Source organism: Saccostrea cucullata, unplaced genomic scaffold (genome assembly GCF_032062105.1).
Source record: "Saccostrea cucullata isolate Sc308-1 unplaced genomic scaffold, CSIRO_AGI_Scuc_v1 ctg1726, whole genome shotgun sequence".
Lineage (NCBI taxonomy): Eukaryota > Metazoa > Mollusca > Bivalvia > Ostreida > Ostreidae > Saccostrea > Saccostrea cuccullata.
In genome coordinates, this window is record NW_026919262.1 from 1 (window position 1) to 144,179 (window position 144,179).

General features: G+C 32.9%; 7 protein-coding genes and 2 long non-coding RNA genes across 12 annotated transcripts; 4 read left to right on the top strand and 5 right to left on the bottom strand.

Moving 5' to 3' along the window:
* The first annotated feature begins 1,279 nt into the window (after positions 1-1,279).
* On the top strand, positions 1,280-11,930 carry LOC134283314 (uncharacterized). Its single transcript, XM_062765774.1, has 5 exons — positions 1,280-1,418; positions 6,399-6,453; positions 7,847-7,911; positions 11,509-11,575; positions 11,799-11,930. The coding sequence occupies exons 1-5, from the start codon at positions 1,318-1,320 to the stop codon at positions 11,928-11,930; spliced, it is 420 nt and encodes a 139-aa protein (XP_062621758.1). The 5' UTR covers positions 1,280-1,317.
* Positions 11,931-15,709: 3,779 nt separating this feature from the next.
* LOC134283324 (uncharacterized) lies at positions 15,710-20,063 on the bottom strand. 2 transcript variants are annotated; one of them, XR_009995457.1, is made up of 3 exons: positions 19,710-20,063; positions 16,000-16,191; positions 15,710-15,865 (listed from the first exon to the last, which is right to left on the bottom strand). It is a non-coding gene; the product is annotated as an uncharacterized LOC134283324 (long non-coding RNA). The 2 variants fall into 2 exon arrangements; XR_009995458.1 differs by lacking the exon at positions 19,710-20,063 and adding an exon at positions 19,377-19,459.
* Positions 20,064-22,130: 2,067 nt separating this feature from the next.
* On the top strand, positions 22,131-64,006 carry LOC134283397 (uncharacterized). The gene is made up of 13 exons (XM_062765850.1): positions 22,131-22,263; positions 22,448-22,535; positions 22,989-23,075; positions 24,966-25,127; positions 25,910-26,002; positions 26,675-26,761; positions 47,458-47,531; positions 48,116-48,275; positions 52,740-52,862; positions 53,419-53,494; positions 56,580-56,694; positions 60,170-62,890; positions 63,100-64,006. The coding sequence occupies exons 1-12, from the start codon at positions 22,240-22,242 to the stop codon at positions 60,257-60,259; spliced, it is 1,179 nt and encodes a 392-aa protein (XP_062621834.1). The 5' UTR covers positions 22,131-22,239; the 3' UTR covers positions 60,260-62,890; positions 63,100-64,006.
* Positions 64,007-72,185: 8,179 nt separating this feature from the next.
* LOC134283335 (uncharacterized) lies at positions 72,186-79,850 on the bottom strand. The gene is made up of 4 exons (XM_062765792.1): positions 79,678-79,850; positions 79,145-79,212; positions 74,599-74,739; positions 72,186-74,354 (listed from the first exon to the last, which is right to left on the bottom strand). The coding sequence occupies exons 1-4, from the start codon at positions 79,767-79,769 to the stop codon at positions 73,837-73,839; spliced, it is 819 nt and encodes a 272-aa protein (XP_062621776.1). The 5' UTR covers positions 79,770-79,850; the 3' UTR covers positions 72,186-73,836.
* A 13,472-nt stretch (positions 79,851-93,322) lies between these two features.
* Positions 93,323-119,785, top strand: LOC134283407 (uncharacterized). Its single transcript, XM_062765859.1, has 12 exons — positions 93,323-93,409; positions 93,545-93,635; positions 94,381-94,538; positions 94,890-95,036; positions 95,611-95,724; positions 96,415-96,503; positions 98,857-99,079; positions 102,958-103,065; positions 103,306-103,441; positions 104,424-104,524; positions 104,959-105,018; positions 119,127-119,785. Exons 3-12 carry the CDS (start codon positions 94,385-94,387, stop codon positions 119,204-119,206), a joined length of 1,212 nt encoding a protein of 403 aa, XP_062621843.1. The 5' UTR covers positions 93,323-93,409; positions 93,545-93,635; positions 94,381-94,384; the 3' UTR covers positions 119,207-119,785.
* A 6,904-nt stretch (positions 119,786-126,689) lies between these two features.
* On the bottom strand, positions 126,690-127,463 carry LOC134283341 (uncharacterized). Its single transcript, XR_009995459.1, has 3 exons — positions 127,327-127,463; positions 127,084-127,145; positions 126,690-126,839 (listed from the first exon to the last, which is right to left on the bottom strand). It is a non-coding gene; the product is annotated as an uncharacterized LOC134283341 (long non-coding RNA).
* A 501-nt stretch (positions 127,464-127,964) lies between these two features.
* Positions 127,965-130,713, top strand: LOC134283386 (potassium voltage-gated channel subfamily B member 1-like). Its single transcript, XM_062765842.1, has 3 exons — positions 127,965-128,414; positions 129,655-129,708; positions 130,435-130,713. The coding sequence occupies exons 1-3, from the start codon at positions 127,965-127,967 to the stop codon at positions 130,711-130,713; spliced, it is 783 nt and encodes a 260-aa protein (XP_062621826.1).
* Positions 130,714-131,993: 1,280 nt separating this feature from the next.
* Positions 131,994-138,387, bottom strand: LOC134283419 (uncharacterized). The gene is made up of 4 exons (XM_062765868.1): positions 138,251-138,387; positions 135,021-135,076; positions 134,735-134,878; positions 131,994-134,466 (listed from the first exon to the last, which is right to left on the bottom strand). Exons 1-4 carry the CDS (start codon positions 138,325-138,327, stop codon positions 133,943-133,945), a joined length of 801 nt encoding a protein of 266 aa, XP_062621852.1. The 5' UTR covers positions 138,328-138,387; the 3' UTR covers positions 131,994-133,942.
* A 496-nt stretch (positions 138,388-138,883) lies between these two features.
* LOC134283348 (uncharacterized) lies at positions 138,884-141,970 on the bottom strand. 3 transcript variants are annotated; one of them, XM_062765812.1, is made up of 4 exons: positions 141,744-141,970; positions 140,946-141,028; positions 140,257-140,442; positions 138,884-139,687 (listed from the first exon to the last, which is right to left on the bottom strand). In XM_062765812.1, exons 1-4 carry the CDS (start codon positions 141,818-141,820, stop codon positions 139,164-139,166), a joined length of 870 nt encoding a protein of 289 aa, XP_062621796.1. In that variant the 5' UTR covers positions 141,821-141,970; the 3' UTR covers positions 138,884-139,163. The 3 variants fall into 3 exon arrangements, with proteins under 3 accessions (XP_062621796.1, XP_062621801.1, XP_062621805.1); XM_062765817.1 differs by having other exon boundaries at positions 140,946-141,010; positions 141,744-141,968; XM_062765821.1 differs by having other exon boundaries at positions 140,305-140,442; positions 141,744-141,963.
* Positions 141,971-144,179: the final 2,209 nt, after the last annotated feature.

Consider the following 144,179-nt stretch of genomic DNA (forward strand, 5'->3'; position numbering starts at 1 on the left):
AGTCTTCCCGAGTTTGAATAGTTTCTGTGCACACTGAAAAGAGAAATCGCGAAAATATCAAAATCCGGGACCGTCGGGAGTCGGGCGTCGGGAGTCGGGAAGACTAGATATACCGCTTGCCGAACTAACATGTAACTCGAGTCTTTGTTTTAAAGCCCATGCCACCCGCACCCCACCCCGAGGAGGTTTTTCAAATTCTAAAAGAAAATTCTTTATAATCTTCGGAAGTGATACTAATCCATTCAATTTTAAGGCTTCCGTAATTTTTTTATTTTTTGTTTGTTTGTTTTTGTTTTGTTTTTTGTTTTTTGTTTTGTTCGGAATGGGGGTACGCTTTTTTTTAAAGGACATAAAACAAAGATAGTATTTACCACAACCTTAGATCTTTCCATGCACGTCTGTGAATCTTTGCTTGAGAATATGTATTGGGGGTGGGGGGGGGGGGGGGTAGAGGAAGGGCATAACCCTGGAACCCCCCCTTTCAAAAATTGCTTGATCCGCCCCTGTTACATGTATATAAAAAAAAAACTTTTCCACCTATTTTTAATTGAGAAACGTTTATAGAATTCCATAGATATAAATGTTAACAATTTTTCCTTGTATTATTACTTTAAAATATAATAATTCTTAATTTGTATAATTTTTTTCACTCAAATAATACGATGCTGATTGATGTTCATACTTACTGATGTCCAAAATCATCATTAATTATATATTTTTTTTCTTTTAGGACGATATATAATGTATCATTTGAATTTTAGATAAGATGGGACAAAATAACCCATACATGTACACTGTACGTTAAATGAGAGAAAGAGACATAAAAACACGGCGGATTACGAAATTACAATCGGGCGTGGTATACGCTATACAGAGATTAATAATATAAAATGGTTTTTTTGTAGGTATTAGTATCCGTATCAATTAATTGATACACAGTAATTGCAGTATTTCATTAGTCATTTCGGCACATTCTACTTAATTTTCGGGGTTAAAAAACTCAATCTTTTCGACCTTTCATGTCACCTTTCAATCCTGTGTAAACTCCGAAGGCAAAGCGAAAGTAGAATAATTGACTTGTTTAAAAAACCCACATTCATATACAATAAGTTCAAATCTTAGTGTATATACAATATATTATATATTTAATACGTTTAAAGCTTATTTATAATTAAATATTTTGACTTTGAACTGCAGGCGCACACTATAAACTAAGCCCATTTTCTTCAATTTCTGCATAGGCCTAGTTGTCGTTCTTGCTCTTCCTTTTCGCTGACGCCATATTGCTGAGGATATTCGACCACACAACTTGACAAGATGTCGTTTATCAAGTATTTTTATGCCCAGACCGCGTTGAAAAGAAATATGCCTTTCAATTATAAACAAAGGAAACAACAAGGCGTAGCAAGTCAACGAAGGTGGGTACAGCAGTAAGGTTTATTTGTAGCTTTCAACAGTTCAATGGTTCCAAAAGGTCATTTGTGATTATTGACACCGAACATAGATATGGGGATCTTTTCACCTATGTTCCAAAACTTTAAACTTGAGGATGGTTTTGAACTGTTGAAAGGTTAATAAATTTTTATTTGATAATAGGAGTAAAGTATATTATGATTGATTATAAGATATACTGGGGGAGAAGTCATAGACTAGTTAGAATAATCTAACTGTGTCTCGGTACAGGCCCTCACCACAGTTAGAATACGTCCCATATACTTGCAACGTAGCAAATCGGAGCGGATCCGCTCCGAAACAAATTTGAATTATAAAATGATTTGCACTGGGAATAACTACCAAAATAATCAAAACAAACCTTCTTGAGATTGCTTATGCCTTTTATCCCAAAAAATAATCCATATAAATACGTAAATCCAATTAATTTTCTCAACGTTTTTCTCTCCATTCAAATGTTTACATTCGGAACTCTCTAGATTGTTCCTAGTAAATGCACTATCGCAAGTGTTTCTTTCTGCTACATTACGAATACACGGAACGAATTCTATCGTTAAACCGGGTCCGTAGGACAATATCATTTTAACGATAGAACATTCTATCTAGTCATAGACTACAAGATACATGGTCAAAACCTGAAGTGAGCGACAAAAAGCAGCAAGGAAAATACCAAATAGATGTTTTTCAATACACAGATCTGTAGCTCCCAGTCTGCTTTCTGCCTTTTCTGCATGTTCAATTTATTTTTCAACAGAGATCAGCGACATTATTGCAGGGAAAGGTACATGTACCCCAGATCATTGGGTGGTTTTCTTTCTACAAACATGCACTGCACTGCTGCAGTCTTAAACTTCATGACTATAGATCACCATACATAGACCCTATTATTTTGGCAAGTACAATGTGTGACTAAATACCATGGTTTTACTGAAGATGATGTTTCTCCAATGTTGATTTACAGTTAATCTAACTTCAATTTTGGAGGCACCTTGTAAGTCTCTTTTTTTTTTTGGTAATAACCGCTTTCATTTATCTACCACCACCATAAGTTTTTCTAACAACTCTCCTAATAAGTCTGATTTTTATGCAAAATCTACTGCACATTCCTATACTTATTTCATTTGAAGCATATACATGCATGTATATTCAAAATTGAATTTGGTTGTAACTTCTTTTATTTATATTTGATGCATTTCCTCTGCTCCATTTCACAAATCGTCAAAGACACCTGGCTTCTCCATAACAGAAAGGATGCTTTTTTCAGATGGCCAATTCCTTTAATGGCCTTTAACAAGCTACGCGGACCCCATTTCTAAAAATTTTTTTGATAAATGATCTGCATTTAAATTCTGGCAGTCCTAACATACTTGAAATCTAGTCTTTAATTGATTTCATAATTTTTATGCTACCTTCATAGAAGGGGGAAATATTTCTTTGCTGCTGTCTGTCTGTGGATCCAGCAAGTTTTCTTTCATTTTTCACAGTGATTGCACATACTGAAATGAAATTTGGCATACAGAATTATCATAGAATTATATAAGTCAAGTCAAGTTCTGTTTAAAGTATGATCAAACCATTTTTGACAGCGTTATGCACCTTGGACTTAGAAAAATTCCAATTATTTGGGGGAGGTAGCATAAGTATTTTACAAACATTTCTTGAATGTATAAAATTAATATTACATGTATCATGTGTATAATTGCCTCTAATTCCAGTGACAGTTCTTTAGACTTCAGATCCATCTTTGTTTACATTAAATTTACTTTCATCAGAAAATTCTTCCAGATTTCAGGGATCATCTCAAGATAAATTTTATGCAGTATTAAAGGGTCATGGACACAGTTTTAACTTAATTTATTAAACCAATCTTAACAACGTTTACATTTTCTAGCTAAGTAAAGCATCTAATGATCTTATGATCAACAAAAATTTGAACATCATTTGTTAATTAACAAATGAGACACCAAACTTAAAGTTCTTCATAATGTAAACAAGGCTTAATTGTGCCTTGTTTTTGTTTACATAATTATAAAAAATATAAAAATGAAATTCAGCAAATTACTAGAGACTGAATAATAGTAACATTTAATTTAAAATTAACTTCTTATTGAGATTATCTGCTTTGAGCGAACATACATTCATTTTACATATCAAAGGTTTGGAACTCTAAATCTTATATTTCAATTGTGTGTGGTTTAATGTGAAATTTTTTTCTGGGAGGATCACACCATAAGAATATCAAGAGGGTTTTCCCTCACTTTTTCAAAATTCACCTCCGTTCGTGATTTTTAGGGAAATTTGTATCATTTTGTTAAATGGCATTAAATATTTTGTTCAGCATTTTTGTCAAGAACAGCTAATTTAAAAGATATAAAAATGAAACTTTATGAAGTGATAGAATATGACATGGACATAAGAAGAAACTCAAGTGGAAGCATCCTCAGGTAGTGTAGATTCAAGTAGGGCTGGGCCACAATGAGGGATCAAAGTTTTAAAGAATTATGTAGGAAAAACCTATTAAAAATTTTCCTCCCCAGAACCATTGGGGCAGGAAAGAAGAAACTCGTGTTGAAGCATCTTTAGGTAGTGTACATTCAAGTTTGTACAAATCATGACCCCCTGGGTTAGGATGTGGCCACAATGAGGGTCACAGTTTTGCATAGAATAATTATATAAAAAAAAATTCTTCTCCAGAACATAATAGTTTTGTTTAGTCAGATTGACATTTAAGCATTTGCAAGTAATGAAGATTTAGATTTATTCAAATAATGTCCTGGGTAGAGGATGGGGGGTAAGCGAGGGGTCACAATGAGAGATCAAGTTATATGTTGAAAAAAAACTTCATTAATCTTCCTTTTACCTATGGCAAAATTAAACATGTTTGCTTTTTTGATAATTATAGTGAAATTCTCAAGTAATAGAAAATTCAAATCCCCTAATCCTCCAACAAGTAAAGTGAGCTGATTTGTGTTTTTTATCTAGCCCATGTTCTCTGGTGAGTGATATGGCCCACTGGCCTCTTGATTTTTTTCAATTTTTTTTTTCGTTAGGATTTGCAAGGTTTATAGAATGTCTTATAAGTATTCTAAATATACGAGGGTTGTCCGTAAAGTTCGTGGACAACATTTATAATTACGGACAAACATTGACAAAATATTTGAAACTATTATTTTCATTAAATTCGTGTTTCATTTTATAAATATGCAAGTTTTCAACAAAAACAAAGCACAAATAGTTATAATTTTATCAGATACAAAAAAGACACACACTCATACCCGGAGCACTAAAACGAAAATTCTTGACGTTATCGACGTCAAAAGCTAAATACGAGCACTAGTAACTTTCTCAACATAGTAAGCGTTTAACTCAATACAATTTCTTATGTCGTTTTGATCAGTCATAAAAATATGCACAAAATGTTCAGGTTTCGTTCTCAAAATAATATTTAACAATGCCTGTATCACATCCTGAAATCATCCAACCACTGCCCGTGTAAAGAAGATTTCCTTTACGGAAATACGGCATGATCACTTGACGAAATTCATATTTTACAGCACTGCAATCTCGGAATAATGGTTTTTCTTCACGCATGTCATCCTGTAAACTGTTCATTCCGTCCGAAAATATTATATGCCACTTAAATACTAGTGAATGGCTTATTTTCCTATGTTTTCCCGATTGTTTACAGAATGTATTGGTCTCTGTAGGTGTTTTTCCGGTGTCAACGCAGAATTTTATCACTTTTCACTGCTCCACCTATTCCGAAAACGTCTCCTTTTTGAACGATTCCGATCCTGTCTTAATAAGTTCTAACGCTGATTGCTCAGCCATTTTGAGACTTTGAACGTTCAAATTTTGCAGGTTTGACGTGGTAACTTCTGTCAACCCCATAATGTAAAATTCTTTTAGATTTCCCAAGAATATTTTAAAATACAAATGAAATTTAAAAAGTGATAAATATTTTTTTAATTAAAATTTTGCGATGCTCCGGGTTTCCATTCCAAGTCTAATTATGGAGCCATAATTGTAATTATACATTTGAAATTGAATTAATTTTTACATTATTCAATTCACATTAAGTAAAGTATTAGAAATATGCCAATAATAAATATCAATGACACAACTTTTATTAAATTTTTGGCTTGTCCACGAACTTTACGGACAACCCTCGTATGTTCAATACCTTGATGCCTGCATATTATATTGAAAAGATATGACTGAACCAAACTTTGTCCCACTGTCAGGGGTTTGAATCCAACTACGGGCATTTCCAATTTTTTTTCTTTTGTTTTGTCTTTTTTCAGTTGCAAATGACTCTTCTCTCTTTTATAACATGTATGGAAGATTTTGTCTATTTTTAAAAGCTGTCTTTGAGATATTTTGATTAATACCTTAGTCTTAGTATAATATCATTTTGTTGATTAAAATTAATGTAACTCATGTTCCCAGGGGGTAAGGTGTGACCACAAAAAGTGACCAAATTTTTACGTAGGAATGGAAAATTTTTTAGGATAAAAAAAACTTTTTGAGAAAAGCATTTGCATGATAAATAATATTGATATGGAATAAGGATGAAATTTACTTTCAATTGTAAAACTGCAAGGATGTGTCAATCAAATTTGTAGTAATTTTTCAATAATTTTGAGATAAAGAAGTACTTTAGATCACCTGAGCCAAAAGCTGAATTTAAAAGCATTCCTAGGAAGTGTAGATGTAAGTTTGTTCAAATACCCACCTCCCTGTAAATCTACTTTTATTTGCTTCTACCTAGCCAGTTTCTCAGGTGAGTGATGTGGCCCCTGGGCCTCTTGTTAAATTATATTTTTGTGTCAAATGCTATTGCAACACAAGATATAAGGAATGATATACCCAAAATTTAAGAAAATATAAATTTCAAATCTGTGTTAAGATCTGTTGAATGATAGATTTTTTTTCTTTATTGTCAGATTTAGACAAGTTAAAAGTGAGGAGAAGGACCAGTGCAAAGATAAACCATTCAAGGTAGAAGAAATTGATTAAATTTTAATGGGAATAGCAAGAAAATATAATTAAATAAAATTATAAACATACATGTATTAAGAGTAGTATTGTTAACTCACCAGCTAGGATCAAAAGTCTCAAGTTCATGCATGTACAGTGGACCCTCAGATATCCGGATGCTTCAGTATCCGGACGATTTTTCATCGGAACGAAATTTTGAAATGTTATTCTGTCTTGTAGAAATGTTGATTCAGATATCCGGAAGCTTCATATATCCGGACAAATTGACTGGGAACCAAAGCGTCCGGATGAATGAGGGTCCACTGTACATATTCTGATGATGTTGACAAGTAATTTTGTTGTGTTTCTGAATAAAATTATTCACAGGTACTGGATATTTTACCATTATTACAGTTTCATTTTCAGATGCAGTGAGCATAATTATCATGATTATGTTCCATGTGTGCATGTAATACTTAAATGAAGAGAATAGTGCAAATAATATGATTATTGTAATTGTAATTGTAATGTTTTCAGTATGTTACATTATCTATTTACATGATTCATTCAGAAATTTCCCTTAAAAAGAATCACACAGAACATTGCAATATATATATGTTATAATATTATGAAATCTCAAATAGCATGGATTGCATTTAATTATTTTACTTTGGGCAGTTTTCCAAAGAAGATTTATAAATTCCATTGTGGAGAAAATTTGATTCCTATCTTTAAAATGCAGCATATCCAGCTACATTTTTTTTGTAAAAAATGGCTCCTGTGGCCATACTTTTAAAGATATTTTCCCTATAATGTAAAAAATTGAAGTACATGACTGTACTATAAATAGAGAATATTACATACTAAAATCCATATCATATGTCTTATCAGCCCGAGTGGCCCCATATCAGCCCGAGGGCCATATATTTAAAACACTTAATATGCAAGTTCACATATGGTCATTGATGAATATTCCGTGCGTCTTTGTGACATTTCTCTCTAAAATCTAATAAAGTCTATTTTAGGTAACTGAAAAAAATTAAGACCATAAATGTCATTAAAGAAAGATTTATTATTATGAATATTAAAATAAAATCAAGTAAATTGACTTTTAAATGTTATACAAACGTTACTTCCGGTTTGATATGGATTTTCGGCCCGCCAGTCTGATACGTGATATGGATTTTCGGACCGGTCCGTGATATGGGGTATTGTGACGTCACCCGTAACACACCGTGCAGAATCGGTGTATTTATTACTAAGTATATGATAATTGCCCTTTCTGCAGGTTTGCACATACATTAATATTAGAAAAAAATCTTATGTATGTGCCCAATTCATTTGGTGATAAATTGTCATATGTGACAAGTTTTATATTCCATATAAATGTTAATATATAACATGATAATTGTAGGGAATAACTGATCACATGGAAGACTTGAAAGAACCATTGGAGCTGAACCACTTGGAGTTGAACTTGTAAGCTTATAGAATATATAGGTCTTGTTGGCAAATCACTCCAGATCTAATACTGTACCCACATGTACCTATACCTACCATATTTGGCTGAAATTGTTATGAAAAACAAGGAGGAAATCTTTTTTTTAGAAATTTATAAAGAAATAACAGTAGGACCATGGTGACTCAATAGGGTTACCGGTACATATCTCAAGTGTTTCTTGTTATTTTCTACTGCACACTTAAGCTAAAGACTAATTAAATGTTAAATTTTTCTATTGAAGTTTGTCAGATTGAATCTGTTTTTTGTCTGCTTATCTCTCTGTTCAACTATTGACTGGTAATTAGCTTTGCACAATTTGGACATCTCAAGAATATTGTAAATTCACATATAATTATTTAAGCAATAATCATATGTGGCAACTTGTGAAAGTTTTTTCCCACTTATTTAAATAAACGTTAAATTATTATGAAATCAATTACATGTACATATTATACATGTACTAAAAATAAAGGACTATATGCTGTAATGACCTATTACCTCTCCTCTCTAAAAGGACATGATATCAACAAACAGGAATCTTCACAAGCTGATGACTATACTTATTAGCTCACCTGAGCTGAAGGCTCAAATGAGCTTTTTCTATCTCATTTTTTCTGGCTTCTGTCTAGTGTCTGTCTGTCTGTAAACTTTTCACATTTTTGACTTCTTCTCAAGAACCACTGGGCCAATTTAAACCAAACTTGGCACAAAGTATCATTGGGTGAAGGGGGATTAAGTTTGTTCATATGAAGGGCCACACCCTTATCAAGGTGAGAAATAGTGAAAATTTGATGGTATGTTTTAAAAATCTTCTTCTCTAGAACCACTGTGCCTGAAAGATGAAACTTATAAGGAGCATCATCAGGTAGTGTAGATCATGACTCCGGGGGGGGGGGGGGGGGGGGGGGGGGGGGGCAATAGCCAATCAAAGTTTTACATAGAAATATATAGGAAAATTCTTTAAAAATCTTGTTCTCAAGAACTACTGTGCCAGGAAAATTGAAACTTATAGGGAAGCATCCTCAGGTAGTGTAGATTCAAGTTTGTTCAAATCATGACCCCTGGGGGTAGGGCGGGGCCACAATGGCCGATCAAAGTTTAACATTGAAATATATCAGAAAATTGTTTTAAAATCTTCTTAAGAACCAATGTGCCAGGAAAGATGAAACTTATTGGGAAGCATCATCTGAGGTAGCGTAGATTCAATTTTGTTCAAATCATGACTCAGGGGGTAGGGCAGGGCCACAATGGCCAATCAAAGTTTTACATAGAAATATTTAGGGAAATGCTTTAAAAATCTTCTTCTCAAGAATAGCTCAGTCGTAAATGATCATATTTATTTGGAAGCATCATCAGGTAGCGTAGATTCAATTTTGTTCAAATCATGACTCCGAGGGGTAGGGCGAGGCTTCAATGGCGGATTCAAGTTTTACATAGAAATATATATGGAAATTCTTTAAGAATCTTCTTCTCAAGAATAGCAAAGCCACGATAAGTCATATTTACATGGAAGTATCCTTAGGTAGTGTAGTTTCGAGTTTGATGAAATCATGACCATGGGGGTGAAGGGGGGGGGGGCACAACATGGAATCCAAGTTTTACGTAGGAATATGTAGAAAAATTCTTTGAAAATCTTCTTTTCAATAATGACAAAGCCATAATTGGTCATATTCATATGGAAACATTCTCAGATAGTGCAGATTCAAGTTTGTTCAAAAACTTGACCCCTGGGGATAGGGTGTGGCCACATTGTAAGTTCAAATGTAAGGGCAATAAAGCCACAGGTAGTCAAAGAAATATGCAAGCATCCTTAGTCAGTGTAAATTCAAGTTTGTTCAAATCATACCCTCTCCCCTTTAGGATTGGTTATGACCACTTTTGGGTTTTAACTTTCAATAATAAACTGATTTCTGCTTTTATCCAAGCTTGAGCGATGTGGCCAATGGGCCTCGTATATTTGAATGACTCATCCAAGATTTATCATAAATTCGTAAACAAGGAATATGACCACAAAACTAGAATCCCACAGACCCATTAGTTTTTTTGCCCCTTTAAGAAAAAAAAGAGGGCATAATTGCTTTGCTGCTTTGGTCAGTCGGCCTGTCTGGTCAGCCCACCATCAGTTTCCATTCATTTCCTTTGCAGAGATTGCACATATTGAAATGAAATTTGGTATACAGATTAATTATAAGTATATATAAGGCCAAGTTCTATTTGGGGTATGATCGAGTAATTTTTGACAGAGTTATGCTCCTTGGACTTTGAAAAATTCTAATTATTTGGGGTAGGGGGGCATAAATGTTTAACAAACATCTCTTGTTAAAGGAGTATATATGATAAGAGCCAATTTTGGCCCCCTAAAAATCAACAATTTAGAATGACATGTAGATACGTTTAATTGATATTTATTTTGTAGAAGAGATTATATTAGAAATATTTCCAATATATTTTTCATATTTATATGCACTCACTAGCTGTAAATGACATGAGAAATAATGCTATTTTTGCAATCTAACAATAAAGCCAAAAATATGCCTTTTTCTTGATGTTTTTTCTCATGGGAAACATAGAGCGCAGTGTAGAACATACGTATTTTTTCTGTCACTAATTAGTATTGGATAGATACATCTTTGGTAAAAATATTAATCATGTTCTAGGCTGCGCTCTATATTTTCTGGAAGAAAAACTGCTTGAAAATAAGCAGTTTTATACAAAATGTGCTAAAATGGCGGGAAAACGTTATTTTTATGATGTCTTATTTCTAAAATAACGGCATTTTGATCAAAATGAAAATTACCAATAAAGGTCACATAAATAGCTGTACAAATTAAAGCTATATATAAAGTACAATTATGATATTAATTTTAAGGGGCCAATTGAGACACTTACCATATATCACTCTTTGTTGTTTAATGTAGCTATGTCCCTCTTCAGAATTTTTCACTAAGAATATGGAAATGCAATTACTAGCCAGTGGAGTACTGCAGATTTATACCTACACAAGCCACTGATGGCCCTTGAGCTGTGAGGGATCTTTTTTGTGCCCTGCTAGCACCTACTGTGATATAGGAACTCTATTTATAGGGTCTGAAAGACCAGACACCTCTTTCCACAGTGCAGAAACCTGTGACGTTAAGATCAACTCCAGAGCAGATGTTTGTATGAGCTTTCAATTATTACTTTAATGACAAAATTAAACAGATTAGCTACAGATGATAAGGTAAAATAGGGTTCACTTTAAGCATGAGTGGAAGTGAATGCCTTGGATCACTCTAGCAGTCTAACTAAGAACTGACCCCACAATAAGATTTTAAAAAGAATTCGAGCAAAAACCAAGAGCCAATTAATGCAAAGAAAAACCTGGGGTTGCTTTATTCTATAAAATATATAATTATTCTAATTATATTGATCTTGTCATTGGAAGAATTGAAAACACGCCCAAATATGCCATGGAGACTTAAGGTGTGAAAAATCTGTTGCAGAAACTTGATCTGTTTATAGGTTGTGTCTGCTTCATATTCATATCCTAATAAAATGTTGAAGCATTTCATTTAGTTATAAACTTCATTTTGCAGTGAAACTGATTCAGGTGAAATTCTTCAGTGTAAACCAGAAATTGATATAGAGAGTGGAGAAGGAAAGGTACTATGATGTCATATTTCTAAATGTGTACAATGATACATGTACATGTGTATCTTCATTGAAATACAAGCAAAAGTAATTTACAGATTGAATGATGTGTGGAAAAAAAGATTAAAATAACATGTTTTTTTTTATATTTTGATGACTATCTAGTATCTAGTACAATTAACAAGGGTATTAAATCTTTTCCTTTTGAAATCTTTTTAAAAAAATTATGTTTTAGGAGAGGCACTATCTTCAATTCAACGTAAATTTCCTTTGGTCAGGGATAACAATCGAGAAACGAGAATCATACAAAGAAGAGAAACCTATTGCCCATCAAAAACAGGAGGATAGAGCAGAGATAGGCAAGTAATGATGTATTTTAAGGACAACCGAATTGTTCAACGGAAAACAAATAAGGATGAATTAACACACAGATTGCTGTTTTTCTTATTATTAACATAATTAACTAACAATCAGAGTATTGCAGACTGAAATATCAACATTCTTTGGGAAACTAACAAGAATCATATATTTAAAAAAAAACCATACAGTACATCAGCGAAAGCATAGAAATAACTTTATTTCTTTTGCCTGTTAGTTTGTCAGAGAAAAGGTAAAATTTGGGATGTTAAACTTTGTATTCACATTTATTGTGTTTTTTCTGTGACAAAATCTTTTTAAAATTAATTTGAACAGGGTTTTCCTTACAAAGAGGAAAAAATCTAGTAAAACTGGTGAAAATTTTATAATGGATAATTAGTGGGTGACTGCCACAATTGTACCCCAAATGTCCAGTTAACTCCAACCCTACAGTTTTCAAGATAGGAACTTTTTATACCCCCGCTCCGAAGGAGAGGGGGGTATACTGTTTTACCCTTGTGTGTGTGTCTGTCTGTCTAGCTATGCAGTTGAGAGGTACATTGTGCATTTTACGGAAGGTGCGGGGTTATAATTTTGCTTTGTGGGGTTATTAATAGTACAGTGGTGACTTGAGAGGTATCATTAGGAATTCAAACAAATGGTATATTGTGGGGTTAAAGGTCTATATTTGTGGGGTTAAAGATCTATATTTGTGGGGTTAAAAATAAATTATTTAATATCAAGTCAACTTTACGGGCAACTAATTATAAGTACTTAAAATTGTTACTGTTTATCTGAAGAACTTAGAACGGATATTGCAATAACTTTTTTTCAACTACTGCCTAGCAGTAACAATGCAAAAAAATGTTTTTATTTGAGGATAACTGTTGCATCAAAGTAAATTAACCCATCATGTTTTCACATAAAGATGATAGACAAGAATATTCCAGAGAGTGTTAAACAAACAACCCCACTATGCTATATAGAAATAACAGACAACACTAACCCCATAAATTATAAGACAAACAACCCCAGTGTGTACTCTTATAAAGATAATAGACAACACTAACCCCATTAAGTGTTTGGACAACAACCCCACTATGTATTCTTATAAAGATAATAGACAACACTAACCCCATAAAGTGTTTGGACAGCAACCCCACTATGTACTCTCATAAAGATAATAGACAACACTAACCCCATAAAGTGTTTGGACAGCAACCCCACTATGTACTATCATAAAGATAATAGACAACACTAACCCCATAAAGAGTTCGGACAACCACCCCACTATGTACTCGCATAAAGATAATAGACAACACTAACCCCATAAAGTGTTTGGACAGCAACCCCACTATGTTCTTATAAAGATAATAGACAACACTAACCCCATAAAGTGTTTGGACAGCAACCCCACTATGTACACTCATAAAGATAATAGACAACACTAACCCCATAAAGTGTTTGGACAACAACCCCACTATGTACTCTCATAAAGATAATTTAGACAACACTAACCCCATAAAGTGTTTGGACAGCAACCCCACTATGTACTCTCATAAAGATAATAGACAACACTAACCCCATAAAGTGTTTGGACAGCAACCCCACTATGTACTCTCATAAAGATAATAGACAACACTAACCCCATAAAGTGTTTGGACAGCAACCCCACTATGTACTCTCATAAAGATAATAGACAACACTAACCCCATAAAGTGTTAGGACAACAACCCCACTATGTACTCTCATAAAGATAATAGACAACACTAACCCCATAAAGTGTTAGGACAACAACCCCACTAAGTCTTCTTATAAAGATAATAGACAACACTAACCCCATAATGTGTAACAACCCCATTATGTTCTTATATAAATAAAAGATAACATTAACCCCACAAAGTGTTAGACAAGAACCACAATATGTTCTGATAGAAAATATTAGACATCTTAGTAACCTCAGAGTGTTAAACAAACAACCCCGCTGTATTCTCATGTAACAGATACCAGTAACCATATGAATTTAAGTGTTTGAAAACCCCAGTATGTTCTAATATCAAAAAACTCTACCAGGGACTGGTAATAAAAGAACAAGAACCCCCACTATGTTCAATCGCAACTTCTCGAGCCTTTCTGACTAGCTGACAAATGACCTCGAATGTATTAGTTAGACGCCATGGCAACAACCCCCCCTTTTCATGATTTTCGAAATAAATGCATGAAGACCTTTTATCTGTGGAATATGGAGTTTAATTTTATTCAATGCTATGATATTACATAAAACTTACTATAAAAGGGACTTCTCACTTCCTCTATCCTATATTTGAAAAAAAAACAAGAAAAGCATAACCTTTAACATCAGGTGATGTTAATACATTCGAGGTTGTTTTTCCGAACTCTGACGGAAAGACCCTGAGTGAGATGATGCAATTGCCAGTACGTCATATCCTCTTTTTTTTACTATTAAAAATACCAAACTATATTCATAATACTTTTTCCTATTTTGATAACATACTTGAAAATTTGTTTTAAATATTTTTCAAACTATTTTTAATTGGATAATCTCTTTATCTTAACTGCTTATTTCTAATGAGAATTTTTCCTTTGAATCTGCTGGTGCATGAATTTGAAGTGTACATTATGCATCAAAAGCATACATAATTTCATTGTAAATTAATAATAATAAATAAAAGAGATGATCCTGATTTTTTAAAAAAAATTTAATCAAACTTTTCATTTACTCGACAAGATGAACACAGATAAGAAACATGTCAATAAATGTAGAACACAGAAAAAAACCCTCAAAATTTGAGACAATCTTCATAAATGTAAAAAAAAAAACAAGTATATAGTGAGTTGTCAAATAACTCTAAAACTTGCATGGTGTTGCTACTTATTTTAAACAAAATATATTAATTTAAATGAAGTTTTAAGAAAAATGTGTAGTCTAATATCTCATCATTTTGCATTTTAAAATTGATATTTAAACAAAAATAACGATGTACATCCTTTTGGAAAATATACTCAAACTTACAGCTGCACCCCCACTCCTATCCCCTAAAATAAAATGAAAAAAAAAAAACAACAACATGCAATTGATTTACAATTTTCAAAAAAATAAAAATCAAACAACATAAATGTAAATTTCAGTTTAATAATTATTTCTCACATTTAAAATGAGATCGCTAATTAAAAAAGACGAAAACTATGACTGTTACTTAATGTATAGAAATTCACCATGACGAATGCAATGTTCATAAAAGATCCTTTTGTCTTAAAGCTGAACACTACTCATAAACATATTAAGTAATCAGAGATTACATAGCTCAATTCAAAAAATGATTACTTCAAGTAAGAAACGGTCTCACATTTAACTAATAATCAAGAAGTTAATTTAAGGTTTGCAGTAACTTGAGAATAGACATCCAAATACTTGAAACTAGTTGCCCATCAAGAAAATCACTCTCTACCATCGGCTCATACATTCACCTCTGTCGTTGGCTCGCGTATACACAGTTTTAAACACGAGAAATAGTGCGTTTGTTTTAATTCATTACAATTCAATTTCTATGTTTATGTCTGAATTTTTAGATAGATATTTAGTTTTACTAAATCAATCCAGAACTATTGATTTGAATTGAAACAATTCTTCAAATATCAAGTTTTATACGTTATGTCAAAAATCTTGACGTGAGCCCATTGCAGAGGTGTCTGAGAGAGGAACGAACGACAACGCTGCATGGGAGATTGCAAGAAAATGTCATTCAATCCACGACCCCTGATAATGTTATCTTTTTAAGATCAACTATCAAAAATCGATTCATCTTCTTTTTCTGAAAAGTAAGTCAGGTCCTAAATGTCACCGTCTGGAGAAGACAATGGCAAGAATGAATCGGGATTGTGCTTGTTCTTCTGAAAAGTCTTTCATTCATACTTCATGTATACCTGTCAAAAAAAAAATACAGTAAAATATATTTATAAATGATAATGTTCAATTTTTTTTTAACAGGTTATGTTTTAATTTATTGTAAAATAATATTGTTGTCTTGATTTTATGGGCACTTATAACATGTACTAACCATCAATCTGGATGTCTTTGATAGTTGCTTTCCTTAAATTTGTGAACTATATTCAGATCACAAATTGTGTGTTCAAGTCATAGGTTTGTTCTTTCAACTTTATGAATGTCCGACGCATGCTGGTGTTGCTGCAAAAATAGAGCGGCCTAGATCATCAAAGTTCCACTGATGTTCACTTTCAGTATCTGAACTCTACAAAGGAATACAGAAGCAAATGTTTATTCATATCACATACAAAACTTCCGAGTTACTAATTAAAATTCATCGAAATTTATTTAAAGCATAGTTGTCATGTACTGTGAACTACTTTCTTATATTGGTAAAAGGTGAAAAAGTACAGTCAAACTTGTTTTAAGCTTTGGGAAGTCCAGAAACTAGCCACTTAAGACAGGTGGCCTCTTATTCCAGTTTGCCCAAGAAGTAGCCAGTCAGTCAATAAATAAACAGCAATAACCACTACAGTTGATTTATTTAAACATGTCAATTTCACAAAACCTTTGTATGTGTGTATATATATATTAATCCATGCCTATTTAAAAAATATGAAATTAAAGAATTCCAAATTAAATTTTTAAGGTTTTGTTCATAAGTGTTCAGAGTTCCAGAAACGCACCGGTCCACCGGGGATCCCCGGTGAACTTTGAATGGGACCGGTAAAATCTTAATTTTATTGGTCAAAATGTCCGATGGTTTTGTTTTTTTTTTTACAGACTGTATAACCTTTACATATAATCTTAACAAAATCATTTAATTCAATTGTCCTGACAATAAACAAATGCAAAACTAAAGGAATGGAAAAAAAAAAAACGTCAGGGCATCCCCAGATCTTGTTTAAATAAAATGTAGACGTTGATTGTCTACTATAAAAAGCTACATATTAAAATAATAATTTCCATAAGTCTGGGAGGAAAAACAGTTTTAAAAACCCTGTCAACAAATATTTTCCATGATAAATATATGCACTCTGTAGTTCTGACAGTAAAAAAAATGTGACAATCTACTTTCGTTTTGAAGGACGAATTTGCAGGGTTGCAAGAGTGCCTGCTATTTCTGCTTGATTACAGACAATTTGTTACCATTTATTATTTTCTCTATAATTTAATCTATTAGCATGATAATATTATACCAACTTCTGGATTTTTTTAAATGTATTTGATAGCATTTAAAATACAAGCGCGTTTTTCCCCTTTTCTAAAAATAGCGGATTGACTTGAATGTAGTAAAACGACAACAAATTCACTTAAAATCATCATTTTCATGATAAATTTGCATATCTTTATATCATTAGTACATATTTTTAACTGTATGGAGGTTGTATAATAAATTTTAACTAGTCAGAAATATCGGACGTTTTACCAGGCTTTTTAAAACGAGTTTGATATTTTACGTAATATTTTTCCTGGCACATAAAATACAAAAATCCAAAAGAAAAAAGCCTGGAAAACAACATATTTTCCAAACAATCAACCAAGAGTTGTCATGTTGCTGATTTTATTTTTAAAAACATTTTAAAAATCTGTCAGAAAGGACATAATAAATTTATACATGAATTAAGCGTTGGTCATCACACGCCTTCGGCAACGTCAAATCCTGCATACAAAGGCCATATACAAAATATTTCAATAATTTTTTTTTTTAAATCTGCCATCTTTTTATTTACACATATCATTTATTATATCGTTACAATTTCCAATCCTATAATATGTTAAATTTACATACAAAAAATTAATGTCCGGTAAATTTTACAACTGTCCGGTGAATTTTGAATATTTACAAGACAATTGTCCGACATATTTCTGACTAGTTTCGGGAACTCTTAGTGTTCTTTTGTAACATTCAAATCATTCAAGAAGAAATACATGTGCCTTACTACTATCTATTTTTTTAATAAGAAAAAATATAAAAGCTTTAATTAAAAGACAGTTTAATGGTGAATTAAATAAAGTATAAAAATTTATTTCAGTAAGTGTCAATAAAATTCATTTAAAAACTTCACTATAATATGTTCAGGTAATGATCAGCAGTGTAACCCCCCCCCCCCCCCCTTTCAATTAATCCTCGATCAACTACTTTGCTGAAGTTTTTAAAGTCTGGTAAATTTTTAATATTATTTTTATAAAGCTGTCAGAATTTCTATCTAACATACAGACACACACAAAAAATTATTCAATTGACCAAAGATTTGTATTAACGCAGTTTAAAATCATTCTACTACAACACAGGTGTCAAGTGCACCAGAGCGTAACTAATCCCTATCGATCGTCTCCTGATGGTGAAATTCACGAGATAATCATGCTATACAAATCATTTGTTTTGACAAGAGTTGCAATTAGAGCTTCTACACGGAATCAAAATCTAACAGGTGTGAAAATACTGATAGACCTGTATTAGCTAAGTTACATACTCTCACTGTAAATATTCAAAGTAATGATGAATTAATATTGTAAATTACAAAATGAAGCTTTAAGCTTGAATTTCTTTAAGTTTAGCTATAGAAAAACTATTAATTGTGATTTAATTCTTTTAAATTTTCAATGGTCGATCTTGAAAAATAAGTACAAATTGATCTTACTGGACAATTATATTTTTTTCATTAACACAAAGAGAGTTATATATACGTATCTAAAGGTAATTTGTTTAATTTCTTTAATAGGTGAATTTTTTTATCCGGCACATAATTACACAAGCGACTGTGTAAGCAATGTGACATATTGGGTATTTTAACAACTGATTAAAATGTCCTACACTCATTTATAAACATTGATTGTCATTTATCAAATTGATATACCACTAAATTTTACAACCTAATTATACAACCTCATGTTGATTCCTACGATTCCTACTTGCTGCGAAAATTTATTGCAGTGACATTAATTCCATTTTTCCATTCTGATTTTTTCTCTATAGATTAAGGTACGATGACAAGTACATGTAAACAAATGTGTGAAGAGTAGATAAACAATTGGTACGTATCTAGAATGAATAGAGAGAGAGAGAGAGAGAGAGAGAGAGAGAGAGCAATTATACTACGAAACAGGATAAAATTAAAGCCAAAAATATTCAATTTGAAAAAAATTTAAACACGGATGATTTAAAAATTAATCGGAAGGGGCGGAAGAGGCGTGAAAAATCCAGAGATTTTGTCTCCCATCGGAAGAATCACATGTAATTATGTTTTGAGATATCTGCATGTAATTACCATAGATATAGAGAAAATTCGAATTAAGAAAAAAACACGATCGTTTTTTGAAGTAAATAAGCCAAGTAGTACTCCAACACGGATTAAATTATGGAGATTTATTGACAGTTGGAGCATGTTATATGGAAAATTTAAATGGTTTGGATTTTTGTTGCAAAAAACGAGTGAAAATACGTACCAGGTGTGCTTTGCATGTATTGCACGTGTATAAATAATATTATCTTTTTTTACTGGCCAACGGGGCGACCCTCTTGCAGAAAACAACTAGCTCGACCCCCTGGTATCGGTCGATTTTCATTGCAGACCTCTGATTAAAAAAAGAACTATCAGTGCATTCATTATAATTTTTTTCACAAAAGCCCGTTTTCAATCGGTATGTGTTTATGTGGACTACAAGTGTCCTTTCCTTGACTTTAAATAAATTCTACAACTGCATAATGTACGTATGAATCATATCAAACAACTTACAAAGCTTTTTTTCAATGTGGTGCAACAAAATAGTAAGACTTACTGCATTTGCTTTTTGTGTTTCCGAATTTCCTCACTGCTAATACAAAATGTCCAAACACAGCTACTTCCGTATTCTGCGCATGCGCAGTTAGTTTTAAATATATGCGCATGCTCAGGTATTCGGAACTCCTCGATTCAATTACCGAACTCCTCTAAACAGCAGATTTCTGAATGTCTGAGCGTTTTGGGCTAAGGACATGTCCAAAATTTGGACAAAGTCTTTGTGAGGTTAAATCTAATTTTAGGTTTTTCGACCTCATAGAGTAATTTTGAACGTAATTAGACCTCTTCATTATGGGGTTAACCCCACAGTACCCAAAAAACCCCACACTGCTGGAAAATACGTTAATTTTACCCCACAATATACCTCTCGTAAGAACAGCTAGCTGTCCGTCCGTCTGTCAGCAACTACTCATCGCAGAAGCTTGAAATTTTAACACAATCTTCTCTGAGGCATGCCCGATGGTGGGATACATTTTTGTACAAATCGGTTGTCAACTTCTTGTTTGTCTGTGCGTCTGTCTGTTTCATACATAACAATTTTTCCTCTCAGTTTTTTCAGCAACTACTCATCGCAGATGCTTGAAATTTTAGTACACTCTTTGTTGAGACATGTTATATAGTGGGATTCATTTTGATGTTAATCTGATGTCAACTTCATATTTTTCTGTGCATTTGCCTGTAATTGAGCTTGTATATATATATTAACATGGTAGTGTTTATTCACATCAGAGTGGGGGTATTACTAGTGAACATTGGCTCACAGATTTCTTGTTAGCTCAACTGAGCTGGTTAATCTTTAAATACTGGAAATTATGAACAATTAACCTCACAGTGTATCTCTGGTAAGACATGATGCCTGTCTACCTGTCTTTCCCTCTGAAAATTTTCTCATTTTCGACTTCTTCTTAAGAACCTTTGGGCCATTTTCAACTAATTTTACAAGAATGCAAAGTACCTTATATATCATGACCCTTGAGGCTAGGATAGGGCCACAATTGGGTATCAAAGTTATACGCAGGAATATATTCTTACTAGGAAAATTATTAAAGATCTTCTTCTCAAGTGCATCAAAGTTATTATTTGTAATAATAAAGTAAAAGTAATACATGTATCAGGTAATGTAGATATAAAGGACAAGGTATGTTAATAATGTAGATATAAAGGACAATTTAAGGTATGATAATCGTCGAATTTGGCCCCTTATTTGTTGTGAAATTTAAAACATATCTAAAATTGTTAAAGTTTGTAATTAAGAACTTAAAATAATACTTGTTTTAGAAATAAAACTAATTTTGATTTTAAATTTACACTGAGGCCACAATAGGGCAGTCGGAAGTGAGACATTGTCCCGAATTTCCTGAGATTTGAGCGTATTTGGGTCAGGTCCTATATTTATGAAATTTAGAATTATATTTAAGTTCTAACAATAAAACTAAATTCTACAATGCAAATTAAACCATATTCAATGAAAAAACTGTGATTAATTAAGAAATAAACAACGTTATTCAGTGAACATGGCGTTATGAATAGCAATTGCACTGCTGGCATATTCCATGATGCGCGTTTTTGACTCTTTTTAAGTAATATTTGAAAATGTATATCATATACACCCACTTTCAATGTTCTTTTCTAAATAATTAAGATAACTTTTACCTATTTGCTTAAAATCAGAAAAAATTTAGGACTTTAAAATAATTTTCTTGCTTATCAAATTTTCAAGGCCGGAAAAATAACATTTTATTAGTGCAGAAAAGTCAAATAATTGATAAAGGGGAGCAATTTGAAACTTTTTCTTAATTACAATCTATAAGTGTCTTTTTTTAAACAGACTTGGTGTTCATTTTGTTTCATGCTTTAATTGGATGAAAATATTGGTGGGAAAACATTGAAGATGTAATTTTTAATTAAGACACAAATTTTAGTGCAAAAAGGTAATATTAAATGTACTGTAGCGCCAAAAGAAGCATATTGACCCCCATTTTTTGATTTGAATTTTAATTAAGCTTATACATGTATATGTATGTAGAAACTAAAAATGTATTTGGCAGAAAAAAGTTTAAGACTTTTAATGTCAGGATCGAACGTCGTTAATAACAGCCAGGCCATGATTATATGTCATATTAATTCAAAAACATCCTTCAGAAGTGTAGATTCAAGTTTGTTCAAATCAAACCCCAACCACATTGTGTTTAGATTTTTCAAAATTGAACTGATCTCAGCTTTTTTCCAGCCAAAGTGCTCAGTTGAGTGACATAGCCCCTGAGCCTCTTGTTTTTTTTTAAATCTTGAAAAAATGTATGTAATTTATGTAGGACTCAAATCAAAAAGAATCACAGTGTGCATGTATTGTCTATATGGGATGTAGTATTGGAAAATTATGAATGTGTAACTTTAATGTTTTGCATCATTTTGAAGGTTACAAAGAAAGACAGAATGGTTTATCATTTGAACATGTGGAAGTTGTTAGCTCCTCTACCTACAATTTCACTTTCACTTTGTACTACTTGGATAACAATTCCACCAAGCGGATGAGGAATGAGACCACTGTCCAAGTAAAAGAAAGTTTCAGTTTATTTCTGTATCAATGAAAGAATATTTGTCAATTTTTAACAACATTTAGATAAACAGTTTTTTTTTTATTTTTTAAAGTTTCCATTAACAAAATAAAGTTTTTTCTTTCTTACAGATAATCACAAAATGAATTTGTTGTTGTTACAGAATTTTTTTTCTTTAAAGTCAATCAAGTTACCAGAAGTTTCTTCCTCCCATCCAATCCTTACTTTGGAGATTGATCAAGCACTTGAATTCCTTCCCTTCAAATATGGTACTTTATAAATGTGTTGATCAATTTACATAAGCCTTTAATCCTTACTGGTTAATATAAATTTAATTCTCTGGTTCTCAGGCTGATTTTCTCCATAACAGATGTGGGATGGAGGCTTTTAAAAAATATATATAAATTTTACTTGTGATAATTAAAAGTAGATAAAAGAGGAATTTTAATACGAAATTTTAATCATAAAATAAGATCAATAGGTTTGCATTATCCATTGCTTATCAAAGCATGAACATATTGTACTAATGAGGATGGAACTTTTTTTAAAATGATCTCTGCATATATTACATGTACTAAGTAACTTTTATTTTATTTAAATTATGCAGGTATCTCAAACAGATGCATGTGGGCCTGAGAACCATTGTATTAAATTCAATTTTAAATACATACAATGTAGCCTTAATCATGGTATTAATTTTTTTAATTCTTGCTATTACATAGATGTACTGCATAAAATATATCCTTTTGGACAACAATTTTGTGTTTGGTTAGAAGAAGGAAAATTTTCAAGGAAAGTACTTATGCCAGGTAAGTCGTTACAATGGAATTCTGCATAAAAATAAACATGGGTCATAGGAATATTACCAAATTATAGTTTTTTATGTTTATGGTGTTGATGTCCATCAATGTGACCCATGGGCCGCTTGTTAAAATTGATAAAATAGATTCTTCAAAGCTTTTCCTTCCACATATCATAATTATGCTTTATTATAATGATTGTTCATCACCATGACCAATTGAAATTCAGAAAGATATTGCCTCTCAGTGAAAATTTTATTTTGAATATGCCTGCTGGCAGTGAGTTTTACAAACAGGACCCACAAGTGCTAAGTTGTATATTTTTTTAGCTCACCTGAGCTGAAAGATCAAATGAGCTTTTCTGATCACCCATTGTCTGTTGTCTGTCCATGCTTCCCTTTGTCTAGCTGTTTGTCCAACCATCTGTTTAGCTTTCACATTTTCAACTTCAAGAACCACTAGGCCAATTTAAACCAAACTTTATATAACCCAGAATCTATGTGTGAATTTCCTGAGAAAGTTCAATTATTTAAATGAAAGACCAAGTCCCCTTGCAAGGGGAGATAATCAAGAAAAGAAAAACATAGGTTGGGGTCATTAAAATCTTCTTAAGAATCAATAGACCTCAAAAGCTGAGACTTGTGTGGGAGCAGCTGAGTAGTGTGGATTCAACATTGTTCAATTCATGACCCGTGGGGTACATGTAAGTCGGGTCCTAAAATTTTTTTACATTCAAATATATAGAAATTTTTTAAAATTTTCTTTTCATGAACAACTGTGCCAGGTAGGCTGAAAGTAATATGGAAGCAACTTAAGGTAGTGTAGATTCAAAATCGTTCAAATGATGACACTCCCAGGTATAGAGTGGGGCCAAAATATTGAAATTCCATATTTCATATTCAAATACAATGTAAATAAAAGGAAAAAATCTTCTTCTCAAGAACCACAATATGACCAGAAATACTGAAATGTATGTTGAAGCATCCAGGGGTTGTGTACATCCTCAATTGTTCAAATCCTGACCCCAGGGAGTAGAGTGGCACCACAATAGGGAATCCAATTTTTTCATTCAAGAACATGTATTTTCATTTGGGAAAAAATTCAAAAATTTTCTTCAAAGAAACCACTGTGCTAGTAGAGTTGAAACTTACATGGAAGCATCCTGGGGTAGTTTTAATTCTAATTTAAATCATGACCCCTTGGTGTAGGGCAGGGTCCCTAAAGGAATCAAAAGTTTTACATTCAAAAATATAGGAATAAAAATTTAAACGTTTTCTTCTTGAGAATAATTGTGCGACAATCCCAGAAACGTGTCTGGAAGCATCTTGGGGTAGTGTAGATTCGAAATTGCACATGTCCTAATCATGATCCCCAAGGGGTAGGGCGGGACCACAATAGAGAATGCACATTTTACATTGAAATATACATATATAGAGAAAATCTTTCAAAAATTCTCTTCTCAATGCAAGAACCGCTGGGCCAAACAAACTGAAACTTATGAAAGCATCCGGGGTAGTGTAGATTCTAAATTGTCCAAATGATGACCCATAGGGATAGGTGGGGTTACAGTAGGTATTACAATGGGGGGGAGGCATCTTAAAGAACAGCATGGCAATGATTAATCAGGTGATCTTTATTGCATATTGGCCTCATGTGTTTATACTATTCTGTAAAAATACACTGGTGTATTTATATTAAATCAGTGTAAAATGAAATGTGCAAAATGTCATGCATTACATGCCTACAGCGATGTACATGTAAATATATGTATTCCTCCGTATTCTGTAAAAACACAAACTTCGTTGATTTGTTATCTAAAACAGTTTAGTAGGCATTAAATTTTGTTGTTTCAAAAGTAACGAAATAACAAAATTGAAACAAAATTTTCTGCTTTTACAGTAGTTGATGGTACAAACACAGGTTCAAAGAGAGCAGTATTGGGTAGTGAATACTCTGCTTCAGCTTCTAGACATGAAAACTTTTCAAAGAAGGAAGAACCTCCAAAATGTGATGCAGTTAAAAATAAAAATGCCCAGAGGACAGATACTTGTACTGTGTTTGGTATTGATTCTTTTTATTTTAAACTGTACTTTTGTATATTATTGTATAAATCCTATTAACCGACCTGGGCACTAAGAAAATTGCAAAAAAGGGGGCGGTTATTTTGGTATTTTCTTTATGATATTTAATGTCATATTTAACTTTCAAAAATTTTTGAAAAAAAAAAAATAAATACAAGGAACCACTAAAATAAATAAATGTCCAACTTTACTTAAAGTGAAGATAATCCATCAGTTTCATTTTCACTTTCTTCAGTGATACCATTTTTTGATTTTTATCACTGTACAGGGGGGCTTATATCCTGACAATTAAATTAAAAAAAGACTTAAGGGGGCGCTTATAGGGACAGGGGCGATTAATAGGACTTATACAGTATTGTTATTAAGACATCTTGTAATGTCTGTTATAATACTTGTACAAGTGGTTTATTAGAACTCTGTTGATGATGTGATATCCCTTTTGATCATTTCTGGGCATTTTGAAAATTTTGGACTCTTTGTCTAACTCTCAGGGTATTGATTTCGTTTTGAAAAGATAGTATTTGTAAAAATTGGAGTATATAGTATTCGTAAAAATTGGAGTACATGTATATACACAAGAATGAAAATTGATATTTAATTAAAAGACTTACCATTTGAATTAAGGAACAGCTTATATAATTTAATTTAACAATAGAAGTCATACATGTAGTTCAACTAGATACTGTTACATTGTAATATGTGAATAAATTTTAAATAAATGCTTCATGTTGTGTAATAAGTTGTGAAATTTTCTTTGTGTAGCTGTTAATGGAAACACAGATGATTCAAGCACACCCTGTCCAAAAGAGATTCCTGGATGGAATATACCTAATGATGACATAGTCAAACAAGAAGGTACTGTAGACATATTTTGTCAAATAGGATTTATATACACTATGTAAGCTAGCTGGCACAAAGTTATGTAGGTCAAGTAGTTTTTGAGGAATAATGAAGTAATGGCATTAAATAAACTTTGTCAAAGCAACACTTAAGATACAAAAAAGACATACATGTATGTACAATGACATTAAAAAGAAATTAGGATTCCACAATTTATGACTCCTTCGAAAAATTAACTTTAAGTTGATTTGATACAGTATGATATATAAATGCATCTTAGTTGTCATCAGTACATGCAGTGTCACTTTGAAACCATAGCATGCTTTGGAACAGTTTGTGAAAAGTTTGATCAAATATCTTTTGCTTGACACTCAGTTTTATTCGATGATATTGATACTGAGTGACAGTATAGTGCTTTCAGTGAAATTGAATCATTTGTAAAATAATCAAAAATATATTTTCTTAAAGACATTTAAATGCAAAAATGTTAACTTTATTGATAACTAAACACCTAGCTAGTACAGGAAAGTTGCCAGTAACGTAAAAATTTGCTTCAGATGACTGTTGTGAAATGATTAAATGATTATAGCAATATTGCATTTTCTTAATTCAGGCAATATAGTAGAGACTGGCACAATTTTATCCATTAAAATTATCTATGGTTTACTTTTTATTCATCTTTTGCAGATCCACCAGATCCACCAGACAATTCTGAAAGTAAAGACTGGATTGGATATTTCTGGTATTTTGTGACAGCCTTGCATGCATGTATATGTAGGTACATTTGAATTTTTTAAAGCATTTGTTACACACGTCAGTCATATATGACTTAATATGACTTAATTAATTTGATGACCGTGAGATATGAGAGGACAGTATCGATGTGTTTTCTGCTGCTGCTTTATTATGAAAAAAGTGTAATTAAATTCAACAATAGGAGGGATCCAATTTGGCTTATTTTGGCTTTAAATCAATGCACAATTCTACTCCAAGTCTGCGTTTCATTGTCCTTGATAATCAAATATCCCTTACATTTTTTAATAGAATTATGGAAACATTTCTGAGTTTTAACATATTTTGTAAACTCAATTTCCCTAATTTATAGCACTACTGGTAAGAAACCAGAGGAGGTTATGCGATAGTACCTTGGTGTCCCTCATCCGTCTATCTGTCAATCCGTTTGTAAACATTTTTTTAAACAGCTACTCCTCCTACATTTTGCAGCACTGTTAAGGCTTCCTGCATGGAGCTAAAAATGTTATGATATCACATGACCTATTGAACAAGTGACGGTCATTTCTTCTTTTTTGGAATGTTTCACATAAATCGCTTCAGCGCAAGTTATTAACACAATTACTATTAACTTTTTGTAACAAAAATAAACTCGTTAGATCCTTATGAACCCGAAATTTGCTTGGAAAAAGTTATACTATTTCTTTGGTACAATTAATTTCACATTAACTTTAACTTACCGACAAATCTGAGGGTATTTTCCGCTGAATATCATCATCTGATTAATAACAAAGCCATCATACATTTTTCCCAAGCAGGATTCAGTTAGAGGAGAAACTCCTCTTATATATTTCCACAAATATATGAAATGAATCCTCATTAATCACCTGCACCAGGCTCTTTTATGCACATACAATCATGTATTATGAATTCTGTCTCTGTCCATGGGTTTAAAAAAGGATAAATTACAAACGTGTATTTTCGTACGTAGTTTGAACACGCTGACTCTTAAATTAGAGTAATAAAGCAAAGTTATCTAAATTATTTGGTTGTATTAAATTTTTGAAAAAATGATAAAACACGTTCATCTTAAACTAGCATTCTGCATCTTTATATGTCGATTGAAATAAGATGTAAAGTTTATGACACTCTCCCCATCTTTACAGCTTAAGTTTGCTGTGACTTGACTTCATTTTCATGTATGACATCATACATTTGTAGTTCAGAGAAGTGCATGCATGCACAGAGTACACTACAATATTCTCTGGGAAGCCTTATCATACCTGTGTTTTGGTCTAATTTCATGTAGGGTGACTTCGATTCGTACCAGAGTATTAACACCTGGTTGACATCACATGAACGGATTTTTACACCAACATGTGGTTTTTAAGCGAACTTTTATGAGTTTGAAGAGTAGTGAAAAGAATGGGGTTCATGTTTGTTCTGTATGATAATTCTATCAATAAAGTGACGATTTTGCACATATTTTGATTCTTAGAAATTCAGGGTCCAAGACCATAAACTGAAAATAAAATTAGATTTTGAATATTTTAATAATTATTGATTTTAAGTACAGTGTATTTGATTGCAAGCATAACTTAAAATATGTTTTAGTTTAAACATGTTAAAATTGATAAAATAAATTAATTTTTTTTTGTAAATATTTAATTAATATACTGCAAATAATGCAAACGCCATGTACCTAAAAATGGTATTTTGGAAAAAAAAAATGAGAAACAGTACGACATTTTACTTTGGACACGACATAGTCCAAACTTTTTACTACCATTTCTAATTATGATATCCAAAATATTTTTACCAACTATCCCACCATTCTCCCATGGGAGATAAAAATCAGAAGGGATATTTTCTCCTAGGGGATTTTTTCTCCCATATATTTGTTCAAATGGGATAAATTCCACAAATATTGACATGAAATTATTTTTCCTATGCATTGTTATATTTGGAATACTGAGCATATTCTATATATACTACTCAAAATTTGATAAGGATCACTAGGTTATATATGTGTAATTTACCACTAACATAACAACAGACAAAGATTTAACTCAAACATGTGTTTACTCAGGTTATGAATAGGTATCTATGAACAACATGAACTTTTACCGATAAGGAATGCTTGAAATCTTATAACAACACCAAAAGGCATTTCATTACAAGAAAGTAAACAGAAAACTAGAGAAAAAATTACAGTTTTTCGAGAAAGTCCATCATCACAAATAGTCGATGTAGTGTCAATACCGAGTATGGCCTCCCCTTGCATCAATGACGTCTTGACAACATCGAACCATGCTGTCAATAAGCACCCGGATGTTTCCAATGGGGAAGGTTGTTCCACTCTTCAATGAGGGCGTTTCCCAGCTCTGCCAAAGTCGTGGGTTGTGCTCTATGGCGTGAAAGGGCAACTTGCAGCATGTTCCATACATGCTCAATTGGATTCAAGTCCGGCGAGCGCGCTGGCCAGTCCATACGGACAATTGTCTCCTGTTGAAGGTACTGCTCCACCACCCTGGCGTGATGTGGACGGGCGTTATCATCTATCAGGATGAACTCAGGGCCAACAGCACCAGCGTAGGGTCTAACGTAAACATCCAGGATCTCATCCCGGTACCGCATCCCTGTCATTGTTCCTCTCTCCAGGACATGAAGATCTGTTCTTCCATCCCTGCTGATTCCACCCCAGACCATGATGGAACCACCACCATAACGGTCATGTTCACTGATGTGGGTATCATGAAAACGTTCACGTCGTCGTCGCCACACTCGTTGCCTCCTGTCTGTAAAGCCCAAACAATACCTGGACTCATCGGTGAACAGAACTGGAACCCAATCGTTCTGTGTCCAAGTGGCATGGTCTTCAGCGGCCAGTCCAATCGCTCCCGCCGGTGTCGCACAGTCAGAGGGATTTGAACACATGCCCTTCTCGAGTTGAGACCTGCATTGTGAAGCCGATTCTGTATCGTCTGAGTCGAGACATTTACCCCTGAGGCGTTCAGGAGGTCGTTATGCAGGCTGGTTTCTGTCCAGAAGGGGTGGCGTCATGCCTGTAGAGCCACAAAATGGTCTTGGCGTTGAGTTGTTGATCTCTGACGACCACCCCCATGTCGGTGAGCTGCTGTACCACGTTTGCTGTTGGTTCCAGGCTCTGTTTACAACGCTCTGGCTGATGTTTAGCGCATTTGCAACATCACGTTGTGAATAACCAGCGTCAAGCATTCCAATACATCTACCTAGTTGTTCTGTAGTCAGGCGACGCCTTACACGTTGAGGGGCCATTGTGTTGATAAACGTAGTGTAAACACTCAGGTGAGTTCTTTTAAATCTTAAAAAAGAATCACACCGCTGCCTGAGTGAAAATCGTGCAATTGTAACAAAAGTATAAACTGTGACGAGAAACCATTTCCATGACATGAAATGCACGTGCAAGTTTGTTGAAGACATTTTTTTTTGCATTTGGTTAAAATATTGCCAGTTATACAGTTATTGATTATCTAAATATATAGAAAATTTCAATGATCCTTATCAAATTTTGAGTAGTATATATAATGATGAGATATTGTCATTGTCATAATTTTTGGGACATATTCCATGTTTCACAATGTTTGGGAGAAATTGTCAATATTCATGGGATTTATCCCATTTTAGCAACTTTGTGGGAGAAAATATCCCATCTGACTTTTTCTCCCATGGAAGAATGGTGGGATACTTGGTGGAATTCTGAATTTTAGGACTTCATATTTTTAGAAGTGGAGGTGTTTGTGACTTCAACATGAGACCTTGGAATACTGCTAAGAAATCCCACCAAGTGATATAAAATATTTTGAATATCATAATTAGAAATGGTAGTAAAAAGTCTGGACTATGTCGTGTCCAGTGTTAAATGTCGTACTGTTGAGAATCTTAACCCTTTTTTTGCAGCTGAAGTGTTTATTATTAGGGCCCCGCAAGGATTTGCGGGTGCCCTATAGTAATCACTCTGTCTGTCCGTCTGTGTGTCTGTCTGTCTGTCCGTCTGTCACTCTTCCGTCCACAAATTTTCTGTTTTTTGCTAATAACTTTTTTTATGGTTGTCCAATCAAGTTCAAATTTGGTATGGTAGTTCAGTAGGCAGAAATACATATTTTGATGCTACGTTTGTCTCTCTACATCTTCAGGTTTGGAGCTGGGGTGGTGGGGTAGATTCCTTAACTTTGCATAATGAATGGGCAAAGAGAGATAACTGCTAAAGATGTTCCTATTGTAAAGTGAATGCTGCTATGAGTCCCTAGGGATTAATTAGCATTCCTCCTGAATAAAATCCAAAGCATTATCTTTATCTGTCACATTCAGATTAATTACTGTACCAGTAGCCTCTGTCTGCAAATGAACTTTGTTTTTAAGTTAAGGTCAATTTTGGATGATGTGCACAATCTCTGAAATATGAATTTAAAATAATATTCATACTTTATTTTGGTTAAATACTGTACACAATGAAATATGATAATTTTATTGAATTCTAAAATCAAGATATATGTTAAGATATTCTTTCTTATTATCACTATTTCATTTTTTTTTTATTTTTTTTTTTTTTTGCTGCCTTTATGCTCTTAATTTTAATAGGTAATCACATAGTAACCCTATTCTGTCAGAGCTGAAAAAAGTTCTTATTGTAAATTTAGAAGAAAAGGATGAGAGGGCAGTACAATTAATCCCCTGGGATTAATTATCGTGCTTGCTGCAGAAAATTTAGAGGCTTATCTTTATCTGTCACATGAAGATTAATGAACACCTTTGTCTGTAACTGATGTTTGTTTTGAAGTTAGGGTCAACCCTGGGTGATATTTGCATTCACTGAAAGCTTGCATTTTATAAAACACCTGCTTAAATCTTTTAAAATTCACATTTAATTTAGTTTTTTTAATGACATGAGGTTTTCCCTGTTTATGTAAATACAAGGTTACTATTTACAGGTTTTGGGACATTCAGGAATTATCTTGAAATTTTGAAAATATTGTAACAGTTGTAACTTATAATCTTCATATATTTTTAAAAAAAGTAATCAAGTAAAACTCTCATTCAGTGAGCTGCACCCTTATATTTCTACCCCTCAGCGGGGCCCTTGCTGACTGGTCAGTTTTCTAGTTTAACATTTCTTCATGAAAAAAAGCAAATCAAAAATCTGTTACTGTACATTATAAACAATGCATACTTTTTAGCTCACCTGAGCCGAAGGCTCAAGTGAGCTTTTCTGATCACATTTTGTCCGGCGTCCGTCTGTCCGTCTAACTGTCTAGCTGTCTGTCCGTCTGTCTGTCTGTCTGTCTGTAAACTTTTCACATTTTCGACTTCTTCTCAAGAACCACTGGGCCAATTTCAACCAAACTTGCCACAAAGTATCCTTGGGTGAAGGGGATTCAAGTTTGTTCAAATGAAGGGCCACGCCCTTATTCAAGGGGAGATAATTGGGAATTAATGAAAATTTAGTGGTATATTTTAAAAATCTTCTTCTCAAGAACCACTGTGCCAGGAAAGATGAAACTTATGGGGCAACATCCTCAGGTAGTGTAGATTCAAGTTTGTTCAAATCATGACCCCCTGGGGTAGGGCGGGGCCAAAATGGCTGACTAAAGTTTTACATAGAAATATATAGGAAAATTCTTTAAAAATCTTCTTCTCAAGAATGACAAAGCCATAATTCATCATATTTATATGGAAGCATGCTCAGGTAGTGTAGATTCAAGTTTGTTCAAATCATGACCCCTGGGGGTAGGGCGGGGCCAAAATGGCTGACTAAAGTTTTACATAGAAATATATAGGAAAATTCTTTAAAAATCTTCTTCTCAAGAATGACAAAGCCATAATTCATCATATTTATATGGAAGCATGCTCAGGTAGTGTAGATTCAAGTTTGTTCAAATCATGACCCCTGGGGGTAGGGCGGGGCCAAAATGGCTGACCAAAGTTTTACATAGAAATATATAGGAAAATTCTTTAAAAATCTTCTTCTCAAGAATGACAAAGCCATAATTCATCATATTTATATGGAAGCATGCTCAGGTAGTGTAGATTCAAATTTGTTCAAATCATGACCCCCGGGGGTAGGGCGGGGCCAAAATGGCTGACCAAAGTTTTACATAGAAATATATAATAATTTCTTTAAAAATCTTCTTCTCAAGAATGACAAAGCCATAATTCATCATATTTATATGGAAGCATGCTCAGGTAGTGTAGATTCAAATTTGTTCAAATCATGACCCCGGGGGTAGAGCGGGGCCAAAATGGCTGACCAAAGTTTTACATAGAAATATATAGGAAAATTCTTTAAAAATCTTCTTCTCAAGAATGACAAAGCCATAATTCATCATATTTATATGGAAGCATGCTCAGGTAGTGTAGATTCAAGTTTGTTCAAATCATGACCCCCGGGGGTAGGGCGGGGCCAAAATGGCCGACCTAAGTTTTATATAGAAATATATAGGAAAATTCTTTAAAAATCTTCTTCTCAAGAATGTCAAAGCCATAATTCATCATATATATATGGAAGCATGCTCAGGTAGTGTAGATTCAAGTTTGTTCAAATCATGACCCCCGGGGGTAGGGCGGGGCCAAAATGGCTGACCAAAGTTTTACATAGAAATATATAGGAAAATTCTTTAAAAATCTTCTTCTCAAGAATGACAAATCCATAATTCATCATATTTATATGGAAGCATGCTCAGGTAGTGTAGATTCAAGTTTGTTCAAATCATGACCCCCGGGCGTAGGGCGGGGCCAAAATGGCCGACCAAATTTTTACATAGTAATATATAGGAAAATTCTTTAAAAATCTAATCTTCTCAAGAATGACAAAGCCATAATTCATCATATTTATATGGAAACATGCTCAGGTAGTGTAGATTCAAGTTTGTTCAAATCATGACCCCTGGGGGTAGGGCGGGGCCAAAATGGCCAATTAAAGTTTTACATAGAAATATATAGGAAAATTCTTTAAAAAATCTTCTCAATCATTTTCGAAAGCAAATCCATGATTTGGTCATTGGACTACTTTTGGATTTAAACTTTACAATAAAAAGCCATTTAATACTAGTCCTACCTTGGTACTCAGGTGAGCGATGTGGCCCATGGGCCTCTTGTTCATTTTACATGTAGTACTATTTTCAAATTACATGTAGTTTTTTTTTTCTCATCCATAAGATTAAAAATGCAGTCAAATAGGCCCATTTTGGCATCATCTGTTGAGTTAATTTTTCTATAGCTTTTGCTGCAGTTGAAATGGGTTTTTTCAGTTCAGAACTTTTTCAGTTTTGAATTCATGTCCCTGCTGTCATATTTATATGGAAGCATGCTCAGGTAGTGTAGATTCAAATTTGTTCAAATCATGACCCCCGGGGGTAGGGCGGGGCCAAAATGGCTGACCAAAGTTTTACATAGAAATATATAATAAATTCTTTAAAAATCTTCTTCTCAAGAATGACAAAGCCATAATTCATCATATTTATATGGAAGCATGCTCAGGTAGTGTAGATTCAAATTTGCTCAAATCATGACCCCGGGGGGTAGAGCGGGGCCAAAATGGCCGACCAAAGTTTTACATAGAAATATATAGGAAAATTCTTTAAAAATCTTCTTCTCAAGAATGACAAAGCCATAATTCATCATATTTATATGGAAGCATGCTCAGGTAGTGTAGATTCAAGTTTGTTCAAATCATGACCCCCGGGGGTAGGGCGGGGCCAAAATGGCCGACCTAAGTTTTATATAGAAATATATAGGAAAATTCTTTAAAAATCTTCTTCTCAAGAATGTCAAAGCCATAATTCATCATATATATATGGAAGCATGCTCAGGTAGTGTAGATTCAAGTTTGTTCAAATCATGACCCCCGGGGGTAGGGCGGGGCCCAAATGGCTGACCAAAGTTTTACATAGAAATATATAGGAAAATTCTTTAAAAATCTTCTTCTCAAGAATGACAAATCCATAATTCATCATATTTATATGGAAGCATGCTCAGGTAGTGTAGATTCAAGTTTGTTCAAATCATGACCCCCGGGCGTAGGGCGGGGCCAAAATGGCCGACCAAATTTTTACATAGTAATATATAGGAAAATTCTTTAAAAATCTAATCTTCTCAAGAATGACAAAGCCATAATTCATCATATTTATATGGAAACATGCTCAGGTAGTGTAGATTCAAGTTTGTTCAAATCATGACCCCTAGGGGTAGGGCGGGGCCAAAATGGCCAATTAAAGTTTTACATAGAAATATATAGGAAAATTCTTTAAAAAATCTTCTCAATCATTTTCGAAAGCAAATCCATGATTTGGTCATTGGACTACTTTTGGATTTAAACTTTACAATAAAAAGCCATTTAATACTAGTCCTACCTTGGTACTCAGGTGAGCGATGTGGCCCATGGGCCTCTTGTTCATTTTACATGTAGTGCTATTTTCAAATTACATGTAGTTTTTTTTTTCTCATCCATAAGATTAAAAATGCAGTCAAATAGGCCCATTTTGGCATCATCTGTTGAGTTAATTTTTCTATAGCTTTTGCTGCAGTTGAAATGGGTTTTTTCAGTTCAGAACTTTTTCAGTTTTGAATTCATGTCCCTGCTGTCATATTTATATGGAAGCATGCTCAGGTAGTGTAGATTCAAATTTGTTCAAATCATGACCCCCGGGGGTAGGGCGGGGCCAAAATGGCTGACCAAAGTTTTACATAGAAATATATATAATAAATTCTTTAAAAATCTTCTTCTCAAGAATGACAAAGCCATAATTCATCATATTTATATGGAAGCATACTCAGGTAGTGTAGATTCAAATTTGTTCAAATCATGACCCCGGGGGGTAGAGCGGGGCCAAAATGGCCGACCAAAGTTTTACATAGAAATATATAGGAAAATTCTTTAAAAATCTTCTTCTCAAGAATGACAAAGCCATAATTCATCATATTTATATGGAAGCATGCTCAGGTAGTGTAGATTCAAGTTTGTTCAAATCATGACCCCCGGGGGTAGGGCGGGGCCAAAATGGCCGACCTAAGTTTTATATAGAAATATATAGGAAAATTCTTTAAAAATCTTCTTCTCAAGAATGTCAAAGCCATAATTCATCATATATATATGGAAGCATGCTCAGGTAGTGTAGATTCAAGTTTGTTCAAATCATGACCCCCGGGTGTAGGGCGGGGCCAAAATGGCTGATCAAAGTTTTACATAGGAATACGTAGAAAAATTCTTTAAAAAATCTTCTCAATCATTTTCGAAAGCAAATCCATGATTTGGTCATTGGACTACTTTTGGATTTAAACTTTACAATAAAAAGCCATTTAATACTAGTCCTACCTTGGTACTCAGGTGAGCGATGTGGCCCATGGGCCTCTTGTTCATTTTACATGTAGTACTATTTTCAAATTACATGTAGTTTTTTTTTCTCATCCATAAGATTAAAAATGCAGTCAAATAGGCCCATTTTGGCATCATCTGTTGAGTTAATTTTTCTATAGCTTTTGCTGCAGTTGAAATGGGTTTTTTCAGTTCAGAACTTTTTCAGTTTTGAATTCATGTCCCTGCTGTCATATTTATATGGAAGCATGCTCAGGTAGTGTAGATTCAAATTTGTTCAAATCATGACCCCCGGGGGTAGGGCGGGGCCAAAATGGCTGACCAAAGTTTTACATAGAAATATATAATAAATTCTTTAAAAATCTTCTTCTCAAGAATGACAAAGCCATAATTCATCATATTTATATGGAAGCATGCTCAGGTAGTGTAGATTCAAATTTGTTCAAATCATGATAGAGCGGGGCCAAAATGGCCGACCAAAGTTTTACATAGAAATATATAGGAAAATTCTTTAAAAATCTTCTTCTCAAGAATGACAAAGCCATAATTCATCATATTTATATGGAAGCATGCTCAGGTAGTGTAGATTCAAGTTTGTTCAAATCATGACCCCCGGGGGTAGGGCGGGGCCAAAATGGCCGACCTAAGTTTTATATAGAAATATATAGGAAAATTCTTTAAAAATCTTCTTCTCAAGAATGTCAAAGCCATAATTCATCATATATATATGGAAGCATGCTCAGGTAGTGTAGATTCAAGTTTGTTCAAATCATGACCCCCGGGGGTAGGGCGGGGCCAAAATGGCTGACCAAAGTTTTACATAGAAATATATAGGAAAATTCTAAAAAAAATCTTCTTCTCAATAATGACAAATCCATAATTCATCATATTTATATGGAAGCATGCTCAGGTAGTGTAGATTCAAGTTTGTTCAAATCATGACCCCCGGGCGTAGGGCGGGGCCAAAATGGCCGACCAAATTTTTACATAGTAATATATAGGAAAATTCTTTAAAAATCTAATCTTCTCAAGAATGACAAAGCCATAATTCATCATATTTATATGGAAACATGCTCAGGTAGTGTAGATTCAAGTTTGTTCAAATCATGACCCCTGGGGGTAGGGCGGGGCCAAAATGGCCAATTAAAGTTTTACATAGAAATATATAGGAAAATTCTTTAAAAAATCTTCTCAATCATTTTCGAAAGCAAATCCATGATTTGGTCATTGGACTACTTTTGGATTTTAACTTTACAATAAAAAGCCATTTAATACTAGTCCTACCTTGGTACTCAGGTGAGCGATGTGGCCCATGGGCCTCTTGTTCATTTTACATGTAGTACTATTTTCAAATTACATGTAGTTTTTTTTTCTCATCCATAAGATTAAAAATGCAGTCAAATAGGCCCATTTTGGCATCATCTGTTGAGTTAATTTTTCTATAGCTTTTGCTGCAGTTGAAATGGGTTTTTTCAGTTCAGAACTTTTTCAGTTTTGAATTCATGTCCCTGCTGTTATCGGGCAGTATACCTGAAAAATCAAATCAAATAAACACATGTGCATATAAATTATAAAGCTTCATGTAGAAAGTGCGTTTCAAAGTTTCCTTTTAAGGATTAGCGATGCTAAACATAATATTTTGTGAAAAATAATTCATACAGTTCGGGTTTTTCTTTCGACGCCGCCATATCGAAACTCCAGTATCGGGCAGAATACCTGAAAAATCAAATCAAACACATGTGCATATAAATTATAAAGCTCCATGTAGAAAGTGCATTTCAAAGTTTCCTTTTAAGGATTAGCGATGCTAAACATAATATTTTGTGAAAAATAATTCATACAGTTCAGGTTTTTCTTTCGACGCCGCCATATCGAAACTCCAGTAATCCTACTGTATGGCTGGGTTAGCTTGGGTAGAGTTCACAAGGTCATATGACGTAATTTGAGTGGTAACTATAGTAGTTCGATTGAAACTCAAATAACTCGAGTAGGTACTCGTGTATGAAATATTGTTAAGTTAAAGAATCTAAAAAATGCATATTTTTTATATTTAATCAATTATTCAATCTTGAAAAAATGTTGACAAGGGCAATAACTCCCTCTAAGGTCTCTTCATTTAGGCATTTGCCTTATTGTAAAATAGTTTCCTTGATATTCACAATTCAAAAGTATCTTTTTCGTAAGAAGTATTTAGAAACACTAAGCATCAGAATTATGCATTTTAACCAGTTTTTACATATTTTTCATAATACTGTTTACAAAAAATTAGGGCTGGGACAATATATCGAGATATCAAAATATCGTGGTTTATGTAATGACGATACATATGAAGAAATATCGAAATATCGCCCCAAAAAATCTTACTTCTGTTTTTTAGCTCTTCTGAGCCAAAGGCTCAAAGAGCTAATGCTATGGCCATTTGTGCGGTGTGCGTAAACTTTTTAGAATATGGGCCATAACTCAAGAACCCCTTGGCCAATCAGTACCAAATTTGTCACAGGGTATCCTTTAGTGTTGTCACGATGATCGATTAATAATCGATGATCGGTCGGAAAGGCTGTCGATTTTAGACAATCGATTGGAGAATTTAACAATCGATTAATCGGTATATTACAGCACATATCTTTTTATAGTTTTCTCACTTTTATTTCAAGAACAGGCTCTTGTTATCAAAATATATATATCTTCCATTAGTGTTGTCCTTTACTACCTATTTTAAAATACATGTACTTTAATAAAATCTGTTTAAAATAAATCATCAGATAATGATAATTGTATATGTATTTCTAAACTGAAGAAACTAAACTACTTGTATAAATGAAAAATATTAGTTTTTCTAGTTTATTGGGGGAATTCACTTTTCATTTCATGTGTAATCACAAGGATTTGCAATGTTAAATCTCTTATAACAGTTTAAAAAATTAATTCCATATATACACTCGTATTTTAGATGATCATGTAAATTAAAACCTGATCTGTCAATGCTTATGTTTCCCAAGCCAAGTTATTCCTGATAATGCAAAAATCTGTACTACTGAAAGTGTTAATCAAACTGCATACAATGTATATACTGTTTTTAAAATTTCAATCTGTACAATGCACCTTTACTTACATTATTTAGAAATAAAATTCTAAATTTTATATGTAATATATAATGCCTATTTTATGCAAAGGGTTACCGATTCGATTATTGGCCGATGATCAGTTGGTTAGGGTCAACCGATGCTACCGATTAATCGATTCTGATTTTCAACCGATTTGACAACACTAGTATCCTTGGCCCAAGGGCTACCATTTATACTAAAATAAGGGTTGAGACCCTTAAACAAGGGGAGATAATCAGGAAAACAAAACCAAAAGTACTGGTTGCTAAAAAATCTTCTTCTCCATAACCACCACGCAGATTTTCACCAAACTTACATACAAGGATCAGGATATGTTGAAGATTAAAATTTGCACGGGGAATTACCCTGGGGCAAAGGGCGTGGTCTCAAGGTCACTTCAAAGTTGACCTAAATTTACAATTAATAAAAACGTGTATATTTTGCTTACTTTAAGGACTAGGATCATCAAATCTTGTAAGTTGATGCATCTTGTGACTTCACATCATGTTAACTCAAAAGTAGGTCACGGTGACCTACTTTTTAAATTTTGTGGGGATTTGTTTTCAAATTGATTTGAAAGCATATTTTGGACACTTTAAGGCCTATGATCATCAAACTTTGTCAGATGATGCATCTTGGGTCCTCGAACAACGTCAACTTAAAAGTAGGTCACCGTGACCTACTTTTTGAACTTTATGACTTATCCTTTTAAAAACATTAAATCCCATTATTTCAGACACTGGTAGGTTTAGAATCATCAAATTTTGTACTTTGACGCATCTTGGGACCTTAAAACATATTTATGAAAAAGTAGGTCACTGTGACCTACTTTTTTGAATTTTGTTGACATTTGTTTTCAAATTGTTTGAAATGCATATTTTGATTACCTTTAGACCTACGATCATCAAACTTGGTCAGTAGATGCATCTTGGGTCTTTGAAAAATGTCGACCTAAATGTAGGTCACGATGACCTACTTTCGACATTTTATGGATATATTTAAGTATCTTAGGTATTTATTGGCTTAGAATCATCAAACTTTGTGAGTCGATGCATATTTGGTTTTCGGAGAGTGGCGACCAAAAAGTAGGTCATAGTGACCTACTTTTGACATTTTATGGCTTTATATAAGTATCTCTAGTACTTATAGGCTTAGAATCATCAAACTTTGTGAGTTGATGCATCTTGGGTTTTCGGAGAGTGACGACCAAAAAGTAGGTCATGGTGACCTATTTTTGACATTTTGTGGCTATAATTAAGTATCTCTGGTACTTATTGACCTAGAATCATCAAACTTTGTCAGTTTAGGCATCTTGGGTTTTCGGAGATTTTCGACCAAAAAGTAGGTCACAGTGACCTACTTTTGACATTTTATGGCTATATTTAAGTATCTCAGACACTTATTGGCTAAGAATCATCAAACTTTGTCAGTTGAGGCATTTTGGGTTTTCGGAGAATGTCGACCAAAAAGTAGGTCACAGTGACCTACTTTTGAATATCTCAGGTACGTATTAGCTTAGAATCATCAAACTTCGTCAGTTTAGGCACCTTGAGTTTTCGGAGAACGTCGATCAAAAAGTAGGTCACTATGACCTACTTTTGACATATTATGGCTATATTTAATTATATCTGGTACTTATTGGCTTGGAATCTTCAAACTTTGTCAGTTGAGGCATCTTAGGGTTTCATTGAATGTCCAACAAGAAGTAGGTCATGGTGACCTACTTTTGAATATCTCAGGTACTTATTGGCTTAAATCATCAAATTTTGTCAGTTTAGGCATCTTGGGTTTTTGGATAACGTCGACCAAAAAGTAGGTCACTGTGACCGACTTTTGACATTTGATGGCTATATTTATTTATCTCTGGTACTAATTGGCTTAGAATCGTCAAACTTTGTCAGATGATTCATCTTGGGTTTTCAGATAATGTTGACAAAAAGTAGGTCATGGTGACCAACTTTTGAATATCTCAGGTACTTATTTAATTAGAATCATCAGTCTTTGTCAATTACTGTAACTTGAGTTCTCAGAAAATTTCAATCAAAAGGTAGGTCACTGTGACCTACTTATGGTATTTTATAATTATATTATAATATCTTCAGTCTTAACTGGCTAAATATTATCAAACTTTGTAAATTAATGCATTTGGGTCTTATGAAACTAATAGAGTTGGAGGCTTCTACATGTTCTTATAAAGATGATAGATTGTACAATTTATCAGAAGAGCGATTCAAGGCCCTTGGGCCTCTTGTCTTTGTTTATTTATCATTTGGGGTTAAAATATAAAATAAATAAGCTAAATATAATTATAGATATGAAATAATAATAATTAACACCACTTTGAGTAAAATATTTTTGTTTTACACCATATAAACAACTATTTTGAATAAATTATTCTTATTTGCAAAGAAATAATTTGTTTAGTTCAATGCAAAAAAAGATTTTTTAAGCAATTAAACATGTCGTGATACATATCGTATCGTGGCTCAAATATCGTGATAGGTATCGATATAGAAAAAGTTGTATCGTCCCAGCCCTACAAAAAATATACGATTTTTTTATATTGACATACACTTCTGTTTATTTATGTTTCGCAAATAATATGGTGACCTATACATTTTTATACCCCCGCTCCGAAGGAGAGGGGGGTATACTGTTTTACCCTTGTGTGTCTGTCCGTCTGTCCATCCGTCTGTCTGTCTGTGTGTCTGTGTCTGTCTGTCTGTCTGTCTGTGTGTCCGTCCGAAACAAATTTCCGTCGCAGTTTTCTCAGCAACTACTCATCGTAGATGCTTGAAATTTTAACACAATCTTCTCTGATGCATGCCATATGGTGGGATACATTTTTGTTCAAATCCGATGTCAACTTCCAGTTTGTCTGTGCGTCTGTACATTTCATACATAACAAATTTTTGTCGCAGTTTTCTCAGCAACTACTCATCGTAGATGCTTGAAATTTTAACACAATCTTCTCTAAGGCATACCATATGGTGGGATACATTTTCGTTTAAATCCGATGTCAACTTCCTGTTTGTCTGTGCGTCTGTCCATTTCATACATAACAAATTTTCGTCGCAGTTTTCTCAGCAACTACTCATCGTAGATGCTTGAAATTTTAACACAATCTTCTCTGATGCATGCCATATGGTGGGATACATTTTCGTTCAAATCCGATGTCAACTTCCTGTTTGTCTGTGCATCTGTCCATTTCATACATAACAAATTTTTGTCGCAGTTTTCTCAGCAACTACTCATCATAGATGCTTGAAATTTTAACTCAGTCTTCTCTGAGGAATGCCATATGGTGGGATACATTTTCGTTCAAATCCGATGTCAACTTCTTGTTTGTCTGTGCGTCTGTCCATTTCATACATAACAAATTTTTGTCGCAGTTTTCTCAGCAACTACTCATCAAAGATGCTTGAAATTTAAACACAATCTTCTCTGAGGCATGCAATATGGTGGGATATATTTTCGCTAATCTCGGATATCAATATCCTGTTTGCCTGTGCATCTGTCTGTTTCATACATTACAAATCTTTGTCGCAGTTTTCTCATTAGCTATTTATAGCGGATGCTTGAAATTTTATAACACTCTTTGTTGAGGCATGCCATATGTTGGGATTTATTTTGATATGAATCTGATGTCAACTTCATATTTTTCTGTGCATCTCCCTGTAATTGAACTTGTGTATTTTAACATGATAGTGCTTATTTACATCAGAGCGGGGGTATTACTAGTGAGCATTGGCTCACAGATTTCTTGTTTGCAATAATTGGAAAATTTAAGGTACATTAAATAAAAAGAAGTGCAGTTTATGTACTTTGAACCTATAAAATTAATGTGAGGGTGGAATCACCTTAACATGGCAAACAAGTTGACTACACTAAGATACATAATTGTATGTATCAATTTTTGATTTCTGAATCAATCAATATACGGTGTTGTCATGCTTACTACAATGTGAAAATGAAGATTTCTGAGATTGAAGAACTTTCAAATTACTGCTCCAACAATTTTGATCTGATTACAATAAATCTTGCATTTGGCAAAAAAGAAGGCTACACTACAATTTAAGATACATAATGCTATGTGTTGGTTTGTGATTTAAATGACAGGTGTTGCCATGGTTACTATCAATAGAAATTTCTTTGAAGCATTTTCAAAATGCTACTCCTACAGTTTTAATCAAATTTCAATAAATCTTACCAAGGAAAAGACTAAACCTGGTCCAGTGATCATTTTAAAAAAGTTATTGCTATTGCAAGTTTCAAGATCAAATGCTCCATTCATCTTCCTTCATTATAAGTGTAAACAAGTAGAGCTACAGTCTGGTCAGACTCTTCTGGGTTATATTTATTTTCTATTTTTTTAAGAAAAAAAATTTTAATGTCCATTGCATTGCACGGGTCCTGGAATAGATATGGTAGTTTCTTTCGTATAACAGATGTCATAATCTCTTTTTAGCTCACCTGAGCCGAAGACTCAAGTGAGCTTTTCTGATCAAAATTTGTCCGTCGTCTGTCGTTGTTGTCGTTGGCGTTGTCGTTGTCGTAAACTTTTTACATTTTTATCTTCCTCTCAAGAACTACTGGGCCAATTTCAACCAAACTTGCCACAATGAATCCTCAGGTGAAGGGGATTCACGTTTGTTCAAATAAAGGGCCATGCCACGATTCAAGGGGAGATAATTCAGAAATAGTGAAAGTTTGGTGGTATGTTATAGGAGGAGGAGAGGGGGGTATACTGTTTTACCCTTGTGTGTCTGTCCGTCTGTCCGTCCGTCTGTCTGTCTGTCCGTCTGTCTGTCTGTCTGTCTGTCTGTCTGTGTGTCCGTCCGAAACAAATTTCCGTCGCAGTTTTCTCAGCAACTACTCATCGTAGATGCTTGAAATTTTAACACAATCTTCTCTGATGCATGCCATATGGTGGGATACATTTTTGTTCAAATCCGATGTCAACTTCCAGTTTGTCTGTGCGTCTGTACATTTCATACATAACAAATTTTTGTCGCAGTTTTCTCAGCAACTACTCATCGTAGATGCTTGAAATTTTAACACAATCTTCTCTAAGGCATACCATATGGTGGGATACATTTTCGTTTAAATCCGATGTCAACTTCCTGTTTGTCTGTGCGTCTGTCCATTTCATACATAACAAATTTTCGTCGCAGTTTTCTCAGCAACTACTCATCGTAGATGCTTGAAATTTTAACACAATCTTCTCTGAGACATGCCATATTGTGGGATACATTTTCGTTCAAATCCGATGTCAACTTCCTGTTTGTCTGTGCATCTGTCCATTTCATACATAACAAATTTTTGTCGCAGTTTTCTCAGCAACTACTCATCATAGATGCTTGAAATTTTAACTCAATCTTCTCTGAGGAATGCCATATGGTGGGATACATTTTCGTTCAAATCCGATGTCAACTTCTTGTTTGTCTGTGCGTCTGTCCATTTCATACATAACAAATTTTTGTCGCAGTTTTCTCAGCAACTACTCATCAAAGATGCTTGAAATTTAAACACAATCTTCTCTGAGGCATGCAATATGGTGGGATATATTTTCGCTAATCTCGGATATCAATATCCTGTTTGCCTGTGCATCTGTCTGTTTCATACATTACAAATCTTTGTCGCAGTTTTCTCATTAGCTATTTATAGCGGATGCTTGAAATTTTATTACACTCTTTGTTGAGGCATGTCATATGGTTGTATTTATTTTGATATGAATCTGATGTCAACTTCATATTTTTCTGTGCATCTGCCTGTAATTGAACTTGTGTATTTTAACATGATAGTGCTTATTTACATCAGAGCGGGGGTATTACTAGTGAGCATTGGCTCACAGATTTCTTGTTTGCAATAATTGGAAAATTTAAGGTACATTAAATAAAAAGAAGTGCAGTTTATGTACTTTGAACCTATAAAATTAATGTGAGGGTGGAATCACCTTAACATGGCAAACAAGTTGACTACACTAAGATACATAATTGTATGTATCAATTTTTGATTTCTGAATCAATCAATATACGGTGTTGTCATGCTTACTACAATGTGAAAATGAAGATTTCTGAGATTGAAGAACTTTAAAATTACTGCTCCAACAATTTTGATCTGATTACAATAAATCTTGCATTTGGCAAAAAAGAAGGCTACACTACAATTTAAGATACATAATGCTATTTGTTGGTTTGTGATTTAAATGACAGGTGTTGCCATGGTTACTATCAATAGAAATTTCTTTGAAGCATTTTCAAAATGCTACTCCTACAGTTTTAATCAAATTTCAATAAATCTTACCAAGGAAAAGACTAAACCTGGTCCAGTGATCATTTTAAAAAAGTTATTGCTATTGCAAGTTTCAAGATCAAATGCTCCATTCATCTTCCTTCATTATAAGTGTAAACAAGTAGAGCTACAGTCTGGTCAGACTCTTCTGGGTTATATTTATTTTCTATTTTTTGAGAAAAAAAATTTTAATGTCCATTGCATTGCACGGGTCCTGGAACAGATATGGTAGTTTCTTTCGTATAACAGATGTCATAATCTCTTTTTAGCTCACCTGAGCCGAAGACTCAAGTGAGCTTTTCTGATCAAAATTTGTCCGTCGTCTGTCGTTGTTGTCGTTGTCGTAAACTTTTTACATTTTTATCTTCCTCTCAAGAACTACTGGGCCAATTTCAACCAAACTTGCCACAATGAATCCTCAGGTGAAGGGGATTCACGTTTGTTCAAATAAAGGGCCATGCCACGATTCAAGGGGAGATAATTCAGAAATAGTGAAAGTTTGGTGGTATGTTATAAAAATCTTCTTCTCAAGAACCACTGTGCCAGGAAAATTGAAACTTAAAGAGAAGCATACTCAGGTAGTGTAGATTCAAGTTTGTTCAAATCATGACCCCTGGGGGTAGGGCGAGGCCAAAATGGCTGATCAAAGTTTAACATAGAAATGTATAGGAAAATTCTTTAAAAATCTTCTTCTAAAGAATAGCAAAGGCATGAATGATCATATTTATCTGGAAGCATCCTCAGGTAGTGTAGATTCGAGTTTATTCAAATCATGACCCCGCAGGGGAAGGGCGGGCCATAATGGCCGATCAAAGTTTTACATAGCAATGTATACGAGGGTTGTTCGAAAAGTTCGTGGACGATGTCCATCTTCGTTATATTACTCACTGGAAATTCAAAACAAGCACATTATATTAATTTTATGTAAAAATATTTGTTTTGTTGGTGTGTGAAGTTTCATTCCATTCGATTTAACACAAATAAGTTTACTTCATTTTAAAATCAACGTTTTGTACCCGCGGAGCACACAAAACGGCACTGTAACGTCAACACATAGCGTCGAGAATTTATAATAGATACTATACCTATACATTTCACACAGAATATTCCAATGCCCATTCATTAAATTCTTTTTCTAATACTTGACATTTATTTTTGTAAGAATTGATCTCATTGTATAATTTTCTTTGTTAAGGTTTTAATTTCTTTTAGTACTTAACTCTGCTTTCACAGGATAATCAACTCTGAAGCGCCTTTGTCTTTCATTTACGTTTCAAATTTTAAAGTTTTATTCAGATGTTTATAGTAAAACCGTTTCTTCACAGGTCATGCATCCTCATCCTATACAGAGTCTCTGTCACTTAAATAGTGCCTGTACTATTTGTACACACATGCACAACTCGCTTGTGACATATTTTCTTGATTCCTTCAACATTTTTAGAGTTTATTCAGGATTTTTCCTGAGAAAAACACAAAATTGCTTCGGTATCTGCTGCTCCATGACGTTCTAAAACGTCATTGTTTTTGTTATTTTCAATAAGTACTACTTATCTTCTCAAGTTGATTTCTTTTCAACAAAGCAAAATATAAAACCATAATTTGGTACACGTATCGATGTAACAATTCTTAATTTGAATTTCTAGGTAGTTTTTCGTTTTTCCTACATTTTACAGAGAATATGACTATAGACATTATTTATTGTATTTTCTGTAACTGACTAAATTTTGACCTGCTCCACGATCCGATTTTTGCATTTTTAAAATCTGGATAAATTTTTAATCAATCGTAATATTTTGTCAAAATTAACACATATCATTTGGATTTATTATTCAAATATTTCTACTAAATTTGGATAACATGACGTCAAATAAAAAAGATATGACAGTTGTCCATGAACTTTTCGAACAACCCTCGTTTATATAATGTTATAAATTACAGTGACTGTCTTTTATTATATAATGCATATTTTCACCAGTTATTTTTTTTTGTAGTTGGAGAAAATTGGAATTTTTTGCTGGTGATTTATTTGAAAATTTCTGCTGTATGTGCATCCCAACACACTATGGTTAGTTTTGATGTTTAGATCATTTAATTTATATTTATATGTATGTATATGTATATGTATGTTGAAAGATTGTCCACTAATTCATTTATGCTTTGAATCTAGGGAAGGCAATCATGCATTTATAGTCAAAACGCATTACTCCCTTGGTGTTACTTGTAACATATACTCAATTTGAAGCTTTTTCTAAAGGAAAAATTGTCTCATTGTCTACACTTAAATTAAATCATAATTTAAGGAATGAAGCTAATTTCAACTTATGTAATACGATATAATATACTTGGGGTAGTTTACACATTTTTATAAACCACTTAACAGTTAATAAAACGTAAATTGTGATTTGTCCCAAGTTATTTTATATCATTTAACGTAAATTGAAAAAATTTTCATTCCTTGAAGAAAGCATTGGATTTAGCAACATAAACCTGATTATATAAAGAAAATATATATTTTTAACAAAAAAAAAATAAAGATTTATTTAGTAATTCAATTAGGACAGTGTTAAATTTGCATTGATTTGAATATATGATAAAATACTTAAACTGATTTAGAATTCTTATTTTTATTATTTATTTTTTTTTGGACAGGAATTTTCTCCGGTATCACATTACGTTATGTTAAATCCGTGTGACATGTGCCCACAAGTTCCAAAATTGAATTGTGCTCAAAAGGAAAAGGAAGTGTGTATATTAAACTATGACAGAAAGAACTTGGTATTGGCATGCGTATCAAACCTCTTGCTCTATGGTAAAACTTGATGCATATTTGATATCATGATTAAACTATGGACTTTCCATCTTTCAGTTTGCATGTTAACATTTGGTGAAAGAACATTTCTGTTAGCTACACCATGAATTTAGCATTTGTTCACTGTATGCTCATTATTTACATTGTTGTATTCATTGTTCACCAACCACTTGCATTATAAGCGTCACACAGTGTTCAGCTTTTGCTTTTCTGATCAAGATTTGGGCCAATTTCAACCAAACTTGCCAGAAAGTATCCTTAGGTGAAGGGGATTCAAGTTTATTCAAATAAAGGGCTAAACCCTCTTCCAAGGAAAGATAATTATGAATTGATAAAAAATTAATGGCATATTTAAAAAATCTTCTTATCAAGAACCATTAGGCCAGTAATGTGAAACTCATGTGGAAGCATCCTCAGGTAGTGTACAATCAAGTTTGTTTAAATCATGACCACCGGAGGTTGGGTGGGGCCACAATGGCCAGTCAAAGTTTACATAGGAGTATATAGGGAAAAATCTTTAAAAATATTTTTATCAAGAAGCACTGTGCCAGGAAAGATGAAACTCACATGGAAGCATCCTCAGGTAGTGTAGAATCAAGTTTGTTCAAATCATGACCCCCGGTGGTAGGGTGGGGCCACATAGGAATACTTAGGAAAAATCTTTAAAAATCTTTTCAAGAACCACAGGGCCAGGAAAGTTTAAACTCATGTGGAAGCATCCTCATGTGTAGAAGATTCAAGGTTGTATTCATGTCGTGTAGATTCAAGTTTCTTCAAATCATGACCCTCAGGGGTACTGTGGAGCCACAATGGGGTACATTTTTCAAAGCTTAACATAGGAATACTTAGGAAAAATATTTAAAAGTCTTCTTCTCAAGAAGCACTGGGCCAGGAAAGCTGAAACTCATGTGAAAGCATCCTCATATAGTGTAAATTCAAGTTTGTTCAAGGCATGGCCCCCCAGTGGTAGGTAGGGCCACAGTGGGATATCAAGGTTTAACATAGTAATACATAGGAAAAATATTTTAACATCTTCTCAAGAAGCACTTGGCCAGGAAAGAAGAAACTGATGTGTAAAGATCCTCTGGTAGTGAAAATTCACATTTGTTTAAATCATGACCCCAAAGGGTATAGGGTGGGGCCACAATTAGGTATCAAAGTTTAACATAAGAATACATAGGAAAAATTGTTTAGAATCTTCTTCTCAAGAAGCACTGGGCCAGGAAAGAAGAAACTGATGTGTAAACATCCTCTGGTAGTGAAGATTCAAGTTCGTTCAAATCATGTCCCCCAGGGGGTAGGGTCGGGCCACATTGGGGTATTACAGTTTAGCATGGGAATACATGAAAAAAATCTTTTTCTCAAAAACAGAAAACTGATGTTTGGTCATAATTAAATGGAAGCATCCTCTGTTAATATTGATTTATGCTTGTGGAAATCATGACCCCAAGGGTAGAATTAGGGCACCTTGGGAGGTCAAAATTTTGAAAAGGAATAGATGGAAAAATCTTAATAAATCTCCTTAGGTACAGTCATTGTTGGTCATAGATATATGGAAGCATCCTCTGGTAGAGTAGATTTAAGTTTTTTTAAATCATGACCCCGGGTTAAGAGTGAGGCCATAATGGCTGATCAAAGTAGAATTGCATGGGAAAAAAAATATTTGGGACACAATGAGTAGATTTGTGTATAACGAGGGAATTCCGATTCCTTTATTTTTTTCCGGGAATTTCAGCACTTTTCAACTTAGCTTTTTGGCCATATCTTGAATATAGAGATGAACAGTTTGTTAGCGCAACTCCTCATAAACTGCTTCAAAGAATTTCGTCAAAATTTGCAGTCATTTAGGACAGAATAAGTAGATGTGCATATAACAAGGAAATTATGATTCCTTTATTTTGGGGGGGAATTTCCGCACTTTTCAACTTAGAATTTTGGCAATACCTTTTATATAGAGATAAATAGTTTTTCAGCACAACTCCTCATAAAATGTTGCACAGAATTTCGTCAAACTTTGCAAACATGTAGGACACAAAATGTAGATGTGCATATAACCAGGAATTATGACTCCTTTATTTTTTTTTAGGAATTTTTGTGCTTTTCAACTTAGATATTTGACCATATCTTGAATATAGAGATGAACAGTTTGTCAGCGTAACTCCTCACAAACTGCTGCACAGAAATTTGTCAAACCTCTCAGACATTTAGGGCACAATTTATAAATGTTACAATAAATTTTTTAGGGAATTTCTACACTTTTCACCTTAAATTTTTAGCCTAATCTTGAATGTAGATATGAACAGTTTGTCAGCGCAACTCCTTATAAACCACTGCACAGAATTTTCAAATTGTCAAATTTTGCAGACATTTAAGACACAATCTGATTTCTTTATTTTTTTCAAGGAATTTTAGAACCTTGAGTGTTTGGGAGCATGGAGTTTGTGAGCTTGCTCACTTTTGCTTTCATACAAATTGTGACAATTGGGAAAAATAGTAGCCATTGGAGTGGATAATAAGAAAGGAATATAAGGGATTTATCAATAATAATTTTCATCTTATAAACTTCAAAGCCATTATGTGTCATATCAATTAAAATTATCCCTAGAAAGTGTAGATTTAAGTTTGTTAAAATTTGAAGCCCCCTTCCTCCCCTGAACCAAATTTTGTATTTTTGAATTAAAACTTTTCAATACTGAACTGATTTTTGCTTTTTACCTAGAAAGTTGCTAACTTGAGCGATGTGGCCCCTGGGCCTCTTGTTTTGTCTGTCCTTATGCAATGTTTGCTGTTTGTTGGTCTTTAAAAAGCCTTTTAGGTCAGGTGACCTATTGCTAATCATTTTCGTCCATTGTTGTGTGTCATGCATTATGTGTTGTGTTGACATTTGAACATTTTCTCCTTCTTCTCTGAAACCACTGACCCGATTTTAACCAAATTTGGTATACAGCATTTATTGATTGTGAATTTCATGGTCCCTGCCCCCTAGGGGTGGGGCCAAAACCACTAAAATTAATGCAATCTTTATAAATCTTCTTCGTTACTCCTGGACATCAAGCAGTCAAACTGTTGGAATGAATGTAATTAACATTGATTCCTCTTCTTAAATTCTGAAATTTATGGCCCCAGGGTCAGGGGTTCTAGTGCTTGGGTGGGGCTAAATAGATTATATAGTAAAAATGCATTATTTCTTTAAAAATCTTCTTCACTGTTCCTGGGTATTAAATAAACTAACTAAGTACATACTTTTAGTTATGATGAGCAAGAGTGCCTCTTCCTACATTGTGAATTTTATGGCCCAAGGGTTGAGGTGTTGGAAATTTTTATCATAAATCTTATTTGATCATAAATGGTTGATTAATACCAAAGATCATATTTCAAAGCATTAATTTATTTTCAGACTATTTAATCCCCTCCCCACTCAATACCCCTGACCCAGGGGACATGCAATTAACCATTTTGCTAGATGCACCTTTCTTCCTCATAAATATATATATATATATATATATATATATACTTAGATCATTGGCATAATACCAATTAAGAAAGGAAAAGATTTTCAAAGAATTAATATATTTTTACTGTAGAATCCAAAGAGCCTCTCCCCCTACACCAAGTGACAAAACGCCAACCCAGGGGCCATAAAATTTACAAATTTGGCTGAGGCAATTTTGCTCATTATAATTATATACTAAGTATGTTTATTTCATACCCTGTGCAGAAAAGAAAATTTTCAAAGAATAAATATATTTTCATTAATAATAATCAATAGCGCCCCACCCTAACACCAGTTTTGAAATTTGTGGCCCAAAGGTCAGCGGTTCCTGTGGGGTGGGGTACACACACAACTGGTTATAAAGTTGAAATGCATTTTCTCTCAGCTACTCTGATCAGAGTAAACATGCTTAGTGAATAAATATGATAAGCAATCTTGCCTCTTTCAAAATTGTTAATTTCATGGCCTCTGGTGGTGTAAAAAGGAACCAAATTCCATTGTTTGAGAGTTGTTACATGATACTCAGGTGACCTATAAGTTTCTTTAAAACTGCTCAAGCAAATTTCAGCAACTTTAGTAAATAGCATCTTTCAGAAAAAGGGGGAAGAAGGATTTGGAGATAACGAACAATATTCAATCAATTCAAGGGACAAAAACTGCATAAAAGTCGAATTTCTAATCCCATTATCAGTTTATAGTGACATCTCTATGTGAGAGAAAAATTCTCTAATGGGACCTAAACAGCATACAGTCAATCAATTAATCATTAACATGAGAAATACTTCACAAACACAGTGTCAACTTTGATAGGGATGGAATTGACAATAAGTTTAAGTGAGCTTTTCTGATCAACCATTGCTCTCTAACCTTCAGTCTGACTCTATGCAGCTGCATGTCCTTGAATGTTTCTATAGAATTCAAATTCATGAGTTATTTATCATTAATTATTGTCTTTTTGAATTTTTATATAGAAGCCTGTCCATATTTTACAAATTCCACGAAAAATGGAATTAACTACACAGCGGCTGTTTTTCAAGATGTAAATTCAAGGTGCACGAATTGCTCTTCCTATGAATTGTGGGATGTACATAATAGTAAGTTTTACGTTCGACAATGTCAGAAAACACACACCTCGATCAGAATGTCTGTTTTCTTTTTCCTCATTACATAATTATCATTTTAAATTGAAAAATTACATGAAATAATTATTATCAATTTGTTATTTCTAAACTGTTTTCACAATGTCTTAAAAAAGAAATACATAAAAATGACTATATTCGCTTAATATGATCAATCCCCCCCCCCCCCAATTAAACTTTCAAACTCGATGGAGAAATCTAATATAGTTGCATTATTAATCAAGGGGATATATGGATTGCATACTTCAAAGCATTAAACATTATTATCAGCAATGATGCTATATTTAGATATGATGACCAGAGAACGATGTAAATTAAAAATTGTCATTATTAATACATGTACTAGTGAAAAATGTGTATACTATAAGTTCTTTTTATTCACAAGAACTTTATTTTCACATAATTACCCAAAAGACTTTCTATGTCATATTGAGTGTAGAGTCATCATCAGTAGAAACATTTGTAGTTACATGTATTATATTGATTCATAATATTCTGACCGAATTTTCAGAGATACAGTGTCAAAAATTGGATTACTCTGATGCTGCTAAAAATTGTTCAAAAGACATTAATACAAGATCAGACGGGTAAGAACTGCATTATTTTGTCATTCATATGTCATAGTAGTGTGTTTTATCTATATGCAGCACTAATAAGGCTTCCCAAAACTTTTTAATGTGTTCAAAACAATTCACACTGCATTTCAAGGTCGCGATTTTGAGTTTTATATCTGGGAAGCCTTATAAATGTTCCTGCAATATACATGTATATTTATATAAATTATGCAGTTTGCGTCAAATGATTACCTACTCAATATAAATATAATAGGGTATTTTATAAATTTTTAATTAATTATTAGGTCTCTAATCAGTTAAAAGCCTTTCTCTGTCCCACCTGGTTTTCTACTGTTACAGTTTTAGTTCACCTGAACCAAAGTGAGCTTTTCTGATTACATTTTGTCCGGCGTCCGTCCATCCCTCTGTATATTTAATAACATTTTTGACTTCTTCTCGAGAACCACTGGGCCAATTTTAACCATACTTGGTACTAAGCATACTGAATTGAAGTTTTAATAGCTAAAATGAAGGGCCAAGTCCCCTCACAAGGGGAGATAATCAAGAAAAGACAAAAATAGGATGTGGTCATAAAAATCTTAAATTGTTCTCAAAAACCACTGGGACAGAAAAACTAAAACTTATGTGAAAGCATTCTGGGAAAGTGACAAGTGTAAAATTTAAATTGTTCAAATCGTTCAAAGGGGGGGGGGGATAGGGTGGGGCCACATTTTGGAATTCAAGTTTTACATCAAACTAAATAGGAAAAATCTTTAATTCTTCTGTTCAATAACTACTAGGCAAAAATAGCTGAAACATGTAAAAGCATCCTTAGTTAGTGTACGTTCTCAATTGTTCAAATCATGATTGACCCCTAGGGGTAAGTTTTACATTGAATTATCTTTTAAAAAATCTGCTTCCTAGGAAGTACTGGGCAATAAAAGCTGAAACTTATGTGATAGAGTCTGGAGAAAGTTAAATTTAAAATTGTCCAAATTATGACCCGCGGGGTAGGGTGGGGTCATATAAGGTATTACTGTGGGGAAATTTGGTAAAGAACAGCATGGTCAATGATACACAGGTGAGCGATGTGGCCTATGGGCCTATTGTTTCTTATGGCCTTGCAATATTGATCTGATTTTTGGTATGTTATTTAACCTTGATGAGCTGTAGATTTGGTCTGCATTTCATTCTGCTATATGCTTTGAGGTTGAATTTTGGCATTTCAATTGGAACAACATAACCAGGGTTTGTTAAAAAGTTTGGGGACAGATTCGATAAAATCGGTACAATCTATGTATTCAATGATAACAAAATTTATGGCAAATAAAACAACAAAAGTTTACGAAGTGTTAAAAATTTCAGCTTGATACATTACATGTATTAATTAACCATAGTATCATTAAAGAAAAGAAACATTTTTAAGAAAACAATCTAATTTAAATTAGATGTTAGATCCACTTGCATACTTGCTACACTAACATCGATCTAACAACATCCCATAGACAGTCACATCAGAGGCCAAATTCAGAACAACTCTAGACTTATTGGCTTCAACAAATATAAAGTGACAATTTGATAGGTTGACCTCTGACGTGACCATCTGTGGGATATTGTAAGATGTAAGTGTGACGAGAATGCAAGCATATCTAACATTTTTGATTGAAGATCACGCTGCATTGTTGCTGTTTTGTTATGACAATGTAATTTTTTATCAATGTCAGCTCCCTCTGCCTCAATTTGAAAACAACTAGTGTTAATTGTATATTTCCTCTCAGGCTATTTTGACAACTTTGGTACCTGTGCCTTGTAAATTTTATATACTTTGTAAATAAATATATAAAGGTATTTGACTGGAACTATTCATTTTTTCCAACGCATAGGAGGCTACTTTCTGGGGTTTACAAGATATGTTTATAAAGACATTTGTGTCAGCTAATGTGACTAATATTAATATATTGTTTAACACCGTCTTATTAATATTTTTTTCATGAATGCAAAAACCTGATTTTTTTTTACAAAAGAGCGTACATATATATTGATTTTTAATATACCGAAAATAGCTATTTCTGGGGATTGCGTAATTCTCAAAAACATTCAAATAGATTTCAAAGGTAAAATAAACAAAGGATGCTTGGTATTAAATTATTATTTCAAATCAGTGGAATTGAATGCTATTAACGACATCTGAATAAATAGGCTATAAAAGGCTTATATACCAACTTTGTTCATCTGCACTTTAATTTCAAACACAACAGAATTTGAGTTTATGTCAGTTTATCCAGGGGCTGAAACTTTATAGAATGTTTGAAAATGACACCCTCATCTGTTATTCTCTTTTTTCATGTACATCATTTTAACCCTATAGGTGATTGGGTAATCCAAATAAAATTTAGGATAAATCTTCATAGAACTTACAGAATGAGGTAAAAATTACAACTTTTAGGAAGCAATTTTGTCACATCACTTGAGTGATTTAAGGAAATTTTCAGATGACAAATGTTAATATCAAAAAAGTTTTTAAGGTATCACTGTTTAGTTAGTAGAGAATGCCAGGGCATCAATGATAGTTAGAAACATGGGATAACTTGGTTGAAGGACTAAGTCAAACACAAAGACAGATGCACAAGACTTTAGATTACATGAAAAATCAGATATTATGACTACTTACATGTACCTCCAGATCTATTGCTTGACAACTTTTACATTTGGATAGAATGATTAAGAAATCAACTCTACTAATGTTCAGAAATTTATCACAGAGAAAACGAAAGGCAATGGAAATAATCTTAGTTTAATTCAGGAAGAATATAGCAGTAATTTTGGGTTGTGCTGTTATTTGACTGTTGATTATGCTTATTTCAATTCATTATTTTACCTTAAACAGTTTAGATTTTATAGCGCTAGTCCACAAACTTTTTAATAACCTCTTGAAATTGATATTAGTGACAGTCAGAAAATTTTCACTGATTTACCTACAAATAAATTTCTTTTTTAAAAACAAAATGTCCTTTACAGCAGTTAGATGACCTTTAAGTCCCCTTGTCTTGTGAAGTAATACATGTATGTATTGATAAGCATTTTTTGTACAAAAACATGCTTCTTCTTTTTTTTCAAGGACGCCTGATATAGGAATGATTTTTGTAGTGTGTGCTGTGGTGTTAGTAGTGATTGTACTACTAGTCGGCACTGTTCTCTGTATACGGAATACCAGGAGAGGACAACAGTATATTGTGAGTTTACGTAATGCATACCCGTATTGTGATTTATTATGCCCCCTTTTGAAGAAGGGAGGGCATATTGCTTTGCTGTTGTCTGTCATTCCATCATCAGTTACTGTTTCCATTCATTTTCTTTGCAGAGGATGCACATATTGAAATGAAATTTGGTATAGAGATAAATCATGAGAATCTCTAGGCCAAGTTCTTCTTTGGGTAGGCGGACCATTTCGGGAAGAGTTATGTCCCTTTGATGTAGAAAACTCCAATTATTTGGAGGATGGGCCAAAAGTGTTTTACAAACTTCTTTTGTTACCTTATTATGTCAAATTGTTGATACAATGTAGTGCCCTGTCTAATTAAAAAGTAATCTTTCATTATCTTTAGTGTGAAGTGCCATACATTTTGACTAAGACCTTCCAATTTTTATGCCCCGCCATGAATATGGCCATGGCATATAGTGTTTGTCATTCCTTCTTCCGTCCTTCCGTCCCTCTGTCCTTCCGTCACACTTTGTGTTTAGCTCTGTTCAAAGCTAAGTTTCAAAGAAACTATCCAAGATGTTTTCATCAAACTTCATATGCTGATAGATATTGATGAGCGCTATGCAACTGCATCAACATTTTTTGACTTTGACCTTTCCTCTGACCTTGACCTCACTTTTCTTAAATTAGTGTTTAGCTCAATTTTCAAAATACCATTCAGGATGGTGTTATCAAACTTCACATGTTGATACAAACTTGCACGGATGATGCATCTCGGGATGAACACTACCAGACTTGCTTCAGATGCTGGATCTGACCTACATTTTCCAGATGAATGACGAGATTCAAGTTTTTGGAGCAGGTCCATTCTTAAAGAACTATAAGCCCTACTTGGACCAACTTGCATGGATGATGCATTTAGAAATGGACACTACCAGACTTGCTTTGGGTGCTGGATCTGACCTACATTTTCATTCCCAAGTAACTATAAGCCCTACTTGAACCAAACTTGCATGGATGATGCATCTAGGGATGGACACTACCAGACTTGCTTCGGATGCTGGATCTGACCTATATTTTCATTCTCAAATAACTATAAGCCCTACCTGAAACAAACTTGGAGGGATGATGCATCTAGGGATGGACACTACCAGACTTGCTTTGGGTGCTGGATCTGACCTATATTTTTATTCTCTAGTAACTATAAGCCCTACCTGAACCAAACTTGCATGGATGATGCATCTAGGGATTGACACAACCAGACTTGCTTTGGATGCTGAATCTGACCTACATTTTCATTCCTAAGTAACTATAAGCCCTACCTGAACCAAACTTGCATGGATTATGCATCTAGGGATGGACACTACCAGACTTGCTTTGGATGCTGAATCTGACGTATATTTTCCAAACAAGCAATTCAGCTGTATCACTATTCAAGATATACTGATCAAATTTTATACACATACAAATTTTCATGTTTCTTTGATAATGAATATATCCTTGGCGGGGCATTCATGTCCTATGGACATATTTCTAGTTTTTTGTTGGTTCTTGCTTTGACTTAATTTAATTCTTTTACCAAGTGCCAGGCAATAGAAGTGAATGTCACATATTTTTTGAATGAAACCTTCTAAATACTAAAAGTCCTTCTTCATGGTAGGCATTAAAAAGTATGGGGACTCCATTCCATTGATTACTTAATCAAACTAACAATAAGCATTTTTCAGTTACATGTATCAATATTATAAATATGCAAATATACATGTAGAGCAAATATTATATAATTTATAAATAAAGTAATAGTCTACATATCAGTGTGAGCAGATAATGATTCAGCACCTTGGTTCAAATCAATTTCATTTTACAATCAGGATATTATGTCTCTGTCTATAGATGTGTCAATTACAGAGTTCTTGAAGGTTAAAATCAGTATCATTTTGATACTGGAATCTCAGCAATAACATTTAACAAATCATTTATTAAAATATTACCGGTATGACAGTCACTGTAATCTTTCTATATTTAGGGAAAGCAGTATTTAAGCAATATAAGCTGCATGTATGAAAAATTAATTTTGCTTTTAAAAAGGGTTATGATAAATTTGTATGTTATTTAAACTTTTATGATGAATAAGACCAAAAGAAAGCAGAAGAATGACTTTTAAATATAATTCAAATATACAGTTTTATATAAGAGATCATAATTGTACAGGATGCCAATTATGTAATATTGATTCAGTTGAAGCTTATAAATAGTTCTTCCATCCCAAATATGAAAAACAGAAGTTTATTAAGTACATCATTTTTTTCTGACGAACTCTGATATAACGAATTTACGGATATAGCGAACTGATTTTGAGTCCCGTTAAAGTTAAATATAATGAAATTTACATCGCTTATAACAAACTTTCAAAGATCTCAAAATTTGATAAATTGAACAGACTTATTTTTGTTCATGGAATTTTTTATATAATCCAATTCACAATAAAACCTTAGTTATCGAAGGTATGTTTTGTAATATTTGCTTCACTAACATATTTGGTAGTAATACTTGAAGGAAAACATGCATAATACGAATTTGCTTTATATGGTTTTACGAAATCGTTTTACGGATATAACGAATTACAGATATAGCGAAATCAATTAAATTCACAGGTCCCTAGGACTTCGCTATAACCGAGTTTTACTGTAATTTTTCTTTAACAAATAAGCATAGTCTTGTAGTTTTGATATATTTTGCATATTTTGAAAAAAAAATTTTTTATTGATATACCTTGTACAGATGACATTTGAAAAGAAGCTGCTTTCAGCTAAAGGTGCTAAATAAAATACACAATCTAAGTACACACATAACAGTATCCCTTCCTCTAAGTACAAATGACTGAATAATTTAAATCATTGTATGATTTATTATTATTGTTTACCCTAATCCTGGTTATAGAGCTGAAGAGAGGGTTAATTTGTTTTAGAGCATTTAAATCAGCTGAGACAAGATAGACTCTGAAATAATGACAATGTTTGAAAAAGCTTTGAAAAAACATACATAATATATTATCTATATATCTATAAAACATACATGTTTAAATATACATATTTAAGGAATGAATTAAATAGCAACTGAAGTTTTATGTACAGTATACTGTGTAACCTGGGTTTGGGCAGTTTATACTTTATAAACTGCTTTAAAAAAGCATAAATTGGTCCAACCAAAGTTATAGCATTTTGAAATTGGTTGCTATTTAATTCTTCCATAATAATTTAATTTTTAATCATTAGGTAGAGTAAACAAGAGAATTTCTCTTTTAAAGTTCTTCAAATTGTTCATGTTTTAAATGTAAAGTCAAGCTGATTGATACGTTTTTGAGGTACTTGTCAATGTGAAGTAGGCAACCCATATTATACAATTTAGATATATTTGTTTAATCCAATCAAATGATGTGTTACAACTTAAACTATTTAAACATATTTTATTGTTCTCTTATTGTATTTGGTTCTCTGATTTAATAGAATTTTCTGCCGTCCTTCTTGAGGCCAAGACAGAACGACCAACCAAATGATGTCACCTACAGATCTGTACCAATGGAAGGAAGAAAATAATGCCCTGAAGAATTCTAGGCAATCTAGTATTGCAAAGCATAGAACAGACGTGTTACACTTTTACAAACATTATTGGAAATGGACAACACTAGAAAAACCACCTTGCACTTCTTTTAGCTGGCTTGAGCTGAAAGCTTTTCTGATGACCGTTGTCTGCTTGTCAGTCCTCCTGAAAACTTTTTCACATTTTCAACTCCTCATGAACCACTGGACCAAACTTGGTATGAAACATTCTTAGGTAAAGGGAGTTTAAATTGTGAAAATGAAAGGCGGTCCTTTCAAGGGAAGAAAGTAAAGAAAAGATGAAAGTAGGATGGGGTCTTCTTCTCAAGAAGCATCTCCATATGAGTGAAAAATTCTTGAGAGAGACATTAAACAACTTACAATTAATCAATCTTCTCAAGAACCATAAATTGAAACTCATGTGAAAGCTTCCTGAGGTAGTGTAGATTCTAAATTGTTCAAGTCATGACCTTGGGGTAGAGATAAGACACAATAACAAACCAAAGTTAGACACTGAATTATAGTGAGACAATTTTTCTCCTAAAAACTACTTGGCCAGAAAGACTGAAATTTGTATGGAATTTTTCTAAGGTAGTATACTAGAATCTCGATTGTTCAAATTATGATTTCTGAGAGTAGAGTTGGGCCACAATAAGTATAACATTGAAGGGGAAAAATCTGGTGAAACAGCAGGGCCAAAATTACTCAGGTGAGCAATGAGGTCTGTGAGCCTCTTGTTTTTCAGAGTGATCAGTTTTCTGTGGTGATTAAATTTGCAATCAACATATGAAATCATCCCTAGATAACACTGAATCAAAACTTGCAATACTTTTATTTAATTAGCTTTATTATTTGTAGAGATTTGTGTAATGCTGTTAATGGTTGTTTGAAAAAAATTTCATACTATAAATGTTGCATGTTATCAAGTAGTTTTTTTATGAGAATTTGGATAAAATTTAGTTATCCTTAGATCATTTTTATCACAAAATTTTCTTTTTATCACTGGTTCCCTAAAATATTTTCGTTTTATCCTACATGGTAAATTTAACATATTTTCCATAGGTTCTTAATTTTTGTATGTATGACAAAGTAAATTGCTTTCTTAAATTTTCTTAAAGATTACAATGCCTTTCTTCAGTAAAACCTTTGTAGTACAAATCTGGTAAAGTCGAACGTCTGAGTTACTCAGATGAGTAATGTGGCCCATGGGTCTTTTGTTAAATTTTGTAAGCATTCATTTTAAAATTGATTTGGAGGCATACATTAGACACTTGAAGGCCTATGATTATCAAACGTGTTCAGTTGATACATGTTGGGTTTTCAAACAACGTCAACTTAAAAGTACATTTAGGTCACCTTGACCTAATTTTTGACCTATTGCCATCCGTTTTCGTCCGTCATCGTGCGACGTGCGTCGTGTTTTAACATTTGAACATTTTCAGATTCTTCTCTGAAACTGACTGAACCAATTTCAATTAAACTTCGTATTCAGCATCTATGGGGAAAGGGGAACAAAAATTGTGAAATTTATGGTCCCCGCCCCCCTGGGGCCTGAGGGGTGGGACCAAAACCACTAAAATTATTGCAATCTTTAAAAATCTTCTTCTTTACTCCTGGACATCAAGCAGGCAAACTGTTGGCATGAATGTAATGAGCATTGAGTCCTCTACCAAAATTGTGAAATTCATGGACCCAGGGTCAGGGGTTCTAGTGCTAGGTTGGGGCTATATAGATCATATAGTGAAAATGCATTAATTATTTGAAAGTTTTCTTCTCTGCTTCTGGGTATTAAATAAACTAACTAAATACATAGTTATGTTGAGCCAGAGTGCCTCTTCCAAAATTGTGAATTTTTGGCCCCAGAGTCAGGGGTTCTGGTGTCAGGGTGGGGCTCTATTGATCATATACTTTAAATCACTTTATATTCGCGAGAACTTTATTTTTGCATAATTACGCGAGACATTGAGCTTGCAAAATGTCATTCTCACATATAAAAGTATTCCTTACGATTATATAGAGGAATAACAACTATTCGTGAAAATTATGTCTCGCTTACTAAAAGTCAATGACAATCTCGCGAAAATAAGGTATCGCTAAAATTTAGTGATCTACAGAGGTGAAAATACATTAATTCTTTGAAAATCTTCTTTTCTGCTTTAGGGTTAATTAAATAAATTTACTAAGTACATATTTATGTTGAGCATGCAAGAGTGCTTCTTCTAAAATTGTGAATTTTTTGGCCCCAGGGGTTCTGGTGTCAGGGCAGGGCTGTATTGATCATACAGTGAAAATGAATTAATTCTTTGAAAATCTTCTTCTCTGCTCCTTGGTATTAAATAAACTAACTAAGCACATAGTTTTGATAAGAGAGAGTGCCTCTTCCAATATTGTGAATCTTATGGCCTCAGGGTCAGGGGTTCTGGTGTCAGGGCGGGGCTCTATTGATCATATAGTGAAAATGCATTGATTTTTAAATATTGGTCAAAATATTGTGATTTTCAGACGAAAAATGGAATAAATTTAATCAAGACTTATTTGACATATCTTCATTTTTTTGCAAAGTTTGTTTAAGGAAGGTGAAAGCCTTATTCATAAAGTATAAATTAAGACCTATATTAATCATATACTGTAAACGTATTATATTTGGCGGTGTATTCTTTTTAGCGCCTTTGGCGGATAGAAGCTTCCGCTAATTCAAGTACAACGCTAAGTGTCTTGCACATTTACTCACAAATAAGTACATTAAAGAATGCGCTAAATCAAATCTCCGCTAACTTGTTCAAAAATCAATTTCCGCCAAATATCGTACACGCAAAATATAATACTTTTACAGTAAGCAATATCATAATGGAAAATATTCTCCAAGGAAAAGTATGTGAGGCAAGATATTAAATTTAATAAATGTGCAGATTTGCAGAATTATCTGCTAAATATCCTTCCGCCTCAAGAAATAGTCCCTCAATAAAGCAATTAATCCTTATCTTTGAAATCTGATCCTCATGATCATCTGCATTGTATTAAATTCGTCCAAATGAGCTAAGGGCAAAAAAGGCGAAGGTGAACCGGCGAAAAATTTCTTGCATAGAGTAAATAGCTCGTGGACATCTAACAAGAATTAAGCACCCAACCATGTACCAAATTTGTTGAATGCTGCTCCTAAAAATGTCAACTTGATGGACTGAGTTTGTTATGCAATGTACATAAAAGATTCTAGAATATTATACATGTATATTCGTTTTACTCTTCTAAGGCTAAATAAAGCAAATAAATATACAAATATTAATGTATTGTACAAAACTACTGTGGTTTCATGAATATTCGTTGAGCAACATTTTTCGAGGATTTCGTTGTTAAGCAGATCCACTAATTTAAATATTCTTTGTCCACGAAATTATGTTTCCTCGACAACGCTTTTTTCGAACGAAAATTGATGCCAACGATAATGAATGAAACCACATATTAGAGGATGACTATGTTCGGTCCATGACTGTAAACCAGCTTTTATTCGCAATTTAGCGATGGAAAACTACTGGTAGTTGGAGACGATTTATTTTCACGATCAAGTCTTTTTTGATCTACTGTTAATAGACATAGAGACCATTTTGCGGCGATAAATATTTACGATAGCGATGCTCTTGCAAAAACAATTTTTCCTCAAGCGAATAAAAGTTGATTTACAGATTGTTTTATGATTTATAACTTCTTTATATTTTATAGATGTGATTTTGTAAATTGTTTGAAGAAACAGTAAATCAATCAAAGAGTAAATCAATCTGAGTTTCATTGTGGAAATGATTATCTAGTTTGGATTTACGGTGGGATTGAAATTAAATACGACTACCGGTAAACGCAACATGATTATATTATAATTTAATCGTAGTTTGAAATGGTGCATCTTTACCCTACAAGCCTTATTGTGTTTTTTTCTTGCCTCTGTTGCTTTTAAGGCATCGCAGTATAAGGATTCATATGCCAATATGTGACCAGAAAAGGAATATTTTTAAGCTCACCTAACCTAAGTAATTATAATTAAAGATAAAGCTCATGCTTATTGTTTACACGACGTAAAAAAAAATCTGTCTATGGGCTTTAATATGATACAAACAGGAAGTTAATCTTAAAAAGACCGTCATAAAAACTTTAACCTTGTCAGATCTTTCGAATAAGAGGAGATGTAAGGCTTCCATATTACACATGTACATTACCTGTGACAAAAACTTTCAAAATACACCCCCATATGGCCATGACCTTGAAGTTTGGTCTACTTTAAAAAAAATTAACATTACATTGAATTTCCAATACTTTTGAATGAGAAGAGATAATTTAAGGCTTTTATATTAAAGATATGTATTAACTGTGGCAAGACCTTTTTAGCTCACCTGAGCCAAAGGCTCAAGTGAGCTTTTCTGATCAAAATTTGTCTGTTGTCTGTCGTGGTTGTTGTCGTTGTCATAAACTTTTGTTCTTCTCAAGAACCACTGGGCCAATTTCATCCAAACTTGCCACAAAGTATCCTTTGATGAAGGGAATTCAAGTTTGTTCAAATGAAGGGCCACGCCCTTTCCAAGGGGAGATAATTATGAATTAGAGAAAAATAAGTGGCATTTTTAAAAAAAATCTTCTTCTCAAGAACCACTGGGCCAGGAAAGATGAAACTCATGTGGATTCATCCTCAGGTAGTGTAGATTCAAGTTTGTTCAAATCATGACCCCCGGGGCTAGGGTGGGGCCAAAACGGCCGATCAAAGTTTTACATAGGAATATATAGGAAAAATCTTCTTCTCAAGAACCACTGGGCCAGGAAAGATGAAACATGTGGAATCATCCTCAGGTAGTGAGGATTCAAGTTTGTTGAAATGAAGGGCCACGCCCTTTTTAAGGGGAGATAATTATGAATTAGAGATAAATAAGTGGCATTTTTAAAAAAAATCTTCTTCTCAAGAACCACTGGGCCAGGAAAGATGAAACTCATGTGGATTCATCCTCAGGTAGTGTAGATTCAGGTTTGTTCAAATCATGACCCCCGGGGCTAGGGTGGGGCCAAAATGGCCGATCAAAGTTTTACATAGGAATATATGGGAAAAATCTTTAAAAATCTTCTTCTCAAGAACTACTGGGCCAGGAAAGATGAAACTCATGTGGAATCATCCTCAGGTAGTGTAAATTCAAGTTTGTTCAAATCATGACCCCCGGGGCTAGGGTGGGGCCAAAATGGCCGATCAAAGTTTAACATAGGAATAATTAGGAAAAAACTTCACAATCTTCTTCTCAAAAACCACTGGGCCAGGAAAGATGAAACTCATGTGGATATATCCTCAGGTAGTGTAGATTCAAGTTTGTTGAAATAAAGGGCCACGCCCTTTTCAAGGGGAGATAATTATGAATTAGAGATAAATAAGTGGCATTTTTAAAAAAATCTTCTTCTCAAGAACCACTGGGCCAGGAAAGATGAAACTCATGTGGAATCATCCTCAGGTAGTGTAGATTCAGGTTTGTTCAAATCATGACTCCCGGGGCTAGGGTGGGGCCAAAATGGCCGATCAAAATATTACATAGGAATATATGGGAAAAATCTTTAAAAATCTTCTTCTCAAGAACTACTGGGCCAGGAAAGATGAAACTCATGTGGAATCATCCTCAAGTAATGTAAATTCAAGTTTGTTCAAATCATGACCCCCGGGGCTAGGGTGGGGCCAAAATGGCCGATCAAAGTTTAACATAGGAATATATAAGAAAAATCTTTAAAAATCTTCTTCTCAAGAACTACTGGGCCAGGAAAGATGAAACTCATGTGGAATCATCCTCAGGTAGTGTAGATTCAAGTTTGTTCAAATCATGACCCCCGGGGCTAGGGTGGGGCCAAAATGGCCGATCAAAGTTTAACATAGGAATAATTAGGAAAAAACTTCACAATCTTCTTCTCAAAAACCACTGGGCCAGGAAAGATGAAACTCATGTGGATATATCCTCAGGTAGTGTAGATTCAAGTTTGTTGAAATAAAGGGCCACGCCCTTTTCAAGGGGAGATAATTATGAATTAGAGATAAATAAGTGGCATTTTTAAAAAAAATCTTCTTCTCAAGAACCACTGGGCCAGGAAAGATGAAACTCATGTGGAATCATCCTCAGGTAGTGTAGATTCAGGTTTGTTCAAATCATGACTCCCGGGGCTAGGGTGGGGCCAAAATGGCCGATCAAAATATTACATAGGAATATATGGGAAAAATCTTTAAAAATCTTCTTCTCAAGAACTACTGGGCCAGGAAAGATGAAACTCATGTGGAATCATCCTCAAGTAATGTAAATTCAAGTTTGTTCAAATCATGACCCCCGGGGCTAGGGTGGGGCCAAAATGGCCGATCAAAGTTTAACATAGGAATAATTAGGAAAAATCTTCAAAAATCTTCTTCTCAAGAACCACTGGGCCAGGAAAGATGAAACTCATGTGGATTCATCCTCAGGTAGTGTAGATTCAAGTTTGTTCAAATGAAGGGCCACGCCCTTTTCCAAGGGGAGATAATTATGAATTAGAGAAAAAAAGTGGCATTTTTAAAAAAAATCTTCTCAAGAACCACTGCGCCAAGAAAGATGAAACTCATGTGGAATCATCCTCAGGTAGTGTAGATTCAAATTTGTTCAAATCATGACCCCCGGGGCTAGGGTGGGGCCAAAATGGCCGATCAAAGTTTAACATAGGAATAATTAGGAAAAATCTTAAAAAATCTTCTTCTCAAGAACCACTGGGCCAGGAAAGATGAAACTCATGTGGATATATCCTCAGGTAGTGTAGATTCAAGTTTGTTCAATTCATGACCCCCGGGGATAGGGTGGGGCCAAAATGGCCGGTCAAAGTTTTACATAGGAATATATAGGAAAAATCTTTTAAAATCTTCTACTCAAGAACCACTGGGCCAGAAAAGATGAAACTCATGTGGAATCATCATCAGGTAGTGTAGATTCAAGTTTGTTCAAATCATGACCCCCGGGGCTAGGGTGGGGCCAAAACGGCCGATCAAAGTTTTACATAGGAATATATAGGAAAAATCTTCAAAAATCTTCTTCTCAAGAACCACTGGGCCAGGAAAGATGAAATTAAACTCATGTGGAATCATCCTCAGGTAGTGTAGATTCAAGTTTTTTTAAATGAAGGGCCACGCCTTTTTCCAAGGGGAGATAATTATGAATTAGAGAAAAATAAGTGGCATTTTTTAAAAAAATCTTCTTCTCAAGAACCACTGGGCCAGGAAAGATGAAACTCATGTGGAATCATCCTCAGGTAGTGTAGATTCAGGTTTGTTCAAATCATGACCCCCGGGGCTAGGGTGGGGCCAAAATGGCCGATCAAAATTTTACATAGGAATATATGGGAAAAATCTTTAAAAATGTTCTTCTCAAGAACTACTGGGCCAGGAAAGATGAAATTAAACTCATGTGGAATCATCCTCAGGTAGTGTAGATTCAAGTTTGTTTAAATGAAGGGCCACGCCTTTTTCCAAGGGGAGATAATTATGAATTAGAGAAAAATAAGTGGCATTTTTTAAAAAAATCTTCTTCTCAAGAACCACTGGGCCAGGAAAGATGAAACTCATGTGGAATCATCCTCAGGTAGTGTAGATTCAGGTTTGTTCAAATCATGACCCCCGGGGCTAGGGTGGGGCCAAAATGGCCGATCAAAATTTTACATAGGAATATATGGGAAAAATCTTTAAAAATCTTCTTCTCAAGAACTACTGGGCCAGGAAAGATGAAACTCATGTGGAATCATCCTCAGGTAATGTAAATTCAAGTTTGTTCAAATCATGACCCCCGGGGCTAGGGTGGGGCCAAAATGGCCGATCAAAGTATAACATAGGAATAATTAGGAAAAATCTTTTAAAATCTTCTTCTCAAGAACCACTGGGCCAGGAAAGATGAAACTCATGTGGAATCATCCTCAGGTAGTGTAGATTCAAGTTTGTTCAAATGAAGGGCCACGCCCTTTTCCAAGGGGAGATAATTATGAATTAGAGAAAAAAAAGTGGCATTTTTAAAAAAAATCTTCTCAAGAACCACTGGGCCAAGAAAGATGAAACTCATGTGGAATCATCCTCAGGTAGTGTAGATTCAAATTTGATCAAATCATGACCCCCGGGGCTAGGGTGGGGCCAAAATGGCCGATCAAATTTTAACATAGGAATAATTAGGAAAAATCTTAAAAAATCTTCTTCTCAAGAACCACTGGGCCAGGAAAGATGAAACTCATGTGGATATATCCTCAGGTAGTGTAGATTCAAGTTTGTTCAATTCATGACCCCCGGGGATAGGGTGGGGCCAAAATGGCCGGTCAAAGTTTTACATAGGATTATATAGGAAAAATCTTCTACTCAAGAACCACTGGGCCAGGAAAGATGAAACTCATGTGGAATCATCATCAGGTAGTGTAGATTCAAGTTTGTTCAAATCATGACCCCCGGGGCTAGGGTGGGGCCAAAACGGCCGATCAAAGTTTTACATAGGAATATATAGGAAAAATCTTCAAAAATCTTCTTCTCAAGAACCACTGGGCCAGGAAAGATGAAATTAAACTCATGTGGAATCATCCTCAGGTAGTGTAGATTCAAGTTTGTTGAAATGAAGGGCCACGCCTTTTTCCAAGGGGAGATAATTATGAATTAGAGAAAAATAAGTGGCATTTTTAAAAAAAAATCTTCTCAAGAACCACTGGGCCAGGAAAGATGAAACTCATGTGGAATCATCCTCAGGTAGTGTAGATTCAGGTTTGTTCATATCATGACCCCCGGAGCTAGGGTGGGGCCAAAATGGCCGATCAAAGTTTAACATAGGAATATATGGGAAAAATCTTCATAAATCTTCTTCTCAAGAACCACTGCGCCAGGAAAGATGAAACTCATGTGGAATCATCCTAAGGTAGTGTAGATTCAAGTTTGTTCAAATGAAGGGCCACGCCTTTTTCCAAGGGGAGATAATTATGAATTAGAGAAAAATAAGTGGCATTTTTAAAAAAAATCTTCTCAAGAACCACTGGGCCAGGAAAGATGAAACTCATGTGGAATCATCTTCAGGTAGTGTAGATTCAGATTTCTTCATATCATGACCCCCGGAGCTAGGGTGGGGCCAAAATGGCCGATCAAAGTTTTACATAGGAATATATGTGAAAAATCTTCAAAAATCTTCTTCTCAAGAACCACTGGGCCAGGAAAGATGAAACTCATGTGGAATCATCCTAAGGTAGTGTAGATTCAAGTTTGTTTAAATGAAGGGCCACGCCTTTTTCCAAGGGGAGATAATTATGAATTAGAGAAAAATAAGTGGCATTTTTAAAAAAAATCTTCTTCTCAAGAACCACTGGGCCAGGAAAGATGAAACTCATGTGGAATCATTCTCAGGTAGTGTAAATTCAAGTTTGTTCAAATCATGACTCCCGGGGCTAGGGTGGGGCCAAAATGGCCGATCAAAGTTTAACATAGGAATACATAGGAAAAATCTTAAAAAATGTTCTTCTCAAGAACCACTGGGCCAGGAAAGATGAAACTCATGTGGATTTATCCTCAGGTAGTGTAGATTCAAGTTTGTTCAATTCATGATCCCCGGGGATAGGGTGGGGCCAAAATGGCCGGTCAAAGTTTTACATAGGAATATATAGGAAAAATCTTTTAAAATCTTCTACTCAAGAACCACTGGGCCAGGAAAGATGAAACTCATGTGGAATCATCCTCAGGTAATGTAGATTCAAGTTTGTATAAATCATGACCCCTGGGGCTAGGCTGGTACCAAAATGGCCAAAGTATTAGATTTGAAAATAAAGGAAAAATCTTCTCAAGAACCATTGTGCTAGGAAAGATGAAACTCATGTGGAATCATCCTCAGGTAGTGTAGATTCAAGTTTGTTCAAATCATGACCCCCGGGGCTATGATGGGGCCAAAATGGCCGATAAAATTTTACACAGGAATACATAGGAAAAATCTTTAAAAATCTTCTCAAGAACCATTGAGACAGGAAAGATTAATTTCATGTGTAATTAACCTCAGGTAGTGTAGATTCAAGTTTGTTCAAATCATGACCCCCGGGGGTAGGGTGGGGCCAAAACTTCCGATCAAAGTTTAACATAGGTATGTATAGCGTATAGGAATTTTTAAAATCCTCTTTTCAAGTACTTCAAATCCATGCTTAGTGATATTTATATGGAATCATTCTCAAGTAGTGTAGATTCTAGTTTGACCCCTTTGGAGGTTAAAAGTCAAGCCCCCCCCCCCCCCCCCACGCCCCCCCCCCAACTCAGTAAACTTTCAGTTCTGATATGTGCTTTTTCCTAGCAAATTGCTCAGGTGAGCGATGTGGCCCCTGGGCCTCTTGTTAAATACACAATGATGTTTGACCTTGTAACCTTGACCTTGAAGTCTGACCTACTTTAGAAAAAATTAAATTGGCCATAATTTTTTAATTAAAACTTTAAGACACGGGGCTTTCATATTAAACATATGCATTATCTAAAGGACCTTTTTTAATACATGAAATTTCACTTTTGACCTGTAACTTTGATCTTGAAGTTTGACCTACTTAAAAAAAACTTTAACTATGCTCATTATTTATGAATGAGAAGAGATAGGGCATATCAAATCTGTGTATTGCTTATGACAAGACCTTTCTAATGTATGCATGTATATGATTTTTATGCGCCCGGATCGATAGATCCGGGGCGTATAATGTTTTTGTCCTGTCTGTTTGTCTGTCTGTTGTCAACTTTAACCTTCGCCAAAACCTTTGAACCATAAGAGATAGAGACTTCATATTTGGTATGCATACTCCACTTATAAAGTTCTTTCAAATGACATCAAGGTCAATGACCTTCTGACCTTGACTGTGACCTTTATGCTAAAAATAATTTTTCAATTGCTTGTCATAACTTTTGAACCATAGGAGATAGGGACTTCATATTTAGTATGCATACTCAACTAATAACGTTCCTTTAAATGACATCAAGGTCAGTGACCTTGTGACCTTGACTCTGACTTATATGCTAAAAATAGCTTTTTCCACTTTTTACCATAGATTTTGAACCATAGGAGTTACGGACTTCATATTTAGTATGCATCCTCCACTAATACAGTTCTTTCAAACAACACCAAGGTCAATATGCTAAAAATAGCTTTTTCCACTTTTTGCCATAGATTTTGAACCATAGGAGTTACGGACTTCATATTTAGTATGCATCCTCCACTAATACAGTTCTTTCAAACAACACCAAGGTCAATGACCATGTGACCTTGACTGTGACCTATATGCTAAAAAAAGCTTTTCCAACTCTTTGTCATAACTTTTGAACCATAGGAGATAAGGACTTCATATTTAGTATGCATACTCCACTAATTAAGTTCTTACAAACAACACCAAGGTCAATGACCTTGTGACCTTGACTGTGACCTATATACTAAAAATAGCTTTTTCGAACTTTGTTGACGCCGGGCGCATAGTGTTTCACAAACACATCTTGTTTATGTTTAGCATGTGACCTTGTACATGTATTTGAAGTTTGGCTTAATTCAAATATGCTTATTTTTCCTTATGACTTTAGATTTGGTTAATTCTAGAGTTGCGAAGTGAGAAGTAATCCTTACGTCGCTGGTTCCAATCCCACCGTAGGATGTAGAGACATGTTCTTTGGATCACACAGTATTAACCGAGGTGCCGTGTCTCATTAGGTGATGGCAAGAAAAAGACCCCTCCCTGCTCAATGGCTTTAAGTGCCAAGTATGGGACAAACTTTGTAGCTCTCCATCGGAAAGTGGTGGAGTCTCCAGATGAGTGAAAAATTCTCGAGAGGGACGTTAAACAATATACATGTACAATCAGTCAATCAACAAATATATAACTTTAGATTGAGAAGAGATAGGGCTTTTACATTTGACATGTGCATTTTTTTCTCCCTCATAAACCCCTCCTTAATAAATCTTTTCTTGACCAACTTGAAAAACAACAACAAATAGTTTAGGTTAGGTGCGTGGGTGTTTTATTTTTTATTTATTCTATATAAAAAGAAAATGACAAATTCAACGAATATTAACAAAAAGTGGCGTTTGAAAATTATAAGTACATGTACATGTATATTTATGCATTAGCACAGATGCAGAAAATAAAATGAAACATCTATGTTCATTAAGTTGATTGATGAAAGAATTGTGCAGATGTTCAATATGAGTATCAGTAAACGTTATACCGGGTATTAGAATTCTAAGCACATAATAGTTTCTACTAGATGTATTTTGTGAATTATTAGTTATTATCAGTTAATATAATGTTGCTTGTTTTGGAATTTATACATATAAACAAGTATTTTTTATTGTTATAAGTATATTGCTAAAATAGGAATTCAAAACAAAATGTTACCTGAGCAAATATGCTGTAGTGCTGACAAATAAAAAAAATGAACAAGCAACCCGATAAAGGTTTCCTTCGAAATCATTCAAGATTCTTTGCAAAAATATATACAGTTATCAATATAAGACAACAAAACAAATAGTAAATATAAATCGATTGAAAAGTAAAGAATCTTTTCGATACTGCCACTTAGCTCCTGATTAGTGTTTCAGGAAATTCTTGTTATCTAGCTTCAGGTTCAAGGCAAATCTCCTCTCTGCATACTAGTATATTCTCTTCTAGAAGATTTCACTGCTGAATGGAACATTTATAGTACATGTTTTCTTTGAGCGTAAGTCCTTAATTTTGAAGCGTGAGACAAGTCCTTAATTTTTTTTAATGGCCTGTTCTCGTTTTTCAGACGCGCAAGATACATTACTGGTAAAATAGGAAATGACCACTTGATGGCCATCACTCTGCAACTCATCAATACATTTTACAGACCATAACACTAATCAAATGTATGTAACAAAACATTGCACACACTTCAAGATAATTTATATATTTTTTTCAAATCTATAAAAAAAAAAACCTTTTCTTAATCATTGGTATGCTTTTGTTCCTCAATTATTATTACATGTACATGTTGTATGTGTTTGACTTTTTGCACAATTTTAATTGGCTTGCTTTCTCTAAAACGTGGTAAACAAGCTTGATTTCTGTAAATGAAAGAGATATATTTATAATGCAGTGCAAAGTCATATTACACATATTACATTACAGTGGGAACACAAATCAAAACACTGAAAGTAATTTTAAAAAGATCGGCTGACTCCAAAAAATAAATAAATCCTCTTTACATACACCAAGGGGGTAGGAAAAAGGTTAGCGAAAAGTTCCCTATACATGTATATTAATTATAGTAAATAAAACTATCGTCTTTTCATCAAATGGAGAAGTTAGATGATAATATCACCTTCTGTACTAGGTCTTTTTAACTGAAATTAGGTTAAGTGTGTATCTCCAAAAGGGTTATTCCCATATTCTATTAGTTTGTAAAGTCTCCGTTGCAAACTGTTCTTTGCTGACAGATATAATTATTTTCTTGTCAATCCTTTGTGGTGATACATTAATTTACAGTATGAATTTTGTTTCCCTTTTTACAACTGCATTTAGAACTGAAAACTCGATATTTTTAAGGTATGACGTTCAAACCAAATTTAAAAGGTTTCTCTGTTTATGTAGGATTCATAAATCTTTCCACTTTCATTTATGGAATTACCCATGTTTCTTTTTGGCTCTGTTGTATCCAGTCTTGTTAACCCTCTATCATTTTGGTCAGTCTTCATAACAACTGTAAAGTTCTTGTCTTCAGTGTCCATGTTGATGGTCACATTGGCCGTTCCATTGAACACAGCTTCATTATGCAAAGGTTGGTAGTTTTGGTACCCAAGTTTTTGTCCCTCCGCAATGTTGCTCGGCCATGTAACCTTGGAATTTTCTCCTGGCGCCATCACAGCTTTTGGTTTTTCGCAGCTCCTTTTGGTAATGTACAGCAATACTACGGCAAACGTTGCAATGGAAAATGCTACAGACAGTATTTGCCATGGGATGTCTTGCGTTTTTTCTCCTGAAATCTTGGAATTTGACTTTGGGAGCGAATCTATTGATTCATTCTCAATTCTCTGATTCAGTTTTTGCATCACTGGTACCCGAAAAGATTTCGACGTAGGGATTTCTATGTAAATTTATCATTTGTAACCATTAGATATACATGTATCTATAAATAACAGGATTATATTCTTTTTAGTTACAAAAAACCCCATATATTTATTAACTGTTATTTATCAGATACTATAAAAAGGAGTTTTTGTGAATAGATGAATTCTATTATCAAGTTGAAGTGTTATAAATTTATCACGGTATATACATTAAATTCATAATATGTAGATTATTTACTAGTAAATGTACGGTACATGTACCTGTTGTTGATACAGGACAACCAAAAGATACATTGCATTTGTCCTGTTCACATTGTGTACACAGGTTGGAGCATCCCTCCCCGTAACGACCAGGACTACAATGTCTGGTACAGTTATCACCGAAATATCCAGGGAGGCATCCTAAAACATATATACATGTGTATCTTGTAAGAATTAATCAAGAACATCTAAATAAGCTTAAGAGTAAGGATCCACTGACATTATACTATGGTATCAACTCAATACTAATATGTATTCTGATATCAAAATTGAAGATTCGAATTCGGGTACATGAGATCGAGAAAATAAATTAAAATGAGAAAAACGAATGTGCAAATTTAAAGTAATCTATAGGTATTTTTTTTCTTTCAGAAACTCGAAAAGGCATTTGTAACCTAGTAAATTTTATGAATTAAAATTTTCAATGCAACATAATATATAATTTTATGAAAAGAATTGGTATTTAAGATAAAAATTATTTATTTTGGACATATTGTTTTGTAGTAAACAGTTTTGTATTTACTGCCACCCGGTCAATTCAAAATCTGAAACATGACAATATGCTTAAAGAACATGTATATATATCTAGCATTTTTAGAAGGTAAAAAGGGAACTTTGACTTTGTTTGGTGTTTTTATAGCTATTTAAGGAATAAGATTCAGTCTTCTTTACCTCGAAGAGTGTTCGGATCGACTCGCATGTGAGATACATGTAGTTGCATTTATGTGTTAAATGAAAAGTGATGGCCGTACGTTATGGGAGTGAGTCTGTTTTATAACCGCTATATGGATTATCTCGTATACATGAATGCTAAAGATTCGCTGGATTTCCGTCATCAAGAACATACAAAGTTTTACTCTGGATAATTCAGAATTATTGTCCCCCGCTTTCGCGAAAGCGAGGGGACATTAAATCTCATTCGTCTGTCTGTCTGTCCGTCAGTCTGTCCGTCACAAAAACTTTAACCTTGCACATAACTTTTGATTTAGTGGAGCTATGACTTTCATATTTCACATGTGTATTCCTTGTGAGAAGTCCTTTCTTTGGGTACCACCAAATTTGACCTTTTGACCTTGACCTTGGAGTTTGACCCACTTTTCACAAAAATTCCAAACTTTTACTTTGGCCGTAACTTTTGAATAGTAGGTACTAGGACTTTTATATTTCACATATGTATTGTTTGTGGCAAAACCTTTCATTGGATAACAACAACCTTGACCTTTTGACCTTGATTTTGGAGATTTACGTACTTAAAAAACTTTAACCTTGACCATAACTTTTGAACGGTGAGGACGAAGGCTTTCGTACTTCACATATGTATTCCTTGTGAGAAGACCTTTCATTGGATACCAATACTTTTGCCCTTTGACCTTGACCTTGGAGTTTTAATTACATTTTAAAAACTTCAACCTTGGTTACAACTTTGAAACAGTAGATACTAGTAGGAATTTTATATTTCACATATGTATTCCTTGTGGCAAGACATTTCATTGGATACCAATAACCTTGACCTTTTGACCTTGACCTTGGAGATTTATGTACTTATGAAAAAACTTTAACCTTGACCATAACTTTTGAACGGTGAGGACTAGGGCTTTTGTACTTCACATATGTGATCCTTTTGAGAAGACCTTTCATTGGATACCAATAGCTTTTACCCTTTGACCTTGACCTTGGAGTTTAAACTACTTTTTAAACATACTTTAACTTTGGTCAAAACTTTTGAACGGTAAATACTAGGACTTTTATATTTTGCATATGAATTCTTTGTGGCAAGTCCTTTCATTGGATATCAACAACTTTGACCTTTCCACCCTGACCTTAAAGATTTATGTACTTATGAAAAAACTTTAACCTTGACCATAAATTTTGAACAGTAAGGGCTAGGGCTTTCATACTTCACATATGTAATCCTTGTGAGAAAACGTTTCATTGGATATCAACAACTTTGACCCTTTGATCTTGACCTTGGAGTTGACCTACTTTTAAAAAAACTTTTTACTTTGGCCATAACTTTTTAACGGTCAGGATTAGGGTTTTCATTCTTCAAAAAAAATCAACTTCAGTGTTACTTTCTAAATAAATGACATTTGATAGGATGTTCGTATTACACACAATATGTCATAAAAATAACATCTCACCCACAAAGACACCGAAAGCAGGGGACCACAATTCTTTGAATTTGCTTGTTTAAACGTTTAGATGTGTGTGTCCGCGTGTTAGCATTTTTGTAACTTTACTTGATTTATTTTCGGATATACAAACTTTAAAAAACATCTATATTTCGTATAAAATGTTAAGTTCCATCACATGTTCTCTTGTATTACTTTAAAGTCGTTTACTTAATTTAATTTTCAAACAAAAATTAGGGAGCGACTGTGAAAAAGTGCGACCAACAAAAAAAAAACAATGAAGCAACATGAGTTACACTGAAATGGAGATTTTAAAGATATAAGAGAGAGTAAGATAGTTCCCGCTTGTGTAAAACACGCGTATTGCAACGAATTTGTTCATAATTATGAATTAAGCATGTCTGTGAGATTTACCATGAATTTGTCAGAATCAGAATCAGAATCAGTTTATTCTCTCAAACCATACAACATGGTACATGAGGAACATAATGTATATACAATGTCTATAAAGTCGTCAGAGGTACATTTAGTATAAACATACACACACACACACACACACACACACACACACACACACACACACACACACACACACACACACACACACACACACACACACATATATATATATATATATATATATATATATATATATATATATATATATATATATATATATATATATATATATATATATATATATATACATAAATAAATGTTTTACAACTGCATGTAGAGAGGATGTACATATAGTACATGTAATAATAAAGTATATGCAAAAAGAAAACACCAGGAGGACAGCTAAGAAGGACAGACAGTCTCAAATATTTTTGAAATAAATGTACGAAAAAGTTATTGGGTTATGTACATCTGAAAAAGGTTACAAAAATTAATAATTTCAAAATTTTCCACAATTTCAAAAATATTTGCACTGGCTACAACATAACAGTGCTGCTATTCTTACATGTGACACTACCTGTATTTTTATCTCTGCCAACCCGGCTATTCACAATATACAAGTCATTATTTTTACAAAAGTCAACAAATTTATGTCCATAATTATTTACAGTACAATCTTGTACAACTCTTTCTAAAGGAATCTGGTGGTCATTTAATATCGAACACGTGCTTACTTGCTGTTTATATAGACCGTCAATTTGATTGGCTATAGTATATTAATTGATACCTGTTCTGCATGTATTCTAATGAAACGTTTGTCCGAGTTTTTCAATTCTTAAAAAATGGGTGTGTCATATTATATGGCAATCAACTTCTAAACATAGCTGAAAACGTTCCATCCAAAAGGAAAATTTTATCACTTCAATGCGCTTCATTGTATCATAATGCATACTTTTGCAAAAGTACGAATTTAAACATGAAGACCAAAGACTAACTGGAAAACGGGAAGCTGCAAGTTGATACGGAAATTATTGTATAATTTAGTAATATGATTTTGTAAATCCGATTTCAAAATCGTGATAAATTAGGTTCAATTCTTGAAATAATTTTATAATACTTTTCATCATATCAGTTTTCCGGTAAAAATAAAATATTTTAGCTACATTTTCAAGTGTGCAATTTTCCATCCAGTTCCTTTCCTTTTTTACGCATAAAAAATGCACGCACTACACAATGTAAAAAGGTTAGAGAATGAATAATTTATTTAATTAAATTGTGCCGATTGATTAAAACACAAATTCAATGGACTGAAATTTAACAAAAGTAAAATTAAATGTTTTTGTCTCAATCTATTTGCAGGGGAGAAATGTAAATTATAAAACGATTAATTCATCTCAATCAATGTAAGCATGCCATGCTAAAGTCGATAGATTTAAATCTGTTCCTCATCTGCATTTGTTTCATCCCCTAGCTATTGATTTTCATCAAATTAAAAATATCATAAAAGCATAGTTCTCGAGATTCTAAATATAGATATTTAATTTTTTTCTTGAACAGATTTTTATCTCATTAATAAATTAAGCGTGAGAGATATTATATATTTCACAACTTTGTATTTAAACCGAAATAATATTTTTGATTTCTTAATATCCTCTAATTAAAACTCGTGACATTTTAATTCCCTTTTCGCTTCCCTTTCATTTGATGATCAGCTTCGTGTCGTCATGAGTTTCATCAGGGCTTTCAAATTTTGTTATTTTTTGTAGTAAAAAGTTTATTTTAGGTTTGATTTTATATAACTTTACATAATCATGATCTTTAAATATCATGATTAAATAATGTTACAAATATTTGTTCAATCATGTATTAGTATATGTATATATATTGTATAGGTACACGTTAGAAGTAACCAAGAGAGAAATTCAAATTAGATAGCATGCAAGAACAAATCTTCCTGATTCTTCTTTCTTTTTTGTTAAATGTTTTCTGTAAATGCAAGCATCAACTTAAAATACTTGTGTCACAGTTCCTCAATGTTTCGTTCCACATATACCCGTTACAACATTCGTAATTCCCACTTTTCCTGTACAAGAGAAATAAATATGACAAATACAATGTACCAATGCCTGAAATGTAACACTGTTTATTTGTTTAATTAAACACATAGGATACTCAAGATCAACCGCACAAAAAAAAAAAAAAAAAAAAAAAACCTTTCTAATTTTATATGACAAAATCAATGTCCAAATGACTGAATTGATTTTTACATTATATTGTACATGTTGTTTTTTGAATGCTACGCATGCCATTTGTCTCTAACACTATGTGTAAAATTATGTTATGACATTTCGGAACCCCCAAACCCCCTCCCCCCAACTCCCCCAAAACTAAAAAAAGAGTTACTTTGCTAACATATCATTCATTTTTCTAAAAAAAAACTATTTTTTTGCATTTTGCAAGCTTTAAATTACAATGTTAGCAATGAATTAGCAATGGAGAAATCCAACTGTTTTCTGATATTAATCAGCATTTTAAACTTATTACTTACCCTAAACATTGAAGTGAGTGCGTCCTTGCTACAATTGAAAAACAGATTATGGCACAAATTCTTAACAGTCGATTGTTTTTGAGGACACACATCACTGACGTTTTTTGAATAATAAAAGTATTTAGAATTTTGAAATATGCATGTATATTGCTTGAATTCTTTTTTATTAATGAAATAACTATTCCAAAAAATCATCTTAAAATTTCCTTGTTTTGATGATTAATGACGTATTTCCCGTTTTCCTTAAATTTAGAATGATTAACATATGTTTGTATGCACAACAACTTTGCGGACTTCCCTGCTTAATTGTTGCTGTCGCAGAACAGGTGTATCGATCGACTTTCTGCTTTTACACTGCGTGACATATGCAGACATCTCGGCCAGTGTCTCTAATTGGGATAAATTCGTTATAGTCTAATGGAGTTCGCGCGTTCATCATGGTCATAGAATTTAAAAATACGCAAAGTAGCCTTAGCTTTCAAGACTTTATTTTCTCCCTCGTTTCACTCCTCCGCAAATAAATATTTTCTTGACTAATTTATTGAAAAACAAAGAAAAAGAATATACTGTAGGATTGTTGCGTTCGTTACAAATCGCATTTTTATTCAAAACATACAAGTCAAACTCATAAATTTTACAAGATAAACAATGCAAGGGCTGGGAGGGCAGGGAAAGCCAAAGACACAAAACAACCTGCGATTCATTGTAACGAACGTCGCATTAATCGAACATTCCCCGGTAAAAGTATTTATAATGAGCGCTAAATCGCTCGTGCATGAAAAACCAGTTTCTTTAGATACGAAGTTTCACGGAGAATACCGAAGTAAAACCGTAAAGAAATAAATTTATTTTCTCCCTCGTTTCACTCCTCCGCAAATAAATATTTTCTTGACTAATTTATTGAAAAACAAAGAAAAAGAATATACTGTAGGATTGTTGCGTTCGTTACAAATCGCATTAAACAAAGGACAGTAGTTGCAATATGATAATTTTATAATCCAAGGTTCATTGAAACCAGAATTTTATGTTCAAGATTGTCTTTTATATAACCTTCTTTGGCTTTATCCGTGACCCACCGACCACATTTTAAGCAATCGATCAGACACATTATTAACAGCGGCTGTAACTCCGCCGCTACGTAAACTGTGTAAAGCATATTTAGAACTGTCAAAGCCAATTTCATTTAAAGAAGACACTAATATTTCCCTAGCTCTTGTATATGACAGAGGTTTGGATTTATTTGAAGCTTTTTATTTATTGAGGGATTTTACAAAATTTACAGCTGTAAACATGTAATCATTGAAAGACTTATTCATCTCTAACATGTCGATGTATTTGTTTAACCAAAACACAGGGCACAAATCGTTTCCAGTTTTTGCGATTATCACCGAATTTCCTCAATGTGAGCACTTTCCCATTTAATATCACATAATCGAATATTTGATAATTCACTGAATCTAAAGAAACCAGAAAATCCCAATAAACACATCACAAAGGATCTTAATTTCGGCACATTAGAAGGATCAAGAAAAATCCATCAATTTACGTAATATATCTGCAGTGATAGGTTCTTTATTGCTGATAGGTTTTGATAACATGCGCCTTCCACCTTCAAGCACTAGTTTCAGGGACTTATCTTCGCATGGATTCAAATTTGAAGAAAATTCATGAGAGTCCAACTTATACTGTAGAAATACGCTTCCAGAACCGACGTTGATACCCTCTGTTGCAACCTCCCATAAAACGAGCAACAGAAGACACTGATGCAGGAAGATGCGTAATTGAATGCTTCGAACACCTGTCTCTGAATTTAGAGAAATATATGTCGTACATCTTGTTCGTTGACTGTGATTTTGCATTTTTCACGATACGTGGCAAAGACTCCACCATATAGCTAAAATGAAGATCGACTTTAAACTTGACAATATTTATCCATTGGCCTTGATAATTCTTCAAAGTCTGAAATATATAACAATAAACCACATTAAAATTCAAACCAAATTTGCACAGCAACCAATAATAGCCACGGTATTATATCACACATATTTACAATTAACTTTATCATCAACATCAAAATAGGAGAGCAGTCCTCCATGATTAAAAATCAGTCATCAAAATATACGATTTTCAGAACCAGTATTTTAGATTATAATCTTATGTTAGCAATGCAATCATTCAAATCTAGGAGAGCAGTCCTCCTTATTGGATAGCAGTCATCCAATCATTTAATTTCAGTAGGCATGCATATTGTACACTGGTTAGCAGTCAACCTTTGTGTACTAATCTGTCCATATTTCACAATTAAAGCATGCAAATGAACAAATAAATATAGTGTTACAGTGACTTAATTACGAAGCATCCAATCCCAGTGCTATAACATTACTGATTAATTTGTGAGCTGCAAATACTCTATTTTTATCAGAATCCGAAATGTTTTTTTTTTTTTTTTAATACTTTTTAATATCTTTCTCCTTATTGGATAGCAGTCATCCAATCATTTAATTTCAGTATGCATGTACATTGTACACTGGTTAGCAGTCAACCTTTGTGTACTAATCTGTCCATATTTCACAATCAAAGCGTGCATATGAACATATGAATATAGTGTTACAATGACTTAATTACGAAGCATCCAATTGCGGTGTTATAACATTGTGAGCTGCAAATACGTTAATTTTATCAGAACCTGAAATGAATTTTTTTTTTTTTTTTTTTTTTTTGCTCATATCTTTCACAAACCACAAGAACTTTCAATTTTGGTCGATCAAAGAAGACCAAAAAGCTGCTGAATTCCATTTCGGAACAATTAAAGCACCATCACTACTAAGTCAGAAACGTACTGACATTCCCATTTTTTACTGACAAACTTAGAAAATTACTGACAATGTGCTGTCGTTACTGTAAAACTTAGACAATTATTGACCTTTTTACTGCCGGTACTGATAAACTTAGAAAAGTGCTGACAATCTTAGTCGGTGCTGATAAACTTAGACAATTACTGACCCGTTTACTGTCCCTGCTGAAAAACTTAGACAAGTGCTGACATTTACTGATAATTACTGTCCCTATTGTTCTCGCTCTCGGGGAGGCTGCAGTGGTGTGAAAATGACTGTGTGTTATACTTTGCATTTAAAAACAGTCTTATTTTAATTTTTGATGAAAAAAAAAATCCCAGGCAGTTATCATTTTTATAATCTAAATATTATTGATATCTGTAAAATAATTCAGAATATGATTTGAAATTAACTATGAGTAAATCAAGTTTAAATTTATGTGTTGAATGTATATATCCCTGTTTAATTAAAGAATTAAAATTAATTAATCATCAAGTTAGTTTTCATCTATTTATTTCTTTGCAGACAGATATCTGACTTTAATGTTGAGTCCCCCCCCTTGTTTTCACGATCGGAAAGTTGTATCAATTTTTTTTCACAAACAGGACAGATTTCTCTTGTTAAGGGGGGACCTATGTCGTTCGACGTCAAAGCAGCGTTATGTGACGTCACAATAGCGACGTTTGTTTTTTTCCCGCTGACTTTTGCAACTGTGATTATAGGCATAACATTGTTATTAATCAAAAACGTACACAGTTTACAAAAAGAAACTTTTTTCATCATTTAAAACAGTTTTATTTGATTTATGGAGTTTGTTAATATCAGAATTCTCTTCCTTTAGTTGATAATTCATAGCAATTTCAGTTGTGAAGAAATACCTCTATGATATATACTGATATAAAAATGCAAAAAAAATATAAGATAAAATTCAGCGCAGACAGCGGCTTAAACTAGGGAAATATGTATAATTTTATGATTACCATTAATTGTATTTTCTGGATAAAACTAAGAAAAAATCAAGAAATGTACTTGTACCTATATTTACTTATTGATTAATAGTGTATGTAGATTTAATTGTGTAAAGTCATTCCTAGGTTCTATTAGGTGTTGGTTGTTGACAGGGAAAGGGGGGGGGGCAGAATGATTAGAATGAAGAAGAAAAGAGTTTATCTGTTTAAATTATTTCTTATCAAAACAAGATACTCGTTTTTTGCAAAATAGTTTTATATTCAGATGTTTGTCAGTGCTAACTTACGTTTTTTTAGTGCACAAAGGTCAATATTTATGACAGAAGAGTACGAAAATAAAAGAAAACGTCATATTTCTCGTTTATTTTATCATAAAGGTATACTTTTGTCCTTGTTGAAATAAAGAGAGGAGTCATTTCTTTCAAAAAATATGAATTACAACATTTTCACACAAAGACTTTTTAAGACATTACCTGTTATGCATGTCGGAATTGTAAAAAATACAACAAGAAAAACGGGGTGAAACTTACATTGTGCTTTTTTATAATTTTTCATGCGAGATGAATTACAATATACTTGCCTTCATTTAAAAGATACAAGTCATATAAATTAAATACATGTTGATTTCGAATGTGATTTTACATTTTTGGTTCTTTTTAGCGCATATTTGGAGTAGAACAATAATGTCTGAATATAATCTATTTTTAGCATTTCACATTGTTTTTGCACGTGCTCCTGTGTAAAAATAAGCATATAAAGGTATTGTTTTTAATACCTAAAAATTAAGATCAAGTGGTCGGGAAAGAAATGTCAAAGTTTTGAAAATTTCACACAAAGACTTTTCGGACATTGGTCCCCCCTTAAAAAGGATATCTTCTAAATATTGAATAATTACTGATAGGTAATTCAGTTTCCTAAGGTTCTCGGACATCTGTACAAGTCATATAATTATATACCCCTGTTTAAGATTTCCAGTTTCATTTGCTCATACGGGAGTTCCCCTATTGAACAGTACAGTGTTCCATATATAAACTTGTACTATGCCTTGTTAATTTTGTCACTTAAAACATTATTTCTAAATGAATGGTTGGCTGATCGATTACGCAGGGTTCATAAGTACCCAATGTCTGTAAGTCCGAGACTAATAAATGATTATCAGACTAGTAATAAAAATTCATGTACTAGCAATTATAGAAATCTTACGGAAAATATTTATATTTACTAGGTCAGCAGTAAGACTATTATTAGCAGTAACACTATTCTCAAATATTTTTCTTCTCTCTCTCCCTCCCTCTCTCTCTCTTTCTTAAAGATACAAACAGTATTGACACTTCAACATGTTTAAGTTACTTAAATACTTGAGAAGTACTGCGTTTATTCACATTGCCGAGGGGGTTAGATCACTAATTAGTTTTTAAACTTAATCTTCAAGTATTTTTAATCATGATTCAATTTTAACAAAAATAATTATTATATTACATGTTTTGTACCTTCCATTTTTCCCCTGTAGCTATCGGTGAATTGGAATTATTTTAATTTTATGTGCTGAAATTAAATTTCATCTTATTAAAGTAGGTAGGCGTAGGGTGTTGTGATGTTAACATAGTAATAAGGCAGAATGCGGACTTGTCTAGTAAAATATTTTACTAAGTAGTGAAAATTGGAAGTCATTAGTCCGTCGAACCAGTGCTCACAAATATTTATTTCGAACTTTCTAGCATACATGTATAAGCCCCACCCCCCCTCCCCCTTCTATGCACACACATTACATGAAAAAAAATCTAGTATACCGGTACTTGAATATGATTTATAAAAATGTGTAAGTTTTTTGAATGATGAAAATTTATTTGTCCATTTGATCAATTTATACCCGTCCCGTAATCATTATTTATTTGATTCAGGTTTCATTAACATCTTTCCTTTTCATAAGATTAGGATTACGCAGGTACGATAAGGCTTCCCAGAGAATATTGTAGTGTACTCTCTGCATGAACTTCTCTGAACTACAAATGTATGACGTCATAATTGAAAATGACGTCAAGTCACTGTATACTTGAGCTGTAATGATGGGGAGAATATCATAAACTTAACACCTTATTTCAATCTGCATAAAAAGTTGCGGAATTCTAGTTTAAAATGAACATGATTTTATCATTTTTTCTAAGTGTAATATATCCGAATAATATAGATAACCTAGCTTTGTTAATCTTGTTTAAGAGTCAGCGTGTTCAAACTTCGTACGAAAATATACGTTTGACATTTACCCTTTTTTATACCCGTGGACAGAGGCAGAATTCAAAACATGTGTGTAAAAGAGCCTGGCGCAGGTTGTAAATGAGGATTTATTTAATATCTTTTGTGGAATTATGTAAGAAGAGTTCCCCTCTAACCGAATCTTGCTTGGGAAAAATGAATGATGGCTTTGTTTTAAAACAGTTGACGATATTCGGCGGAAAATACCCTCAGATTTGTCGGTAATTTGAAGTGAATCTGAAATAAATTGTTCCAAAGAAATAGTATAACTTTTCCCAAGCACATTTCGGTTTCACAAGGATGCAACGAGTTTATTTATGTGACAAAAATTAATAAAAATTGTGTTAACAACCTGCGCCGAAGCGATTTATGTGAAACATTTCAAAAAAGAAGAAATGACCGTCACGTGATCAACAAGGTCATGTGACATCGTAACAAATATGTTTATAGATAGCCTAGGGGATCCTTTCTATGAATTTGGCGCACTGAAGTACATAACTTAAAAATAAAACTAAAAATCAACTTGGCAATGCAGTGTTACGTTTTAAATGCATTTTAAGCTCCGGGTAGCCTTAACAGTACTGCGTATTCGCTAACTGTAGGTTCCCACTATTTTCCGTGACGAGTTACCATTCACATCTCTCTCTCTCCCTCCTCTCTCTTTCTCCAAAAAATCAATATCGACCCAGGCAAAGTTTAAAATACATAGGCGTAGTCACAGGGGGGGGGGCAGCGGGGGCACTAGCCCCCCCCCCACTTTCAGATCGGGGGGGGGGGGGGCAAGAGTATGTCTGTGCCCCCCCCCCCACTTTTTAATGAAGAACATAATCACAGCTATTTTTCCCCAACATTACCTTTCCTACACGAAATAGGATTTTCGAGTTTGGGCAACTTTTCATTTTTTTTTTTTTTTTTTTTTTTTTTTTTTTTTTTTTTGCTTGTCAAAGAATTTCTGGAGTTTAGCCCCCCCCCCCACTTTTAAGTTTGTGAGTACGCCTCTGAAATACATGTATAGTTAAACCCCGGCTGATTTTTTTTATTGTCATAATACTGCTGCATATAAATTGTGTTTGATTTTTTAAATGGAAATATACTATGAACTATTTTTATTTGATTGATAATCTAACAAATTCCTCACTCCACTGTCCTACACACACACTAACACGACTAAACAAAAAATCTTAGGAACCAGTAATTTTTACAAAACTTTGGATGTAATGTACCCCTTCTCATATATTTATTTTTGCTTACATCTTTAAACAATTTGTACCTTTCCCCGGTTGGTTTTTACATCAATCTTCTTTTTCATTAATCGTTAATTTTATCTTACGTCGGTATATTAAAAAAAATTATTTATTTAATCTAAGAAGAGGTTGAAGGATTGTAGATTGCATATTTATATTACGTATGTGTTGGTGTTGAATTTCTCAAATTCAAACTGTCTTGAAGAAGAGTCTACCTGTCGCCGTAATGTTGCGTAACTAACTTCCAGTAAAATCCGGCGAGTGTTCTTCTGTATAATACGGCAGTGACACCTATTGTCTTCTTTACCCGCTACCGTACACACTCGGATCGCCTCAGGTGATTTCTTCTACACACAGGTGCTTCACAGAGTTTCCGATTGTATACTGAATGATTATGTAATTCGGCTGGATACCAGCTAAACGACTTGAATAATTTTGGACGAATAAAAAGCACAGTGTTACTGTAAAATCATGATACTGGTTTCAATACCGAACAAAGCTATGAAACGCTGATTTATTAAGTTAATTAAATTTATTAATTTTTTGTACCTAAACAGATAAAAAGGAGTACAAACTTAAACACGACAGTATTAATTGTGTGTTCTACTTTATTAAAATAAATAAGTACATGTTCATCGTTCTTCATTTAGTTCGCACCCCCCCCCCCATTTTAATTTGAAAAGACAAAAAGAAACTAGATCCATGTGAACGTCTACCTACACTCTTATTGAAAAGAACATTGAAATTAATTTCTATCAAAGTTTTGTTTCAGGAGTATGCATAGACAAAAGATGATAATATAAAATGTCATAGTTTTTCATGTATTTGAATTAAAATAACACATTCAGGTGGGGATCCAGAAAATCCAGATTCGAAAATCAGCTAAAAGATGTACATTATTTTAAAAGAATAATATGGACAGTAACTAAATCAATGAATATCAAAGGATCAATGATCAATGCAGGCCCGTAGCCCCCCTCCCCTTGCCCAATGAATAAAATAATGTCTTTCTTTTAAATTTAAATCCCCCGTCTGTCTTTTAATTTTGGTTTCTTCTTGCAAATGCTTGGATTCGGGTATGTTTGACTGCAGAAAAACAAATATGGGCGGCCTCCACATAATTAAAAATTTTACATAATATGAAAACTATAACAAACGCCTTTCCTCAAAAGGGGGCACCCACGCCCCTCACCGCGCGCTATGAGTTTATAAAAAATATTCAAACTAATTTGAATAAATTGAATTAAAATTGAATAAAACACATCTAACCTAACAGTTTAATTCTTTAAAGTAATATTAAAGAAAGTCAGGGAGTCAATGTTAATTAAGAAAATATCATAAAATGCATGTCATGTAATAACATTGTTTTATTATAAAAAGGAAAAGACCTCTGTAAAATTTCATATCTCACTACTAAAGGAAGATTTTTATTTTTTTAAATTGCTTATCTTTTTGAAGGTTTTGAAACTTTATCCCTTCTCTTGAAAATATTATTTTTACAAATCAATTTTCTATAAATAGATCAAACAAGCTTTTTTTTCAAAGATATCATCTGGACATAGTTAAAAATTATATGAAAAAACAAATAAATGAAATAATATTCTATGTTAAAATAAAAAGAAAAATCAATTTCACACAACTGCAGCCTCCCCGAGAGCGAGAACAATAGGGACAGTAATTATCAGTAAATGTCAGCAATTGTCTAAGTTTTTCAGCAGGGACAGTAAACGGGTCTGTAATTGTCTAAGTTTATCAGCACCGACTAAGATTGTCAGCACTTTTCTAAGTTTATCAGTACCGGCAGTAAAAAGGTCAGTAATTGTCTAAGTTTTACAGTAACGACAGCACATTGTCAGTAATTTTCTAAGTTTGTAAAAAATGGGAATGTCAGTACGTTTTTGACTTAGTAGTGCATATACACTGTAGACCCGTAATTTAATAAATGTTTTATTGACCTCCCTACCAAATAATAAATGGGAAGAACAATCCAATTCAAATCTTGTGACCAGTCGAACGCAAATGCGTCGACGCCGCTTGTTTCAGGGATCCAAAACCAAGATTTTTTTTTTTTTTAACATAGAAATTTTTTCAACTCGCAAAGATATCGCAAGTGTAAGGTCCCCAAACCCTAATGAAAAATGCACCAATATGATTGCTTATACCCCAGTCGACAAAGTCTGCTTCTACGTTTTGCTCTCGTAGAACCCGAACTACAGAAAAAGTGTATATAGTAAAAGCAAAAGATAATACATGTAAATCCAAATTCATGTTGCCGATCTGCGAAATTATAACAACGTTTTGATTGTCGGTGTATAAATATGTAGTTTTACAAATTTATTTTTCTAAAACACCACTAAAAATTTTCACTCGTGAACATTTCAACTGTTTTAAGTTCTCTAAAAATTGAACTTCGAACTCTCTCTGGTTCGTCCTACATAACATGAAAAACGTTCTTAGTCGAATCTAACATCACTCCATCCCATGCAAAATCACTAACATCAGTAAAAACAATGCGTTCCAGTATGCGATACCATGTGGAAATAACCCTGGCGGGAATATGTACACTGTAGGCTTTTTTTTTTTTTTTTTTTTTTTTGAACAAAAACTATAGCTCACATCAGACAGGAAATGAAATATTAATATTTTCATCCCAACATGATGAATTAGCAATAAGCATTGACAATCGTTTAATTGTTATCAGACAAACAGTCCCAAATGCAAACTTCAACGAAATAATACTGAATACTATTGAAGCGAGATCTCTAGCAGATTTTTTTTTTTTTTTTTTTTTTTTACACAAAACTTTCTAATTTATGTTGAGGGATATCAATACAACCGACTTCTAAATTCCACTCGAAACCGAGCCACTCTAACTTGTGCACTGAGCTCCAAACGCTCTTACATGTAGCATCATTAATAAGAAAACCAGCATGCAACAAATCTTTTTGAATATTCTGTAAAATTAAAATACAATTTTGTTTGATTTCAAACCCAGTTATCGTCTAAATACATTATAACTCCATATGCTTTTGCTCTCTCTAATACAATACTAATGGTCTTAATACTTTAGTAAAATATAAGCAGCACTGTTGAGACCGAAGGTTAGGACTGTGAATATGAAATAACGCTTTGAGCCATTGAAATTCCAGGAAAAATTTACATGATGATTTCCACTTGTTAAATAAGATTGACCATGAATAAACCTTTTTCGGCAAAATTGAAACCCTCTGAAGACCCATCGAATTTGAAAATCCTCTTAAACACGCATGCATTCACTTATCGAAGATCAACAACAAACCTTAGCTTTTTATTCAATGGCGCAGAAACGGTCAGTGGATTAACATAATGGGGCGGTTTAAATCATTCAATGGCTAACTCTTTTCTCAGCAATTCTAAAATGTACGTTTCAAAACAGGGGGGGGGGGGGGCTCTGCAATATTGATTTGTTGTTAGACAAAAATACAACTTCAGAATAGGATATAAATTTTTATACTATAACCAAATTTGATAACATTTAAAATATAATTGTCTGGTTTTATAGCATTCTTCCAAATTCAACAGATTTTTGTTTTTTGTTTTTTTTTTATTTTGTTTAAACGATCTTATACTGAAATGATTGAATTTGCATCAAACACTGTCAAAGTCAGATTTATAATCTAATAAATGACAATTATACTCAACTCTATTCTAAGCCTCGCAATCTCTCCTCGTTGAGCTGACACTGTTGTTTAATAAACTGACAGCGTCAATGACATCAAAATCCTGTCCAGAATTGGAATTTGTCTATGTACGTAGTTTTTGAGGAACATCTCTATTAGAAGTTGAACTTGAAGATAAAATTCTGTAGACTTGCCAAAGACACAAAACAACCTGCGATTCTTTGTAACGAACGTCGCATTAATCGAACATTCCCCGGTAAAAGTATTTATAATGAGCGCTAAATCGCTCGTGCATGAAAAACCAGTTTCTTTAGATACGAAGTTTCACGGAGAATACCGAAGTAAAACCGTAAAGAAATAAATATATGAGGGTTCTATAGACAACCGTTGTTTTGAAGGAACCCGATGTCATGCATTAATGATATTTCATACATAGATTAAACCAACGTTTAAACACTGCATGTATCTAATAGATTCATGGACAAATATGTAGTAATTATAATATAAGTCGAATTGGGACCATGATTGGAAATAAATTCTATTCTTTTTTATCATATATAAAATTATGAAATAAAATGATACAAATGTGCATTATTTTTATAAATAGGAAATTCCACTGAACATTTTTTCCGTTATTTCCTGATCATGACAAGGAGCACACGGCGGGTGTGACCGGTCGGCAGGGGATGCTCACTCCTCCATGGCACCTGATCCCACCTCTGTTGTTTCGGGGTTCCGTGTTCGCTCTTCCCTTATTTTCTATTGTTTTATGGACTTTGAGATTAAATACTGTTCGTTATCTCCATATCCTTCTACTGCGAAAATTAGCCGGCTTTATGGATTCGAAATTTAAAAATTATATATACATGTACGAGGGTTGTCCCATAAAATCGTGGACAAAGCGTTTTTCTCGAAAGTAATTGGCGCACTAAGCTGGAATTTTCAGTAAATGTTTATTTATCATATTTAAGTGAATCATAATGTTTTTGCTAATATATATTCAAAAATAAAGATTTTATTCTGCTTGAATGTGCACAAGGTACGGTCCTACGGCGCACGGTAAAAATAGAAAGGTTATATTAGAGAAGACATTTGTAAGAATTAATTCGTAATAAAAGTTTACAATATATAAGATTAGGATGAAAATTATCTTAATTCGATACCTTAATCAATTCTGTTGTCTTTTTAAAAATTTCAAGGCATTTGGTTAATTTTTGGCAGTATCCCGATCATTCGAAATCGGAATGTGGTAAACACAATACACGAAAAATGGCTACTTTTGATGACGTTACGGCGCACCGGAGAGCAGTTCAGATAGATTAGGATGTTGTAATGACGCCTTAAGAGGCTTGAAATGAATACAGAAGAAAGGAAATATGAAAAATATCACCAGATCTTTAGTATATAAATGAAATGAAAGTTTTCTTAGCGAAGTCTTCGTGGTCGAGTCCCCAGATAGTACAAAACATATGGACAGACTGCTATTGTAATAGCAAAGGACGCTGTCACTGTCGACCGTCCATGTGAGATTCTCTTTTAGTTGAATGATGGTAAGAATACTGTCCGTAACTTGCTAATAAATATTCAGAAGATCGCATGAGTGTGCCACATTGGTTCCTTATCTGGTTATAGACACTCGCGTATGGAAATCAATAAAATTTCTAAATTTAAGTGGGGCTTATCCAACTTTAAGTTTAAATAACAAAGATGAAACGTGACGCTGTTTTAGACACTTTGAAGTTATCATCCGTGCGCCGTAGGGCGATACATTACAAAACATAAAATATCACAATTTGATTATTTATGCATATATCGATTTGAAATTTGGCATGTATATTCATAATGTATATACTAAGGAGTGGTGAAAATTTCAGAACGCAGTGATGATTATTTTTTAAACTGGACAACTTGTCCACGATTTTACGGGACAACCCTCGTATATGATATAAATTATACATTCATCTATCACAGGTGCTTGGGGACGGGACCCCCCCTCCCGTGTTCCGTACCCCTAAGGATTATTTGACTTTTTTTAGTAAAATATTTTTCTATGATATATTTTCAAAGTATTACAACTGAAAAATCCCAAAATCAAAGCTAAAACTAGCCCTTTTAAAAATTCACCCTCCCTGATACTATAACATAACATATATTATTATTATAGTATCAGGGAGGGTGAATTTATAAAAGGGCTAGTTTTAGCCTTGATTTTGGATTTTTCAGTTGTAATACTTTGAAAATATATCATAGAAAAATATTTTACTAAAAAAAAGTCAAATAATCCCTGGGGGTACGGAACACGGGAGGGGGGGGGGGTTCCCGTCCCCAAGCACCTGTGTCATCTATATACTCAGAAAAAAATAATTAATTAAAAGTAAACTTTAAAAAATGCCTACAAAATTATTTCAATATTTTTTTTATAAACTGATGGTCGGGGATTTACGGAGACAGTCGAATGTCTGGTTTGAACGAAACTTTTAAATGATACATGTAGTATCCACACTCCTGTCGTGGAAAAACAAATCGAGATCGAGATTCATAAAATAGAATCCCATCACTTTAATGGTATGAGCCTGAGCTGTGAGCATCCTGAAGTTCCTCTAAGAAGGCTACTTTATCTGATCAGCGTGTGCATGAATCATTCATAACTATTCCCTCTGTTATTCTGTGTGTTGGAGCAATTTGAAGGTTTTTCAACGGAAGGTGCGTGAACGAAATATTGACTGAGGTAGGGGGACCAGACAACCTTGGCTTGGAAATTTTTCATGGCAAATGTTGGTAGCTGTTCATCAACAAATAAATTTAATTGGAAGCAAATACTATTATTATTATTATAATTATTATCATTTAGTAAAATAATGCGAAGATGAATGCTAGATTTAGGTGAAATAACATGATTCTATTTTTAGTAAAGGGAATAACCCAAAAAACGCAGACACATACACGAGGAGCCTACCAGCCTCCTAAGAATCACTTTGTCATTTTGTTTTCAAGTTGCAGGTAAGAATAAATATTTTTTTTAAACAAAATATAATGAATTCACAGTATATTTTTAAATTTTATTGTGTGCATTCAGCAGTTCAGTTTGAAACAAAGCAAAAACTTGAGAATCATGTGTGGCGGTCAGCCGGGTTCAATCGCCAGTGGCCAGGTAGCTCAGTTAATAGAGCACATGCCCGTAGTTATAGGGGGCCCGGGTTCAAATCCCAGTATAGTCCGCTGCATTTTCTCCTCTCCCGTTACACATGTATAGCAATGCCTTACTTGTTTTTAACTTGGCACACTATTTTTATTCAGAGTCAGACTCACCACAGTAAGAAGACGGTGTTTGTGAGTGTTTAAGAAAGGGAGTTAGGAACAAGAGTGTTGGGAATTGATTTGGCATAATTAAGGAAACATGTTACAATATATTAAAATTTTCACAGGTAGTTTAATAAAGGCATATTGCAAATGTGACATCATCACAGTCATGAACATCTTGTTAAATTTATTAAGCATTTACTGCATGAATGATCTTTTTTTGCTTTATTCATGCAGGTTTAACTTTTGTTAAGAAATAGCAATTTTTGCTCAAAGTATTGAAATACTTGTTGTGCAAGACCTGAAAATTGGAAGATAGGAAATGATAGTGGTAATAGTCATTTGAGACTGTAAATTAGAAAAGCAATCTTTATCAAAATAAAATAGGAATTTAAATCTGTTAAATTGCCAAATGTACTTTTTTCTATTTATTTTTACCACATAGAGATATGGTGAAACCAGTTCAAGAGACCACTACAGCTGTAGTTTGTAGAATAGGCCAGGTGCAGGGTCAACAGAAGGATGAAAATTCCATTATTAATAATGGAAAGTTAATTATGAACCAATTTGATATAGAAGGAATAAAAGAATCTTTTCGTGTTGGTATGTAGTATGTTCCTGTCTTGGAAAATTAAATCTACCGGGTAGTTGCCACTCTGTCATTTTATTATACTCATCGGTCATATTTATCTTTAGTAAGAGAATACACGTACATATACCCCAATGCAAAAAGAAGAATCAGTTTAATTAATTTAAAAGCATAAGGTATGTTCAAACAATGAAGTCATTTAGAATTGTATAACATTAAGGCAACTGTCAAACCTCTTGGTTTTGTTGATAAGACCCTAATAGCATACATGTTCATAGTACAGGTATCTTACATGTAAATTGTATAGTACAGAATTTGTTTTTATTTGTTCTTGACTAAATTTCTTTGTGTATTTTTTTTTTCAGGGAAAAGTACAAGGCCTGTCAAGAGAAATGATTTTTGTATCTTTAACCAGAGTGATCCAAAAAGAGCATGTTCACAGAAAGATCTTCAAAAAACATCTTTGGGAGCTACACAGTTGCAAAGGCTTCCAAACAATATTGATACAGTTTGTAAGAAGCATTACATTTCTCTGGTATACTGTGAAATCACAAATATTTGTGGGGATGAGGGATAATTTTTCATTGTTTTTGAAGTGCATGTATTAAGAGACCCACGGATTCATGTCCACCATGAAATGTAAAATATTACTGAAATAACTACTCAACATTTCATCATCCACGAAATTAAGTATCCTCTCTGAGTTCAGTCCTTTCTTTTATTTCATATACAGTAATACTTGGTTATAACGAAGTCACTGAGACCTATGAATTACTTAGCTATATCCATATTTTGTTAAATCATATAACTGGGGATCCTAAAAAACTTTGCTGTAACAGTGAATTCACAATATTCATGTTTGTATTAAATGAGTTTTACTGTATGTTAATTGCTTTCATGATTGACTTTAGTTATTGATAAGTTCATTTTATTTATTTATTTCTCGGTGCAAAAATCGGGCTGAGGTAAGCGTTAAGGTGGAAGCTCATGTATGTATTATATATGTTTGAAGGGATTGATCATGATCTTAGAGATGTATGATTTAAGTTTAAATTTTGAAAAATTGACTTCCTTTGTGTTTATCAGATGGAAAAGAATACTGGAGAAGAGACTTTTTCTCTAAAGAACTCAACATGCTGGGCCTGAATTGGAAACAAAGACGTTTTACGCTGGGATCATACATGCTAAAATTTTTCTTGAGTATTTTACATTTGTATTCCCTTTCATATATTATTCAATTATACTGTAATTATGCACTGGCTAAATAAAGCTTTCTAGTAAAGGGAGCTACTAGAGGTAGATTATTGTAAATCATAAACTTTTTTCTTTAAGTTTCATAAACCCTTTGCTCATTCATACAAAATGTTGCTTGAACTTTAATGATTTTCCAAAAAAAAAAAATGTATTTTATAAGTAAAATAACAACAATTGTAGCATAGCTTACAGGGCAAAATTGGACAAAATAAAGACACTTTAATTGGCAAATCTATAAAGGAATATGATAGAAATTAATGTCATTAAGAGTTATCTCTCTTATCGGAGTATCAATGAACTTTAATACTTGTGTGTTAAAATATTTTGACAGTGCACAATTACTGTAGAATTATATTTTTTAAGTTTTTAAAAACTAGTAAAATATAATTTATGGAATAACAAATGAATATAGTATTACATATATGTACAAAAATGTAATATGAAAACTTAACCAAGAATTTGAAAATGGACTTCTTACATGGATGATGAGGAAAATACACTTGTAACTGAAAGATGAATTTGCAGGTAAAATTGAAAAGTAGAAATAAATATTTTGAATCTTTTAAAATGATAAAATTTGAAATTATGTTATCTTCTCTGCATTTATACATCTATTATGATGATGATTTCTTTCAGGTGTATGGAAGTCGGGTTTCATCCAGCTACATGTAGGTGGAATCAAATGGAAGAGAAAACATTTTTTCTGCTGGATTCTGATACTTATGGTAATGATAAAATCAGATTAAAAAGGGAAAAATTCCAATGTAACTGAATATCACCAAATTTTAAGGACACCTTATTTCAGACAGGTACATATGTAATTAGTCTATAAAACAGACACAACTTTTCACTAAATTATTCCATAATTTCAATTTACCAATCTAAAAAATTTATGTGTCCAATGCTTGATGATTTTATAAATATTGTTGAAATCTCTGTTAATATAGTTCTTAATTGATAACACATATTAACACATTGCTCCTCTTCTGCTTCCATGCAACTAGCATTGTTACTCTAATTACATCATTCACATCATTGTTACATAGAGAATAATACATACCCTTTTCCATATCACATCCTGTATCAGCCCAAGATACCAATACATGTATCAGCCAAAGGGCCGAAGGCCGGAGGGCTGATATTGGTCGAGGGCTGATAAAGGATGTGATATGGAAAAGGGTATGTTTTATTATGTTTATTATAGGATTAAACGTTCTTTTTTCAGAATTTATTGATGTGTAAACTCTGCCTTTTTACTCACAAACTGAATAAAAGTGCGAAGCACTTTTATAAAGTTTGTGAGTAAAAAGGCAGAGTTTACACATCGATAAATTCTGAAAAAAGAACGTTTAATTCTTATAATTCCAATTACGAATTTTTTAAAATTATTAAAATTATTTCCCTTTGAGGCCGCCATACAATCCGTTATTTTGTACGGCGTAGGAATACTTTATGCCGAAAGAAACGTATAGGCCTACAAGATGAATATCGATAAAATCCAACCTAAATTGTCAAAACAATCAATAAATAAACTTATAAAAACTCATTGATTGTTGTTTAAGTCAACAAATATCGTAAAAACGCGTATTCTCCAGAATAACTCGTGTTTGACCATGGCCATGTTGACATAAACAACAACGTCATAACGAAAGTAGCAGACCGACGACGTCCTCGATTTGCTCTGGTTCGTTCAAAGATTTAGGGAGAATATGGGATCTGTAGGATGTAAACATATGAATCTGATGCTAAAAAGGCAAGAGTCTGAGGTACGTTTCTTTTCCCTATCACAACCATACCAACTGAGCTGATATGGAACGTCGAGAAAATGACAGCATGATCAGCGATTTTTTAAAATTCACATTCGTGATCCGACAGTGACATAAACATGATATTACCGTCTGTCAGTCCTGTTTATCTCTTTTTCATTCATTCATTTGATCATTCATTCATTTTTTTATTTCAAGTTTCTTGTAATCATAATTTAACTATAAAACGGACTAGAAGTATCTGTTTTCATTGTTTTTACAACAGTCAAGAAAGTAGTTCTGATCGAAGAATTCATCGATGTGTAAACTTTTTCTTGAATTTGTTTTCGTCCAATCAAAACACAGGGAATCAATAAATAAAATTAAGATTGGAATTATTACATTATAACAATGTAATCAGAAATCGTGTCAACATTGTCGACATTGTTACATGTATGTTGACGATGACAATATGTAATACTAAGTAAACAATGTAAAAAGGTGTAAATACCATATCATGTGAAGTGTTAACACTGTCTACATTGCGATATTGACAATATGGAATAGAATAAATCTAATTTCTGTAGAAGTATGTAAATTTATTATCTTGACTGATATGCATGAGTGTACTTTTTCCTTTTGCCAATGTTGACCCAACATAGTCTTGCTATATGGGACGGAACTTTTTGTCTCTACGCAGATAAACAGATCCCGTGATTTTGCAATTTACAATTTGAATTTTGATGGTCAAATCATAAATTTATCGCCCTTTGTTAGAAATTAAGGTGTATGATAGAGAGGAGATTGTTCTGTTTAATTTACACTTATATTGGGAATATACTTTACGCAAAAAGAATGTTGCTTAGAGTAATTACAATTTTCATAAGTGAATTATTTAGCAATTTTTTAAAATGAAATTTAGTTCAGTTTGAAACTGCAAGTTATTGAATATGTTCTGGTCTTGAAGTATGTTGAACAAGAAAGTCATTTTATCATAAATCAAGTTCATGTACAATTGTATAATTGTAGAGATACATTAAAAATCATTGTATTGGGATGGCATTCTTAGATTTTCCTCTTAATTTGGCCTTATATAAGCATATTACAGTTAAACTTTGTTATCTCAAACACTAATATTTCAAATACCATAGACATGTCAAAATGATAAGAAAGCCACTTATTCTTTAAGTATTTTACACTTGACGTCTCGAGTCATCTGATATCTTGAAATTTTTTCATTGGTCCAATTAAGTTCAAGATAACACAATTATTCTGTATCGTATATTAGGTGTGAATTGAATGTTTTTAATTTTTTTTTTTTACCAAAACAAAGGTGACTGCAAGTGCAAGTGATTGTCCTACAGAATCTGTGGGCACAGTAAAAGAAGTTGAATCCTGTCCCCTAAACAAGAAAGAACATGACGAGGCTGCAAGGAATATGAACTGCTCCAGTCTGGTGTCACTTGAGTGTGCTGATCTGGAATATCATTGTGTAGTTAATGGTTTTGGGAATGGTACTGTTGAAGTATGTGCAAAAAGGATTGTGGTCCATGAAGGTTTGCAATATTTCATTCTACTGTTTAGGTAACTTGAATCACTAGGGTGGCTATAAATTACTACAATTACACATATCTGTTTCTGTCTGTTGTCTTGCATTGTTGGTTCTTATTTGAACAATTTCAATTTTATTTCCTGAAATCATTTTTGTATATCTTTATATGGAGTTCTTTAAAGGAGATAGTCTGAAAATGGCTGCCACCCCCAGCCTCTTTAATTTGGAAAACAAGAAGCTATAATAAAAATTTTTGAAAAGAATTAAAAAAGGAATTGTGGCACTGATGGCCCTCCATAGTTTTTTTTTCGTAATTAAGATTCGACAAACATGTAGACTTTACATTTTTAGAGTTGTGAATTGTCTTTGTGTTTCATTTAGAGTGCGAAAATATAAATTCTGGAAAACAATTAGTTTACAACATCAAAGATACACACATTCATGATTTGAACTTAAGGTATTCAATGTATAACGACCGTATTTTGTACCTAATAAATCAACGGCCCAATATTTTTAATCATGGTACATTGTAGCAATTTGAAGATGTTATCAAATGAAAATGCTCCACCAAAGGAATTTACAAAATTTTGATTATTGTCTAATTAATATCACTTTGAATTTTACATTGAAGTCTATGGGCAGCGCATGTTTTTATAAGATATTGTAAAAAGAAATTTGAATTTCAAAGAAATCTCTTGGTGAAAATATGCATAAACTCCCTCTTTATTAAAATATAAAATAAAATAAACTATTTACCACAGAAATTTTGTGAAATCAATACTTTTCTTCTTTTCATTAAGGGCAGATAACTCTTCAAAAACTTGAAATGTGCGAAATGACCTTCTCCTTACATGTTATCAGTCTTGGGAATTTGGTTCATTTCACTTTTATCGTTATCTAGCAATGTGCTTTTAACTAGTTTAAAATTATTTAAAATCAGTCAAAACCCCTTCGTTATACATTGAATACCTTAAAGTCAACACAGTTGTGTTTTCAGAACTTTATGCTTGGAAGTCTGATTTACCTACTTACATATGTAAATTATGAAACTGATACAATTACAAGTTTGGATTAACAAACTTACAATATTGCATTAACAATTTTGCAAGTCTGGATTTTTGAACCTCTGTAGGGAAAGGGGGGAAGTTACACAACTGAGCACTGTGGCCCATGGCCATGGACATAGGCTTCTAGTAACTGTAGAAATAACACCTTGTCAAAAAGGAAGAAATATTTTGACATTCAAATCCCTCTATCCATCCACCCCCCCCCCCCTTGAAACTGAGGGATGGGACTAAATCAAAATTAATGTTGTTTATTAATTGTTCATTTATCCTGGATATCAAGAAGTCAAACTGCTGACATGATTAAAGAAAACGTTGAACATTAATGCTGATAGGTAAATATAATAATGGGATTAATGTACAACTTGAAAATCACTTGAATTTTAAAATTTTTTTTGAAAAATATTTTTAATAGTCAGATAGACTGATAAAAAAAGATAAATAAAGATGAGAGAGAATAAACATTTATATGTACATACAATGGGGGATTAAAAGTTCATGAGCTGTAGCTCTCCAAAAAATTATTTTGACTGACCGGAGAGCTACAGTGCCACCCATTGAAAAAAAAACTGTATACATGTATTTATTGCACATAAAAAAGTGTGTCGTTTCTCTATTTATTTCTCCGTGTTTAAAAAATGTCATCTCAAAATAATACCAATTTTGTGTTCCTTTATAATTGTTGTTTATAGTTCTCCTGATCCTTGAATTGAGATCATCAAAAATTTTGTTTCATACACTGCCACTTTGGTTTGCAAAATAATTCGGTCCAATGCACTTCCTGCAGATGTCAACAAGGAGAGTACTTGATAGAGGAGTAAGAGTAAGGAAGCTTTTTAAATCTATCTTTTTCGTGATTGAGGTAAGAATTCGGAAGAAGTAATCCAGAATTAAGCAAAACTTTTTGTGACCTTAAATATATAGTTTTTACAATTGGTGGCACTGTAACTCTCTGGTCTGTCAATATATTTTAATGAGAGCTAGAGTTCTGCAGGTAGGGTATATTAATGGACACACACCTAAATTTAACTGTTATATTGAAGTTATTAAATCAGTTTGTGAACATTTGAACAGCCGTCATCAGATGTTCCTCTAATTTCAATGATATCTGGGATGCCCCAGCATGAGTATGGCTGGGCATATACATGTAGTGTTTGTCATGTCAGTTTTCTGTCCTTCCATCTGTCTTTTCATCACACTTTGCCATTAGCTCAGTTCAAGGTTCATTTCAAAGAAACTATCCAAGATATTTTCATCAAACTTCATATGCTGATAGATATTGATGAGAGATATACAAATGCATCAACATTTTTTTACGTCGACTTTATCTATGACCTTGATCTCACTTTTCTTGAATTAGCTGATACATACTGATGAGAGCTTTCAATTGCATCACTATTCAAGATATTCCAATCAAATTTCATACACTAATAAAAATTTTTATGTTTCATTACTACATTGTAATATACATGTACCATCGACGGGGCATTCATGTACTATGGACATATTTCTAGTTTTTAAGGGGGGACTTATGTCGTTCTACGTCAAAGCAGCGTTATGTGATGTCACAATAGCGACTTTTGTTTTTACCTGTTGACTGTGATATACCGGTAGGCATAACATTGTTAATAATCAATTATGTACACAATTTACAAAATGAAAATTTAATCATCATTAATAACAATTTGATATATGGAGTTTGTTAAAATTAGAATTTTCTTCCTTTGGTTGATAATCCATAGCAATTTCAGTTGTGAATAAATACCTCGATGATATGCTGATATATAAGTGCAAAAAGATAAGATAAAATTCAGCAAAGAAAGCGGCTTCATCGCGGAAATATCTTTAATTTTATGTGTACCATTAATTGTATTTTCTGGATAAAGCTAAGAAAAAAATTAATAATGTACTTGTTCCTATATTTGCTTATTGATTTATAGTACATGTAAATTTTATTGTGTAAAGTAATCCCTAGGTTCTAAAAAGTGTTTGTTGTTGACGGGGAAATGGGGGGGGGGGGGGGGGGGGGGGCAGAATGATTGGAATGAAGAGGTGAAGAAATAATCTGTTTAAATTGTTTCTAATCAAAACCAAATACTCTTTTTTCACAAAATAGTTTTATATTCAGATTTTTGTCAGTGCTTATTTACCTTCTTTTAGTGCAGAAAGGTAATTATTTATGACACATGTAAGAAAGAAACGTGGTGATACTTACATTGTGCTCTATTATAATTTTTCATGCGAGATGTATTACTATGAATTTGCCTTCAGTTTAAAGTAAATTAAATACCTAATGAAATTTAATATGATTAGACATTTTTGGTATTTTTTTAGAGCATATTGGGGTAGAACAATAATGTCTGAAAATAATTATATATTTTTAGCATTTCACACTGTTTTTGCACATGCTCCTGTGTAAAAATAAGCATAATTATAAAGGTATTTTTTTAATACCTAGAAATTAAGAACAAGTGGTCTGGAAAAAAATGTCAAAGTTTTGAAAATTTCACACAAAGAATCTTTGGACATAGTTTCTAAGTTCTATTGTCTTATGTTTAATAGTAGTGGATTCATAGTTGCTGATTTCTAAACTAACTATTTTTTCATCCTTTTTTCTTGTTTTCAATTTATAACTTTAATATTGACAAAATTGTTGTATTGTTATACCCAGGTGACTGTTAAGACCCTTTGGTTTCTAGTTAATAATCAAAATTATGTTCACAGTCAACAATAAATAATGAGCAAAACAACTTTATTTTCACTTTTTATCATTATTTAACAGTTCAATTTCATCCATTACTAACTTACGTTTGTGTAGGATATTGCGCTGAATTTAACACACGTGGAAAGACAACTCAAATAAGTTACAGTGTGAAACCAGAAAATCCACCCAGAGAATATTATTACTCAACGGAGGCATACAAATGTAAGGATTCGACAACATATAATAAATTCCTCGTAATTTTTTTTTAATAATACATGTAAGATGAAGTTTAAATTTCAGATTGTAAAAAAAGATTTAATCATATTCATAAATAAATCCAATCTCTTGTTTCCCACCTTCTTTCAGCAATATATGAAGCTTGTAGAAATCAACATTAAAATTTTTCATTTATGAATTATAAAAACTCTTCAAAAATGTAATCCAGATTTCTTTTGTTGAAAGATCCCGAGTGTTATAAGAGTATTCTGCCAATAACGAATATACCTACACTGCTATCTACAACTGAGAATACTAATGAGCTAGCAACAACACATATCCTTGAAAATGACACCAAGCCAATGGAAGAGGGAAAACCAAAGTACAGTATTTTGAATCAAATTTTTTTATTATAAATGTATGAGTAGATCTCAACCAAACTGACACATAAAATACCTCGATAAAGAACTTTATTCAATTTAAGGTCCATTTCCTCTTCCAAGTGATATTTTTCATGGAAAAAAGGCAAACTTAAGCAATCATTATGTTAGCTGTATCTTTGAAAATTTTATGTTGCATGTAAAATGTGCTTTTATGATTAATTTGTATGTAATTTAAACCCTTATTTCCAAAAAGCCCATAATAAAGTTTAAAAATGTTTCAGAAGAAATATTTCTTTTCAACCGAATATACAGTTTTATATAAGAAATCATTATTGCACAGGACGAAAATAATTCAATTTTGTTTCAATCAATGCTAATAAAAAATTTTCCATCGCAAATATGAACAACAGAAGTTTAAAAAATGATTTATTTTTCTGTCATTAAATTACTTATTCACAATTTTGCAATAAAATTTTCCGATGTCAAACATGCAGCTCATATTGCTTCAAGGTAAAGAGGTGTAATTAAAACTCTTCTTAAGAACAATGTGATCAGTAGAGATCATTAAACTATGCGTAAGTTCCCCTGAATATAAAGTGCAATTTAATATATTGAAATCACCAGTACCTTAGTAGGGTGGTGACAACAATAGGAAATCAGATTTACAAAGAAATATCGAGGGAATTCTTTTCAAATCAATTGTCTGAATTTCAGCATGGCCAAGGTAACTTGAATGTAATGCGGTGATTAAATCCATTGTTTTTTTTTAAGTTTAATATATTTGCATCACATAATCAGTCTTTCATTTGCTCACATACCCTTTCCCCGTTCTTTCTGAAGACATATTCTTTTCCTTAATCTTTCAGTTTGTACTATATGTACATTTAAGATCTTGCTCATAATTCTTGTGTTTCTATATGAATTGCATATTTGTAACTGTTCATGGTAACATAACTAAGGAGTGAAATTGCAATTTTTTAGTAACAATTACACTTGGGTGGCAGCAGCAGTTGTTGGTGTAATTCTACCTTGTGTCACTGTTGCTGTTCTTTTCCTGCTTTGCAACAGATTGCATTGCAGAGGTAAGTTTAATTCAGTGATTTTTCAGAGGAATGTAGATATGAATTCCTGTTTTCAAAACTTTCCTTTTTCAAAAAAGGAGTATTTCTTCTTTTAAACCTCTAAGTTTTATGCATACATGTGCATGTGTTACTGATATTTATGTCCTCTGACAAAGAAGGGAGGGCATATTACTTAGGTGCTGTCTGTAAGTCAGTCTGTCTGTTGATCCAACTGTCAGTTGGTCTGTAGGTCAATCCACCAAGAGTTTTCAATTATTTTCTTCTCAGAGGAAGCAACAAAGAAAGTTAGGATTAAATAATCATTGTTTAAGTTCACATGTCTCTTAAAACTACTTGACAATATTGAAAAAAGAAAAAAAAAACTACTTTGGTTACATATACTTGGATCAAAACTGAATGCATGACCATGTGGACTTTGTCTGCAAATCTTTCAGGTGCAAGAGAAAACGTGGAAGGGGAAATGGAAGGAAGCAAAACAGATCCATTATTAAATGGTATGCTTCCTTTTTTATTAGGTATAATTTGTACATGTAATTTTAAGTCTTCATGTGACAAACATTGAAAATAAAGTAATCATTTTGTCTTATTTGTTTACTGTCACTGGATTATCTAAAGATTATTTATTTATTTTTTCTACGCAGCATTGTTAAGGCTTGAATTAGGGGGCGGGGCCTAATTTATACGGGAAAAGTTAACTGTGACGTCACACAAAAATATGACTTTTATATATTTCTCATAATACCTGAAAATGAAATTATTTGCAACTTTTAACATTATTAGCATAATAAACAACAATAAAACCTATCAATGCATTAAAAAACGTTGCTAGGTAAATCCCGTGTAGCTAGTTTTAAACAAAGCACTGATTGCGATGAACTTGTATATATGACTTCATTTTGGTAAACATGACGTATTTCATGTACTGTGAGAGGCAGATTGTGGAATTTTTTAACAATGAAAAATGCGTTTTATAATAAAACGGAATATTATTTACAGGTTTTAAATAGTCGATTAATACCAATGTAGATCCTTTGTTTAGTGCGATTATTAATAAACTTTCAAGAGAATGTATTTTATTAATTATGTCGTGTTTTTATGTACAGGTTACGTATATTTTACATCGAGATGCACCATAAAATCGTACTTTCGCAAGGGCATACACTGCATAGATCTTAATCATTTTTTGAATATAGATAAAGGATATTATCCTTAACTGGATAAGTGCTGCTGCTTTCTTTAAATCGAAGGCGTGATTTCATAAGTACACAAAATATTTGGTAAAAGTCTAATGCTTTTTGACATTGGCCTATTTACTTTAAAATTTATCTATTAAAACGCGAATTCTATTCAAAGCAGCAGCACTTTTCAGAAACTACAAAGTGTGCAGAAACATTTAATAGCTTGAATTTTCAATTTCAACTAGGGTATGCCCTTGCGATATTGAAATTTGTTAATGACCTATATTCAGTACACGTACTATGCATTCATCACGTGACTGTCCATCGATGGGATTAAACTTCATACAGTACAGAGTGGGTAATACTATGCTATTTCCATATGTATTAACGTTCTGTGATAATAAAACAGCTTAATTGAAATAAATTTAATTTAAAATAATACCCCCCTTTTTGTACATATATTTTCCGTTGATTTCTCATAGTAGGCCTTAAGGGGAGACAGGACACACGTCACATGACTATAAAGATATATTACGTCATAATCGGTGATGATATACATGTTAAACGTTGTTAAATTCAACAGTTCTTGTGTAATTTTATTCTAAAATTGTTTCTTAAACATTTAATTTTAAAAATTATTAATAAAATTTAAAAAATCTTTCCATCATTTAGATATTGTGAAGTTGCCCAATCCATACATTTGTTTCTCTTTACCCTGCAGTCTGACGTCAGTGACGTCATAGACGTAGTGTTTGAATTCTCAGTGCAGCGAGATCAAGTACAAACACCCATCATGATAAATTTTATTTCATAATAAACAGGTCACAGTCAATGTATCGTGATAAATTTCTGAAGCACATTTTTTAATACTAATACTTTTTCGTGTTTAGTAGCAGAGATTCTATCTGTTTAGATAATTTTGAATGTTTATGTTTTCGTGTGACGTCACAATTGATTTCCCGCACTCGGAAAATACAAACGTGAAGCGTTTTTTTCATGCTTACGTCTTATTCAACGATGTCCTGTGCGATATTGAGGTAAGCTTCACCTTGTGATATTTATGCAGTAAATAATTACGATGAAGGGCTGATATTCAATCATAAAATTAAAAATATTTATTGACAGAATTTTTTCCTAATGGGGTTTTTGACGTTGAAGCTGCCTTGAAAAATGTAGAAATTATCCCACCCAAATGCTATATAAAATACAAACAATTGCTTTCAGATAATTTAAACACTATGAATATACTGAAATATTTGAGTATGTAGTGTTATCTATCATATTTATCGTTTGTGCGTAAAAATTCGCATTACGGACTCCGTTATGGGCCCGTAAACATGAAGTATCTAAACTCCATACAAACTCTAAACAGGGCGGTATTTGTGGGTCGATATCTTTTAAATAAGTCAAGAAATCCCATCACAGGACCGTTTTAAAATGTTAAGTACATATTAAATTAGTAATATAAAAAAAATGAAAAAAATTCATTGACAGGAATTTTTTCAGCGAAAGGTCCTGTTCCTCCTTAACAGTGCTGCGTATTTTTCTTATTGAATATTATACAGTTATGGAATGGGTATGAGAGAAATAGCAAATTTATGGTTCCCCGAGGGAGAAAACTATTTCCCGAGGCGGCGAAGCCGACGAGGGAAATAGTTTCCTGCCGAGGGGAACCATAAATTTGCTATTTCTCGAGTTCACATTCCATAACTGTTTTATTATACCGAAACAATCATAGGCAATTTAATTTTTTTTAACCAGATATTCCGACATTTTCAAGATAAATTGCAGAAGCATAATTAAATGTTAAACAGACTGTATGATAAGTGATGCATCGTGTCCTAAAACAATTCAATAATTTTCCAATTACAAAAGTTTTTTCACTGACATTTCGAAGAATTATCGCATGTCGAAATGTTTTGACGTCATAGTTACATTGCTAATAACATGACGTCACAGACTCGAGATTCCTTGAACGCTCCGCCCACTGAACACTCTGATTGGTCAAAATTACTAATAAATATTCATTAGGGAGTAGTCCCAGGGAGTAGCTCTGATTTTCCAGGGAGTAGCTCTGAGTTTTCAGGGAGTAGTCTCCAGATGAGGGAAATTGTCTCTTCTCGGGGAAATAGATGGTTTTATGGTATTACTTTTATATAGAGTAATTACAGTAAAGGTATAATAATATTCATTGTTTTCCATTTAAATTCATATATACCATCAGATCATTAACTGAAGTAAAATTTTAATTTGTTGCATTAAATTTTTTTTATAAAAATAGAGATAGCTTTTGTGAAATTAATACTTTAGTCCAACTAAGCTGACATCCTTTTTGTAAAACTTTTTTAAATTTAATATCCTTTTGTACTTAATATGTACATTTATCTTTTAACGTTTCACATTTTCTAACTGTTTGATCTCAAGTGTGACCGAGATAGATTTTGACAAAGGCAAGGTGAAATATTGGGTAGAGTAGATTCTTAATTAACTGTTAAAATAAAGAATCAAGCCTTATTACGAAGGGGACATAGTCAAGAGAAGACAAAATTATGGTGGGTTCATTAAAATACCCTTCCCAGGAAACCACTGGGTCAAAAGAGTGTAAGCATGTTTAGGCTTTCTTATGTTGATTCCAAACAATTCTAATCTTTGCCACTTTGGATAGAGTTTGATCACCGTGGGGGTCGCATTTATTGATTGCAATAGACAGGAAAAAAACCTAAGAAATCTTTATTTTCTCAAGAACTAATTAATTAGAAAAAAAATAAAATGCAAAATGACCCTGAAGTAGCATACAAGTGTATTTATTTAATACATCAAGGCCTTTGGGGTAAGTCTGTATTAATCATATGCCAAAATATATATACATACATATTTATATTGAAGAATCTATCAAATCTGGCAAATAGTTTTTCTGTGAAAGATGGAAATCTTATCAAAAGATTATTTGATCTGTTTTGATTTAAAACTTATCAATAATGATATATCGTAAAGGAGATAGCACATCGTTAATTACTATTACAATAGACATTGGCAACTACATTTCAAATTTTTAATTAGTTTAACAGTCATAAAAATTTCATTTGAAGTCTATTTTATAATGACAGTGAGACAAGAATTTGTTTACACAACACTCAAGTACTTGCCACTTTGTCATAACTGCACAATTTGTTTTAACAAAATTGTACATAAAAATTAATTGAGGTACCATTAAATTAAGAAACTAGTACGATTTATATGCATAACACAATCCAAAAATAAAAGGGAAAATCAAAATTCCCTTTTTTGGACCCAAGGTTTACAATCTGAAATCATTTTGGTCTTAAAATCTTTATATGTGTCTTCACAAGTTCCCTTTTTGAAGATTTTGTTAAATATTTGAGGAACGTTCCTCTTTCTACACTTCAGATGCATTTGTTATGACCAGAGATTTGAGGAACGTTCCTCTCTCTGAACTTCAGATGCATTTGTTATGACCAGAGATTTGAGGAACGTTCCTCTCTCAGAACTTCAGATGCATTTGTTATGAGCAGAGATTTGAGGAACGTTCCTCTCTCTGAACTTCAGATGCATTTGTTATGAGCAGAGATTTGAGGAACGTTCCTCTCTCTGAACTTCTGGTGTATTTGTTATGAGCAGAGATTTGAGGAACGTTCCTCTCTCTGAACTTCAGGTGCATTTGTTATGACCTGAGATTTGAGGAAAGTTCCTCTCTCTGAACTTCTGGTGTATTTGTTATGACCAGACGTTTGAGGAACGTTCCTCTCTCTGAACTTCAGATGGATTTGTTATGACCAGAGATTTGAGGAACGTTCCTCTCTCTGAACTTCTGGTGTATTTGTTATGACCAGACATTTGAGGAACGTTCCTCTCTCTGAACTTCAGATGCATTTGTTATGACCAGAGATTTGAGGAACATTCCTCTCTCTAAACTAAGATGCATTTATTATCACCAGAGATTTGAGGAACGTTCCTCTCTCTGAACTTCTTGTGCATTTGGTATGACCAGAGATTTGAGGAACGTTCCTCTCTCTGAACTTCAGATGCATTTGTTATGAGCAGAGATTTGAAGAAAGCTGTACACCCAGGTACTCCCTAACGTAAAAGTGTAGATAATCCTGTTGATTTCATAAAGTCAAATTTCAAGGTTGAGACTATTCTGACACGGAAAAATAATGTCTGCTTAAAATTTGGGGAACCCTTTGCTTTACAGACATCAAACTTAGTATACTGGTACTCCCAAAGGAATAAAGACCACTACTGATTTTGGGTTACAAGGTGAAAGCACAAGGCTCAAACTGATCTAGAAATAGAAAAGTATTGTTTACTCAATATTTAAGTAACTTGGGATTCTAATGTTTGAAAAATAATTTAATGCACTAGATCTGTAGTCCTCCTAAGAAATATATGACCACTTTTGATTAGGGGGTCATAACTCGATCACAAGATCAAGTACGTGTCATTCTTGACAATTGATATTTTAGGAAATCATTTGTCAGCCAATTTTGTGAAAAGCCTCTTATTATTACAGACATTAAACTCATTGGTACCACTCCTTTAGGAGAATACATGATCACATTTTATTTTGAGGTCATTAGGTCACTTCTCTGGATATAGGAATGTATATCTGCTGAATAAAGAGTAAATGTTTATTTTTATTTTAAATTAGAAAAAAGGGCAACTGTTTGAATCGTGCAAGAGACATAAATCTACAACAAGGAATTGATCAAAAAAGTTATACCATTCCCCTGGACCCCTGCATTTACCATTATGATATAAAATTGTTGTATAAAGCAATGCTTTCTTACACTTAAACAATGCCAATTTTCTTTAACAATTGAAATTTTATTAAATGAAAAAATCTTTCAGGAAAAGTATTGTTACCCTTAGCTTTTTTAGTTTTCATCCAAGATTTATTTATGAAAAGTCAGTGCATTGACCAGTAAATACTCTATAAGTTGAACATCCATTGACATTTGAAAATCATGCATATGTCTCTACTTACTTCATCACGCACCTCAAGTTTTTGACCAAAACTAATTATATAACTTTATCACAGTATAACACAGTATAACACACAGATATATCAATGTATAAATTCGCCAATTTCGAATTCCCCTTCAAACGACAGTTGCATTTACTTGATGGCTGTTCACATGTGCAACTGCGACCCTTCCATACATATTTGAATGGAAACATGTGGTGCCACTAACTGAAGAAATGTCAATCAAAACACTGCACACTGATAATCTTTGGTGTGTTATCAGTCTTGGACACATCCATCTCTCAACCCTACCAAAATATTCACGATTTCAATTCAGAAGATTCTCATCACATCGAAAGATTGTTGAATAAAACAGGATGTTGCAGTTCTTCACAGTTAAGGATTTATCAAGGTATATATGCAAATAATATCAATTTATGAAAATTCTTTGTATGCATTGTTTGCATAAAAACTAAAATAAAATATTTTATCAGATAACTTAGTCAGAGTTGATCAATCCTGCTGAAATATAAGCTGTCAGACACTTCCAAATACCAGTAAATTAAAATGAGAAATTTCTTTTAATTTTAGACAAAATGATATGCCCTGGATTTCAATGTAAAACAAAACGAATACCCTCATGACACCACTTGCAGCAACATTTCAGAGAAATGATTAAAGTACACGTCCTAAACAAATCAAGTAAGTAGTCTTAATTTTCATTATTAGTTGGGAAAATTAGAAATTCTATGAATTCCTAATGTTATCAAATGCTGTACATGGCAGGAAATAGATTAATTATGTTGAATACAAGTAAAACATGTTTAAAGAGCAGTGCCAGGGATCGACGGATGATTTTGCATTATTATGAGCGAAATTCGTTATGAAGATAAAAATACATATTAATTAAGTCACAGGGAATAAAAGCACTTCACTGTAGCTCAATTCAACATAAGTGTGTTGGCAAAAATCGTTTTACTGTATTTTGTTATTTTTTTTATTATTCATCATTTACTTATCTCAATTTATTTATTTATTTTTTGGGGAGAGGGAGTGGGGATGGGTGGGGTCCATGCCCATACTATTTTTTTTTTTTTTGCTTCCTAACACAGGAAACTTTGATTTAGAATTTGCTCCTTAAAAAAATACGCCCTCCCCCCTTGCCACTGAACTTATCCTATATACTTTCTAAAAATATGCAAAATTTACATATTTATGTAGTGTTTTTAATTTGTATTACCGGGTATATTTTTTAATTTGTAAACTGGCATGATTTAACATGTCCATGTATTAACTATACATTATTGATAAGAGACGTACACTCTATTTTGAATTAAAGTTTTGGACAGACCTGGTATATTTTATATGCCAAGTCTGTGTCTTTTTTGCTTTTTTTAATCAAACATTAATTGATTTGATAAAGAGAACAATAGCTGTGTTTCACCTAGTTCAATCCAAAAATCATCCGTGCTTCACTAGATACTCAGGACTGTTAATTCTGATGGTTTTAGAGTAGAGCAGAACACATTCAAGGAGGCTCAAAGGAATAATCTAGTGTGTCAAATAATTAATGTGTTTAGATGAAACAGAGCCGTATAGTTTGTTTATGTATGGCCAATGCTGAAATCTTAAACTCTGAGACAATTATCGCTTCATCGGCTTCACTCAGTGGTCACTGGTCAAATGTTTATTCTTTCCCAAGATATCGTTACTTAGCTCTATTACTTGTGTGTATGAACAGGAGTACATGTACTTAATATATTGAAATCATGTGTGTTTCTTTGCTAGCAATATAGTGACCTTGTCTAATATCATACCCTGCTATAAAAACATGTTAAAAATTTACTATAAATTAGTTATCTTGAAATATTACGAAAAAAAGACACAAATTCAATAAATTAATATCCTCAATATTGTATCCTTTTAAACTATATGCTGCGGTGAGAATAATAATTAAGGATGAAATTTAAAAAACTAATTATAAAAGATTTAAACACTTTTTTGAAACAATTTACCGGGAATTTTTTTTTCTATTCTTATAAAAATTCTAGGTATGTTTTGTTGTGTTGTCAACTGCAAGGATTATGATCAAGGCTTAAGTACTCGTGTACAATTTAAAGAAAAATATATAACAAAACCTTTATCTCAAAGGGGTTTTTTGTCATTCTATATATTAATCTTTTCTGAAAAAAAAAAATAAATAATTAAATAAAAACTCACATTTTATGTATTGCATTAATTGTTTTAACAGTTTTTTTTTTAATTAATAAAAATGGAATGCAGTCCAAAAAAGAGTGAATATGAAGTTTCTTTTAGTTGTCATTCATCACTGAAAAATATATTTTATTCCAAAAAAAAAATCCAAAGGTGGCATCTTGTTTATATTCCTACATATACCTATTGTTAAGGATAAGTTAAATACTTTAACAATAACTTAAGTATATGTATTATTTAATTATAAATAAGTATTTATTATTCAGATCTTAAAAAAAAATTGTATATTAGTTATATGTATGGTCGATCGGCAGATAATGTCTTGTGTACTCAGTGTCCGGTGTCGCATAATATTCGTTCCGGGTGTTTCGCGTTCCGACCGGAACCTTAAAATCATAATATTGGTTCCGGATTTTACTGTAATATAGGTTCCGGCCATGAGTTCAATCTTCGAATCGAATTCGAGTTAGCATTACTGAGTGCATTTTCATGTATTTTTGCTACTTTGGTGTTTCGTTTCCACTTAATGACAAAAATAAGTTAGCCCGGAACCAAAAATTATGCTCATCATAAACGTTCCGGGTTGCAATTACTGAAAGATATTTCATATATTTTTGCTACTTAGTTGTTTGTTTTCCAGATTTTGACGAAGCCAAGTTAGCCCGGATAGATCTGGCATGCACTCGTTTCCCATTATGTTTTTGTATTTTAATTTATTAATATATTTGTTTTAAAAAAACGCAACTACATGTATGGGTGTTTAAAAAATTGTAAGGAAATTAAAATATTACCTAATAATTAAAGTATTTTATCGTAAATATAATTAATCTATCACATTATCATCTGATCAGGGTGGTCATGTGTGCTTACGGGGATTCGCAAGACTGCGCAATTATTCGTATCGATAGAAGCCAAGTGTGTCGTAAAACAGCGCGATGGGGGTATATGAATGTAAACAAGTTTTACACCTTCTTTTGTTTATAAAGAATCAAAATAATCAACTGGAATTTCATGGATTAATATAATATTTAAATCAGAGACATCAATAAATATATAATGTCTCTGGTAAAAAGACCGCATATTCTGACTTTAAATGTAAACATATATGTATGTCTTACGATTAAATCCTGCTGTATCGTATACGAAGGTATAAAAGAAAGAAGAAAATTAAAATTAACAGCCAATATTAAATATAAATAGAGAGTTTAATAGGGTGCCTGGTTGCCCGGAACGTTTTTTATGGCCGGAACCAATCTTACGCGGGCCGGAACGTTTATTATGGCCTGGAACCAATATTATAGGTATTTATCGTTCCGGCCGGAACGCCAAGTTACCCGGAACGTATATTATGCGACACCGGTCCCTGATAAAAAAAATAGTATTAATAAAAATACGAGTTACAGTTTCAATAGTTGATACTTCCATCATTTTATTCATATAACGGTAATTTTGTAATTATTTATTTATTAGGTTAAAGCGGAGAAAAAATACACTATTCAGTTTCATTAGAGAGGTTCATGCGCATTTTTACAACACATGCCTGATATGTATACCAATGAAATTCTTATTCTTAGAAACTCAGTATTCCAGTGTTGGTGAATGTAATTTCAAAGAGTTGAAGAAAATCTTAAATTATTTCTACATAATGAAAGCTGATAAGACCGGGGTTATATAAATTGACCTGAAGTTTTACAGATAACATAGACTTTTGACCTTGCTGCAGCTGGCTAAATTATTAAATCCCAAATGACCCACACTGCAATCCAAGATATAGAAAATCTGTGAAATTCAGAGTGCATGTTTCTGAAATTAACAATTAAATCAAAGATAGTTTCATTATCAAAGTATCTAACTTTGAAAAGGGGGAAGGGGGATGAGCAATAGCCAATCAATAAAACAAACAATTGTATAACTGTATCACTCAGTACAACATTTCTTTTAATACATGTGCATGCTAATAATTTCATAAAATATTCTAAATCAATAAAACATTTTTTAAAGGTTTTTTTGGAAATATGGATTCTTATTTCTGCTTCCTTAAGATCTGACAATTAAGTACAGGAGATGCTGTTTTCACATTATCATTATTTTTTTTTTTACAAAATAATTATGTGGAATGTTTCTTTGCATTTAATATGTACAAACCAGATTTTAGCATGAAATTCCCGAACCAGAATAATTACCGTAGTAAAGTTTTACAGTGTATATAAATTTCGTTATATTTTTTGTTTTTTAAATTTATTAAAACTATCCAAATTTTAAGGGAGTAAAATTTAAAACTCTAACAAGATCTAAATTCTCTCACTGTTTGAGTTCTGTTCTACAATGTAAATTGCTTCAATCTTCTGACTGCAGAGACATGTTTATCTATAACACGATCAAGTCATCATAGCATCAGCACTGATCTTTACTGTCCATGAAGTCACAGGGGACAGATAGTTGCCAGAGCTGATCGCCTATAGCTAGTGTTTCATGAGCATATATGATTGGCAGTGATTAATAACAATTACACTGTGAACTGGGGGCAGGAAGACATCAAGGTCTCAAAGTCTTTATCTTTAAAGTAAAGAATGATGCAGGAATTAGGGTTACTAGACAAATCCCTATTATAGAATCAATTCTTCGGTTTAAAGAAATGCACAATAGTACTACAATATAATACAAAGTGAGATTAAGAATGAAAATAGGTTCTTGTAAATTAAAGAATACATTAATAAAACCCATGAGATATTATTTGACAGCTGCATGTACTATGGAAAAGGAGAAATAAATTAAACTTTTAAAAATTTGATGACTTATATTATCATACATGTATATAAAATGTTCATTGGAGGAGTATGGGGCTTAAGACCTATATATTATTATAATTTACATTTCCAATTGTCACTTAGTTTTTAAATTAGTGTTACATGCAAGATATAAAGGAGAATGATTTTTCTCAGACATAATTTGCAAATCAGAGTTACCGGCATTACTGTAAACGTGTAACATTTGGCGGTGTGTTCTTTTTAGCGTTTTTGGCGGAAAGAAACATCCGCTAATTTAAGTACAACGCTAAATGTCTTAAACATAGAACATTAAAATGCGCTAAATCAAACCTATGCTTACTTGTTAAAATATCAATTTCCGCCAAATATTGTACACTCTAAATATAAAACATTTACAGCATTTCATTAAGATAGTATGAGAAAGATAGAAAGTGTCAATTTTGCAATATTCTTAATACAGTATGGAAATGCTTTCATAATTCTTGGGCAATTTAAAGTTCAAAATTTTAATTTAAGTTTTGCAATTTTTTTATCTACTTTTCAAGTCTATTTAATTTTTAGATGAGACACCAAAACTTGTTATTATGTACACATTGTTTCGATTATTCTAACTTTGCCTGAATCACATCTTTGATAATAGGACATGCCGCTGTACTGAATGTGAGATTTTTCCTACAGAAGATGACACCCAAGAAAATTGTTGAGGCTGTTTTACTGTGACTGATGAAAAAATGCTATGGACCTTTGGAGACCAAGGAATTGGAATCGTCTCTATTATGAAGGAAAGATTTAACCGAGAAAGAAACATGGTTGACCTTCATCAACAATTTTGGTTTAATTTCATGGTAGAAAGGAAAAATACTGTGGGTATTAACCTGTTAACCAAGACATTGTTATATGTGATCACACTGCCAATCAGTGAAAAAGCCCTTTGTGTTGATACATGAACACTGCACATTGCACATGCTTGTTCCGAAGTGAAATATTTGTTTGTTCCTGTACCTTGTTTATATTATGCTTTAAGAAAGCCTTAATTCAAAAAGTACTTTATAAAATGACAAACTGATTTTTCATATATATTTTGTAGAGTGTGTACAGATAAAAAATGTTTTTTATGAATATGTACTGCATTTCATATAAAAGAGAGAAATGTTTCCCAAATTCTTCATGTACGATAAAAACTAATATAATACCAGTATCACAAAACACATGATAATGTTAGAGAGGAACGTTCCTCTAAAGTTATTTTTAAGTGGGCTTTGTAATGTATCAACAGATATCCATTAAAAGACAGAGGAACGTTCCTCAAATGCACGGGTTGCAAGCTTCATGAGGTATACGTAGAAACACAACCATTTGTGAGAGGAACGTTCCTCAAATGTCTGGTTTAATATGATTAAGGTATAGAAATATACAAATTTGAGAGAGGAATGTTCCTCATACATGTAAGTATCATGTGTGAACAATGTTAAATTTAAGTGAGGAACTTTCCTCAAATGCCTTATGTTTGACAATTCATGAGACAACCATTTGTGAGAGGAACGTTCCTCAAATGCCTGATATTTGACAATCCTTGAGATGCCTACAGTAATATTTAAATTCAAGCAAGGAACGTTCCTCAAATGCCTGATGTTTGACCATTCATGAGATGTCTTCAGAAAAAAAGTGAATTTAAGAGAGGAACGTTTCTCAAATGTCTCATGTGTTAAGATTCTTTAAGTATTTAAAAATACACACTGTATGTACACATGTTAGAGAGGAACGTTACTCAAATGTCTGGTGATAATAAATTCATTTTAGTTTAGAGAGAGGAACGTTCCTCTAATGTCTGGTCATAACAAATGCATCTGAAGTTCAGAGAGAGGAACGTTCCTCAAATCTCTGCTCATAACAGATGCATATGAAGTTCAGAGAGAGGAACGTTCCTCAAATGTCTGGTCATAAAAAATGCATCTGAAGTGTACAGATAGAGAGAGAGAGAGGAACGTTCCTCAAATGTTTAGTGATAACAAATGCACCTGAAGTTTAGAAAGAGGAACGTTCCTCGAATCTCTGGTCATAACAAATGCATCTGAAGTGTAGAAAGAGGAACGTTCCTCAAATACTTAACAAAATCTTCAAAAAGGGAACTTGTGGAGACACATATAAGGATTTTAAGACCAAAATGACTTTAGATTGCAAACCTTGGGACAAAAAAAGGGAATTTTGATTTTCCCTTTTATTTTTGGATTGTGTTGCATATAATAATAAGAATAGAAACCCTAAATGTATTTCAAAGAACAGTATTACAAATTCAAATCTTTACAAGTTTTGTTCTTAATAAATAAAAATAGGAAGAGACCACATCAAGGGGATAAAAAGTTTAACAATGGAATGTATGGGGAAAGTCTGGAAAATTGCACGAACCTAGATTATTCTGTTCATTTACCAAATTAATATCATGATAAGGTGCAGTGTTTGTGAAATAGGAATTAATTTTTAGGAATTTTTCAAGAAAGGACTTGCTCACTTTACTTAGCATAAGTTTATGGAATTGATAAAATCTGTTTATTAAGAGAAAGATAGAGGGAAAAAAGGAAGAAAAAATTTAATATTTTCATTCATTTTGAGCTTACCTGAGCCTTATGCTCCAGTGAGTTTTCTAATCACATTTTGTCTGGCGTTCGTCTGCTGTCCATTTGTGTATATGCTTTTCATATTTTTGTCCATTCAAAAGAGCCATTGAGCAATTTTAACCAAGCTTTCCACAAAGTAATGTTGTTTAAAGGGAATTCATGTTTCATCAAATGAACAGCCACTCCATTTTTCAAGGGGAGATAATCGTAAAGTAGTGAAAAAATAATAAAGATGAAACTTATTAGTATGTGGAAGCTTTATCATGTGCAGGAAATGTAGATTCAAGTTTGTTTAATTCATGACATCCTGGGATAGAGTGGGGCTTCAATGGACGATCAAAGTTTTACATTTGAAAGGAAATATAGGAAAATCTTTTAAAATCTTTTTTACAAGAACAGCAAGGTCCTCATCGGTCATATTTATTAATATGGATTCATCCTCAGGTGATTAAGATTCAACATGACCCCAGGGTTTAGGGTAGTTAACAATTGACGCTTAAAGTTTTACATACTAGGAATATACAAGAAAAATTATTTCCTCAATGCAAAGCCATGATGGGTCCTATTCATATGGACACATTCTCAGATAGATGTAGATATGTTAAAATCATTAACCAAGGGATAGGATTAGACCACAATGAAACTTCAAAATAGGGAAAAGGTCACTGTCAGTCAAACAAATATGTAAACATTCTTAGTGTATATTAAGTTTTTTTTACACTACCTTCTTTTAAGGGTAGGTTTGTACAACTCCTGCATTTACTGAATCCATTTGTTCCTTTTTCTTAACCACAGAAATCATATGAGCGATGTCGCATATGAGCTTCTTGTTGTTTTTTCTAGGCAAGTCATCAGATGGAAGAAGAAACCAAGAAAATTCTCCGGCAGAAGATCATCCTTGTATGAATGGGATGGCAAAATGAATAATTGATTGGAAAGAAAATATGAACTCTTTAATTTCATTTAACACTAAAAGAAATTGAATTCTATTATAAGAAGATAAGTACATATTTGTTATGTGGAGCTCAAATAATTTAAGATGACAATTTTCATAATATTATGAAAGACATGTATTAGCATGCATGTATATGTATATGCCTGATTCAAGATAACGAAAATAATTTTTCTATATTGTAATATTCATAAAAACGAAACCTTTATTTATGTCTTGCAGACTTCTAATGCCTATAGGCAAGCTCACCGCAGCTTGATTTTGCTAATTTTGTAAAAGTCAAATAAAACACTTTCATGGAGATGAAAAATGTCAATTATTAAAATGACGGTATAACCATGATAATGTGAACAATTAAACAAACCAGAAGGGGATCAGAAAACCTTTATATTTACAAATTATACAATGTCCTACAGTGTCATATAATTATATAATTGTAAGTGTATTTTTGAAATGAACAATTTTATTTTGAAAATGGCACTGAATGACAAATGTTCTTTTCTTTTTTTCCTTTTCTTTTCTTTCTTTTTTTTCTTTTACAGAACTTCCTTGAACCATGTAAAAGTAAAGTGAAATAAAATTTTATTGTTATATATATGTACACTCATATAATAAAGTATTAGTTACTAGTTAGAAACTAGCATTTCTATCGGCGTCTTTAAGTTGTGTACACTTGTGATAAAAATGATGTTATCTATGAGCATTTATTGCCAAATTATTAATTTGAAATGATGACTTTTTTAATATATAAAAGTTATGTTGTAAAATCTTCTTGTCTTGTACCTATTGAAGTATTGGTAAGATTTTCACAAATATAGATTGTTTATCATGTAATATATACATATCCGTAATGTATTTTTGGAATTTTTACTAAACGCTTTTATTTTTACACAATAAAATGCAATTTGATTTATTCTATTCGAGTAAAATTTGGTAGATATTATTGATAAAGGTTCATGCAAGATGGTTGTTGTGATTTTGTACATATGCATTTACAGTATATTTTAATTGCAGATTTGTGTAAAAATCTTTTGTATTTGTAGCAATTTTTTTTTGAGTCAAGCTCGTGAATAGTATATTTAATATAAGTTTAAACGCAAGCTTTTAAAAAAGCAACGATAAACATCTTGAATATGAAAGTATCACTTGGAACCATGTGTACATAGAGATAGCTTTACTAAAGGCAATTGAGAAAACTTGCAAGTTACAGCAAATTGTATCAAAATCACTTGACATATTGTAAATAAAATAAGTTTAAATCAATACACAATAAACATCATGCATAAGCTTATGTATTAATTTGGTGTCTTTTTTTTTCCACTTGTCAATAAATAAAATCAAAATGTTACTCCAACATGTTTATTTGTGAAACTTCTTATACGAAAATAGTAACTCTGCATGTTTTTTTCCGACAAAGAGACTACGTGTGAAATTGATTCAAAATGCAACTTTTCCATGGTCTGATTTGAATATGACATTATAGTGAACTAGACGTTGACTAAGATTTCTTAAAAGTGACATTCTTCGTATAGGTATGGAATGCCATATATGACAGCCAACTGCTTACTGTCAACTGCTAACTGCTTACTGCCAACTGTCAGCTACTTAATGCCAACTGCCACACATATTTGAATAAATTTTTGTTTTGATATATTCATGTGTATTTTCAAAAAGCAGACGCGGATCCAGGATTTTTTTCCTAGAGGGACACATGGGTAGAAAAAAAACCCAGAAATTTCTTGGCAAGAAAAAAGTAAACTTAGTTAAGGACCCTCTCTACACCAGTACAAAATGTTTTTTGGATATTGAGAAAAATATATTTTATAAAAGTGTTAGTATTGAGCTTATTTATATGATTTTCAACATATGTTGCGTGGCATTATTTTGTAAAAACAAAGAAATATAAATCTTTGAGAAAAATGTTCAAAGGTTCAAAATTGATGGGAAATTGAAATTTATTTTTAAAATAACTCCCCTGTGAATCAACAACAAATCTTTTTTCAGTTTTTAGCTCACCTGAGCCGAAGGCTCAAGTGAGCTTTTCTGATCACATTTTGTCCGTCGTCCGTCCGTCTAGCTGTCCGTCTGTCTGTCTGTCCGTCTGTAAACTTTTCACATTTTCGACTTCTTCTCAAGAACCACTGGGCCAATTTTGACCAAACTTGGTACAAAGCATCCTTGTGTGAAGGGGAATTTAAATTGGTAAAATGAAGGGACATATCCCCTTGCAAGGGAAGATAATCAAGAAAAAGACAAAAATAGGGTTGGGTCATTAAAAAATCTTCTTCTCAAGAACCACTGGGCCAGAAAAGCTGAAACTTATGTGGAAGCATCCTGGTATAGTGTAGATTCTAAATTGTTCACAACATGACCCCGGGGGGAAGGGCGGGGCCACAATGGGGAATCAAAGTTTTACATAGAAATATATAGGAAAAATCTTTGAAAATCTTCTTCTCAAGAACCACTGGGCCAGAAAAGCTGAAACTTATGTGGAAGCATCCTGGTATGATGTAGATTCTAAATTGTTCAAATAATGAACCCGGGGGGGGGGGGGGGGGGAAGGGCGGGGCCACAATGGGGAATCAAAGTTTTATATAGAAATATATAGGAAAAATCTTTGAAAATCTTCTTCTCAAGAACCACTGGGCCAGAAAAGCTGAAACTTATGTGGAAGCATCCTGGTATATGTAGATTCTAAATTGTTCAAATAATGACCCCCGGGGGAAGGGCGGGGCCACAATGGGGAATCAAAGTTTTACATAGAAATATACAGGAAAAATCTTTAAAAATCTTCTTCTAAAGAACCACTGGGCCAGAAAAGCTGAAACTTATGTGGAAGCATCCTGGTATGATGTTGATTCTAAATTGTTCAAATAATGACCCCGGGGGGGAAGGGCGGGGCCACAATGGGGAATCAAAGTTTTATATAGAAATATATAGGAAAAATCTTTGAAAATCTTCTTCTCAAGAACCACTGGGCCAGAAAAGCTGAAACTTATGTGGAAGCATCCTGGTATATGTAGATTCTGAATTGTTCACAAAATGACCCCCGGGGGAAGGGCGGGGCCACAATGGGGAATCAAAGTTTTACATAGAAATATACAGGAAAAATCTTTGAAAATCTTCTTCTCAAGAACCACTGGGCCAGAAAAGCTGAAACTTATGTGGAAGCATCCTGGTATAATGTAGATTCTAAATTGTTCAAATAATGAACCCGGGGGGGGGGGGGGAAGGGCGGGGCCACAATGGGGAATCAAAGTTTTATATAGAAATATATAGGAAAAATCTCTGAAAATCTTCTTCTCAAGAACCACTGGGCCAGAAAATGTGAAGCTTATGTGGAAGCATTCTGGGGTAGTGTAAATTCTAAATTGTAGGAATCATGACCCCCGGGGGAAGGGCGGGGCCATTATAGGGAATCAAAATTTTACATAGAAATATATAGGAAAAATCTTTGAAAATCTTCTTCTCAGGAACCATTGGGTAAAAAAAGCTGAAACCTATGTGCCCATGGAAGGATCATGGGGTAGTGTAGATTTCAAAATGTCTAAATTATGATCAGTGGGGTAGGGTGGGGATGCATTATGTATAACAAGGGGGAAATCTGGTAAAGAACAGAATGGTCAAAGCTTCTCAGGTGAGCGATGTGGCCCATGGGCCTCTTCTTATCCTTTCCAATGATTTTGTTGTCTTATGTAGGAGGGGGATTAAAAACAGGAAAATAGTCATTTTGAAAGATAACAAATAAAAAATGATATACTTTATCAATCCCATAAGTTTAATTTTACATTTATAAAAACATACGATGAGATTAAGGAGTCATTTATCCATTTTCATTAGTATTTGAAGATCTGATGACATGTTCAGTCTGATTTCAATTGATAAAATCTACCCCTTATTAAAGAAGTTATACACGAGAGCAATTAACTTTTTGTCAATGGTTTTTAGAATAAGACTAAAGTACTTAAAACTGACCTTGGAACACTCCCCCCCCCCCCCACCCCCGAAAACGAGGATCTGTATTAAGTTAATTTGTATGAAAAGTCATAGATATGAAGATATGGAGCATAACCCACCCACACCGCCAAAATAATTTTTCACGTTTACAAAAGGAGTTTACGTTATTTTTCTTGTCAAGAAAGGACAAGATAGGGTAAAAGCCGAATCTGGCCCCTTATTTGATATAAAAATCAGACTAATGGTAGAGTTGTGATAGTTTGTAGTTCAGAAGTTAAAATGATCCTCACTTTCATACAAGCACTAATTTTGATTCAAAGCTTACATGGAAGCCACTAGAGGGCGCAGAAATAGGACATTTTCTAGAATGTCCTCAATTCTGGTGGAATTTCATCATATTTGGGATACATTTCTCTTCTGAAAACATAGAGCACAAGCTTGCCTATCTGAGATTTTTACACATAAACTGCATCTGATATTAGTGTATAAAATATATAAATTTGGTAGATAGGCAAGCGTGTGCTATATGTTTTCCGAAAGAAAATATGCTGTAAAATTGATGAAAATTTGCATAAAAATGAGAAATGACGGAAATTGACCTATTTCCTGACCTCACTTTGACCCTTGTATATTCTAAATCTTAAAACCAATACTCATTTTGTGGCAAGGGTGACAACATGTTTTTATGGATAAACTGTTGGATCATTCTGAAAGACAGCCAAACTTGGGGGCCAAATATACTGCTTTTACTCTATCATGTCTATCTTGTCCTTTCTGAGTTCGATTTATTTTTACTGAGGTGGATCCCTCCTGGAAAAATCCAGGATCCATGTTTTTTTTTTTATTTTTTATTTTTTTTTTTAAATTCACATAAATATCAACGAAAATATGACAATTTATTCAAATATGTGTGGCAGTTGGCAGTAAGCATCTGACAGTAGGCAGTAAACAGTTTGCAGTAAGCAGTTGGCTGTCGTATATGGCATTCCATTAATATCAACGAAAATATGAAAATTTATTCAAATATGTGTGGCAGTTGGCAGTAAGCATCTGACAGTTGGCAGTAAGGTAAGCAGTTGGCTGTCGTATATGGCATTCCATATATAGGTACACTGTATATGTTATCTTAATAAGACTCCTTTATACACAAGTAAACTTTAATAAGAATATAGATACATATAAATTCTGCTTTTAAACTTTTGAACTGTGTATGACAAATAAGCGTAGCATATGGCCAGGAAAAGGAGAACTTTTTGATTTTTTCAAAAAGCTACTTTTTCTATGAACTTCTAGGGCTTTGTGTTAGTTCCACGGTGACGTAGATTTGTTCTCAAGAAACAAACTCGAAGCCCTTCATCGGTATATGGTGGCGTCTACATGTACGTGCGTAAACATTCTCATAAGGGTCGTACATGTAAATTTCACAATAAACAATCTATCAGTGATTGGCAAGGATTTTAATACTAGAGTGTCCAGAGTTTAATTCAAAATCGAAGTTCCGTATCTTTGGTTATTTGTTTATCACATATTGACTATATAAATTTTTGACAATATTTCCAGATGAATACTATATTCAGGTCGAAATTGAAAACCAAAGAAATTGTTATTTATCGGATGCAGTGTATTCAAAATTTTCTATCTTTGCCTGGTTTGTAGTTTTATTGCAAATGATAATTTTGCTGTTTTCAACAATCATTTTTTATAGGACTTGGTAAAAAGAGGGTTATTTTCATTACTAAACTATCATTTTCTATTATCATCCAAATCTAAGTATACATGACCTGAATCTTGTACCTGTATGGATGATTGGGCTGGGTCAAGAGCTTTTGTTTTAAAATTGACAGAGTAAGATTGAGTTATCTCACTGTAATCGATAGAAATTTCAGCTAAACCTCTGAACACATTTCTATTGTTCAGCACGTCATACTCTGACGTCATTGTGTCTGATACATCTACTGGATCATTTACTACACGTAGTTTCCTTTTTCTTGTATGCACATGTTTTCTTATCAGTAAAGCTACTGCAATTACTGCCACGAAGAGGAAAAGTGTGGAACAGATTATTGCAACAATAATAACGGCGCTTGGAAAAAAAGATAGATTTGGGGTTACATGTAAAATATTGGAGCTGGTTTTCAAAATAATTGATTCGTTGCCAGATATCGTTATTGTTTTGGTATAAGTGTTCTTGTCCTGTGCTTCATAACTTCGATCTAAATTGATGGCTATTGAGGCCATTTCCGTCATTAGCAAAAGTGACGATTTGACCTTAAGGCTCAAAGGTTCCGTCGAGATTTGGGAAACAATTGTGCCTACAAGGAAATAAAAAAAGTAACAATTATCATGAGAATATTTACAATTCTGTAGTACAGTACTTACTTGGGTTTTTGTTCTCGTTTTTAGTGGTAAAAATAAAATATTAATTTTGATTTAAAGGGTGTATAGTACTTATTAAAGAAATAAAAAAAATATGCTTTTGATATTTTAGAAAGGAAATATAAGTATGATTTGTTTAATATAATTTTGTCTTAATCGAAACTCAGTTGATTTATGAATTAATTAAAATTACTACACAATTAAAAAAAAAGATCTTTATAGACAATTAGATATGAAACGATATTTTGCTTGAAGTTTTGCAAAGTGGTTGTTTTTAGGTTACTCTCTGTCATGACTATTGCCGGGACATATAATGGTTGTAATTACGATCTTCCCCCCTAATTATCCCTTCGTTACACCCTGCGGAAACTCAGTTTTAGAGACACTTTTCAAGGTTTTTATACAGAGCGTATTGAAACTTTAAAATAATCAACTACAATGTATATCAACACGCATTTTTAGGCGTTTTGGGCATTCCCTTTCACTGAAAAAAATAAACTAGTGAAAGTCACTGGGAAGACTAGTAAATTTACTGTCCATATAATCACTACCTCAAAAGTAGTTTTACTAGGAATTGGGTAGATTTACTAGATAACATTAGTAAATCTAAGAATTTATAAGTAACTTTCACTAGGTATCTTAGTATCTATATGACCACCACTCCACTTTTTACTATCTTAGCCAGTAAACAGAGTCACGAAGAACGCTTTACTAGGCACACTAGTTAAATCAACTAGGTATTTCTTTCAGTGTTCCTTTTCATGTTTCTAAAATTTGAATTTATTTTTCTTTGAAACAAAGGTTTCAAGATAAACATATTTTCAACTTGTATGTGAGCTTATCACAGAATAATAATTTTGTGAGAATTTATCAACTAAATCCAATTATTTTGTACTTTCACACTTTGACAAAAAACTTTTGACTTTACCATAATTATCTATTATGTACCTTGTTTGAGACTCAATTTAAAAAAAAGTTCAAAATTACCGTTAAAGTACTTCCTACACCAAGACAAATTTTCTTGTTACATTACTGTTGGAAAATATGTGGGGCATTCATTTGTTAAAGGCCTATTTGTAGATTTTTTTTATAATGAAAAATTACATTCCTACATAAATAATACTTGCCAGACTTTTCTGTGTTTAGTCGACATCCAATAGCGAAATGACATTTCTTTTCACTACAGCTGCATATTTGCTGACATTTTTCACCGTATGTAGGATATCCACACTTTTTAGAACAATTAAAATCAAAATATCCTGGTTTGCAACCTGTTCAATGATTTATTAGTAATATTTTACAATTTTGCTTTTTCAAACAAGGTTTTAAAATATTCTGTTTGGCCCTCATTTCTTTAAACTCCATGAGACAAAAAAATTACTAATTGGATAATAAAGAGCTTTTTGATACTTTTAAATGGCACAAAGCATAGATATAATATGGGGGGAAAATAGTATACCTGTATATAATAAAACATATCCTTCAATTATTTTAAAAGACATGGCATGTACTTACTGGTACAGTTTCCTGTGATTTGATTTCTGTAATAGCCATCGCAGCACACTGGTCCTGTGTTACTTGTGAAGAGAACAAAGAAATGCATTAACTCTTGATAAATAAGCATCCCTCTCTCTTTCTCACGCATACACACACTCATACACCCCCTCCCCCGATATCTACAGAGGGAGAGGGGGAGCTTTTTTATCCTCCCTGTACAGAAATGAACAGAATATAACAATTTCCTAATCTACTGCTTACCTATCGCATATTTCTTGACTAAACCCCGTACGTGAAAAGAAGGGCATAAAATATAAACATTTTAAGAAATGGTAATTTGAGACCATTTTGTTTAATTGATTTGATTTTTTCAATCTCGCCTACAACGCTTCAGGAATTTCCGCAATTCACAGAAAGTATTTCCTTATTTCGTAAAATATGATATGAATTAATCTCTTTTAACATGATAAAGATAAAGTTGAATGTATTAGCAAATAAAAATGTAAACAATTTCATTTTAAACTTTGAAAACATGTAAATTAAAGGTATCATTGGTGCATTTTTTGTGTTAAATAGTCTTCATACATTGTTTGTTTTGAAACAGGTAGATTCCTGATTAAAATTATTTTGTTACTTTACTGGGTTAATGAGTTTCGATCTTAGCTTCCATACTATCACTGAAACCAATCATCATTAATTAATTCTTAAGGGAACTGGAGAGATAGGAATAATTTTAGCAATTTTAATTATGCAGTATTTTGTATTCCCGTGAGAATCACGTAAAATGTGGTGACAGTCAACAACAGGATTTGTAAGCATTAATTTTATTGAGAAACTGCCTTTGATGAGGCTTTGATACCCGCAATAGATGAAGTTTGGATATCCGGGGCACGTTAACAATGGAAGAGTTTATTGTAAAAGTTGGGAAAGAAGACTTTGGCTTCAATGCAACATCTTTGGAAAAGGTTCCAGATTCTTACCTAAATAGGTTATTATTGGAAGAGAACAAGTGTAAGACTATGTCCTTCCCGCGATGCCGGGAAAGCTTCCGTGCAATTCACGAGTTTTGTTTCTCGGGTAAATTGCATATTCCGAAAAGTGTCTGTGTCGGAAAATTTAAAGAAGAGCTGGAATTTTGGGGAATTGATGACTCGGCAATGGAAGAATGCTGCCTGAGAAAATTGTACGATTATGATCTTCAGCAGAAGTCGCTTTTGAAATTCAAGTCTGACTTTAGCAGACGTCAAAAGAAATGTGAAGAACTGGACAACAATAACATCTCCACAAAGTCTCTCAGGCAACAGGTGTGGGAAATATTGGATTACCAGAATGACAGTATCTATGCCAAGGTATTTCTCAGAGAGTTTTTTATTGTAAAAAACTGATATTACACGGATCATTAATCATAATCAGCCTGTACAATAACTGCATACAGGTACATTTTCGTCCTTGTCGGAAGTAAGCGAATCTAAAACGTTGCGAAAATGAAGTTAATTGTATATTTAATAATATCTAAAAATTAAAACGGGGCAAACTTGTTTCCAATTGTGAAAGGATGAAAATAACACGGGTCAAAAATAACCCTCAATACAGTATTCAGAGATATTTTTATATTCTAGACGATACAAGTGACAAATAACTGCAATATACTATGAGCCCTGACAGTCATTGAAAGTAGTATTTTGAATTTAAATTTCGATCTCCATATTAACTCAAAATTCGGTAACTTTAGTCAGAAATTGTTAGCGCTCTGTGACATCAACATTTTATATCAAGTAAACAACGACATCAATATGTCTATCAGTTAGATTGATTGATTGTATGTTGGGTAACGTCCCTCTCGAGAATTTTTCACTCATGAATATGGAGACGCCACCACTTGCCGGTGGAGAGCTGCAAATTATATCCTATATACATTTAACATGTACATTTATAAAAATGCAAAGAGAAAACAACTTTTTAATCTTTATTATTATTTTAGAAAAATAAATAAGGAACTAGTAGGAGGGGGGGGTATTTTCTTTAGCACGCAACAAACCTCTATTATTGTTTCTTTTTCTCACGCTTTCCCTTCATTCCGCATTCTTTTGTTTCATTTGCTTTATTACATTTTTAGCAATTGTTACACAGTTCTTTTTATTTAGGTAATCAAATTAAATTTCATATTTTTACATCTGGAAACACAGAATTAAGATGCTTTTAACATTTGTAACTTTGCGTTTTTGCCCCCATCGTTCTTCATTATTTAAATCGAGAAATAATTATTTGAACAAAAACGGTTACTGTAAAATCAGTAATTTTCACGGGGAGTTAATTTTCATTGTTTTCGAGGAATGGAAAAACCCACGAATTTATGACCTCCATGAAATGTAAATTAAACTTGCATTATTACTTAACAATTGTCCACTCACGAAATCAAATCCACATTTTTTTTTCTCAAGCCTAAAAAAATTGCACCCACGAAATTTTTAAGTATTTTGAAAAAAATATGTCTGAGTAATTATATTTTTATAATTATAGAATATAATATAAAAGTAATTTTACATTCTAGTGATACCAAATTAAATCTCTTTTGATTTTTATTTGCAGGTGTACCTTTTTCTATCTACCCTCGTGGTCTTGGCTAGCTGTATTATGATAGCCGTTAGTACACTTCCGGAAATCAGGTCCAAACTAATAATGGAAACGGAAAAGAAAAATACGACCAACCTCGAGATCCAAAACCAAAACCAAAATTCGCTTTCATCTAATGTCTATTGCAAGGAGACGTTACTTGAATTGAATAAAACAAAAACAAATGTAGAAAATTGCAAAATGGAATTTTGCATTCTTTGCGATGAATTTGAAATTCTTGGTTTCCCAATAGCGAATTCTTCCCAAAGAAATATCATTATGAATATTTGCAAAGGCTGCTTGTATGCGGACGCTTCTTTTAAAACGGCCTTAATTAAGAAAGCTACAACGTTGTCAACAACTGCTAAAAATAGCATACATTTGTTTCTTTTTGAAATCATTATTATGACACTCTTTACTTTTGAGTTTCTTCTTCGTTTAACCTGCTGCCCAAATTTAAAGCTGTACTTTTTCAGCATCCTTAATATCATGGACGCTCTGACCCTTACTGCAAATTACGTTCGGTATGGGATATTCTTTTTCGAAATAAATATAGCAGAATCAAAATTCGAGTTCCTACTGTATTTTCAAACGTTTCGAATTCTTCGATTATTGAGATCACTGAATAGGTTAGTTGCATTTAGAGTACTTAGGTATTCTGTGCGAAACGGGCGAAAAGATTTGACCCTGATGTTGTCGTACATGTTCATAGGGATGTTGATATTCTCAAATTTCATTTACTTTTTCGAATCCGAGGAAAATATTCCTACCATGTTTGATGCTTGGTGGTGGAGCATTGTCACCATGACAACTGTGGGATACGGGGATATGTATCCTAAATCAATTACTGGGAAGATAATTGGCGGAATGTGCGCTATTTATGGTGTTCTTATGTTTGCAATGACCGTACCTATCTTTGTAAATACGTTTCACTCGCTGTATAAGTATGCAGTCTTTGCTAACATGCAGTCTCAGAAAACCAAAATAAAAGAAGAGGAAACGGACTCTGAGATACTTGCAGAGAAGACGGCTTGAAAAGTTAATGATTGAAACTTTTTGGCATCAGGCTGTAAGAGCGTGCATATAACAGTATGTCCAACGTTTAATATTTGTATATAGTTCTCTCTTTTTTGTAAATATTAGGTAAATAAAATACTCAAACATCATTTTTTGTGTGTGTATGTTAACAAACGTTTTTTTCTTTTACCAAGACAAAAAAATTAATAAAATTACAAAGAATTTAATTGTTATGCAAGGAATATGATACAGAATACAATTTGTGGGTTCTAGCTAATCCGAGCTCAAAGCTAGTGATTTTTTCTGATTATCGTTTGTCCGTCGTCCGTCTATCTGTAAACATTTCACATTTAAACTTCTCTACAGCAACCTGGCCAATTTTAATCAAATTTGGTACAAAGTTTTCTTGGATGAAAAAAAAATCTTCTCAAGGACCATTAGACCAGAAAACCTGTTAAAAGAATGACCCTGGAGATAGGATGGGCCACAATAGGACATAAAAATTTTACATTGAAATATAAAAGAAGAAGAAATCCTTTTAAAAACTTTATTTTTTTCGAGAACCACTGGATCATAACAGCTTAAAGTTATGTGGAAGTATCCTTGGAGTAGTGTAGATTCTTAACTGTTAAAATCATGGATAAGGAAATAACAAGTGGCGAAATCTGTTCAAGAACAGAATGGTACAATGCAAAAGTTACAATGTTGTCCATGTGCCCATTGGTCTCTTATTGGTCGATTTGTTAAGGACCCTCTCTACACTGCACCGTAATTTCAGGGTAATTGCGTGTAGTTAGACTGACCCACCATTTGACATAAAAAAAATTTAAATCTGCACTGTATGACAAAATTTTAAATAAATACATGTATTCTAAACATTATGTTAGACCAAGATAGAGTAATTGAAAACTTTATTTGCATGTATTTTCTCCATTTGAATAATCAAAAGCAATTTTTCTTTGTCATTACTTCACTGTCTTCAAAGATTTTTCCTGGATAAAGAAGGCACGCTCTCTATATTAGAAATGGGTTAGTTTATTTCAAAATAGCCTCCTTTACACTATATTATTTTCTCAAAGTCCAGAAAACATTTTTCGTCAGTGTATTGAGGGTTCTTAATTTCTTCTGTTTTATTTCAAACTTTTACCAGTGCACCATATAACGCTCATATGAAGTTTAAGTTCTTAATCTTTTACCCAAAGAAAGTAATTTATTTTCAAGCTAAGAACATAATCTCAACATTTTGATATATCTTTATATCAAAACAAAGATAATATTATATTTATTATGATCCCATGAATCATTTCAATAATCAGTCTGAGAATATTTGTATTATAAACAAAGATGTAAGAAATAAAATGAAAGATATAATAGAATATCAATAAGCTGTACACAATGGAAACATAACATATGCGATCAATATTTCACCGTTACTTTTTTGTTTGATAAATATCGGTGTGTACTGAGTTTGCCTTTTGATGCTATTGTCATTTCAATGAAAATACTAACTTCAAGAAGGGTTACCATTTTCTATCACCGATGAACTATAATACTTAGTCATAGATTAATGAATATTTATTTCATCTTCATGTTCTATTCCACCTTAGAATTTTTTTGAAAGTAAATTTTTTTATGAGCGTATTGTTATTTCCATTAGCATGATTAGAGAAGAACGACCAACCCGCTTAATTAAGCCTGTGTGTGTTTTTTGTTGTTTCCTTTTTGATTTATGTCCCAATTGAGAATATTTCACTCATATGGAGATTTAGGGATCAGCGTTTTATTTTGTGACTCTTGGGCAATATTTGCACTGCTGGTCAGTCAATTTTCTCCTCAATGTGTGGTTTCAAGAGAAATACCGGAAAGGTGGATCATTTCTTTAAAAAAGATTTTTTGTACAATTGTCCTCTACATGTATTTCAGCTACATATCAATGATCAATAATATACAACTCTAATCTTTATATGAATAAAATAAATAAGTTACTGTTAGAAAACAAACAAATTTAAAATTATAAAACTGCAAATTTGAAAAATAAACTTGTTTTGAAACAAAGTTCATTTAGTGTTCTATGATTATTTTTATTATCAATTTAAAATAATGATAAAAAGTAAGGTTTCCTGATAAAAGGGTTATCTATGAAGAATCGCGGAAACGACAATATTGTCATTATAGAATTATGATTTTTAATTCAATAAAATTATAATGATATGGTACTTATGTCTGGAAATTAATTTAAGTATTTCAAAACTGTCAACATTGGAACAATTTCCTAATTTCAAGAGATTTGTTCAAATAAATTTGTAATTTTCTGCACAAATAGAAAAAAAGGAAAAAAAAATCCATTAAGTCAAAGGATAAGGGTGGTGCTAAATTAAATAGGTTTTTGAAATAAAAACGTGAATTTTAATTAGATCCGGAAATACACTCAATTTCCTTATTGATTTCAAGTGAGTCGGGAATAAAAGGATCAAATATGCTAAAAATGGACATTTTCCTGATAAAAAAAATTTCTAGAAATGAAAAAAAAGTTTAAAAATTGCTAAAGTAAATTTATGAACTCAGATAAAAAGAAAATTAAATAATAAATAAATAACTTCAGTTCTTGACACAGCATCTTCGCTAGCCAAGGGTTTCTGATACGCTACTCTCCTCATGAATTCTTGGCATACGGTGAAGTCAAATGACGGAATTGTTTTCGTCATGTGATCTTGAAGGTAGGCACAGTTAGCGTCATCGACGTGTGTTTAAAAAATATTAAATCAAAGTTTTTTTTCTAGAATAATTAATAAGTAATAATTGAGTTATGCTTACTTATTATTTATGGTACAAATCCGAACTTCAATATACTGGATGACACTGTAGCTACATGTATTCATATTATTGCATGTTATCTTACGGATCGTTGTTTACTTGCATTTTTTCATTCTCGAGATTAAAGAGTCAATAAGTATCCCGAACGCAAATATCGGCATTTACGAAAAAAAATTGCTGATTGGTCGACCGGATGTACCGAATCCCAATCAGAAATGGAGAAAAAAACCCATCTTCTATCAACACCATATGCCAAGGGTTCATGAGGAGAGTAGCGTATCAGAAACCCTTGACTAGCGAAGATGTTGACACAAATGTAACCTCTACCAGGATATGGAATTAAGAAAAATACAACAGTGTAATCTTTTCAATACCACATGATAATAAAATTATTTAGCTTTTCTTTGCAGTTTGATACTATATCAATTTCAGTTTAAGAGACACCTTTTACATTAGCTATGTCATCATATGAGTAATTCGCACTCTTTCCACTTTCGTTAAAATTTGATGATTCCGAACATGAAATTGAGCCCTTGAGGGAGGAACAAGGGCCTGCCATATTTAAGCTGTTATAAACGGTCGATATATCTGTATTTGTGTGAAGATCTTCCAGCTCTTCATAATGGGACTCTGCCGTTTCCTCCAATTGTTTCCGTTGATTGGATTTGCTCTCCTTTGAAGAACAACATCTCATCGTTCTTTTGCAGACGTACGTCAGTATGAGAATAAGGAACATGAAGTTTGCCCCCAATATGCCCCATAGAATTGGATTTTTCAAAATTTCATTTGGACCTGACGCATCAATATTTTCGTTTTGCTGGTCCGAGTCTTCAGTAGAAGATGCATTCTTTAGTGTATGGTCTGAGCTTTTAGTGGAATATTCTCTCTTTGTTGTTGGGGGATGATTCAGATCTTCCTCCCTTTCAACGTTTGACGTTTGTTTAACGGAGGTTATATCTATATAATAAAAGGATTGAATTTCATAATTTATTTTTATCTGAAAATTCATAAGTACATATACTAAATATGCTGAGGAAATTTTATCAATTTAACTTAAACATTTAATTTCTGAATTGTAATGCTTTGTTTAAATATATTTTTTGAAAAAAAATAATTAAACTTAATTAATTTTATAATTTGAAATTTAATAAATGCGATTAATTCCTTTTGATCACAGAAATATATAAATGGTTAAAAGCAAAAAAAATGTGTAAATATATATTACGATTGAGAGTTGTTTGCACACATCCCGTCGCTTTGTCACAAAACTCTCGCGGACAGGCACATTCACCATCTAGACATTTTGTGCCGTAGTATGGGTAATCACACATCCTTGTGCAGTTTGCACCATGAAATCCGGGACGACACGCTCATAAAATATAGTGTATTGAAATTAGTCTTATATATATAGATATAAACTTTAAAAATTACAATTGTTGTTTAATGGATATAAGGTTTCCATTTTATGTTCAATAACATTAGTATTAACAGGAATAATTTATAATACTCACGAACACATGTGTTATTTGCAATCAACATTTCATCTGCACAGCATGGTCGGAAAAGCCTTTTGAATTGAAAACAATATAAATGAAAAACATTATAAGAGTTTGAAAGAATTGATGGTTGATCCCATGATTGCCCACTTATCACATGGATATCACTCATTGCATTTTTCCCGATATCCCACATTAAAAAGAATTTTGAGTGAGAAGGTAAAAAAAAACTAAAGAATTCGAAGATTTTGTATATTAAATCGTGTAGAATAATGACAGTGATTCATAAAACATTGGATAAAATAGAATTTGCAACGCTATATTGTTAGATATAATCTTTGCAATTTTTTGTCAAGGCTAAGGGATAACCCTCCCCCTTTCCAAAACACAAATTATTAGGGTAATTATCTATATTTAACATTATCAGATTTACTTTCGTTTGAACATGTGCTAGTGAAAAATACAATATAAAATATACTTTTTGTAAAGTGTTGTTAACGTTTTTATCTTCGTTTATTACATGTAATATAATAGAGAACACCAAACACGTAACGAACGAATATCGCTTTAACGAACATTAAACTTTTTTACATTGTGATTACCTGTGTCACTGACGAAACGTACGGACGAATCACACGTATAGAAAAATTAAAATTATTTGTCATTTTGATCAATATAATCGCTTTGGTGTTCCATGTTCCAGTATGAAATAAATTTATGCATATGCCCAGGTGTTTTTATTGATTCCTTTTAATTAACTTATAATAATATGAATGAAAATTAATCCATATCATAATAAAGCATTAGCAGACCAGAGTGGGGTTTGAATCCCCACTAATTTTTGTACACACACACACACACACACACAGAGAGAGAGAGAATAGCTTTTCTGTAATAGATATTTATACGTGTAATCATTTGGAAAATTAAAAAAATCGCTGTCCTTTCTGCTCGCTAGATCTGTAGATTTTTGCGTATTTGCTTTCCTCCGTACATTCACAACCCCGCCTAAGGGCTCCAAACATCCACAAGTAACATGCAAGGAAGATTCCATCAAACTCTAGCTATACCATTTTTGGACCATCTTCAGAAGTAACTAACTTTTAGAAGTATGCATATTAAATATTTTTAATCAAGATAGAAAAATGTTAAAATGTTCCTGTAGTTTGTAGAAGGAGGGTGCTCACTTTTTCTGAGAATAATATTTCGCTGCAGTTAAAAAAAAATAGTTTGTTTTGGAAGCTCCCCCCACATCTTTTGTTGCTGGAAAATACGCAGATTCAAGATTGAAAGTAATGTACCGAACAGAAAAGTGACATGAAGCCCCCCTCTACCCCCTTCCAATTTTAAAAAGTGTTGTATAGGTTTTTTTGTTTTGTTTATGTTTGTCTGTTTGTTTGTTTGTTTTTGTTTTGTTTTTTTTTTTTTTGCTTGTGAAATGTTTTTAGAGCCCCCTTTCTTATAAATGAAGCTACGGACTTGAACTGGCCATGGTGTTATTCTATGCATGAGTGCTGGGTTCACCGACCTGGACCCCCCCCCCCCTTTATTTTTCAAAAATTGCTGGATCCGCCAGTGTTAAAGGATGACCTTTGTTTATTACGATAATGTCTTATATATATATGGCACTCCAAATTCGAAAAATTGAGCTAAACATAGTTTCAAAGTCGATAAACTAGGTATATCGCTTGTAAACTACAGTTTACGGACCGTAAACTATAGTTAACAAGTTGACCGTTAATCCATATTTTACATTTGTAAACCATAGTTAACACGATAATCTATGTTTCAAAACCGTAAACTTAACTTAACACTGAAAACAATCATCTGCGGTTGCAAAACATAAATTTTCTGAAATATACAGTTTCACGATTTGCAATCTATGGTTTACAGCTCATTATTGTTCACGATCTGATAAATATGGTTTCACGATTTGTGAAATTATAATGAACAACTCTTAACTATAGTTCACGAATGTAAATTATAGTTTACAGACTTGAATCTATGTTTTTCAACACAATCTGTTGTTAACGTTTTCTTATAGACAGATTAACTTAGATTAGCATTCGTAAACTATAGTTAACAACTGTTAAATGTAGTTTTACAATTGTTGACTATAGTTTACAGTTGATAAATCTAGTTTATCAAGTGTAAAACTATGTTTTAGCTCATTTTTGTGAATTTGCGTGCCATACGTATAGGGTGTAACAATTATCAATACTATGGTTTACATTAGCTGTTTAACAATATATGCAAGTTTGCATCTAAGGTATCGATATAAGGAAGCCGATATAATATAATATCTCCATAGGAAGTGGAGAAATACGTACTAGCAGTTAAACTGCCTAATAATATTTATTCAGCGGCGGATCCAGGAATTTCAAAACAAGGGGGGGGGGGGGCGCAGTAGAAGACTTACAAGTTTAGAGGCTGCATTAAAGCACCCAGTGGGTCCAGGGCGAAGCCCCCGGAAACTGAGAAACTCTAAAAGAAATTAGAGGTGAATGTATGAGCCGATGGTAGAGTTTTCTTTTTGATCTTAAGATAATACAAACAAAATTAAAGAATAAAATAGGGAAGGGGCGCACGCCCGGCGCGCCGGGGCTGGATCCGCCTTTGAAATAATTACAAAATAAATATAAAGCGAGTGATGGTATATGTAAACTAGTAATACGGTTAGTATCGTCGAGATACGTTCGTTCGTTGCGTGTTTGGTGTTCTCTAATAGGTGTGATGTGTATTTAACGCTTATGTTTTCATATATAAACAATAAATTATAAAGGGGATTTACTTTTCATTTAGAGGCTAAATTTGCAACGCAATATTGTTGGATATAATCTTTGCAATTTTTTGTCAAGGCTAGTGGATAACCCCCCCCCCCCCCAACACAAATTATTAGGGTAATTATCTATATTTAACATTATCAGATTTACTTTTGCTTGATCATGTGCTAGTGAAGAATACAATATAAAATATACTTGTGTGAAGTGTTGTTTACGTTTTTATCTTCGTTTTTTGCATGTAATATAATAGGTGTAATGTGTATTTAACGCTTATGTTTTTATTTATAAACAATAAAATATAAAGAGGATTTAATTTTCATTTAGAGGTTAAATACTTTCCTCTCATTTTTACTCATCAAACCTTTGAATAAAATAACAGATAAATACGTTTATTTTGTTTTACCTTAATGAAACTTAAGTAAGGTTAACATATCTTTCATTACATAATTGAAATTAACTTACCCATCACAAAAAGCGCTGACATTCCATTTTTGTAAGGATGAAATTATTACAAGAATTATAGAGAAGAATTTTTTCATTCTTTGTTTGTTTTTTGATCAATAGTCTCACGAAAAATTTAGTGTTGTTCTTGTTAATGAAGGATATATACCTCTTTCGTAAATACACAGATAAAATCAATTACTTCCCTAACTATTCTTTTTAAAATATACGACACTTTGCATACATTAATTAAGCACAAAATATACTTTCCTTCCGGGTTTTAAATTGCAGTGATAAATATAGGATAAAATAGTTTATATCACCTCACAAGTGTTTTAATAATATGCTGAAGCAATTGCAACAACATTTCAGGAAATGTTGTAGTTATTTATGTAATTATAAGATAAAACACAATATTGATATTGAAAAAGCCATTTTTTAATTTATTTTAATCGTTGCATGTTATGTCAAAAATTGACCGTCAGAGTCCTTAATTAGTTTTAGGAAAAAAAATCCTCTGCATCTTATAAGAATAATCTAGTTGATGCATAACGTGGGATTTACATATTAATGTCCTGAATTTATTTTTCATAAAAGCAAATATTAAATAAAAAATACTCATAAAAACATAAATAAACCAGGAATGTTTTAATAATTAACTTGAAAGAGAGCTATCGTAAAGTAATGTAAATGTAAACAATTCTTAAATAAGATAAACTAAACAAACCAAGAAGCGAAATAAATAATCGAAATGCATACAAAAATGGCAGAAACAAATTATGATCATCTTTGAAAGGGTTTCATACATGTGTATGTTGGATTAATTGAACGACTTTTGAATGGTTGAATTTTTTATTGTCCTATTTGTTTCACTTGCTTAAAGACCTAACCTTATCCTGTTAATTTATTCTGTAATCCATCAATATCTTGGAGGTCAAATTACATTAGCAACGTCGTCATAGTCTTTGTCTTGACTTTCTAGAGAAAACAATGATTTCAATGATTCATATGACGTTTCACTGTCTTTTGGAGACAAAGATTGATGCCCAGTTTCTTGCATTATGTCGTAATGTTGCCAATATCCAGTATTTACATATATTCTGTCTGTATGCTCATAGGCATGTTCAAATTGGATTTCATCGCTTTGTAATCCCTTGATTTTTACAGAAAACATACATGTATCTACACAAAATGATGTATTATACTTATATAAACATATTGCAATGACAAACAAAAGTGGAAGTAGAATGATCGAACACAAAATATATGGAAATGAAGAAGTATTTTTATTTACAAGGTCGGTTTTATTAGTTCTCGGTAGCGTTGTTAGAGCTTCGGTTAACAAAGCTGAAGATGAGAGTCCTTTTATCTTCTGTTGCATGAATATCGTTGCTAGTTCCGATGTTTTTGTTGATATAATTGCCGTTGTTTGTGTTTCCATTGATATTGTCTTTGTTTCTGAAATCGAAATATATGGCTTCAAATATCTATTTAATTATATAAAAGATATAATTTCAGATGCATGAATAAATCACACTTATTAATGGCATGTTTGTCTGTCTGATATTGTATTCGGCAGTTACCATTCCGGTAAGATCAAAACTAAGGGATCATTTTACATGACATTTGTTTTTACCTTCAACTTGCACAGGATTCATTTTCATTTTACACTAATAGTTGTGTGAGAGCTCAAGATCAATGCGATGATCTAGCTATATGCATTTGAGGAGGTGGAATAAAAAAAACACTTCTGCGGTGTTCAGCGACTTGTAAGGTAAAATATTTGCATTTGTGTGACTATTTATATCTTGTTGAATTTCTAACCGAACCAGTGTGAACAGCAGGATTAAAGTAAGGAGCATTTTGTATTTGTTTGTAATTTGTTAATTACGAAATGTTCATGGAAAATCTTTATTCAATTCTGAGTCATTAAAAGGAGGAAATTCAAACTTTTTTTGACATATAATTTAGATTTTCCTGATCATGAGTTATGCTAATAATTTGAATAGCACTTTGGAAAATCTAACCATAAGTTCCTCGTTTAAATTTAACTCTTTTGTCATTTATATCCTTACCTCTTATTCTGTGACATCCTGTTGATATCTGACAAGATATTCGATTACATGCACATCTTCCAGTTGAGCAGCGATATCCATAGTAAGGGATATCACATGTTAGACTACAGTTTACGCCATAATGTCCAACAGGGCACTCTAATTTACAAAAAAAAATATTTTTTTTTAATTTAGTCATTTTTGTACAGATTCATAGAAAAGAATTGAAACAAGAAAAATTAAATCAAGAAAATAAAAAAAAAACTGAAAAGGAAATAAATTAAACGCTTAAAGAAAGAAAATATGTAAGTTAACGAAAGAGGAACGATACATAAACTTATAGCTGATCCAGTTACAATTATACACTTATCTGCAGAAGATATGAAAAAAGCGGGAAACCGATAGACGAGGGACAGACATGAATATGCTGAGAAAACAAATAGGCCCATCCGTGTTCATAGTTAGGGATTAAAAAAGACATTGTAATTTCCTTTTTGGGTATTGGAAAACACATTTTTTAATATAAGATATGATTTGTAAAACAAGATCGAGTACAACTTTGTAGTTCATGCCTATGTTAAGTACAAGAATCCGGTGAGTCTAAATTTGTTTGGAATTGTTTAAGCAATCTATATATAAGACACCGACAAACTGATATCTACTCCTGCATTTTTGAAGACTCTCGTCCCATTTCTCTCCTATACAACACGGTCTGTAGCTGTAAATTCTGCAAAGATGATCAATACTGGACTTAAGACAATGAAATGTTTAAAAATATTTAAATAAATGATCAAAAAGCACATTTATAGCCAGTTATTTTGGAATGGGAAAAACTTCATAATTGTATACATGTAGTATTACATATTCGAATTACACGTTAAAGTACCAAATGAAAATATCAACGGATTTTTCAGATAAAAAAAAATATATTCTCGACAAGGATGAGCAATTCTTTTAAGGACTGTGCTGATATTGGACAAAGGTTATGTGAGTCAACATTACACTCCAGGCTAATACAAACTTTGAAATAAAAGTTAATAAGAAATATAGTTGCCTTATTATACTGCTAATATTTATTTTTGAAACCATTTTGTTAAAGCGACAGATAAAATTCATAAAGATTATGTCATCAATATATCAAATCACACTATGATGTAAAATATCGTAATTTTACATATTAAAAAAAATATATTTCCACTAGAAAATAATCGAAAAAATGTCCATATACTGAGCGTGCCAGAAAGAAGATGAAAAAAAATGAAAAAAGTAATAAACTTTCAAAAAAAAAAATGAAAAGGAAATTTGTTTTCTTTGTACAAAAGAAAAATATCAAAATATATTTTCTTACTAGTTAATAAATTCAATTTCTAATTGCAGATTAAGAATAAGTTGTAAGAAATATCCAAATGAGAACTTTGATAATGATCCGGTATATTTTTTAAAGTATAAAATGTACTTACCCAGAGCATTCAGAATTAACAAAAGAACAATTCTCAATGCTTAAAAGTAGTAAATATTGCAGTATTTCTTTCACCATTAGAACATTCTGTATATTTCCTCATTTGAGTGGAGAATAATTTAAAATATATATAGATTACTACATTGCGTTAGATTCTTTAAGTATTTATTGTTTCCTCTTCGCAAGCGAAGTTATTTATGTTTTAAAGCTGTTGAATATTCATATAAAAAACATCAAGAGCTACTAAAAATAAATTTGATTGTGTGAAAAATGGAAATAAGCTCAAAAGTGCCACTTGATTCCATATTTAAGAACATGATCAACGTAAAAAAATGAAACGAGTCAAACTTTTAACGAATATTATTTTGAAACATGGATGTCACAAGATGACGTGGATCATGTGTGGTAGAATTTATAAATCCATTTGCAATATCAAGATTTTATAAAGAAAGGTGATAGCAGCTGTTCATTGTATAGTTAAATCATAGACTCTGAAGAATCCCATTATAATAAGTGTATGAGGTAGACGCAGCTGCCATAGAGAAACTAAGACTTTCATGGGAGCCATGTAATCAAAGGAAATGTAAGTTATTGTTTCTTTTATCCCACCCTGTTTTGATAGCAGGCATATCAGTGCGTGCTTTATGCTATATTTAATTCTTGGGGTCAGATTGCCTGATATGATACCAAAGATTTTTGTATTCTTTCGAAGTTTTTTTTTCTAGTCTTGTTTGACCCCCTTATTATATGTTTATAGTTTTGTATGCGTCATTTAATTCAATAAATGACATTTTTTCCACTTTCATTACTGTTGTTATTTTCTTTTAATCCATCAAAAAACAAGTTCATTTGACTTAGCATTAATATCAAAGGAACATAAAAGAGCCTTTTGGTCATATACTGTTTTGTTTTTGTTTTTTATAAAGATATCAACGTTTATCAAAGTAAAATTTTCAACAATCCTGTAACTTTTCTTTTTTTATGTGCCCTTCAAGTTTTAAAAGAACTGACTACACAGAACTAATTTTAATTGAAAACCTAGTAGCTTTGTTTGTTAACTTCCAATACAATCTGTATTGGAATTTAAAGCAAAATCATACATTTCTGTCCATTGTAAAAACGTCACAAACATATTCATATAACATGATGCATAGTTTACACCAAATTATTCAAAAAGATATTTTTCAAATACACTTCCTAAATATATTTTACAATAATTAGTTTTTGGAGACTATTTTTCCTAAAGACCATTGAATGTATCTTTTCTTACGATTTTTGTCTTATTTTTGTTTTTACAAACAATTGCATTTCTTTCAATTGTGATAAATTTAGTAGAAGGTTATATCAATATAGGACTCTTTCCGATTTATTCTTTCATCAAAGTAATTCATATTTTAAATTGTTTTTTGGCAATACATAAATGGCAAATATGTTTTTTTTTTTCCAAAATACATCAGATACTTTCCATGAATCTATAAACAAAAAATTCAAAAACAGTCTTACCTTATGCTTACGGGGAGAAGTTTTTTTCTCTCTCTCGGAAACTTCGTTTAAGAAAAGCTACCCTGTAATCAAACTTTTGACTCTTTCAAATTAGCATAGGTATTTTTTTTTATTTCAATATCACCTTGCTTAATTCAATCAAACAGAACTACGTTTAAATGAGTACTGTATATAAACAGCGTATACTTTCAGCTTACATTGCAAAAAAAAACTTGAATAAAACAACATCTTCATTGGAAATTTTAGACAAAAATGCTAATTTTCTCGAAAAGCTTTAATTTTACAGGAAATTGCTATACGAGGGGTGATCAAAAAGCAAAATATCTAAATATTTACAAATGCACAATTCAGATCAGATTGAAATTTGGCACACATAAAGTCATATACATGTTCTATAAATAGCACATGTAGTGGAACGTTTTCCCGTGTGTTTTTGATGTGATTGTGACGTCATAAGGTAGATTACTTGTGACAAAAAATGGTTGACTTCGAGAAACAAACAGCTGTAAAGTTAAACGTATATTTTGAATACTCCTTTGTAGGAGTTAATGAAAACAAAAGACTTGCCAGAAGTTTTGTCATTCATTGAATTGATTGTTTGAGTGAAGGAGGGGAGATGTTTAAAAATGATGTATGTTCTGTTGCCCAGTGAAAGTAAACTTGGAGAGAGGCCTATCCTTTGTTAAGCAATTTGATATAAAACATCACAAACTTGCAGTTAGAATAATAGATGAATATCTTTACAGTTATATAATTATCAAATTTCTAAAAGATCGTTTACTTTAGACTTTAAACAAATCAGATATGATAAAGTAAAGGCACCAATACTAAATCCACATGAAATAAACGATGCTCATAAGACAGAGGACTTGGGTTTCGATGGTCATCATGCTCATGCTGCAAAAGGATATCATTATCTACCTATCCAGTTTCA

Bases quoted from the DNA above. Each gene is read 5' to 3' on its own strand.
- LOC134283314 (XM_062765774.1), top strand. From the start codon at position 1,318: ATGTCGTTTATCAAGTATTTTTATGCCCAGACCGCGTTGAAAAGAAAT. The intron at 1,419-6,398 runs GTGGGTACAGCA...CTTTATTGTCAG, and splicing joins GGCGTAGCAAGTCAACGAAG to ATTTAGACAAGTTAAAAGTG. The intron at 11,576-11,798 runs GTACTATGATGT...ATTATGTTTTAG, and splicing joins TAGAGAGTGGAGAAGGAAAG to GAGAGGCACTATCTTCAATT.
- LOC134283397 (XM_062765850.1), top strand. From the start codon at position 22,240: ATGAGGAATGAGACCACTGTCCAA. The intron at 22,264-22,447 runs GTAAAAGAAAGT...TTTTCTTTAAAG, and splicing joins GGAATGAGACCACTGTCCAA to TCAATCAAGTTACCAGAAGT. The intron at 25,128-25,909 runs GTATTGATTCTT...TTCTTTGTGTAG, and splicing joins AGATACTTGTACTGTGTTTG to CTGTTAATGGAAACACAGAT.
- LOC134283335 (XM_062765792.1), bottom strand. From the start codon at position 79,769: ATGTGTGTCCTCAAAAACAATCGACTGTTAAGAATTTGTGCCATAATC. The intron at 74,740-79,144 runs GTATTTTAAGTT...TATATGTTTTAG, and splicing joins ATTGAGGAACTGTGACACAA to GATGCCTCCCTGGATATTTC. The intron at 74,355-74,598 runs GTACATGTACCG...AAATTTACATAG, and splicing joins TTGTCCTGTATCAACAACAG to AAATCCCTACGTCGAAATCT.
- LOC134283407 (XM_062765859.1), top strand. From the start codon at position 94,385: ATGGTGAAACCAGTTCAAGAGACCACTACAGCTGTAGTTTGTAGAATA. The intron at 95,725-96,414 runs GTATTTTACATT...GATTTCTTTCAG, and splicing joins CATGCTAAAATTTTTCTTGA to GTGTATGGAAGTCGGGTTTC. The intron at 104,525-104,958 runs GTAAGTTTAATT...CAAATCTTTCAG, and splicing joins CAACAGATTGCATTGCAGAG to GTGCAAGAGAAAACGTGGAA.
- LOC134283386 (XM_062765842.1), top strand. From the start codon at position 127,965: ATGGAAGAGTTTATTGTAAAAGTTGGGAAAGAAGACTTTGGCTTCAAT. The intron at 128,415-129,654 runs GTATTTCTCAGA...TTTTATTTGCAG, and splicing joins ATGACAGTATCTATGCCAAG to GTGTACCTTTTTCTATCTAC. The intron at 129,709-130,434 runs GTTAGTACACTT...TTCGAATCCGAG, and splicing joins CTAGCTGTATTATGATAGCC to GAAAATATTCCTACCATGTT.
- LOC134283419 (XM_062765868.1), bottom strand. From the start codon at position 138,327: ATGAAAAAATTCTTCTCTATAATTCTTGTAATAATTTCATCCTTACAA. The intron at 134,879-135,020 runs GTGAGTATTATA...ATATTTTATGAG, and splicing joins TGCAAATAACACATGTGTTC to CGTGTCGTCCCGGATTTCAT. The intron at 134,467-134,734 runs GTAATATATATT...TTTATTATATAG, and splicing joins TGTGCAAACAACTCTCAATC to ATATAACCTCCGTTAAACAA.
- LOC134283348 (XM_062765812.1), bottom strand. From the start codon at position 141,820: ATGGTGAAAGAAATACTGCAATATTTACTACTTTTAAGCATTGAGAAT. The intron at 140,443-140,945 runs GTAGATATCAGT...TTTGTAAATTAG, and splicing joins GAGTCTTCAAAAATGCAGGA to AGTGCCCTGTTGGACATTAT. The intron at 139,688-140,256 runs GTTAGATTTTCC...TTTCGATTTCAG, and splicing joins ATTTAAACGAGGAACTTATG to AAACAAAGACAATATCAATG.